The sequence below is a fragment of the Sus scrofa genome, chromosome 14, assembly GCF_000003025.6.
Source record: "Sus scrofa isolate TJ Tabasco breed Duroc chromosome 14, Sscrofa11.1, whole genome shotgun sequence".
Classification (NCBI taxonomy): domain Eukaryota; kingdom Metazoa; phylum Chordata; class Mammalia; order Artiodactyla; family Suidae; genus Sus; species Sus scrofa.
Window position 1 is genome coordinate 92,347,462 of NC_010456.5, and position 113,442 is coordinate 92,460,903.

The 113,442-nt window shown below is 38.2% G+C and overlaps 2 protein-coding genes across 3 annotated transcripts; one reads left to right on the top strand and one right to left on the bottom strand.

Moving 5' to 3' along the window:
• On the bottom strand, nucleotides 13,087–34,841 carry CISD1 (CDGSH iron sulfur domain 1). The gene is made up of 3 exons (XM_021073223.1): nucleotides 34,638–34,841; nucleotides 25,348–25,553; nucleotides 13,087–16,452 (listed from the first exon to the last, which is right to left on the bottom strand). The coding sequence occupies exons 1-3, from the start codon at nucleotides 34,660–34,662 to the stop codon at nucleotides 16,363–16,365; spliced, it is 321 nt and encodes a 106-aa protein (XP_020928882.1). The 5' UTR covers nucleotides 34,663–34,841; the 3' UTR covers nucleotides 13,087–16,362.
• IPMK (inositol polyphosphate multikinase) lies at nucleotides 36,010–81,271 on the top strand. 2 transcript variants are annotated; one of them, XM_021073222.1, is made up of 6 exons: nucleotides 36,010–36,544; nucleotides 49,045–49,130; nucleotides 55,135–55,231; nucleotides 62,020–62,192; nucleotides 73,492–73,573; nucleotides 75,577–81,271. In XM_021073222.1, the coding sequence occupies exons 1-6, from the start codon at nucleotides 36,355–36,357 to the stop codon at nucleotides 76,197–76,199; spliced, it is 1,251 nt and encodes a 416-aa protein (XP_020928881.1). In that variant the 5' UTR covers nucleotides 36,010–36,354; the 3' UTR covers nucleotides 76,200–81,271. The 2 variants fall into 2 exon arrangements, with proteins under 2 accessions (XP_020928881.1, XP_020928880.1); XM_021073221.1 differs by having other exon boundaries at nucleotides 36,057–36,544; nucleotides 49,045–49,139.

The following is a 113,442-nucleotide window of genomic DNA, read 5'->3' on the forward strand; positions in this document are numbered from 1 at the left end:
TTTAGGGCCGCACTCACAGCATGTGGAGGTTCCCAGGCTAGGAGTCAAATCGGAGCTCCAGCTGCCGGCCTACCCCACAGCCACAGCAACACCAGATCCAAGCCATGTCTTGGAACTACATCACAGAGCACTGCAATGCCGGATCCTTTACCCACTGATCAAGGCCAGGGATCCAACGCGCGCGCATCCTCACGGATACTAGTTAGATTTGTTTCCTCTTCGCCACGACAGGAACTCCTGAAAGGGCCACTTTAAAGGCTAGTACATTCAAGTTTGCACTGTTTCCAGTACATCCAAGTTCAAACAAACACTCCAGGAGCAAAGACAGACCACACATAAGAAAGGCAAACAATCAGGCTCCTTTAGGAGCACAGACTCAGCATAGACAAGAGCATAGCTGTCATCCAGCTCCGTGTTATAGAATTTCCTCCCCCACCCCACAGTCTTCTCCACAGTGCTCCGTTGAAACCCTCTATCAGTATGTATAATCTGTGTGTCCCTGACTCCAATATTGTCACTGGGTTTGGTGCCATCCTGCTGCTACCTTCAGTGCCCACAGGAGAGTTGGTTCCACTGGGTACTTGTCATTTGCAGTGAGACTGCACCTCTGCCTTCACCAGACTCCCCAAGGAACCATCCATATTCTGGATGCCTAGAGCATTTAAGTAGTACTGTGTTCTCTGCAGCCCTCAGTGCCCTGATGGAGCATGTGTATGGTGCAGGAGAGTGTGAAATATCCCTCTCTCTCTTGCCCAAAGTGCTCAGACAAGATCTCAGTCCCCAGCTCTAGGCATATTCTGCATGACCAATGAAGAATGTGAATGGAAACATCATGTGTTACTTAAAATCATTCCTTCCCAGTGATGACTAAAGCTCTGTTACTAGATCAAGTGTGTCTGCTTCTCTCTTTAAATTATGACATATTTTTAGCACACATAAAATGTCAAAATTATATAGAAGATCCCCAGTCCAATTCCTGTCACCCAGATATAATGAACGTTTATATTTTGAGGTATTTATTTACTTATTTTTGCTTTTTGGGCTGCACCCGAAGCATATGGAGGTTTCCAGGCTAGGGGTCGAATCAGAGCTACCACCGCTGGCCTGCGCCACAGTAACAGCAACATCAGATCCAAGCCGTGTCTGTGACCTACACCACAGCTTATGGTGACACCGGATCCTTAACCCACTGAGCAAGGCCAGGGCTTGAACCTGAAACCTCATGGTTCCTAGTCAGATTCATTTCCGCTGTGCCATAACAGCAACTCCTTGAGGTATTTAAGATTACATTTAAGAACTTTCGGAGTTCCCGTCGTGGCGCAGTGGTTAACGAATCTGACTAGGAACCATGAGGTTACGGGTTCGGTCCCTGCCCTTGCTCAGTGGGTTAACGATCCGGCATTGCCGTGAGCTGTGGTGTAGGTTGCAGACACGGCTCGGATCCCGCATTGCTGGGGCTCTGGCGTAGGCCAGTGGCTACGGCTCCGATTCGACCCCTAGCCTGGGAACCTCCATATGCCACGGGAGCGGCCCAAAAAGACAAAAAATAAAAAAAAAAAAAAAAAAAAAGAACTTTCATTCCTCTACTTCCTTCTGAAGAGGTAGCTCCTCTCTTAAAGTTTTGCATGACCCTGGCATATGCTTTTATGAATTTATTGCACAATTGTGAAAACATAGCTATGTATAATGTCAGTTATACAATATGTATGCATATAGATATTAAAATTTTAGCTATATTGTTTGTGTATTAAAGTTGTACATTAACGGTATCACTTTATCTGTAACTTCTTTGGGCAATAAAATATTTTTGAGTTTTATTCATTATCATGCACGTAGAGCTTAAGTAATTTTAATTGTTTAAAATATCACAACTGGAGTTCCCATCGTTGTGCAGCAGAAAAGAATCAGACCAGGAAGCATGAGATTGTGGCTTCGATCCCTGGCCTCGCTCAGTGGGTTAAGGATCCAGAATTGCCATGGGCTGTGGTGCCGTGGGCTGTGGTGTAGGTTGCAGACATGGCTCAGATCCCAAGTTGCTGTGGTTCTGGTGTAGGCTGACTAGACCCATAGCCTGGGAACCTCCATGTGCCACGGATACGGCCCTAAAAGGACAAAAGGCAAAAACAAAAAAAACAAAACAAAAAAACCCCACAACTGATCCAGTAGTTCATGTCAGTCAGTGGACATTTAGATTATTTCAGTTTTTTAGTATTACTAATAATGTGTCAAGAATGGCTTTTGCTCTGTGGATCTTACAGTTGAGCAGAAATTTTTTTGGGTTAAATTCTAAAAGTGAAATTGCTGGGTCATGGTATATGCATTTTCAACGTCACTTGATATTGCCAAATTGAACTCCAAGCTGGTGGTGCCAAATTCACTCCCTCGTTCTCCTAACATTCGGTATTACCAGCCTTTTTTGATAATCAGATAAATGTCATGTGATTATTATTTTGAAATCTGCATTTCCCTGGTTACTCAAGAGATTGAACATCTCTTACCTAATTATCTGTGAACTTTTTCACTTCTTTTGCCAATTTTTCTATCTTTTCTTTCTTTATGAATTTGTAGAAGTTCTTTATATATTCTGGATACTAGATGGGTTGTCTTTTGTGGAAACAGAAGTTTGAAATACTTGCATAATCATAAATCAATGTGATCATGTAATCAGAACTTCCCCTTCAGAGTTTGTGTTTTTGAGATCTTGTTTAAGAAATATCTATCTAAATTTCATTAAAATATGCTGCTGTATTTTTTCTAAACATTTTACAGCTTGCACTTTATATTTAATTTTTAACTTATCTGGACTTTGTGTTTTGTTTTGTTTTTCCTTTTTACAGCTGCATCTGCGACATATGGGAGTTCCCAGGCTAGGGGTTGAATCGAGTTGCAGCTGCTGGCCACAGCCACAGCCATGGCATTTGCTGGATCCTAGCCCACTGAGCAAGGCCAGGGCTCGAATCTACAACCTCACGGACACGATGTTGGTTTCTTAACCTGCTGAGCCACAACGGGAACTCCCTGGACTTTGTTTTTGTATAGAGTAATACTGGAATCAAATTTTATCTTTCTCCACATGGTTAGCAGTTGCTCTACCATTACTCATCTATATGTGGCTCTGGTGTGACTCTATATATTTTTTTCACTGATATTTTTGTTTCACACCAAACTGTGCTATTTCAATTACTCTAGCTTTATGAGTTTTGCTTTCCTGTAGGATGTGTCCTTCTCTTACTTGCCTTCAAAATTACGTTGCTTATTCTTAACTTTTTTGTATGAATTTTTGGGTTAGCCTGATTGAGGTCCATGAAAAATCCTTTAGGGATTTCGACTGTAATTGCATTAAATGTAAAGATGAATTAGGGGGAGAAACATATTTTTGAGATGGCTAGTCTTACCATTCTCGATCATCCTGTAGCTCCATTTACTCAGGTCTTATGTCTTCTTCACTAAAATTGGTGTACTCTTTTTCCCCATAAAGATCTTTGCATTTTTTGTTTAAAAATTGGTTCCTGGGCATTTTTGTAATTATCTGCTGCTGGTTTTTAAGAATATAACCAATTTCGTTATCACGATTTTGTATGCAGCCATGCTGTGTGATCTCATACACCCTAATTGTAACAAAATTTTCATGTCTGCAGTATTTAGGGCACCATGTGTACCCCAAAGTCAAGACTAATTATAAAGTCACAGTTAAGACTGAAAATTACCAGGTGACATCTATAATTATATTTGTCCTTTTGGGACTTTTTACCTCTTAAGTATCTTAGGCTCTTCCCTTGCTGCTCCCTTCTTCTCTCACACTGACTAAGACTTCCAGTGTCATGTTTGAGCATAGTTTTAATAGTCAAATCATGCAACAAGGTTCTGCAGAGAAAATAGATGTGTGATTTTGGTGAAGTCAAAATTAATGGTTTAATTTTTATAACCAGATAAATATTATCCGTAGCAGAGCCATACATAACTTTTTTCTTTTCTTGTATCACATTTATTTGTCTTAGAGTTTATAATGTGTCTAATTAATCCCAAAGTTTTTTGTCTGTAGTTGGTTTAGCCTGGTGATTATTGGCTATCGGTTCATATTTTGGAAGAAACACTGAAAGTCTCCATATGCTGTGGGTGCAGCTCTAAAATGACAAAAAAAAAAAAAAGATTTTTATTTTTTTCCATTATATTTGATTTACAGTATTCTGTCAATTTCTGCTGTACAGCAAAATGACCCAATCATATACATATATACATATTCTTTTTCTCACATTATCCTCCATCATGTTCCATCATAAGTGGCTAGATATACTTCCCTGTGCTATACAGCAGGATCTCATTGCTTATCCACTCCAAATGCAATAGTTTGCATCTATTAACCCCAAACTCCCAGTCCATCCCTCTCCCTCCCTTCCCCCTACCCCCACTTTTTTTTTTTTTTTGCTTTTTAAGACCTCACCTGCTGCATATGGAAGTTCCCAGGCTAGTGGTTGAATCTGAGCTGCAGGTGCTGGCCTACGCTACAGCCACAGCAATGTGGTATCTGAGATGGGTCTTCAACCCACACCACAGATCACAGCAATGCTGGATCCTTAACCCACTGAGCAAGGCCAGGCATCAAATCCGAGTCTGCATGGATACTAGTTGGGTTTGTTACCACCCAGCCATGATGGGAAATCCTTGGTTTTTAAAATAAAGTTAAAAATTAGGGCTTCTGGAGTTCCCATCATGGCTCAATGGTTAACGAATCCAACTAGGAACCATGAGGTTGCAGGTTCAATCCCTGGCCTTGCTCATTGGGTCAAGGATCCGGCATTGCCGTGCGCTACGGTGTAGTTCGCAGACATGGCTCGGATCTGGCGTTGCTGTGGCTGTGGTGTAGGCCGGTGGCAACAGTTCCGATTAGACCCCTAGCCTGGGAACCTCCACATACTGCAGGTGCAGCCCTAGAAAAGACAGAAAGGCCAAAAAAAAATTTAAATAAATAAAAAATTACGGCTTCTGTGTTTTGTGTTATAAAAGTCTTTCCCACTTCATGAGTTAAAAAATATTGTCTTGGCTTTTCTTCTGAAACTTTATAGTCTCTTTATAGTCTTTATATTTTGGGGGAGAATTAGCAATTATTGTAAGATATTAGGTAGTGGCAAGTATCCAACCTTTTTCTTTCTTCCCAGATGGCTATTTCAGCATAATCTTTTGAATTATTTATCCTTTTTATGATGATTAGAAATACCACTTTTAGGAGTTCCTGGTGTGGCACAGCAGAAACGAATCCAACTAGGACCCATGAGGTTTCAGGTTCGATCCCTGGCCTTGCTCAGTGGGTTAAAGATCCGGCCTTGCTGTGAGCTGTGGTATAGGTTGCAGACGTGGCTGGGATTTGGCATGGCTGTGGCTGCAGTGTAGGCCGGCAGCAACAGCTCCGATTAGACCCCTAGCCTGGGAACCTTCAAATGCCTCGAGTGCAGCCCTAAAAGACAAAAGACAAATAAATAAATAAATAAATAAATAAGAAATACCACTTTTACTTTAAATCCTTATTTGCCTTAATGTCCTTTCTAAGCTTCTATTCTTTTCATAGATTTTTTTTTGGTGTGTAAATTCATGCTCCATTATCACATCATTTCAATTATTATTGTAGTTTAATAATAGGTTTAACGATCTGAGGTTGCTAATTTGGGGTTTAATAATAGGTTTTGCAATCCTCCTACAGCAATCTGGAGAACATCTCAGTAAATGCTTGGGTCAAAAAAGCCTTGCAGTAATCGTTTCTCTTTCTTTCACATACTACATCTAGTCCATCAGCAAATCCGATCTATTCTATCTTCAAAATGTTTCCTGAATCTGACAAATTTGCTACCACTTCGCCCTAGATGGAGCCACCATCAATTCCCTCATCTGGGTTATCGCAATAGCCTCCCAAAGGGGTTCCAGGTTTCTGTGCTTGTGGTCCTGCAGTTAGTCTTCATACAGAAGGCTGGGTTATATGCAAATCAGGTGTCAGTCTTATGCTCAAAAACCTCCGGTAGCATCTGATCTTAGTAAAAGACAAATACTCAAACAGCTCCAATGAGACTTTTCTGACCTTATCACCTCCCCTCCCTTCTTTCATTCATCTCCAGCCCCAGGGGCCTGTTTGCTATTCTTCAAACACATACACAAAAACACTAAGCATAATTTACTCCAGGTCTTTACAATTGCTATTCTGCCACCCAAAACGCCCTTGCCTCAGCTGTCTATTTAATTTGGCAGAAGAGAGGGAAGGAAGAGAAAAAGAAGTGCAAATATGCTCATGTCGTGATTTTTTTTTTTTTTTTTTGTCCTTTTTTTCTTTTTGCTATTTCTTGGGCCGCTCCCGCGGCATATGGAGGTTCTCAGGCTAGGGATTGAATCGTAGCTGTAGCTGCCGGCCTACGCCAGAGCCACAGCAATGCTGGATCTGAGCCGCGTCTGCAACCTACACCACAGCTCACGGCAACGCCGGATCGTTAACCCACTGAGCAAGGGCAGGGACTGAACCCGCAACCTCATGGTTCCTAGTCGGATTCGCTAACCACTGCGCCACGACGGGAACTCCTCATGTCGCGATTTTTGAAGAGGTAGCAGTTAGACACTCTCTGAACAAATAGAGGATAAAGCCTATTTCATAATAAAGTTAACCACTAAGATAAAAATACAAACTTCCCAAAATTGTCATAAGAAAAACATATACCAACACAAAACAAGCATAGAACATATAGTGAAAGTTTACTTTAAAAAAAAAAAAAACCCAAATAAGAAAAAAATCATAAAGAATGATAGAACTGACTCATATAACTATTGTAGCCATAAATGTAAATATGTTAAGACCTACGATTATAAAAGGACTCTAGTTGCATTATAAAACTGCACTTCTCTATGTATATTCTGCACACAGAGAAAGTACTAAATTAAAATTACTCAGGGGTATTCCCTTGAGGTGCGGTGGGCTAAGGATCTGGCATTGCCACTGCAGCAGTTTGGGTCACTGCTGTGGCGTGGGTTCAATCCCTGGCCCAGGAACTTCCACATGTCATGGGTGCAGCCCCCAAAAAATTACTCGGAAAATCTGTAGAGAAAAGGATGAACAAAAATATTCTAGAAAAATACAAATAAAAGATATGATACTAATATCAGATGAGATTAAATTCTGGAAAATACTTACAAAGATGACAATTTATAAAGTACGCAATATACAATAAACTCCTTACAGATAGTAATAACCAACTCATATGTAGAATTTGACCAAAATTGTTGGAAATTGCAGGTGAGGATGGGGGGGGGCAGTGGCAAAGACTCTCTGCATTGCTTTCTACAGCCTTGAGTCATCATTTAAATACTACCTTCACTTTTTAGACCTATCCAAATGCTGCTTGTGCAGTTATTTACCTTATGCTTTTCTTTAAAGTGACACAGTCCTTAACTGAAATAAATGTATTTAATATAACGACTGGAAAATGTGAGAATTAATGCCTTTCTAAAAGAGGAAGCTGTTCCTCAGCTCTGAGACTGCAGTTCATGTTCCCAAATGGTTTAAATGAAGCCAAAAATCTACCTAATCATATACAATCTTCTGCTATTTCGATGTCAGCTTAAAGGGACAAACAAAACCTGCCTGTGGCTCCTTTGGCCATGGATCTACCAGTTCTTTGTGTAAGCAGGTGTTGGGGACACATAAAAGGAATCTCCCTCCAACATCAGCCTGTGGCTCCTACAATTCAGTGCCCTCTGCCTCTTCTCCCTTCATCCTCAGCCACCGATAGCACCACTTATGACCTATCTGGACTGTAAACTCCTTAAGAGTAATGTCCCGTTCTACTCCTTTCTTCCTCCCCTCCCCTATCAGAGTTTCTGGTATTTATTGAGGATCCATGCATTCGCTTGTTTGTTCATTCACAGCATGTCAGGTAGCAGGGAAACAGAAAAGACGTCACAGCTTAAGTGAAAAGGCTTGTAATAAGTGTAATAAGGACTCAGAAAATAAGCAGAATTTGAGAGCTGCAAAGAAGGGGTACTTATCCTGAGGGAGTAGGGATGGCTCCCCAGAGGAGGCAGAATCTGTCTGAACTGATTCTTCGATTCTTGGAGAAGTTAGATTTGTGTATATGTGTGTGTGTGTGTGTGTGTGTGTGTGTGTGTGTGTTTTGGGAGGCATTCCAAGAAGAGAAAGTAGCTTGGCCTTGGATCTAAATTTGATTGGAGGAGTTCCTGCTGTGGCACAGTGGATTAAGAACCTAGCATTACTGCAGTTGTGGCATAGGTCAAAGCTGAGGCTCAGATTCAATCCCTGAAATTCCATATGCTGTGTGTGTGGCCATTTAAACTAAAGGGGGATAAACTCAAAATGGCTTAAAGACTTAAATGTAAGACAGACACCATCAAACTCCTAGAAGAGAACATAGGTAAAACATTCTCTGATATCAACCTTACAAATATTTTCTCAGGTCAGTCTCCCAAAGCAACAGAAATAAAAGCAAAAATAAACCAATGGGACCTAATCAAACTGACAAGATTTTGCACAGCAAAGGAAACCATTAAAAAAACCCAAAAAGACAACTTACAGAATGGGACAAAATAGTTTCAAACGATGCAACTGACAAGGGCTTACTCTCTAAAATACACAAACAACTTACACAACTCAACAGCAAAAAAGCCAACAAACCAATTGAAAAATGCGCAAAAGACCTGAATAGACATTGCTCCAAAGAAGATATACAGGTTGTCAACAAGCGCACGAAAAAATGCTCTACATCACTGATTTTGGAGAAATACAAATCAAAACTACTATGAGGTACCACCTCATACCAGTCAGAATGGCCATCATTAATAAGTCCACAAATAACAAATGCTGGAGGGGGTGTAGAGAAAAGGGAACCCTCCTGCACTGTTGGTGGGAATGTAAGCTGGTACAACCACTATGGAGAACAGTATGCAGGCACCTTAGAAAACTATACCTAGAACTTCCATATGACCCCGCAATCCTACTCTTGGGCATATATCCAGACAGAACTCTACTTAAAAGAGACACATGCACCCGCATGTTCATTGCAGCACTACTCACAACAGCCAAGACGTGGAAACAACATAAATGTCCATGACAGATGATTTGATCAGGAAGAGGTGGTATATATACACAATGGAATACTACTCAGCCACAAAAAGAAGAAAATAATGCCATTTGCAGCAACATGGATGGACCTAGAGACTCTCATACTAAGTGAAGTAAGTCAGAAAGACAAATACCATATGATTTCACTTATATCTGGAATCTAATATATGGCACAAATGAAGCTTTCCACAGAAAAGAAAATCATGGACATGGAGAAGAGACTGTGGTTGCCAAGGGGGAGGAGAGGAGGGGGAGGGAGTGGATGGGACTGGCAATTTGGGATTAATAGATGCAAACTATTGTCTTTGGAATGGATAAGCAATAGGATCCTGCTGTATAGCACTGGGAACTATGTCTGGTCACTTGTGATGGAGCCTGGTAATGTGAGAAAAAAGAATGCATACATGTATGTGTAAATGGGTCACCTTGCTGTGCAGTAAAAAACTGACAAAACACTGTAAATCAGCTATAATGGAAAAAATAAAAATCATCATTTAAAAAAATAAAACAACCCAGTGACATTGCCAAGTAAAAGGGAGCGGGGAGAAGGAGTGAGATGGACTGGGAGTTTGGGGTTAGTAGATGCAAACTATTATATTTAGAATGGATAAGCAATGAGGTACTACTGCATACATAGCACAGGGAACTATATCCAGTCTCCTGGGACAGAACATGATGGAAGATAATATAAGAAAGAATATAAGAAAGGGCATGTATATATGTATGTATGACTGGGTCACTTTTCTGTACAGCAGAAATTGGCACAACAATGTAAATCAAGTGTACTTTAATATAGCAAATTAAAAAAAATTAGACTGGAATAGTTGAATCCCAGAGCATGGGTTGGGAATGATGAGTGATGGTGCTAGAGCGTAGTCAGGCTTGGTCATGAAGAATTACATTAATGCATAACTTCGTGTGACACTAGCACACTACACAACCTAATGCTTCTTCATTGTTAAAACAGTGTTTTTTACACCTAATGCCTCTTCACTGTTCCCCCCCATGGGTTCCCCCTCAACCTAGTCTATAATCTCTACCTTATTTTCTGACTGGGAATATCTCATTTATCCTTCATGTACCAGTTGAAATACCACTTTTTCTGGAGAGATTTTCTCAACCTCTCTGTAATCCCTAAGAACAGAATTTGAGTTGATCGAACAACTGTACTCTCCATATATTTCTATTTTAGCTCTAATTATTTTGCTTGTAGTTATTACCAGTTTTAAATTAGGCTGGAATTGTTTTTTTCTTTCTTTCTTTCTTTCTTTTTTTTCTTTTCTTTTTTTTTTCTTTTTTTGGTCTTTTGTCTTTTTAGGGCCCCACCTGCAGCATATGGAAGTTCCCAGGCTGAGGTTGAATGGGAACTGTAGCTGCTGGCCTATGTCACAGCCACAGCAATGCGGGATCTGAGCTGTGTCTGTGACCTACACCACAGCTTACAGCCATGCTGGATCCTTAACCCACTGAGCAAGGCCGGGGATCAAACCCACGTCCTCATGGATAGTTGCATTTGTTAACCACTGAGCCATGACGGGAACTCCTAAGCTGGAATTATTTTAAAGTGAAGAGCTTTTTAAAGTACATATTTCTATCCAAAGTATTCTTGTTCCTTGAATGACTACATATCTGTATATTAGAATTTGGGAGTGCAAAAGGAACAAGAGATTGTCATTAACGTCTGATTGGAGATGGATATTGAGTACAAGCAAGATTACACACACACAAAAGTAAGGGAGAGTGTATCATGCAAATGGAAAAACAGAAGCAAAGATATGGTTTCTTATTACATCATTTGAGTTAGAATTGATTCCCCAAGTGATTAGTGGGGCTAAAGAAAATTTGATGGCATTGGCATAGGAGGAAGGTTGGCTGCACCCATGGTATATGGAAGTTCCTGGGCCAGTGGTGGAATCTGAGATGCAGTGGCAACACCAGATCCTTTAACCCACTGCCTTTGGGTGGGAGATTGAACCTGAGCCTCCTCAGCAAGCAGAGCCACTGTAGTAAGATTCTTAACACTCTGCACCACAGTGGGAACTCCTGAAATTTTCTTCTATTGCTTTACCTGTTTCAAACATTTTTGAGAGGTAAAACTATTTTTTTTTTTTGTCTTATCTTTTTAGGTTCACACCTGTGGCATATGGAGGTTCCCAGGCTAGAGGTCTAATTGGAGCTTTAGCTGCCGGCCTGCGCCAGTGCCACAGCAACGCCAGATGAGACGCGTCTGCGACCTACACCACAGCTCATAGCAACACTGGATCCTTAACCCACTGAGCGAGGTTAGGGATTGAACTCGAAACCTCATGGTTCCTAGTCGGATTCGTTTCCGCTGCACCACTATGGGAACTCCAAGAAGGTAAAACTATTTATTTGTGCTAGTGCAGTTGAACAGAGGTCTATGGCAGGTCTTCCTTTCCTTACTGTGCATATTTTTAAGACTCAGTTCATGTTTGGCTTTCTCATGCAGTCCTTTCCAACTACTGAAACCCAAAGGGCTCCTTTATATTTTTTGATTCCCTCCGGACTTTCTGCTGGTACATTTTCACAGACATGATCACTTCTTTTGAAACTACATACTTATATTTCATAAAGTGACTTTGACTTGCAGCTGATACATATAAAATATATTTGCCACATATATAAATACAGAGAACTGACTCTTCATTTCACCCTCCCAAAGAATTATGAGCATATTGAATCCTTCTTACTAAGGGAAAAAAAAATCCCATTACTCTTTGGAATATTAGAAGATTAAGGCTGGAGAAATGTGCTTCACTTGAGGACTGTATTATTTTAAATGTTTCTTGTCATTTAAGATGTATTTGAAGACAATGCGAGATTAGAAATTTTGATATTACACATGGACTTTCTTGGAGAACTTACCCTGCAAGTGTGCATTTTTCTGTGCCTAATTATAAAGTCTCAGATCCACTTGCTTTGATCTGCTTATTATTTGGAGTTTGATTTTGCTCTAGGGTGTACATTCTTCTCTTTTTTTCTTAGGACACTACTAAAAACTTAGCTGGATGTAACAGTTTCTTTGAAATCAAGTGGTACACTCCCATTAGTACTGCAGCTTTTCTAATTTTTTTTAATTTTAGTTTTTCTAATCGATTAAATATTGAGGAAATTTTACAAAAAAGAGATTTTGCTCTGCTATACCAATTACTTTGCCATAGAAATGTGTGACCTATCCTCCCCCTGGTGGTCATGGTAACAACTACATAGGAACGTTCAGAACCTCAGAACTTTGCATTTCTCACTAGGCTTTTTCATCCTTTGGAGCAGATAGTAATAGCACAGGCTAAAGGACAAAAGGAGGAGGAAAAATGTAGGAATGTTTAGGTTACTTCTCTCAGCTTACTTCTAATCTCAGTGTGGTGTACTTATTGCTTCTATTCTTTTCCAGTTTCTTGTTCTGAATTTAAACAAAGGGTGTAACAAACCTAGCAAACTTGTACGCAAAACTCTAGTTTGTTGACTATAGTTGTGACCAAACAATAGTTTGGGATCAAGAAAACGGTGTCTTGAAGTTCCCGTCGTGGCGCAGCAGAAACGAATCCGACTAGGAACCATGAGGTTGAGGGTTTGATCGCTGGCCTCGCTCAATGGGTCAGGGATCTGGCATTGCCATAAGCTGTGGTATAGGTCACAGACGCAGCTTGGATCTGGCACTGCTGTGGCTGTAGCACAGGCTGGCAGTTGAAGCTCAGATTTGACCCCTAGCCTGGGAACCTCCATATGTCGAGGGAGCAGCCCAAGAAATGGCAAAAAAGACCAAAAAAAAAAAAAAAAAGTTACTTATGAAAAATTTCAAGTATACAAACCAAATATTAAAATCAATAAAACTGTATTGTTTTAATATCTTTATAAAATAATTTGTAAGTCCCAGAACTTTAGATAAAAACCTTGGCTTAGTGATTCTCAGATTTTTAGATCTCATGGAGCAGTTAAAAAAAAAGTGGGGTCCAATATAGGGCTGCCAACTTTTTATTTTGCCAAGTGAGAATATTTAAAGCAACTAATACTACTATCAACATTTCATAAAAGCATATTTCGACACCACAAAATTTGGGATAACCATACAGTAAAAATTAAATTCAAGTTGATAACCTTCTATTAGTCTCCCCCCCCCCTTTATTATGGATGGTGAAATTGTAGTCTTGGCCTAGAATTTGAGAATGAATGCCTAAAAAGCCATTTTGCCAAATCATTTCAATTAAAGGGCTAAGAGGTGAGTGGCATTGCCTGAAATTAGTGTTTCAATCAGGGAAGGAAAGCACAGCTTCTTGCAACTGTAAAACACCCTTACAGATACCTAAGCATTAAACATGTTGCTAATTAGGAAGCTTAGTCAATGTTTGTCTTAAAATCCTTCGTAACTAATGTAAAATCAAATAAGCCCACCTACTATGTAGAAAGGCTTGATGTACATGACTGCACCTGTTATAATTTGTCTAGGAAAATAACCCTAAATCATAAATTACCTTAATTATTATAACTATGTCATAAATGATGTAATCCAAATTATGAGTTTTAATTCTCCAAAATGTTTCGCTCTCAATTACATGGTCTATAATAAATGCTTAATAAATGTCTGCAAGAAGAGGTGAATGTCACTCTCAATTACAATTTCTTCAAAACATTAGAAACTTCTCAACCTGGCACAAAATCTGACTGCAGAAATCACTGAAACATAAATGATACAAAGAAGAAAAGATGGATGGTGTGGGGGAGTCCCACTTGCCTGATCTCTTAATCAAATGAGCAAAGCAATTAGAAGATTTAGGGTGTTTAAGTGAGAACTGTAATTGTTCATAATGATTTCTGTGTAAAAACATCACTGTAACTCTAAATGCATTTAGATGTTTATTCCATGACAAAGAAAGTAAGACAAACTAAACTCTACTGAGTAGAGAAGATCCCAAAAGGAAAATTTTGGTTGGCTTGCTTGTATGAAGACAACTTAAAGCACTACCTTCTGAACAAAGAAATGTAGCAAAAGTTGGACCTGGGTGAGGAAGAGTTCTAGTTTTCCCTGGGAATGTAAAATTTTTCTCCGAAATCCACACATGGGTCAAAAAAATAAAAGACCCTAAAAGAAAGAATTTTAATATGACCCTGAAACTACATTTATCTAATTATTTTGGATTTTCAAAATGCTACAGCAGATCTGCATTTCATAATAAGGTGATCATTTCTACTTCCATCCTAAACATATCCACCTAAACCACTGAAAAACAGTTGTGAGAATTGCTACTAGATTCCCCCCCCCTTACTAGCTATAAAAATGCATGACTCCTAATACTTTCAAATTCAAAATAAGACAGCTTACTCTGTTCAAAGGATGTCCTTCAATGAACGTCCTTTGGGAGTTCAATGATGTATTTTTCTTTTTTTAAAATTCAATGAATTTTATTATATTTACAGTTGTACAATCATCGTCATGATCTAATTTTAGAAATTTCCATCCCCAAACAATTAAGTTTTAAAAGCACGATCCTCTCTATTGCTGACTCAATCATGGTCATTTCAAAAAGGGGGAAAAGGCATGCAAAAAATTCACGCTAAGAATCTTAAAGGTAGAATCAGAATTTGTAGTATTTTAGACTTTGTGCTGAAGACATGTCTTAAAGACAAGTTCAAATAGATCATCACATGGACAGCTTAAAAGCCAGTACACACGATTTTGGGGCCAACTTTACCACAATAAACAAAGCCATACATTTACAGAGTATCAGTGATCATACTTTATATAGGAACACTGATGCCTGATTTCACTGATTCCTTTGACTTTTAAGGTAATTCTGTATTCTACCAAGTAGAAACTTGTAAATGACTATTATTGATAATTTGGGTGTCTGCAAAAAGAGGATAAAGATGTTAACCCGTCACTTTTGTCAATTTCAACTATGTTTGTCTATACTACATAGGTATTTTGTCATTTTTGCTTTTTCTTTCAGCTTTTACAGCTGCACCTGCAGCATATGGAAGTTCCTAGGCTAGGAGATGGAGCTGCAGCTGCTGGCCTATGTCATAGCCACAGCAACACCTGATCCAAGTCGCATCTGTGACCCATGCCACAGCTTGCAGCAATGCAGGATCCTTAATCCATTGAGCAAGACCAGGGATCGAACCCTAATCCTCAGCAACAATGGTAGGTTCTTAACATGCTGAGCCACAAAGGTACTCATTTCCCTTCTAACCCATAAAACCAAAAAAAAAAAAAACTAATTTCTCTTAAAAAATATATTAACTACCCCGTCTTAACTCTTTATTGCTTCTAATTATTTTCAATTTTCATATCCTTTTTTTCTGAGTCAGCAATGAAATGCAATGTTTCTAGTCTGAATCTTTGAACACTATAAAGACAAACACTTTTCTTCTTTTTGTGTCTGATTATCAAGAATGAGGAAATAAAAATATTCCCATGCCTTTGATCTAGCCTCATGACTACTATTTCTGTCATGGATGTGTGGTTTTGGGTTCCAGAGACTTGAATATGCTCCAGTTCCTTTAGTGTCCCTGGTTCAAGTGCTTGCTACTCCTTGGAACTCTGAAATATTACATTTTAAGACATCCTTCATGAGGGCTTTAATATTGCTTTGGTCTAAATTTCCACTCCTTTTTTTTTAATGGATCAATTAGATATCCACGAAGATGAATACAAAGAAGCTACTGTCCCTTTATTATTGACCTGGCCCACTTATAATTAAGCAGAATTAACATTCAAAGTTCATTTTGATTGAAAACACAAAAGCTGTATTTTCTCAGTGTCATTATCACTATGAAGAAGCAAGCCAAGGTCGTAATGGATTTTCCTAGATTGTTATGAGATTAATGTAGTTTAGTAACATCCAATTTACTTTCTAGATTAGCCAAATAATATTAAATGGTGATAATTTTTCTTTGAAACTTATAAGTACAATCTGCACATGATTTTGAGAAAAATTTAATATGTTAACTTCACCATACAACTATATTCTAATGCTATTATTTTTGAATGTAAAGAAACGGATCCTTATAAGACCAAAATAACCCAAAGGCCATGAGATTGGTTTTTACTTTTTCCTTTTTTTTGTTTAAACAAAATGTGCACCACGATGGTTCAACAAGTAAGGCAAATGCCTTGAATATGAAAGCTGCAGTTTGCAATGTACCACATCTAGAACCCAGGGGAAGTGAATCATTCTAAGTAAACAATCAGGAAACATCAGGACAAGTTGGTTTGCAGCATCCAAAGTGTCCATTTAAGTGTCTTTTTTCTTAATGATCAGAGGTCCCACGTTGTCGCCAGTTTCTTCATTGTGTTTTATGTGCGATCCATCACAGAGTGGGAACTAGGAAGAAAAAAAGTGTGAAATGTCTAGTTGCAAAATCAGTGTTACATTTGGCAGAGCAGGGGTGATATAGGGTAATTCACATAAATAACTCAATAAAAAAGATTTTTCTTAACTACTTTCTATAGGTTTTCTGAAATGGCATAGGTATAGAATGAGGAGGAAGAAACTGACTTGTGGATAACACACAGATCATTAATTGCATTTCCCTCTGTGATACTTGATTATAGATGTGAAAAATCTTTTCCTTGTTTATGTACTAGTTACATTTCCATTCTAGTGAACTATGTCCATGGCCTATTTACTGGTGAGAGCCTAAGTTCATTCACTTAAAATCAATCTGTTAATTATCCTTTTGCTGATCATCTTTGCAGCAATCCCCCCTCCCCCCCAAAACACTTTTTTATTTTGCTTATTGGTTCATATCCTTAATTTCTCTACTTTCATACACACATGCCAGTATTTCCCTTTTTAACATCCTTCATGAAGACCTCCTTCTCCTAGACGTGATACATTTATATTCCTTTTCAAGATTTCACATTTTAGATGAAACAGACATTTTCATGTCCAGTGGGACAAAACTAAACTTTTAACACGGTGTTTCCCAGAGTGTGCTCTGTGAATTAAAAAGTCCTGCAAAATATTCTGATTTGGTTTCATTCAGTGTTTAAAAAAACACATGCAGCTCTCTTGATTCACAACATACATTATTTTTAAAGAGGTTCTGCTGTAAAAAAACAGTATTTTTAACTCCAAACTTCCCAAGCTGACTGGATTATGGACAGTTACTTTGATATCCATTACATGGTGTTCTACAAGAGCACAATTTGTAAAATTATGTTCTAAGATCCGGTTACTTCACTACTATTACAGGCAGTTGCCTCCCAAATTGTTATACCTTTTTTCATAATTTTATCAAAATAAATTCTACATGTAAAAATGCCCATTTACAGCTTCTATATGGTTGTATTCATCAGCCTACTACACTGGGATGATGACTGAGTTTAAAATATGCTTCAATATTTGGCAGGGCTAGTTTAACTTTACATTGGTCTTCTTTGTTAAACCTCCCCTATTTATTCTTTACCTAACTTTATTAAACTTTACCTATTTATCCTTCCAGATAAACTAGAGAATTTTTTTGGCCAAGTCTAATTTTCTCTTTTGTGTTTTTCACATTCAGGTCTCATGTATTTTCTGGTAAGATATTTCCTTCCTTTTTTTTGCTTTTTAGGGCCGCACTTGTGGCACATGGAGGTTCCCAGGCCAGGGGTCGAATTGGAGCTACAGCTGCCAGCCTACACCACAGCCCCAGCAACACTAGATCCGGGCCACGTGTGCTACCTATACCACAGCTCACGGCAATGCTGGATCCTTCACCCACTTAGTGAGGCCTGGGATCGAATCTGAAACGTCATGGTTATTAGCTGGATTTGTTTCTGCTGAGCCACAATGGGAACTCCTGGTAAGATATTTCTGCCTTATGTTTTATGCTTACTATAATTAGGTACATATTTTCATACATAACTACTCTTGAAATATATACATACATATATATATCACTGAATTTTGCAGTTAGATCCTTCCTACTGTATTTTATTTTATTTTTTTTTTAGCCTCACCCTGCATGTGGAAGTTCCTGGGCCAGGGGCCAAACCCAAGTAACAGAAGCGGCAACGCCCAATCCTTAAACTGCTGCACAAGAGAATGCCACCTTCCTACCATTAAATGATAAAAATAAGAACTCAAAGATGTTTTAGGTATCTCCTTGGGATTTTGCAATTATCAGTAAATTACCTTCTTTCCTTATATCGTACCTTTTATTTATATATTATACCTTTTATTTTTATTTCATGTCAAATGATGATGGTTAGCATCTTTGTTTTATTTTTGGTGTCGGGAATGTACCTACACTTTAGAATCTAGTTTCACTGTTTAAAACAGTATAAGATATACTGTTGCACTGAAGGAATCTGTTTACAAGAGTAAAGTAACAGGAATCTGGCTGGAGGCATAAAATCGCTTCATTACTCCATTAAGGAAGTATAAATTTCAACATCTGAAACTAGACAATGATGGTATATAATCTTAAACTTTGATATTAGAAGTCTCTATACTAAGATTAAAATAATATTTGGTTGATGTTGAAATTCAATTTTAATTTTACTATCTGCATATAATTCTGAGTAAATTAGTTAAAAACTACAGAAAAACTCAAGGTATCATCATATATTTCCTGGTATAAATTCTATCTTGGGGTAGCAATATAAATGTGATGCATATAAAATTTACATAACTGTCAATAAGCTGTGGTACAGTATATTCGTATTAGAAACAGGTCCTTTTAGCAAAAACATGAACCCAAGCTTTCAGTGTTTACTTGGCATTGAGGGGGAAACAGGCCATAAAAAAAAAATCAAACTAAAGGTATTCTACAGCAAAGAATAGCATTTCAAAGTGGCATGTGTTTAGTAAACACAGCTGATTTTACAGTGATAATACAAGTTTACATTTTAAAAATCTGTTTTTAATAGCATACACAAAACACATCACTATATGGTTTTATGCACATAGGCTATAAAACATTTTTGAAAAATAAAATATTCATAATGTAAAAAGTCAAATAACTTACTAAAAGAGCATGTTTAACTTTTCTTTTTTAATCTTATTTTGAAAATACCAGAAAGCTAAAATATTTTCTTTTTGCCTTTTCTAGGGCTGCTTCCCCCGGCATATGGAGGTTCCCAGGCTAGGGGTCTAATCAGAGCCACAGCCACCAGCCTACACCAGAGCCACAGCAACACAGGATCCGAGCCGCATCTGCAACCTACACCACAGCTCACGGCAACGCCGCATCCTTAACTCACTGAGCAAGGCCAGGGATCGAACCCGCAACATCATGGTTCCTAGTCGGATTCGTTAACCACTGTGCCATGATGGGAAATCCAGAAAACTAATATATTTTCTTAAATTATTTTCTTTCATAAATAGAAAAAAGAGCAGGAGAGGAGTTTGTAGAGAAATACATAAACGTGATTAAGAAAGTCATACATCTGAAATGAGAATATAACGTTTTTTAAAATGGCTGCACCCTGGCATATGGAAGTTCCCTAGGCCAGGGACTGAATCCGAGCTGCAGCTGTGGCAATGCCAGATCCTCTTGCCTACTTCCCAGGATAGGGAATCAAACCTTGCCTCCACAGTGACCCTAGCCACTGCAGTTGGAATCTTAACCCACTGCACCACAGTAAGAACTCTGAAATTGGGAATATAATTTTTATAATGATCTGGTTTTGCCTAAAAATTGAAATTCATGTTTCATCATAGTCTTAAAAGTAAACGAATAAAAAATAAATATTTCTGTCTTTTTGTCTTTTTAGGGCTGCACTCGTGGCATAAGGAGGTTCCCAGGCTAGGGGTCAAATTGGAGCTACAGTTGCCGGCCTACCCCAGAGCCACAGCAAAGGCAGATCCAAGCCATGTCAGCGACCTACACCACAGCTCACAGCAACACCGGATCCTTAACCCACTGAGCAAGGCCAGAGATTAAACCTGCAACCTCATGGTTCCTAGTCAGATTTGCTTCCGCTGTGCCAAGATGGGAACTCCAAAAATAAATATTTCTTTAAAAAATAATGAGGGTGTTTCCACAGCTGGTAAGGATCTGGTGTTGTTTATGTGACTGTATGAGTTTGATCCCTGGCCAGGTGAAGTGGATTAAGGATTTGGAGTTGCCACAGCTGTGGTAAAGGTTGCAGTTGCGTCTTGGATTTGATCCCTGGCCCAGGAACTTCCATATGCCATGGGTGTCCTGCCCCACCGCCCCCGCCAAAATAGTAAGTAGATCCTTGCTATGTGTTAAAACTTTCATGCTTCTTGAAAGTATATAAATCTTTGAATGCCTTTAAAATGTAAACTTCGTATTCAAAACCATTTTTTTCAGAGGCAGAAATATTTTTTAAATAGTACTTTCTATATCACTTAACCCTAGGAATTATTGACTTAAGTCACAAACATCTCCCAAACGTCATGTGAAGATCAGGCATTTTCATGTTCATTTATTAGTAATTTCACATTTTAAGTTAATGAAGACAAAACCTTCTCTTTTCCAACCAAGAGCTAAAATGAGTTATTTCAAGATAGGACTAGCAGTTTTTTAAGAATACACTGTATCTGTTAATGGAATATATTTATTAAAATTTATGAGTCTCAATGTAATATAAATGAAAGAATGATAATTACTTGGCATTAAAACTCAAATGGTAAATTACATAACTTCTTTTTTTCAGAAAGTATCATTTCATTTTATACCTTTCTATGCAAGAGAAAGAAAACACATAGTAGATGTGTACTTTCAAACATAATCTAGGAAGTACAGAAGTTTTTGTATTTAATAGTGTAATGAAAACGTGTATTTTATTAAGTCCTTTTCATTTAAAATTTTGAAATGTGTTAAAAATGTCAAGCAAAGAGCTGACATTACAAAAAACACAACAGGTACATTTAATTCAGTTCATGTAATACCAATACTTAAAAAAAAAGATCAGAAAATTGATGAGATAAAAAGTTTAGCTCATAGATGATTCTAACATTTGTCTTAAAATATCAATGTTTGTGTATTAACAAGTCATGTAGCAAAGTTTGTGAATTAAACTGGATGAATTTCCTGTATGCCTAGAAAATATCCTACCATATTTGTTAGCACAATTAGAAAACTACAAATCCTAAATATCTTTAAAATTAGGGAAGAGAGGGCATAGAGAAGAAGCTAGAATAAATGTTTAGGACAAAAAACAAAAACAAAAAAACCGACCCCAAAACCCCCCTAGGAAACCAAAAAACCACACTAGAGATTCTTGCTCTTCACTTGGAAAGCCAGCAAGTTACCAGGGTCTTCATAAAGAATACAAGATTTTAAGTGGTCCCACACTTCAAGTTATGATGCTTTTGTTTTTAGGGTAATTCAAGATGGAAATAAACATGAGTTCCCATTGTGGCTCAGCAGCTTAAGAACCTGACTAGTATCCATAAGGATCCTGGTTCAACCCCTGGTCTCACTGGGTGGGTTAAGGATCCGGCATTGCTGTGACCTATGGGGTGGTAGGTTGAAGACATGGCTCAGATCCTCTGTTGCTGTAGCTGTGGTGGAGACCCCTAGTCTGGGAACTTCCATATTCTGCAGGTGCAGGAAAAAAAAAAAAAAAAAAGAGAGATGGAAATAAATAAATATTTCTCCTTGACTTATGTCCTCTACCTGCAAAAATTATAAAAAAATTTTTTTTAAATCTTCCTTCTCCAAACTCTAATTAGTTTTGGATTATATTTTCTAAGGAAGTTGCCCGGGGCCTTTTGGCTCGTTACTATAAATTGCTGAGAAATAAGCTATCTTTGGTCAAGATAAAAACAAGGAACGAGATCTTTGAGACTACGTGACAGAATATGACATTTTATACCATTCTTATGGACTTATTTTAATAAAGTAGTAGATACAATAGGAAAATATGTAAGAAAAACTAAGATCTTACAAGACTGTTTTTATGTGGATTGGACAGGCAACGTAAACAACGTTCAGAATACTGTTTTTATAAAGAAATGGAGTCAGTGCAATCCACCTTCAAGCCATTAATAAGAGGAAGACTTTCTTTAACTCACATACAGATACACCCTAAAACAAAAACAAACCTACTACTAACAAAAATACCCAACTCAAACCCTGAGTTGGAAAGGAAAGAAAATGAGTCTACACAGTTACATTTGACTTCAATTTCAGTTGATCTCCTGATCAACTCGCTCATCTTTCCCCCCCCTTTTTTTAAATTTCAATTTTATCTTTTTACTGAGGTATAGCTAAAGTACAACAATATTATGTAAGTTTCAGGTGTACAACATAGTGATTCGCAATTTTGAAAGGTTATATTCCATTTACAGTTATAAAACATTGGTTATATTCCCTGTGTTGTACAATATATCCGTGTAGCTTATTTATTTTGTACATAGTGATCTGTACCTCTTAATTCCCCACCCCCATCTTGCCTCTCCCACACAACTCAGCAAATGATGTAACCTATGACCTACCTGAGGTGAGTGGGGAGTGGGAACCTAGTAAGACTCTTGCATAATACTCTTCCCCTGACATCAATGTTCCTGAACCTTGTTTTGAAAGTAAGACTATCTCTTCCTTTTTAAGGCTGAGTCTCAAATCTGTGCTTGTACTCTCATTTCCTTCCACCCTCTGTCAACACATTGCTGTCTCAAATACTATCTTTCCTGTAGTTGCTTTAATCATTTCCTTTCTGTTGGCTCCTTTCCTTTTCATTTCACTTATAAACAACCCTTTTGTGAAATACTATGAAACAGGACAGTTTCTCAAACAGCAGAGGGCATACCAATGGGGGTGAAGGGGAATAGGAAGAATGAAGTGTGTTAAAAACATATAGCTTCTGCATATGACTAAGAGTGATTCACTAGGTCTGAGAAAACTGCTCTAATCTTAAGAAATACACAACAGGTTACTAGTGACTATACATTAATCTGCAAACCTCTCCAACCCCAAAATGGAATCACTATGCTGCATACCTGACACTAACACAAGTGTAAATCAAGTATACCTCAATGAAAAAAGAATGAATTAAAACTGAATGTTTATATCACAATAACTTATTTTAAAATAGGAGTTACAAGCATTCTGTGCACAGGCATGTAAGTGTGTGACTGGCCATCTGTGTGACAACCTTAGGAACCTCAGGAATGTGGGGATTTTCCAAACATGTCTGGAGAATAAGAACATTCACTCTCTTGAATAAGATTCAAAGTGAATGCTGAATCACTTCACATGGGAATAAAAAGTGCCCAAGATTCAGTGAAAATTCAGAACTGACAAATCATAGATGCAAAGAGGATGAATAATGACATAAAAGATAAGCTTAAAAAGAAAGAAGACATTGAGAAAATTGAAAATGATACGACTGGTCTGGCCTTCCTTTCCTTGAAGCCTACCTTTGAGAAACAGTCATCTCCAGCTTAACCATATGGAAGCTCTAAACTGTATGAAGAAAGAATAACCCTGGAATGTTCTGTTCACTTATAAAGTCTAGCAAACATTTACACCACAAGCTAGTGTCCATTTGTGATTGTTCCGGAAATACTTGAGATCTCAGAGCACATTTGCCTTACTGACCCTTGGCCCTCTGGGAACGCCCAACCAAAGCAAACACCTTCTACTTGGCCTCAAAGCTAGGCTGCAGAATTCACTCAAGCAGCCATGGTATTTCTTGCTTTCCATTCACTGTCACATTTACAGAAAATCTGACATATATTCAGTTTTAACATTGCTTTAGTAGTAATTCACACTGTAAGCTATTTGGACACAGCTTTTATTTTAATTATTCTGTTGCAATGACACCAAAAGGTCAATTGCTTAATTGTTTAATCCAACAGTCTTACTATAATAGTCTATTCACCTCATAGTCTCTTGCACAATTCTGCAACCAAACCTTCTTTGAAACTTTTCCTTTCCCACTGTCAAGCCATGATATTCTTAGTTTTATTCTAACTCTGGGGCCCATTTCATCTCCTTTTTTGGCTCTTTTTCCTCTTTACAAAATGCAGAAAATTCTCCGAGATATCATACTTGGCCCTTGATTTTTATCTGACCAAGGATCTGCTGCATTCCTACACTTGACTCATCAGTTTTGCTGATGGCTATCTCTAACCCTGATGTCTCAACTTTAGTCCCACATTTCAGACTGCCTGCCTTACAATGAAATGGAAATATTCAAATGTCACCTCAAGGTCACTCTTTGAAACTGAACTCCTCGTGGCTGTTCTGGAAAAATCGGCTTTTCACCCTGAATCCCTTCTTTCTGCTTAGAATCCCAAATTCTCAGATACCTCAATGAGCTTTAGTTTTCCTCCTCCAATCTTCCACATAAATCAGTCACTTCATTTGGCTGATCCTTCCCTCAAAATGTTTCATGTATCTGTTCATTTCTTCTCCATTCTCACAGCCAGCACTCTAGTCTAAGTACAGCTTTATCTCTGAAATCCCTAACAAGGACCTTCCCATCCCCTACCCCATGCTGGGAGGCACAAACTCCTCATACAGGTACTCAAGACTCTCCTCAATTTGGACTTATTCCTGAGGGGAGGGAGGTGCAAGGACCAGACTAGTTTCTTCACGGATCCCATCTTTGTGCATATGAGTCCTTTCCCATAGATTCTGAGAAAGAGTTCCCCAATACTTGGTAGACAGAGCATTCTAATACCACCAGTCTTTTCAGGGGCAATTTAACTCCCATGTATATCACTATGCCTTCCCAGAGAATTCTACCCACAGTGTAACAAGTTCGTTTTATAAAAAGCACTAGTACTGCACCTACTATGCCTGCTGTTTTACTATATAACTATTCTGCTGCATGTATATATAATAGATGCTAAATGAACTACTTAAGATCACTGACCTATTAGAACTCTTAGACATTCCCTAATTTTTAAAGCTATCACTCTTTTATATTTTGGTGAGCAACAAGAGAATGAAACCAGAGTTCCCATCGTGGCACAGTGGAAACAAATCTGGCATAGGGGAGGCTAAGACCCACTTAAGGAGGAAATTCTAAGAGTAAATAAACTGATTTTTCTCTTTTCTTTGGCCAAGAATATGGTTATATTGACCTGAACTCAGTGAGGGTACAATGTAATTTTACTGCCTGGTCATTACACATTTTAGTAAATATATTCCTTAAAAGAACATGGAAAAGAGAGAAAAACAGAATCCATTAAAAAAAGAAAAGAAAAAGGGCTATCTTAACAATGTCTGATGATTTCAGTTTGGCAGGATAGTTTAAAAGAAATGTTACATTAGAGACGGGCTTGATGGAAAGAACTTGTTTCTCTTACCTTTTTGGACCTCCAACAGCGGCAGTACACAGCTTTATCTCCCAGATCCTCCATGTCAAAAGCATGTACTACCTTGGGGTTGTCTTTCTGGATGTGAGGGTTTACCATAGATTTGTTGCGATGATCTTTAACATAAAATCTTTTGTAAGCTAGATAACCAATTGCAGCTGTCCCAGCAGCAATGGTAACCGCTGCGATCCACTCAACTAGAGCAGGGAAGGAAAACAGGAATAATTATCAAAACCAAGATATACACTAATAATACAACATGAACATTCAGGAAATCCAGTTGTTGAGTACTAGGCACCCCAGTAATCAAAGGTTTTTAATGTTAACAAAATGATCAGGGAGTTCCTGTTGTGGCGCAGCAGAAATGAAACTGACTAGGAACTGTAAGGTTGTGGGTTCGATCCCTGGCCTTGCTCAGTGGGTTAAGGATCTGGCGTTGCCATGAGCTGTGGTATAGGTTGCAGACGCCTCTCGGATCTGGCATTGCTGTGGCTCTGGCGTAGGCTGGCAGCTGTAGCTCCAATTTGACCCCTAGCCCGGGAACCTCCATATGCTGTGAGAGCGGCCCTAAAAAAAACCCCAAAAAACAAACAAAAAAAAACTGTGATACACTAAAAAAAATTCAGATTACAGGAGTTTCTGCTGTGGTGCAGCAGGTTAAAGATCTGGAGTTGTCTCTGTGGCAGCGTGGGTTTGATCCCCAGACCAAAACAGTGGGTTAAGGATTGGGCATTGCTACAGCTGTAGCATAGGTCACGGCTGTGGCTTGGATTCAATCCCTGGATCCCTGGCCTGGGAACTGCCATAAGACACACGTGTGCCTTCCCCAATTCAGATTACAAATAGTCATAAAAAATATTCAGATTACAAGTAAGAACCTCCTGTATAAAATCAGGAGGTGATTATGTTAACAAAACAACTCATCATAGCTTGTTTAAATAACACGTCCTTTAGTCACTTAAAAATGCATAACCACAAACAGAACTGGTATCCAAAGAAAAGCAAGAACGAATAAAACAAAACCAACGCTTAATAGTAAACATTCAAAGGACTATATCCAGCAGGATTCTGGGCTCCAAGTCATTCAAAAGGTTTCTTTTTTTTCTTTTTTCTTTTTTTTGGTTTGTTTTAAATTTCAAAGTGTCTCATTAAAATAAAAATCGGCTAACTTCATAGAAAACATACTTAAGAAAATCAGTTAGATTCTCATTTAATAAATTCTAAATTTCCATTATCCACTGGTGGATGATTTGAATTCCCTATAAATTTCATTTTAAATTTAATGATATCTTTCTGCTCAATTATTTGCTTGACTAATGGGCCATTTATTTATTCTTTTCACACAGCTTTTCAAGGATCCCTTAGAAATTCAAGCACTTACTGGGAACTACATCTAGTCACTTATGATGGAGCATGATAATGGGACAAAAAAATGTATACATGTATGTGTAACTGGGTCACCATGCTGTACAGTAGGAAAAAAAAAAAAAAGAAAAAAAGAAATTCAAGCACTTAACAACTACCCCAGTTCCAGAGAATTCTGGAGAGAAGAGAATGTTGCATAGTCTGGTTGGCCTTGGCCTCAGCCTCAGAAGAGAGTTGTCTATTCCCAGCCTCGAGTGGACTGCAGCAAGAAGTTGAACAGGGGTCAGGATAAACACACTGGACTGTGTCCCAGCACTTCCTGAGTCAGATCTTCAGTGTTTGAAATAAGTTCCCAGACTATCAAATAAAGCCCTAGAGAGATAAGTACAAAAAACACATTCCAAGGCCAAATAAAAACACATAATGAATATTACTGTATGGCTTACTGGTACTACTGAATCAAATTTCTTATTGTACTAATGTGATTAATCACTGAACCTAATACTACTTTACATAAAATTGGAGCTCATTCTCTGGAGAGGAGCAACCTCTCTCACATTTCGTTCCTTTTATCTTGGTCTTCTCTTCCAGCTTAATTAGTAATTTAGTTTTTATCAAGTGTTTCTAATTAGCATGTTCCTTGGATTCTATTTTCAACCACAGCATTTTTCTCTACAAAAAAATTTTATTCTCCTGCCCATGCAACATTCCTATTCCTCCCTGCTATAATCTCCTAAAATAAACATTAATGTTATATTCTTCCTAGGTGCTGCATGACTGAGAAAAGTTAATCAGTCCTTTGACAGCTTCAAACATTTGTCCTCAATGAAAGATATTTTAAACTACACACCTTGTATAGATTTGCTTTGAATTTTAGTGCAGCCTCATGATATCATTTCTGTGACAACTCCAAGCAGGGAGTTTGCTTTTCTTCAATGTCTAGTTTGATTTATAATCTTTTCTGATGCTTTTTTTTTTTAAACCATGGAACTCCCTTGAGAAAATGTCAGGAGTTATAGCAACCCATTTTTTAGCTAATGGAAAGCCACTCTGAATAGCTAATGTATCTATCACAAAATGGGCTTAAATGCTGCTTGCATAGTATATGTTCCATTATGTCTGCCGAATGTTATATTTTCTTTAGCAAAATTTAAAGGGGAATATCCCAAAAGACTGGAGTAACACAACTCCCTAAATACTGTTTTCTTAGTTAAACTTTTTTTTTTCTTTTGTCTTTTTAGGGCTGCACTCATGACATATGGAAGTTCCCAGGCTATGGGTCAAATCAGAGCTGCAGCTGCCCGCCTATGCCACAGCCACACCAGATCCGAGCTGGGTCTGCGACCTACACCACAGCTCACAGCAATGCCGGATCCTTAACCCACTGAGTTGGTTTGAACCCGCGTCCTCACATATACTAGTGGGGTTTGTTACCACTGAGCCATGACGGGAACTCCTAAACCTTACTCTCAAGGTGAAGTCTGAAGTAATCTCTAACAGATTTGTTTTTAATGATGCCTATATATTACATAAAGGCAGGATTAATTTGTCTCATGATGTAAAGAGAATCCTCTAGGAATTTCTACCTGAAACTCATGACCAAAAACTTTCTCAATCATTAAAACATTCTTTTCATTTCTCATATTACCAACTGAATCCATAGGGTAACTTTTTTCTTTAAACCTTTACCTCCTCTGGATTTTTTTGATGGTGGAAGAAATGACAGAATAATTGACATCGGGCTGAGGGTGTGTGACTCTAGCTAGTACCCAAGAGTAGCTGCTCTGTGGGGAATCGAAATATGCACTCTGTGATCCTACACCCTAAGAAGGGTCACTTATAAATGTCACAACACCATTATGTGTGCTAGGAAAATGGCTTTATATTTGCTCTAATGAGTCTTTTAGAATTACAGAGTCAGATAAGGTCTTATCCCTCCCCGCTTCCCAAATTCTAATTCTCTAACCTCATTAGAGACAAATGTAAAAGTTCCCAAAATAAGAAAAAATGCTGCTGTTTTATCATTTCATTACTGCAGCCTGAATCAGTCTTTTCTGGCAAAAAGCTATGGATACCAACTGGCAACTCTAGGGAAAAGAAAGAAAAGGAAACAATATGGAGACAGACAAGAATGATGATGGATTCAAAAGTCAAAAATTAGAACAAAGAATTGAAAACCCAAGACAGTAAATGAATAAAAACAATAAAACCCAATTAACATTCAGTTCTTGATAGTGTATATGCCTATTAAGAACAGATACCATCTCAGGTTGAACAGGGACTTTATCAAGACCCAATTTCTAAAGACATTTCAGTTGGCACCTTTCAGATATTCTTTCAAAACTGGGGTCCAGAAAAATCCTGAGCATTATTTCTGCCTCTTTCAGTTTATCCTTACTTCCCGTTTCTGTAACCATCTCTCAAGGTACAGTACTCCTAGTTAGATCAAACCTTACCCCACTCAACCTTGCTTAACAATGCTTTCTATCTATATAAATACTATGAATAAGCCCATATAAAGAAAGAAAATACAAAAAATACATTTCTAAATGATCTCTCCCTTTCTTACTCTCCCCCGGCCTACAATTATATAAACTTTGGTTTTTCTCTCTCAGAATTATTCAGAGTTAGACACAACATTCAACTTGTTTCCAAATCCCAAACCCATGTTTGTAACTCACTTCTTGGCTTTTCCTCACTGTGGGAAACATTTTGCTTTAACCCAGGACAGAAAGCTCATGCTGCTTCTTTTCCTTTAGCCCCTTTTCTGCCCCAAACTGTCCTCTCCTGCCCAATGTCAACTGCCATAGAATCAGAATGCTCCTTTCACCTGAAGAGAGGGGGAGGGGAGTTGCTTCTCTTCTGTCTCCCTCGGATTGGTAGCTATGCCTGGTGTAATGCTTTTCTCTTAAGGTCTGCTGTTCAGGCTGTGTTCAATGTTAGTTAAGTAAAAAGAAATAATAGATAACTAATTTGAATTTGCAACTCCATCAATCCATCCTACTATCCCATTACTCTTACACCAAATGACTTCTCTCTGGCCTCACCTTAACCTATTATATCAAAGTGTGGGATTTAAATACTTCCTGAGATTAAATATAAAACTTTATTATGAACACTTCAGACACACACAGGAAATACTGTAATGAACTCCTGTTTACCCTCACCCAGCTCCAAGTATCAACTCACTCACTGCCAATCCTGTTTCAAGTACAGCCCCCAAAACTCTTATTATTTACTATTTATAACCTATAGGAGCTAACTCCTTTATCTGCAGTATGAATGGCAATTTCTTCTCAGATAATAAAACAAACCCCTTGAATGGTTACTTTATTTTTCCAGGCCATGCCTGTGGTATGCAGGAGTTCCCAGGCCAGGGATGGGACCCATGCCACAGCAGTCAACCCAAGCCACAGCAGTGACAGTGGTGGATCCTTAACCCACTGATCCACCAGGAAATTCCTTAAATGGTTACTTTAAATGACTCAGTAAATTTACTGAATCCAAACAATATTTTTATGTTGAAGTTAAATGGACTGGAAAATTATGAATTTGTTTCGATAAAAGTGACCATATATTGGAGAATAAGAACTTAACGAAATTTAGTTTTGGTTACATGCATCATAGTGTTCAGTTTCGGATGAGTAATAAGGTGCAAGGCAGATAGACTAATGCCTATTTTGTAACTTGAGGGTAAAGCAAAATATGAAAAAAAAAAGAAATTTGAGGGGACAGGAGGAATAAGAACTGCCTTTAAGGTTTAACTGACTTTTTTTTTTTTTTTTCTTTTTTAAAGATGAGGATGAATTATGAGTGACTTAGGACTGAAGAGAAGAAAATCACCAGACTTAGGACTGGTGAGACGATTGAAGAATTAAGAGCAATAGGTATCATTACTGAGGCAAGAGCTTAAGGAAGCAGGAGAAAATGGCATCTGGAGGTTATGGATCAAAAACAACCTTGCAAACAGAAGGGAGGGGATTAAAGATGAGAGCAGATTCAATGAGTTTTGGAGGTATTAAGAAGCAAGAGGTTTAGTAAATTCCTTAAGGTCATCTATAGGGTATGAGGAGGCATCATTAGAGACCAGGGACTTTGGTAGCAGTGAAAACCACTTAATGTTTCTTATAGTTTCTAAAATTATATTTGGTATCCAATAAAAAATTAGTTTGGTATAAGTATGTCAATTGTACCTCAACTAGGAAAGAAAAAAAAGTGTGGTATCATGAACCAAATAGGTTTTTTTCCCCTGTCTTTATTTAATTTTTTTTATTAAAGTATAGTTGATTTACAATGTTGTGTCAATTTCTGCTATACAGTAAAGTGACCCAGTCACACACACATATATATATTCTTTTTCTCTATTATCTTCTATCATGTTCTATCACAAGCTATTGGATATAGTCCCCTGTGCTATACAGTAGGACCTCATTGCTTGTCCATTCTAAATGCAATAGTTTGCATGTACTAACCCCCAAATCCCAGTCCATCCTACTCCCTTCTACCTCCCGTGCTTGGCAACCACAGTCTGTTCTCCAGTCGACCAGATAGGTATTGAAAGCTATCTCACTGACTGGGATCTTTGGATTTCAATTCCAATCACACCTTAATTGCCTCTCCCGGATTCATGTCCTGACCTGATCCACATTCATTTTATTTCTAACCCTTTCATTTTTTTCCTGAATATAAACAAGAATTCTGATGCGTGCACACACCTTTCACTTTTTATTTAACATGTACTTACACGGTACTTATCATTGCCAAATACTATTCTAAGCTCTTAACAATTACATAATACACACACACACACACACACACACACACATGTATAAACTTAAAAAAACGTAACTGTAATTCACTTATTTAACTGAGAAGAGACATGGCCACCTTCCCCCAAATCAAAAGATCCAAGCTGATTTTCAATCTAAAGGAATTAACAGGTTGGGTTTAAAAACCGAGAGAACAATTTGAGATCTAAATAGTACAAAATGGGAGTTCCCGTCGTGGCGCAGTGGTTAACGAATCCGACTAGGAACCATGAGGTTGAGGGTTCGGTCCCTGCCCTTGCTCAGTGGGTTAATGATCCGGCGTTGCCGTGAGCAGTGGTGTAGGTTGCAGATGCGGCTCGGATCCCGCGTTGCTGTGGCTCTGGCGTAGGCTGGCGGCTACAGCTCCGATTCGACCCCTAGCCTGGGAACCTCCATATGCTGCGAGAGCGGCCCAAAGAAATAGCAAAAAGCCAAAAAGCCAAAAAAAAAATAATAATACCACTGGCAGATTTCCTAACAGAAACTCTTCAGGCCAGAAGAGAATGGAATGACACTTTCAAAATATTGAAAGAAAAAAAAAAAATAGTACAAAATGGATATTCTGTCCCTACCTTGCCATATCACTATATTTGAGGAAGGCACTGGTAGAAGTGATTTACAAAAGCTTTGGGCCTTTCCCCTTAGTTTTTATATCAGTCTTTATGCTTTTAGGTGAAATAAAAAGTAATTACTTCTCATAACAAAGTTCAGTACCTAAAGTTCAGGCTGATAACAAAGTTCAGTACCTAAAGTTCGCCCAGCAATTTCCTGTCCCTTAGAAGATGGCAAAGTAATGGGAAAGTCAACTTTGGATTCCACTATAGTTAGATCAAAAAAACAACAAACTTGTCTTACTTGCAAGAAAGATTAGCTTATAGTTGTGCACTGGAGACTGCCTCTACAAGGACTGAATCATGAGCCACTGCAGATGCTGACCCTCAACACCCCTGAAAGGAGCTCAGGGTAGAGAATCAGGAGTGAGGCACTCTGTGATCTGGGAAAACTGGCCAAACAGGTCTTCAGATAGATATTTTCAGAAGATTTTTTGAGCCCAATTCTTGCATCTCCTCATATCTACAAAAACACTAAAATCCTTCATGGTGACATTTGCTCCTCATGACTAGCAGAAACCTTCAGGAGACTAGGAGCAACCTTCCGTAAAAACGTGTGCTTGGTTGCATGTACCTCTCCCCTTCACTAAAATCCCATATATACAGAGATTCCGCCCTACCTCTATTGGAATGGTTTTTCAGGGCTATCTGAAATGCTGCCTCCCAGGCCACAGTTTTCATTTTGTCCCAAATAAAACTTAACTCTCAACTTTTAGATTGTGCATATTTTTTCAAGTCAACATAGTCTTAAGAAGTCCTAGGGTTCACCTACTTCACATTTCAATAGTATGCTACCTAAATATAGTGCTCAATTACACAAAATGACTCCAAATTTTAAAAATACACTTATGGGGAGTTCCCTGGTGGCCTAGTGGCTAAGGAACCAGCATTGTCACTTCTGCGGCTTGGGTCACTGTTGTGTCTCCAGTTCCATCCCTGGCCTGGCAATTCTGCATACTGAGGGCATGGCCAAAAAACCAATAGTTTGGAATCTTTTGGCCCATATCACACAAATGCAAACAGTCTTCCTTCAGTGGTTCGAGTCACATTTATCTTATTTTACACAACAATTTCCTCAGGAAAAAAAAAATTAACAACAAAACAAACAAAAATCAAAAATCAATCCCTACTTTATTTCTTCTTTTTTTTTTAAATAGGGCCGCACCTAGGGCAGATATAAGTTCCCAGGCTAGGGGTCAAATTGGAACTTTGGCCTACACCACACCTTGTGGCAACACCAGATCCTTAATCCACTGAGCAGGACCAGGGATTGAATCCACGTCCTCATGGATACTAGACAGGTTCATTGCCGCTGAGCCACAACAGGAACTCCAATCTCTACTTTAATTGCAACAAGGATGACTCTACTTAAGGGAGACTAATGATGAATACCCTTTGAAATAACTTTTCCAAGTAATCACCTCCTATATGCCACATTAGGAACTTAAAAACGTCATGGATTACCAACCTCACTCTGTTAGGTAACTTTTGCAACAAAACTAGGGTGCAAGTTAGTAGGGATCTTTTACACCTCCCACTCCAGATGCTCAATATTCACTAAATGAATCAAGAGCGCTATTTTTAATTGACTTCTGGGCAATCTCTTTGCCTTTACTTAACTATCATTACACGTTACCAAACCTTGAGGTGTGGCGTTATATACCTGGCAAAGATCACATGTATACTGGATGGTACACATTATTAAATTAACAATTATACTACCATCAAGAATTATTATGAAGTGAAGCCCCACATTAACTGACTTCTAGAAAGTCTAATTTTAATCGAACCTTCTGTGAAGTAACATTTTCAAACCCCAGGTACCAGCACAAGGGAAGCAAGGCTGAGAAAGGTGAAGGATCAGTGAGCTCCAACTCAGTTTTCTATCCTCTCTTGGACTACTGCCACCGAGAGCCAGATGCCAGAGGCATTAAAACAAAAACAAAAACAAAACAAAAAAACCTGGGAAAACTGAAGACCCCGGATTGGGTTTCCTTCCTTTAAAAAAACGTGTGCAAAAAACTAAGATGTGATTAGTCATGCATGCACCGCTTGATGGTTGCAGGAAATCGACGTTCTCACTCCACGGTGATTTAAGGGTTGAGAGTGGAGAAGAGGGTTTTTTGTTTGTTTTCATCTTTCCTTTTATCCAGGCCCTATGACAAAACAGGCGTCGCAGGGGATAAGAAAAACTAGCAGAGCAAGAATCGTTAGGATTTAGGGTTTAGCTAGTTTGGGGAAATGCGGTCTAAAACTGGGTAGATGCCTGCATGGCCCCCATGCCACTTATGCCTGGAGATCATACTCTGATCTTGCTCTTTTCCCCGTGCGGTCCGGGGAGCCCGAAGGCCAGCGGAACGCTTGCCCTTCTGCATCTCAAGGTTACAGGACCGGCGGGCGCGCAGAGCGAGCGGCAGTAACAGCCCAAAGAGGCGCTGAGGGATCTGCAATCGGTGCGCAGGCCGCCAGCCTTACCCACTCCCAGGCCCCACTTCACCTCGTACGCTGGAAGTCGTACTCATGGCGCCGTCGCTTGCAAGGATGTGCACTGGACGCTGAGCACAAACCGGCTCGCGCGGACAGCGGGAGTCAAGGGGCGACCAGCGACGGTCCTAAGGGCACCGACTCCAGGCTGCTACCGCGCAGGCGCCGCGACGATCGGTAAGCACGTGTGTATTATCCGTCAGGCTAGTGCTGAGCATGCGCAGAGCTGTGTCCCGGGCCTTTGGGAGATCTTGAGTCCGGATTTTGACAGCCGCAGGAGGGGGGAGGAGGGAGAGACCTAGAGAAGTAGCGACCTAGAGAGGTAGCAACTGAGTTTGCGCAATCCTTAGGCGCTTGGTTCTGGAGCCCAGGAAAAGGGCCTTTGGAATAGGGAGTCCAGGCCAGGTTTTATGTTTCTCCCAGGTGCGCGGATTTCTCTGGACCGAGAACAAGTGCTGATGTAACACTTGCCAAAATCAGATATCTAAGGTTTTACCCCACATTTTCTTGTTTAGTCTGGTACCTGCAGGGCGAAGTCCAGTTATATGAAATGCCAGTGACAGACACAGGAACCCACTGTGATGTCTCATTCTAGGCTCTCCCCTCGCTCCCACTGTGCATCCCTTTTTTCTGCCTACCCAATTCTCCATCTATTGAGGACCTTGGATCTTGCCTTAACGTAAGGGACCTTGCCTTAACACAACTTCGTGTTGAGGGAGGGGAAAAAAACCTGGCTCTTTTCATTAAGAGAAAAAAAATGATCACTTAAAAAAGATTATTCCTTATCTTTTGCAGTCTGATATAGGTGTCGGTTTCTTTTTCTTTCTTTTCTTAGTTGCTTAGGGGCACCAATTTTCGGAGGGGGTATAGTATTACTTGAAGGGTGTTTTGCAGGCGCGTCTGCTAAGAAACTGCCAGTTTTTACTCCTGTTGTATCTGTGCGGCTGGGGATTGTAGGGAGGTAATCGCAGTTAAAGGGTGGCCTCACAAGTCATCCTGGGCACAGCCACCCTCCTAACTCTCCTAACGCGGGACTGACTGGTCCTCACAATTGGGAGCCTCTGGCATCTTTGAGCCGGACCCCGGTAAGCGTGCAAACGCGCACTGAATGAATGAGGACACAACAGCCCTGCAGGCGTCACACGGCCAGTCAGGGTGGGGACAAGAAAGGCCGCCAGCGTCTTCCCAGCATCCAGGTCGCCTTCCGCTCGCCCTGGCGGCCGGGGCGCACGCCCCGCCGCGGGGGTCCCGTCGGGCGGCCTCTGGGCATGCTCAGTGGCGGCAGCGGCCGCTGGTCGCGCAGTCGGAAGCTTGCGGCGGAGGCGGCGGTGCAGGCGGCGCTGACGCGCGCGCGGCAGCTAAGGGGACTGGAGGACGGCGGGAGGGGGCGGGGGCGCGGGAGGTGGGGCCGCCGTCGCCGTCAAGGCCCCTGGGAGCGCGGGGCGCCGCAGCCGCAGCTCATCCGCTCGGATCCGTCTCCGGGGCTGCGCCGGGGCCGGCGGCGGAGCTGAGGGAGCAGGGAGCCGCGCTCTGCCCAGAGTTGGGCAGGGGAGCGCCCGCGCCTCTGCGGCGTCATGGGCCCCCTCATCGGGCCACAGCGGCCACCAGCCGCAGAAACCCCCGGGCCTCCTCGCGGCCGAGACTGAGCGACCCTCGGTTCTCGGCGCCCCCTCCCTCCGCCCTATTTACCCCCCTGCTCTCACTGCCGCTAACCGCTTCAGCTCTCCGTTATGGCAACGGAGCCACCATCCCCTCTCCGGCTCGAGGCTCCCGGCCCCCCAGAAATGCGGACCCCAGCGGCGAGCGAGGCCGCCCCCGAGGGTACCCCGAAGCCGGCTGGCGGCAGGCTCCGCTTCCTCAACGGCTGCGTGCCCCTCTCGCATCAGGTGGCTGGGCACATGTACGGGAAGGACAAAGTGGGTAAGTGGGGGTGGCGCGGCGTTCGTTGCTCCCCTTCCGCCTTCGAGAGACCCCGGCCGACCGAGGCAGCCTGGTGCTCACCCGCTGGGGAGGCGCCCCTCCGCGCCCTCAAGCCGCACCCCCGGTCTCTTCCGCTTTCCACCAAGAGCCTCGCGACCAGTGCGTGCACCAGGGGCTGGAAAAGTGGGGACATTTCTTGGGTGTGGGGCGTCAGGCCGGCAGCGGGAGGTGGCGAGAAGAGGAGTGTCTAGACTCCCCAGGGAGGGTGAGTACCGATTCGTTGTTGGTGAAAATAAGGAACTTCATCTTTACAGGACGGGAAGTAAATTATCCCCAGAGCACAAGGTCTGTTTATTATAGGCGGGTAGCTAGTATTGCAAAAGAACAGGAATGAAATGCAGATGATGGTAATCTAGTGCTTCTCTTTTGGGTGCAGCTGCATAGCTGGAGGGGAGGAAAAAACAGGTTTTTTTTTTTTTTTTAATGTTTGTTTGTTTGGGTTTTGTTTTGTTTTGAAAGCAAGTCCCAGCTTATCCGGGATCTCTCTCCTAGCCTCCTCGAGAGGCTTTTCTGATACCTCCTGCATTTCTTTGGGAGGCGTGGTTCCAGTAATGCTGAAACACAGGGGGAAATAGAGCCTGCTTGTAGCATGGTACAAGGATAAGACATTCAGTTATTCTTGGTCATCTTTGTAAGACTGTATCGTGGCCTTTCTAATACATTTTTTTAGCTCACAGAGTTAAAAGCACAATCTAGGGCCTTTTTATTCTCTTGGTGGTGTAAAAATTCAGTTTAGGAACTGTAATTCACCCAGCTTACTCAAACTGGTTCCTAGGCCATGATTACATGGGGAATCAGATGAATATGTGAATAATGCGGCTCTTATACCTGGAAACCACAAAGAACAATTTGGTTTCTTCTGGTAAGATGATTCCGGTTTAGGCTGGTAAGATAATACTGTCATTTTTAGGTGAAATGATTGAGGTCAAGGCTGGTTAAATGACAAGCCTAAAAATCACACAGCTGTGTGTAGAATCAGGAAACCAAGGGTCTTGCCTCAGAGCACTGTTTTTTCCCACCATGTATTGTGCTTGCAGAAAACAAACAAGTATTTTTGAAAATGACTGAGGATTGAATGTATTTGTTATTTCTCAAAGAACATTTCCCACTACATTTATCTTTACCTCTTTCTTTTTTTCAAAGTTAAGTGTTAATGATGTGTGGATTTTGTGCCTTTCTCCCCATTATAAAGTGTTAGCTCTTTAAGTTTTAGACGCCAAATCTGTTTATCCCAATAGCCTTGTGCACAGACTGGGGGCTCAGTTAAACTCGGGAAATGTTGAAAGGGAAAATTGACAGTTCTTTCCCAGGGAAGGAAACAAGCATGGTACTCAAGGTGTGCTTAGCACAGATGTAAGGAAATAACATTATTAAGGTGCTTAGCACTGAGATGTTCTTGTGTATGTCATGTCTGGTAATGAAAATTTGAGAGTACTTATGGAATACTTACTGTTAAATAGATTTATATTGCATCTATTGATTTGTATTAATGATTTATAAGGATAATTTTCCTAATAATATTCTAGAGGCCTGAATAATTGTTTCCCTAAGGGTCCCTACGATGGATATGTACAAATGAGAATAAACAAAATATCCCAGGTAAACAGACACTTAAGAGTGTAACCACTGGTTATCAAAGTATATAATAGTGAGCCTGTTCAGAGAGTTAGCTCTAATAACAAGTGTACCCTGAATGTGACTTAAAACTGCATTGTAGACCATGGCTGAGTTAATTTGTCACCCAAATGAACTAATTATAAAGAAGTAGTTTAAATTCTAGAGGATGGAGTCCTTAATTTTATTTATTATTACATTTAATTTAAACTTTTTTCAGTTTTGTCGAGGTGCTGTGGAAATGAATCCGACTAGGAACCATGAGGTTAGATTCAATCCCTGGCCTTGCTCAGTGGGTTAAGGATCCAGCGTTTTCCTGAGCTGTGGTGTAGGTCGCAGATGTGGCTCTAATCCACCAGTTGCTGTGGCTTAGGCTGGCAGCTGTAGCTCCAATTTGAGCCCTAGCCTGGGAACCTCCATGTGCCCTATGTACAGCCCTAAAAAGCAAAAAAATAAAATAAAATAAACTTGTTTCAGTTTTGTAAGGTTCTCTTGACTAGGGACTGTCTTTGTATCACTACTATACAATACCTCAAATATACTATACTGGCTACCTAATAAATTTGTTGAATTTAACTATCAATTATTTACACAACCTTGCATATGTTGTTAGTGAAAGGACACCTGAATGATGATAAGCTTCCTTATGGTCAGTAATTCAAAATTCACAAATTTATTATGTTTCTCTACTGTCATAAATCATTTATGGTCGTGAAGTACATCATGTACATCTTTATTTTGGCTGTCAACTGGAATTCTCAGAATAAACTTAGAAATATTTTGGATTAAAAAAAAACTTGATACTCATTAAAAAACCAGGGTCTTTCAATTTAGGATTCATATCCTACCTATTTCTAAAAAGCAGTTGTTGGCTTTATTAAATTAAATATTAAAAGCAGAACCAATAGCACAAAGGTACGTGAACATAAAAATAGGTCTTTTTATATTATTATAGCTAATTAATAGTATAGTTTGGATATCAGATATATTTTATGTTCTTCAGTGAATTCATTTTTTTTTTTTTTTTTTTGCCGTTTCTAGGGCCACTCCCGCGGCATATGGAGGTTCCCAGGTTAGGGGTCTAATCAGAGCTGTAGCCACTGGCCTATGCCAGAGCCACAGCAGCACGGGATCTTAGCCACGTCTGCAACCTACACCACAGCAATGCTGGATCCTTAACCCTCTGAGCAAGGGCAGGGATTGAACCTGCAACCTCATGGTTCCTAGTCGGATTCATTAACCACTGAGCCACAATGGGAACTCCTGAAATCATTTCATCAGAGTTTATTTAAATCTTATTTTAAGAATATAAATATTTGTTTTTTTAAGACTGTAAATTGTACCTGATCTTTAGGGAAAAAACTCAAAACAGTGTAGCAGTACTTTTCCCTATTCTCCCTCTCCCAGTGCAATCACCAACACTGGTAACTACTATTTCTGGTCCCTCCTTTCAAGCCTTTGTTTCTGGGCACATACTTAAACTTGTTAATGTACTTCTGATTTTTTTGTACAAGTATATCAGCATGTTTTTTTCTTTTGTTCTGTGTTCTATAGTATATCATTTTTGTGCTTATGATATACTTTATTCTTTTAAAAACTTGTATTTTATAGTGTGGATATATCATAACTATTCCTCTGGTGATGAATTTTAGATTGTCACCATTTTCTTGCTGTTATAAATAATAAACACTCTTGTACATTTTCATATACCTCACATTTTACAACCTTATCTATAGAAATGTTTCACAAAAGTGTAATCAGTATCAATTTAAATTCCCAAAGCTTGCCAAAGCATAAAATATTTATTTATTTATTTGGATGTACCTGTGGCATGTGGAAGTTCTTGGAGCAGGGATTGAACCTGTGTCACAGTAGCGAGCTGAGCCATTGCTGTGACGGTGTTGGATCCTTAACCCACTACACCACAAGGGAGCTCCAAAAATCTTTTTTGTTTTAGCATTTAACATGTACCATTAATTTATTTCAAAAGTACTTGTGGTTGCCTGATGGGAGGGGGAGGGAGTGAGAGGGATCGGGAGCTTGGGCTTATCAGACACAACCTAGAATAGATTTACAAGGAGATCCTGCTGAATAGCATCGAGAACTATGTCTAGATACTCATGTTGCAACAGAAGAAAGGGTGGGGGAAAAACTGTAATTGCAATGTATACATGTAAGGATAACCTGACCCCCTTGCTGTACAGTGGGAAAATAAAAAAAAAATTAAAAAAAAAGTACTTGGAATTTTAAACAAATAGTTGAAATACGGTATTTGTATCCTAATCTAACTTAGGATGTAGAAATGAGATAGATAGTCTTTGAAGAAAAGAAGAATTTAAACTGACTTTTTTTTGGGAAAAACTCAACTATTTTGGCTTACTGGTATATTAGCTATCTTCTGATAATAATTGACCTAAAGTAATTTCAACTTTACAGAAAAGTTGCAAGAGCAGTACAGGGAACTTAACCTTTTGCCGAATTTGTTTGTCTCTCTCTATATATGTATTATTTATTTTTCCTGAACTATTTGATAATAGGTAGCATACATCAAACTCCTTTACATAGTAAGACCTCAGTGTGTATTTCTTAGTGTACTTTAGTTTTTATTTTTGTAACCATAGCACATTTATCAAATATGGAAAAATTTACAGTGATACAGTGCTTTAATCTGTAGTTCATATTCTAATTTTGTCAGCTGTTCCAGTAATTCCTTTTATTGTATTTGGGGGGGGGGCATAGGATGTAGTCCAGGGTCATTTAGTGCATTTAGTTGTCATGTCTCTTAGAATTCTTTAATTTGTAACTTTTTCAGCCTTTCTTTGTTTTTTATGATACCATTTTTGAAGAGTACAGACTACTTATTTTATAAAATATTGTTTAATTTGCATTTCTTTTTTCTTTTTCCTTTTTTTTTCATGGCCGCACCTGCAGCAAAGGGAAGTTCCCAGGTTTGTGGTCAAATCCAAGCTTCAGCTGAGGCCTAAGCCATAGCCAGAGCAACACCAGATCCGAACCACATCTGACCACATACACCACAGCTCATGGCAACGCCAGATCATTAACCTACTGAGCGACGCCAGAGATCGAACCCATGTCCTCATGGATACTGGTTGGGTTCTTTACCCACTAAGGCACAAAGGGAACTCCTAATTTGGATTTCTGATGGGTTTTTTGATGAAATTCAGGTGCTGTATTTCTGTCTAGAACATCATACAAGTGATTGTCCTTCTTAGGGTATCACATCTGGAAATCCACACTAATCTATCTGCCCATTATTAGGGATACTAATTTGATCATCTGGTCCAAGTGTGGTCTGTCTTCTCTAGTATACAGTTAGTATTTTCCCCCTTACAATAATATGCTGTTTATGAAGAGCTAATTCAAGAGCATAGAGATATCAGGATCCTTGTACTTCACCCCTAGATTAGAAATCTGGTGATGATTCTTGCCTGAAGAAGTCTTTACTGTGATAGTTGAAAAATTGTGATTTTTTACAATTCTACTACTCCCTCTATTTTATTTTGTCCTTTTTTTTTTTTTTTTTTTTTTTGTCTTTTAGAGCCACGCTAGTGGCATATGGAGGTTCCCAGGCTCGGGGTCTAATCAGAGCTGTAGCTGCCATCCTACGCCAGAGCCGCAGCAACACGGGATCCCAGTCATGTCTTCGACATACACCACAGCTCACGGCAATGCCGTATCCTTAATCCACTGAGTGAGGCCAGGGATCAAACTCGCAACCTCATGGTTCCTAGTTGGATTCGGATTAATTTCCACTGCGCCAAGACAGGAACTCCTCCACTCCCTCTATTTTAACAGCATTCTATTTAATAATAGCCCTCCGCTCACAGATACAGAGAGCAAACTAATAGTTACTAGGGGGGAGGGGCAGTGGGGCAGAGCAAAATAGGTGAATGGGATTAAAAGGTATAAACTGCAAGATATAAAATAAGTTACAAGGATATAATATACAACACAGAGAATGTAGTCAATATTTTATAACTTTGGAATATAATCTATGAAAATATCAAAAACTGTTGCACACCTAAAGCTAATACAGTATTATAAATCAGCAATACTTCAATAAAAAGAAATACACATTGTAAACCAACTATACTTCAATAAATTTTAAAAACTAGAAAAAATAACCCCTCATTACTCGTGTGTGTGTGTATATGTTTTGTGATTAGTTTGAAGTCATGGATTCTTTTTTTTTTAATTTGGCATATATCAGGTCAATTTTTTTTTTTACTTCTAATAATACCTGCAAAGATAACCTTGAGTCTTTTTTGCTTTCCCTTTTCAATTTTTTTTCATTTTTTAAAAGTTTCACTGAAGTATGGTTGATTTATAATATTGTGTTAATTTCTGCTGTACAACAAAGTGATCATTTATACATATTCACATATCCATTCTTTTTCAGATTCTTTTCCCATATAACTTACCAGAGAATATTGAGTAGAGTTCCCTTTGCTATACAGCAGGTCTCTGTTGACCATCCATTTCATATACAGTAGTGTGCATATTGCCAATCCCAAACCCTCAAACCCATTGATTTTGTAAAGTGTCATACACCATTACAGAACTTGTTTATTTTCTTGATCAAATTGTCCCAGATTTGCTCAGTGGGAAAACTTCCTTCCTTTCTGTCACAAGCTATTTTTGACTCATCTCATGCCTTCCCTGGTCCCGGCTCTGGAATCAGCCATTTCTCCAAGGAGCCCTGGTTCATTTTCAGTGGGGAATGGTATTTAGAAACCAAGATCTGGGTGCAAGTTTGCTCATTTCTACTGTGGTGTCATTGCTTTCAGGTTTTATCAATGGAAAAGTGTAAATATTTAAGAAATAATAATTGCATACTGATACCTTGTTTCATTCCAGTTCCACAGAGCTCTTTCCCTTTACTCATTCTAAATTTGTGTTTCCCATTTACCTCAATGAAGACCTGACTCCCACCATTATTATAATTAGTAGTAGTAGTCATTATTATGATTTTGCTTAATCCTATAATCTTCAGTATTTCTATACCTATACTGCTGTAGAAAACAAACCTAGAATAAAGAATTCAAGATGAGATTCCCTTTTTCTGAGGGTACGTGTTTGGAAACTTCAAAAATGATTTGGATTGGGATTTTGTTGTTTTTACCTTCACAGTAATATTGTTCATTTGAAATGTAGTTGGTTTAATTTGTTTCTATTTAAATTCAATTCCCATCCTTCAGTGATACATTTTTGAATTCTTATAAAATTAACATGTTTCCCCAAAGTCAAAACTTTATAGAAAGCTATATCAGGAGTGTCACTCTGTTCCCTACCTCTCTACCCCATTTCTCAGCATCCCTTGTAGGTAACCAGTTTCACTGTTTTCTGATACATCCTTTCTGAGTTTCTTGTTTCATAAATAAGCAAATCTCTGTAATTTTTCCCATTTCTCTTTCTTTCTGACACAAAAAGTAGTGTGCTATATATACACTGTTATGTCCTTTGCTTTTGAAAGTTAACATTATATCCTAGAAATGAGTGTGATCAGTTCATAGAATGCTTCCTCATTCCTTTATACAGCTCATTTGTACTCTTGTGCATTTATACCCCACTTCTTTCAGTCAGTTTCCTGAATTTGCTTTTGGACTTTTATTTATTTTCACTGGTTTGTTTATCCTAGCAATAATACCTCACTATCATTATTTAAGCTGGCTTTATAATGTCTTGATGTACAGTAGAATAAACATCCTACTTTTTCAAGATTATTTTGACTATTTCTAGCATTTTCTATTTCCATTTAGATTTTAACTTGTCATTTTCCCAAGAAACCTGGTTTCGTAGTGTAAAGGTTTTACATCAGATTTTCCCTGTGTATTTGATACTACTACAAATTGTATTGCCTTTTGTGTGTGTGTGTGGGAGGGATTTCAAACTTACAAAAAAATTGTAAGTATAGTACAGTAAACTAATAATTGCCATTCATCAGGATTTACCTATTATTAATATTTTGCCACATTTGCTTTAATACTTTCCACATACGGTAATGATTTTCAGACCCCTTTAAGACAAAATTGCATGTATGATGACCCCTTTCCTTTAAATAATAGTGTGGTCTCCTACAAATAACATTTTCTTACCTAACCGTGGTAAAATGATCAAATCCAGAATATGTACCATTTGGCTTTTGCCATTATTCTTGCAATATTCTTTATAGCAGTTTCCCCCATTTAAGACTGTATGTTGCATTTAGTACTTTTGACCCTTTATTTAGTTGCCTGTCAGTCACATGGGGCAGTTTAAAAATTTTTTGTCTTTCATAGCTATGAAGAATATAGGTATATGGATTTTTAGAATATCCTTTAAGTTTATCTAATTATTTCCTCATGATTAGAATCAAATGAATGCATTTTTGGTAAGAATACTTTATGAATTATGTTGTTTTCTTGAAGCATCATATCATAAAGCACAGGATGTCAGTTGCATTACTGGTTATGTAACTTTGACCACCTGGTTAACGATATCTGTCAGATTTTTCCACTGTAAAGTTTCACTTTTCTTATTATAAGTAAATAATATGAGAGGAATATATATTTTTTAGTCTTTTTTATTTTTTTAAGGGCCGCATCCGTGGCGTATGGAGGTTCCCAGGCTAGGGGTCTAATTGGAGCTGTAGCTGCCGGCCTACACCAGAGCCATAGCAACTCGGGATCCGAGCCGCATCTGTGACCTACACCACAGCTCACAGCAATGGTGGATCCTTAACCTGTTGAGCAAGGCCAGGGATCGAACCTGCAACTTTATGTGGTTCCTAGTCGGATTCGTTAACCACTGAGCCATGACGGGAACTCCTGAGAGGAATATTTTGAGACTGTTAAATATCCTATTTCTCATCAAAGGTGTCACCGAATATTATAAGCATCCATTGACAATATATGACCAACTCACTTATTACTGTTTGTTGGAAAATGGTAGTATTTGAACTCTTACTCCTGTTACATTCTTAGTGGGCAGTCTTCTTTAAGGAATGTAGATTTCCCCTCTTTCTTTCTCTTTCTCCTTTAACTAGTAGAGTGGAGTAATGGATTTTTCAAACTTCAGTGCATGGATCTTATCCATTATGTTGCTGCTTATTTTGAGGCTCGAGTTGTCCCAAATTTGGGCAGTGGGAGCTTATTAAAGCTGGCTCCTGGAGTTCCTGTCGTGGCGCAGTGGTTAATGAATCCGACTAGGAACCATGAGGTTGCGGGTTCAATCCCTGGCCTTGCTCAGTGGGTTAAGGATCTGGCGTTGCCATGAGCTGTGGTGTAGATTGCAGATGCAGCTCAGATCCCGTGTTGCTGTGGCTCTGGGGTAGTCTGGCAGCTGCAGCTCCGATTCAACCCCTAGCCTGGGAACCTCCATATGCCGCGGGGGTGGCCCAAGAAATGGCAAAAAGACAAAAAAAAAAAAAAAAAAAGCTGGCTCCTGTGCCTTTTTAATATTTCCTCATATTTTATTTTAAAGCATTTTCTCACTTTGTGGCATAAAAATATGTCCCATGTTCGTCTTGTACTTTCCCTGTCCCAGCCCTAGAAGGAGCCATTATTTTCTTCAATAACCTAGTTCCTTTTGGGGTAAATGGTATTTAAAAACCAAGATCTGGGCAACAGGTATACTCACTGCTCCTTGAGTATGGTTGCTGTTTGTCATTTCAGTAGATTGGATTAAGAAATTAATAGTTTCATATTCTTAAAATTAGAGTTAATATTCATAACCATCATTTAAAACTAATACCACAGGGTTCTTTGCCTCTGTCTTCCCAGAGATCAATATATTTATTCATTTTGAATATTTAAATCAACTTTACATTCCACATAGTCTTGATAAATTATCCTGTATGTGTTGCAGTATTAGGTTTATTGATGTTTCAGTAACACTTCTGTACTGTACATTTGAGATAATTGTCTGTAGTTTTCTTGTAAGTCTTTGTTGAGGTTTTTAAAAATGGAGAGTATACAGGTTTCATAAAGTGGGGAAATATTCTCTACTTTTCTGTTTCTGAAAAAATTTGGTAAGATTGGTATTTTTTTCTGTAAATATTTGATAGTATTTTTTTTTTTTTTTTGTCGTTTCTTGGGCCGCCCCTGCGGCATGTGGAGGTTCCCAGGCTAGGGGTCGAATCAGAGCTGTAGCCTCCAGCCTACTCCAGAGCCACAGCAACGCGGGATCTGAGCCGCATCTGCAACCTACACCACAGCTCACGGCAATGCCGGATGCTTAACCCACTGAGCAAGGCCAGGGATTGAACCCGCAACTTCATGGTTCCTAATAGGATCCGTTAACCACTGAGCCACGATGGGAACTCTGATAGTATTTTCTAATGAATGCATTTTGGCCTACAGTTGTCTCAGGATATTTATTTATTTATTTATTGTCTTTTTGCCATTTCTTGGGCCACCCCCGCGGCATATGGAGGTTCCCAGGCTAGGGGTCTAATCGGAGCTGTAGCCACTGCCCTACTCTAGAGCCACAGCAACGCTGGGCTCCAAGCCGCATCTGCAACCTACACCACAGCTCACGGCAACGCTGGATCCTCAACCCACTGAGCAAGGCCAGGAATTCAAACTGCAACCTCATGGTTCTTAGTCGGATTCGTTAACCACTGAGCCAGGACAGGAACTCCCTCAGGATATTTAAAAACATGAACTCTGTCTCTGGTAGACATAGCACAACTTAAATTTTCTGTTTCTTTGTTAATTTTAACAGTGGAGAGTGAAGTGTGCTATTTTTTGTTTTACTCTGCATAGAGTATAAACCCTTTTCTCTGTTTAGGGTGAAGGGCTGATAAATCATATTCTCCCTAGAATTTAGTTGAGCTGGTTCTGGGCTGCAGTGTTAGATTCAATCCATTTGGTATTGACTCAGCTTTCCAAAATGTTTCCTTTTCTTATGACAGTTTTTTGGCTGTGAGGGATTTGGGTGTAGTATAAGGATACTATTGGCTTACCTTTAGGTCCTGGAATTTATTAACTAGGGCAGTGCTTAGAATTAACATCTTCTCCCTCATGACTTTCTCTGAAAACTTGGAGGGGGTGTTTTGCGTATGGAGTAGTGTGGGAGAATTGCTGGCCCAAGCAATCTGTTTTTGTGTTAGGGTTATTGTCTCTAATCCATCCTGTTATCCCGCACTGTTGTCTGTAGTCTAGCTGATTTCTGCTTGCCTGCTAAAATGTATTTGTCTAAAGGCAGGTTCACCTGTAAATAGACTTGGTGCCTTTCCCAAGGTAGGGAAGCTTCATGGTTCTCTTCTCACTTAGGAATGCTCCATTTCTACCCCTGGAACTCAGTTCATCATCAAGGGCTTCTTTATATCTAACATTCTTCATTAGCCTGTAGAAAATGTCTGTTACCATGGGAGTGAAGGCCTTTCTCGCTCTAATATCCCACCCTTTGGAAACAGTTTTTCTTCAATGACTTTTAACCATATTAGACTACTCCTTGAACTCCTCAAAGCTTTTGACTGCTTACCAAACCAATGTTACTCATGTGGGTTAATGTTGCCATTCCTTCTATTCTGTAACTAGGTCTTAAGACAAATAAACTCCATTGCTGTCTCTTAATACTTTCTGCCTCTGTTGATTAAATTCTGTATTTTAGTCATGATTAAAAATTCCTGACACTTGCCAAAAGAAACAGAAACAAGTGGCATATTTTACCAGTTGTAAATAGCTTTATTCGAGCGTTGTTGTGTTCTAACTAGCATCATTTTATGAAATCTCAATGTTTGAAAGTTCAAGATTTTAACATATAAACTTGGGAATGAGTCTTCATGGCGTAGAGACAGGACCAGTGCTAGTACCTATGTGATGACTTTAGGAAAAGGTTTCCCCTTTGAGTGGGTAGATTATCAAAAGGTAACCCTTCCTGCTCCAGGCTTGGTGCCCGATTTCATCCCCCACTTTTCCCATTGGCTAGGTGCTCTCATACTATCTATATAGTTGTATATAGTGCATGTGTCTGAATCAGGAAAAAATTTTAGTTGCTTTCTTATAACAGATAAGAAAAACTTTAAAGAGTTCACATAGGACTATTGTTACCATATTTTGGTTTGTTTATAAAAGTGGGATCAATTTATGCTACTGCTTTTCACTTGCTTCATAACATCTCCTGGGAGTTCCCATGTGGCTAAGTGGGTTGTCACTGAAGTGCCTCTGCCTTGTCACTGAAGTGCCTCTGCCTTGTCACAGAAGTGGCTTGGGTTGCTGCTGTGGCATGAGTTTAGTCCTTGGCCCAGGAAATTCCACATGCCGTAGGGTGTGGCCAAAAAAAGAAAAAAAAAAAAATTGACATCTCCTGGTTAACGAATCTGACTAGGAACCATGAGGTTGCGGGCTCACTGAGTTAAGGATCTGGCGTTGCCGTGAGCTGTGGTGTAGGTTGCAGATGCGGCTCAGATCCCGAGTTGCTGTGGCTCTGGTGTAGGCCCGCGGCTACAGCTCTGATTAGACTCCTAGCCTGGGAACCTCCATATGCCACAGGAGTGGCCCTAGAAAAAGCAAAAAGACAAAAAAAAAAAAAAAAAAAAAAAAGAATTTCTATAAAACTTTATACATATATTGTATTTATTAGAAAGTCTGAGTAGTGGTTTGAGACAATAAAACCAAGCTATTTAGAATTTGTGTTCTGTTGGTTTGCATGTAACGAGCACTGAAATAGGTTTTTGGTTGAATGTTAAAATTTCTGAAATAAAAAGACACGCTTAAATTTATGAAAGTGATTTATCTGTAACTTCAGGAACAAATCTATCGTATGATGCAAAATACACAATTATTAAAAGCATTTTAAAATATCTGATTGTTATTCTTTAGGTATACTGCAACATCCAGATGGCACAGTTTTGAAACAGTTGCAGCCCCCTCCAAGGGGTCCAAGAGAGCTGGAATTCTATAATATGGTAAGTGAGGTAAGATTTGTTTTGTTGTATTCAAAGTGTTTTTCATAGTTTTCTGATGGTGACTCAGTTAGAAATACATTTGACAGCATGTCCTGGTATACTGTGTATGTGACTGAAACAAAAGCTTCAAGACATAAAACACTTATCTTTACTGATGCAGTCTAGTGTTTTTCTATTTTACTTTAAAAGATCCTTATTTTGATCTACTTAATTGATTTCAATTAATGGATTGTGACCTACATTTTGAAAAACACTTGGCTGAGAGATGCTGTATTTCTCAGAAATGCTCAGTATTTAAATGAGTATTTTTTTTACCACGTGATTTCTTAGAGCCTTCAGTGTGCTGATGGGTACTGTGAAACTCCAAAGGACGGTAGCAGGGAAGGGGTACCCTTAACATCTAATTATACCTATTACTAGGAATACTTTTTAGAACATTCACAATGTTTTCAAACCACCACCTCCATCTAGATACAAAACATTTTCATCACACAAAAGAAAACCCTTTACCTGTTAAGCTACGATGCCCTATTCTTCTTCCCCCTAGTCCCTGCCAAGCACCAGTCTGCTTTCTGTGGACTTACTATTCAGGATATTTCACACAAATGGAGTTTTTGAATATATGACTTTCTGTGTCTAGCCTGTTTTGTTGAGCATAATGTATTTAAGGTTCATAGTTACCTTAGTACTTTATTCCTTTTTATGGCTGAATAGTACTCCATTATACTTATATACCACTTTTTGAAGGACTTTTGGGTTCTTTCCATCTTTTGGCTTTTGTTGATAGTTCTGTTATGAACATTCATATGTAAGTATTTGTTTGAGTACCTATTTCTAATTCTCTCTTTTTTTTTCTTTTTTTTTTTGTCTTTTTGCTTTTTCTAGGGCCGCTCCCATGGCATATGGAGGTTCCCAGGCTAGGGGTCGAATCAGAGCCATAGCCACTGGCCTACACCAGAGCCACAGCAACACAGGATCCGAGCTGCGTCTGCGACCTACACACGGCTCATGGCAATGTCACATCCTTAACCCACTGAGCAAGGCCAGGGATCGAACCCGAAACCTCATGGTTCCTACTCAGATTCGTTAACCACTGTGCCGTGACGGGAACTCCATCTTTTCACTTTTCTTGTTAGTGTCCTTTAAAGCATAGACTTTTGGTGTCATATTTAAGGTCATGAAGGTTAATGCTTTTGTTTTCTTCTAAGAATTTTATAACTCTAGTTCTTAAATTTAGGTACAAGTAAAACAAAACAAAAAAACAACTCATACTATTCTAAATACTTTACCAATATTAACTCATTTAATAGCAACCTGTAAGCTGGGTATTGTTATTAACCTCATTTTATATACATGCACACTAAAGCATAATTAATTTAAATAATTTGGCCAAGGTCATTCAGATAATTAATGATGGCTCTAGGGTTTGGACATAGGCAGCCTGACTAGAGTATGCTTTTAACTGTTAACACTGCTTCTTTGAGGAGAGTATTTTATGTTATTCTGTAAAAGTCTTACACATAATTTATTGTATTTATTCTAGATATCTTATTTTTTTGCTTATTATAAACAGTATTTTTTTTTGAGTCCTAATATATAAGAATAAAATGATTCTTTTTTTTTTTGGCTTTCTTTTTTAATGGCCACACCCATGGCATATGGAAGTTCCCAGGCTAGAGGTGGAATCAGAGCTGTAACCGCCAGCCTGTGCCAAAGCCACAGCACTTCAGAATCTGAGCCTTGTCTGTGACCTATACCACAGCCTTTGGCAACACCAGATCCTTAACCCACTGAGGGAGGCCAGGGATCAAACCCACATCCTCATGGTTACTAGTTGGATATGTTACTGCTGAGCCACAACGGGAACTCCAGAAAAAGATTCTTATATTTAAGAATGAAATAGATTTTGTATAGTATTCTTACATATAGTAATCTTGCCAGACTCTTATCGTATTTATTTTAGATCTCTAACACTTCTAATAGTTTTCCCTATAGATAGTTCTATCTTCTATGATGAGAGGTTTTGTTGGTCTTTTTCTTTTTCCTTTTTTTTTTCTTTTTCTTTTTTTGGCTGTCTGGAGGCACAATGGAGTTCTTGGGCTAGGGATCAGGTCCAAGTTATAGCTGCTACCTGAGCCACAGCTGCAGCCGGGCTGGGGATTGAACCTTTGTTTCAGTGCTCCAAGATGCCAACGAGTGCTCCCACTGCCTCAGAATCCACATGCTCCTGTCAGGGACTTCTAGTTCAGTGCTGAATTGAAGCAATGGTGGGGGCATCTTCCTCTCATTTAGCAGAAGTGCTTCTAACATTACTCCATTGTATGACTGTAAGTTTTTGAGAAGTATTTCTTCCCAGGTTAAGGAACTTGCTTTCTGTGTGAGTCGAGATTCTGTCAAGGAATCTTTACAAAGGTGTGGTCAGAATTTAAGGCCACCTGCCAGAGATATGCTGTACCATCCCTGGGCTTGATCAGACAAGGAGAGGGTGTGGTTACTGGAACTTTATGAGAAGACCTGAACTGATAAGGAGGGAACTAGAGAACAAAATAACTGACCTCTACTCTTCTGCCCTCCATTCTCTTGTACCAGTAAGAAACAATGGCAAGAAGGCAGGGAACCCCTGATGATTCAGATCAGCTTCTTGGGGAGGGGGAAGATATACAATATCCTTTCTATTTTTAAGAATTCAAAATACATTGGGTATTGGATATTTTTCAGCGCCCATTTCTTTATCTACTGAAATGGTCATATGAGTTTCCTTTTTTAGACTTTTAGTGTGATAAATACCATAGTAGATTTCTAACATTACCTTTCATTTTCAAAATAAAACCTACTTGGACTTTTAAAAAATAAATAAATATGTGTTACTAGATTTTTGTTTGCTGGTGTTTTAAGATTTTTTCCAGCTATGCTCATAAGTAAGATTGAACTAGTATTTTATTCACATAGTATCCTTTTCTTTGTTGTTGTTGTTGTCTTTTGTCTTTAGGGCCACACCTGTGGCATATGGAGGTTCCCAGGCTAGGGGCTGAATAGGAGCTGTAGCCGCTGACCTATCCAAGGGATCTGAGCCACGTCTGCCACCTACACCACAGCTCATGGCAAGTCCATATCCTTAACCCACTGAGTGAAGCCAGGGATCGAACCTGCATCCTTATGGATGCTAGTCAGATTCAGTTTCCCTGAGCCATGACTAGAACTCCCTTTTCTGGTTTTGATAATAAGTTTCTTTCAATTTTATAAAATGAGAGATTTCTTTTTCTTCTTTATGGCAGAATTTGTATCAAATAAGGATTTTGTTCCTTAAAGGGTTGTTAGAATTTACCTATAAATTCATCAGAGCAGCCTGTAGATTGTCTGTCTCTTTTTCTTTCTTCTTTTCCTCCTTTGCATCCTTCCCATCTTTTTTTTATTCTCATTCCTTTTTGGGAAAAGGATGTATTTTTTAACTAATAGTTCGGTTTCTTAAATGCTTTGATTTTTTTTTTCCTTTGTTAATGTGATGATAAAATATAGACTATAGTTTTATGTATTTAATAACCTGACAAAATTCATCCTAGGATGCTAGTCTAGTTATGAACTCCCTTTTTATTCCTAGTAAGTACTGTTTTTGTGGGGTTGTTTTTTGTTTGTTTTGTTTCTTTTCTCTTTTTCTCTCTCAGCTTGGTGAACACCATTCTTTTTTCTTTCTTTCCTTTTTTTTTTTTTTTTTTTTTTTGCTGTTTAGGGCCACACCTACTGCATATGGAGGTTCCTAGGCTAGGGGTTCAATAGGAGCCATAGCTGCCAGCCTACGCCATAGCCACAACAACACGGGATCTGAGCCGTGTCTGTGGCCTACACAACAGCTCAGGGCAACACTGGGTCCTTAACCCACTGAGTGAGGCCAGGGATCAAACCTGCAACCTCATGGTTCCTGGTCAGATTCATTTCTGCTGCACCACTATAGGAATTCCGAACAGCATTCTCTGTTTACTCTCTGTTTCAGTATAATAGCTCTGTCCTTATCTATGCCTGGTTCCTAAGTTCAGAGAACTTTGGTTCAAGTGTTCAGAGTGGACCTGTCTGAGCCCAAACATCACTGCTCAGCTTAACACTTTGGGTTTCCTCTTTATTTTAGATACCTATAAATTTCCTTTTTAATCTTGGGACCCCAGCTATGCAGCTAAGAAAATATCATATTTTATCCTACCTTTCTATGTAGAAAGTTTTTTAGGTTTTCTTGTTTGCATGTTGCAGTAATTACCAGTCTTCTACTTAAAAAAAAAAATATTTAAAAAGAAGAGAAATTTTATTTTTCTACTCTCCCAGTTCTTTTATTGTTTCATTTATAAATATATCATGGACTTCTTCAGGTAAGTATGTAGAGATATACTTGGTTCCTCCATCTCCTTAGGTCATCATGAACACTCTTTACCCTCACTGTCATTGTGCCAGGAGGAGAGGGATGAAAAGGTCACTCTACTCTCGTAATTACCTTGGCCCAGAAGTGACTAATATCACTTCTGCTCACATTTCAGTAGGGTAAGCTGGGAAATACAATATGTCACATGGATATTTGGTGAGTTTCTGCCATACTTGAGTTTATTCTGTAGAATTATGTTGTAACTACTAGGTATGAATATGGTTTGATGTAGATAATTAAAATTCTGAGATTGAGATTTAATAAACATTTTACATGAGTAAACTTTAAATGGTTTTGGATAATTAGGTAGAGAGAGCTATTTGGTGAGAGTTAATGGATAAGATATCTTGCAAGGTGTTTTTTATACAAAAATATTTTCTTCTAGGAAAAGAATTGAGAATCTAGTTCTAGAATATCTGGGCATTTCTAGTATTTGCAAGAATTATTACTGGTTATAAATCAAAAAGTTAAATGAGCAATAGTTAGACTTAATAGTTAGAATTAAATAATTCTAGAATTAAATAATTCTAACTATTTGACTTAATAGTTAGAATTAAATAATTAAATAATAGTTAGAATTAAATAATGCTTTTTACAAAGGAAAAAAATCACAGTTTCCTTACATATATAAAATAAATACATGGGAAAGATTTTGTTAAACTCATTAGTTAATATGGAGCTGGGCAGATGTTAAAAGTGATTCAAAAGAGAAGTCAAAGAAGCATAAATTTATATGGCATAAGACAAGTTGAAGTGTATATAACAACGCTATAAACTCTTCCCTTCCATGGGGTTTGGAGGGAAGTCAGTTGAACCTCCTTTGGCCAGAAAATATTGACATGTCTATCAAAAAATTCTTTTGCCAATGAGATCCTGCTGCATAGCATAGGGAACTACGTCTAGTCACTTATGATGGAACATGATGGAGGATAATGTGAGAAAAAGAATGTATATGTATGACTGGGTCACTTTGCTGCACAGTAGAAATTGACAGAGCACTGTAAATCAGCCATAATGGAAACAATAAAAATCATAAAAAAAAGAATTCTTTTGCATTTGCTAAGAGTTACCTATAACTTACTTTGTTGTGAAATAGTTCAAGGACAGTGAAAAGCTAGATTTAGATAACCAAGAAGACTGTGCTCCAAGTAATATGTAGTTTTTCATTGGAAACATAGTAATTTTAAAAAATTTATTTATTTTGCTTATTCCAGGTTTGCTTCCAATGAAGACTCATACCAGATAAATTATAATTCATCAGTGCTGTTTTGTTTTGTCTTTAGGGCTGCACCCACAGCATATGAAGGCTAGGGGTCGAATTTGAGCCATACCTGCCCACCTATACCACAGCCACGGCAACAGCAGATCCGAGCTGTATCTGTGACCTACACTGCAGCTTGCAGCAACACTGAATCCTTTAACCCACTGAGCAAAGGCCAGGGATTGAACCCCCATCCTCGTGGATACTAGTCAAGTTCTTAACCAACTGAGCCACAATAGGAATTCCTAGCAGTAATATTTTATTTGAGAAATGTAAGGGGTAGTTATAAAGCATTATAAAAAACTAATGTGCGCATGTTATATTTCTTTTTGTTTCAGGTTTATGCTGCTGACTGTACCGACAGTGTTCTTTTAGAGCTACGAAAATATTTGCCAAAATATTACGGCATCTGGTCACCTCCCACTGCACCAAATGGTAATCTTTTCTTTAAAATCCATTTTTTTAGTCTTAATTCATGAGAATTGCTTTTTAAAAGGCTTAAATAAGGTAAGCCTAGTATTATAAAAATAGGATATATGCATTTTTCTTTCTACTCTCTTCTTCGTTAAAGAAAACTTATTAATACTTCTGTTTTTCATAATCAGTTTTTCCTAAATGGCATATACAAATTAATGACTAATCACTTACAAATGAATGAAAAAAAGTATATATATTAGTACTTAATAGTGTATTAATTTACAGATGTTCTTTTTTCCAAACATAATTTCTTTGTGTAATTTCCTATCTTCTGTCTCACTCCTTCATCCCCACCTCCATGCCTTCAATATTAGTCTTTTAAAAAAATAGTGGTAAGTTTTAAGTCAGAGGACAAAATGAACTATGTAGGGCACAGCATTTCTCTCTTAATATCAATACTTGAAGCAGTATTTGCCACATTAAGGCCTTTGACAGAGCAGACAGAATTCAGGCTGGTAGCATGACTGCTTAACGATTGAAGAGGTTCATGAGTAAGGGAAGAGTTTCAGACTTGAGAGAGTTTAAGAATAACCCATAGGTACAAAGGGTGGGGGAAAAAATGTAATTGTAATGTATACATGTAAGGATAACCTGACCCCCTTGCTGTACAGTGGGAAAAAAAAAAAAAGAATAACCCATAGGCTTGTTAAAATGAACTTTTTTTTTTGTCTTTTGACTTTTTAGAGCCACACCCACAGCATATGGAGGTTCCCAGGCTAGGGATCTGATCGGAGCTGTTGCTGCTGGCCTACGCCACAGCCATATAGCAATGTCAGATCCTTAACCCACTGAATGAGGGCAGGGATTGAACCTACAACCTCATGGTTCCCAGTTGGATTCATTTCTGCTGCGCTGCAACGGGAACTCTCTAAAATGAAAATTAATAGGCTCGACTCCCAGACATTTTGATTATGCAGATCTTTGTTGGAGTTAGTGATTGTTAAGTAAAAGCTTCAAGTTTTTTGAATGAAGATAGTACTTGAACAACATTTTGAAAACAGGAAGAGAAGGGGCCTCCAGTTTGAGCTTGTTCTTTCCCTCAGTTCTTTGTCTTCCTTCTATTCCTTTACTACTGTGCAAAATTTCATTAATAGGGAATCCTGGTACCTCCCCATGAGTATCCTCAGTGGCTCCCAGGGTATTTAGGATACATGGGGAGAAAAATGAGCTTTGCTCTTCTCTACTCTTCCCTTTCCCTACCCCTTCCTTCTTTTCTTTTCTTTTTTTTTTTAAATTGTCTTTTAGCCTCAGTCATATGATTTGAATCCACATCTCTGGCCTCAATTAACATATGGTGTAAATTATTTCAAAAATCGTCATGATGACTTTTGCTTTATAAAATTTCCATTGTAATGTAAGACATCTAGAGTCCAATTAAGTTTGCTGATTGCTCTTTAATTTAGAGCAAATCATTACTCCTCAGAAAAGTGAAAGATTAGCAAAGGTTAATCTGAGGCTAGATTAGACATCTAGATAGTTAAATGCTCTGTTTAAAAAATTGTTTAGAAGGGATAGAATAACTGAGCAAACAGCACTATTATTTTGAAAAGTAGAGTATACAGGAAGAATTTGGGTAAAAAAAGAAATAGTTAAAAGTAACATTTTTATAGTTTAGGATTACTAGCACATGATTTAAAAATAAAAGTCTTACTAGAAATTAATACCTTTCTGGTTTTCAATACCAAGTAATCTTGAGGGACACCTGTGTTAATGTATAAAAGCAGTAACTTTGTTTTTTTGTTTTTGTTTTTTTCTTTTTTGGCCACACCCATGGCATGCGGAAGTTCCCAAACCAAGGATCTAACCTATGCCATAGCAGTGGCAACCAGTGGCACCGAAGAGCAGTAACTTTGAAGTAAAAAAACTTGACTTCTACATTGGTTATTTCCAAATTTTATAAACTTGGCTAACTCTTTAATGTTTTTGAGCTCTATCTTTTCTTTTTGATGTTTTTTTAGGGCCGTACCAGTGGCATATGGAAGTTCCCAGGCTAGGGGTCGAATCAGAGCTACAGCTGCCCTGCCTATACCATAGCCACAGCAATGCCAAATCCGAGCCATGTCTGTGACCCATACCACAACTCCCAACAATGCCTGGTCCTTAACCCACTGAGCAGGACCAGGGCTCAAACCAGTGTCCTCATGGATACACTAGTCTGGTTTGTTACCACTGAGCCACAAGGGGAACTCCTACCTTTTTTTCTGTAAGTTAAAAATAATATCACATAGAGTATGAAAATGCATGTTATTTTATGTGAGAATGCTTTGTAAACTAGGCTTTCTTGAACATAAATGGAGTATTGGTGCTACTGAAATGAGAAGGTGAAGTGTGGAAAAATGAGAGAAAAAAAGAAAATGTAAATAGAAGGGGAAATGTGAACAGGGAATAGGAAGTAATACATGTTTAGAGTGCTCTTGTAATACCAACAATTGCCTCGGTATTTCCTATGCCTTTCCAGTTTTTTAGCTCCAGAAGGGATTAGATAAAATTGTTGTACCATGAAAATTGTTTAGCTTTGACTGTGACAGAGTTCATGGAATCATCTTTCTGCTTTTATCATTTTGATTGTAAATGAAACAAATGAAAGATGGGAAACTCTTTGACATCTTTAGCCCAGAGTATCCTGAAGACAAATATTTTCTTAAATTTTAGTAGAATACTATTGTTTGCATTACTGTATTTTACATAGTATTCAACTAATGACATAATTTCTTTCCCAGCCTTTTTTTCTCTTTTTATTTGAGCATCTTTTCTTATGTGCTCAAAGTAGAGTTTTATACAGCTTTGTATAATTCTTATAATCCAAAGTAATAAAATGTAGAAAGTACTGCCAATTTTTCTTCAAATAGGTTCGAGCAGGCTTTTTCTCCTTTGGGGAGATTCAGAAATGAAGATGGTAGGCAGTACCTGGATATGGTGGAGATGAGAATGATGAAACTTGGAACCCAAATGCTAGTGATTCCATCAGAATTTTTTGTCCTAAATATAACTTCTAAGACTTTAAGAAAGTAATTTTGCTATCTATAATTTGTATACACAAATACATGTATGCATATATGTGTGTATATGCAAAAATCTGTCTTTACTTATAAGTTATATCAAATAGTCATAATTATTTTCCAAATATCATGTTAATATAGTTTATTTCTTTGACCTTGGTCAAAATGAACCTAAACTATTCCATATAGAACATTTTCTTATTCTTAGTCCATCAGATTTTTGGGGTGAGTTTTATTTTTTGCTTTTTTGGGCCTCACCTGCAGCATGTGGAAGTTCCCAGGCCAGGGGTTAAGCTGGAGCTGCTGCTGCTGGCCTACACCATAACCACAGCAACATCAGATCTGAGCCAAGTCTGTGATCTACACCACAGCTCATGGCAAGACTGGATCCTTAACGCACTGAGCAAGGCCAGGGATCCAACCCACAACCTCATGTTCCTAGTCAATTTGTTTTTGCTGCGCCACGACGGGAACTCCGGATTTTTCGAGTGAGTTTTAGAATGTATTTTTTGTTCCCTAGAGATTGAAAAATACTGCTCCACTCTATGCCCAGAGGGGCTTAGCTGAAAAAGTGTGCCTGTTATCCAGTCTATAGCATTGCCTTACAAATGAGGCTCTTCTGCAGTAAAATGCCTTTGATCATTTAAATTATTAAATCTCCAGATTGACCTACTTTGAATTAAGCTTTCTTTTACTAAAATAATTTGCTAATAGCTTTTTTTTCAGAGAGACTTGGTATTAAGATTTATTTCTAGTGATGATAAACCTATAAAATTAGTATAGGAGTTCTCTTGTGGCTCATCTGGTTAAGGATCCAGGTGAGTCACTGCATCGGCTCCTGTCACTGCTGTGGCACACGTTCAATCCCTGGCCTGGCAACTTGCTCATCCTGTGGGTGTGGCCAAAAAAGAAAAAAACATCAGTATAGATCTCAGTGTTCAGGTCATGGCTCATTTTACTTTCCATGGCAAGCTGCTAGATATATAACATCATATTCTTTTTTTATTTTGGGTTGTCTTTTTTGGCTGTGCCTGCGCCATGAGGAGGTTCCCCAGCCAGGGATTGAACTCAAGCCACAGCAGGGAAACAATGCCAAATCCTTAGCTACTAGGCTACTAGGGAACTCCTTTTTGTTTAAAACTACATCTCTAAAGCAGATTTTGTTTTTTTTTAATAACTTGGAGGGAAAGAGAAATGAGAATATCAAAATATTTTCACTTAAAAAAAAATCAAGGCCAGAGAACTAAAAGGATACACTAAGCCAACTTTCAGTAGGCCTTTAAGGATTATTAATTTAAGGCTAATAATCAGTAATTTAGCCGTTATTTGTAATTCCAGTCATATAAAATATATCAAGAAACTGAAAGTAAGATAAAGCAAAACACATTTGCTTAGTCAAAATAAATGTCAGGTAGAACCAACGAGCCTCAGGTCTGTTTACTGAAGGAATGACTCAATTTATTACAGAGTGAGGAAGTCCAAGACCAAAGTCCTGGGCAGTAGGAATGAGAAGGGCAAATTCATTCATTCAGCAAACATCTGTTGCATTCCTGCCATAAAAAGAGTTTGCATGTATTTTTCTGGTTCCCAAGAGAAGGAGAAAATAAGGGTTTCATTTCAGATTGGCAAAGTCTCTACTCTAGCTTTTGTCATTCGTCTTATTAAAAAAGTTTATTGTTTGTTTTTAATCACTACCGAATATACTTATACTACTTACCAAGTGTAAATAAAAAATAACTGTACACTGAACTACGGATGCTCTGATAGCTAGTTTACTGTCTCTATACTCCAATATATAGCCTTACCTGAGTAAGACTTTTAGGGTTTCTTGAGTTATGGAAGTTGATGATAAATTGATGAATACTAATGATTTAGTGTTTTAAGATTCAATTAGTCTTTTCTGATATTTGAAATATAAACCCTGTTACTGAAGTTTTTATTCAGCTATGGGGGTGGGGGGTGGATCTGTTTCCTTCCCTTTTTGCTCAAGGTAGTTGGAAATGGGAGGAGAGACTCTAGGGGACCTTCCTAATCTTCTCTCCCCTCCTGTGGTTCTTTTAAAGCATGAAGTAGGTGGGTTCCAGTTCTTTCAGGATATTTCCACTTGTCTCACTGCCTTTCACTGTCAGCAGTTTCTTGGTTGTGTCCTGACCTTTAATTTTCTCTTATCCTGTTGAAGATGTCTGTCCGTGAGAACCTTGTTTAAAATGTGGCACGCTCTTTGTTTTTGCCAGTGCCGATCTTTTTGGCTGCAGTTCATTTTTTGTCACTCGACTTCACCTAGTTCTACACAGTTTTAATCCTCCCACTCCCCATCTTCCTTTGACTAGGGATACAATTTACTTAAATAAATTTATTTTATTTAAATAAGTAGCAGTTTCGGCTGTGGCACAATGGGGGGTGGGCATCATCGTCTCTGCAGTGCCAGGATGCAGGTTGGATCCCTGGCCTGGCATAAAGGATCCAGCATTGCCATAGCTGCAGCTTAGGTTGCAACTGCGGCTGGGATCTGATCCCGGCCCAGGAACTCCATGTGCCTTGGGCAGCCAAAAAAGAAGAAAAATAAAAAAGTAAAACCTTATTACTTTGATAAATAGAAAATATAATCACTTCTATCTTTGAGGGAAAGTTTTCAAGTGAAATGCTTATTACATTCATAACTGAAAATTATCATCTAATTCAGAACTCTTTTGGGGAAGATTCATTCACCAAGGAGGGGGGGAGAATTTCTTTCCTTCCTTCTTTCCTTCAGTGCGCGTGGACCCTTGTTTTCAAGCTAAAACTGTAAGTAGGCCAGCTACAGTGTATGATAACTGGGGTATTTATATATATTTTTTTACTCAAATCTCCATTTATAATAGTTTTGGGGGGAAGATATGTACAGGATGCTAAAGTTATTTACAAATGAACTTCTGAGGAATTTTTGTGTTCTAAAATGCAAGATACTTGTTTTCCTTTGGGATTAGTAAGACTAGAACATATATTTGTACTGTGACCATCATTTGGATTTATTTACCTTTTTTAACCATGCTTGTTGTCCTGTATCCTTTGTGGGAGGTTTTATTCTTATTACTAATTTTCATTGAAGATTTTAAACATTATTAAAATACTTAGATATCTGTGCCGAGGCATTGATGCCATAAATTATATTCGAAAGAGGAAGGTATATGGGACAGCTTTTAAAATAATCTCATTGCCTTTTTTATTTTAATTGAAGTATAGTTGATCTACAATGTTGTGTTAGTTTTGGGTGTACAGCAAAGTGATTCAGTTATATATACATTTTTTTTTCAGATTCTTTTCCCATTATAAGTTATTACAGAATATTGCTATATAGTAGGTCCTTGTTGGTTATCTGTTTTATATATAGTACTGTGTATATTTTAATCCCAGACTCATTTATCCCTCCTGCCCCTCTTTCCCCTTTGGTAAATCTGTTTGTTTTCTATGTTTGTCTATTTTCATTGCCTCTTTAATGTCCTTGGATGCCTTATATCTAATTCGCATCTTTTGCTTATGGTTGAATATTACTCATTCCACCTCCTGCAAGAGTTTCTCTGTGATAGTTATATCTGTTATAAATTTGTTGTTCAGTTGTTTTTTTTTCTTTAGGTGGAGTAGTAATAATTGTTGACTCTGGATTTTTTTTTCTTAGTTTTAAAGATTTTCTTTTTTTTTTTTTTTTTCCCTTGGCAGTTACTTGAGTAGTAATATGTTTTGTTATTACCAATTTTTCTTTGATAACAGATTTATACTTAAAACTGGAAGATGTGACCCATAAATTTAATAAGCCCTGTATAATGGATGTAAAGATAGGGCGAAAAAGCTATGATCCTTTTGCTTCATCTGAGAAGATTCAGCAACAGGTCAGCAAGTACCCATTAATGGAAGAGATTGGGTTCTTGGTGCTTGGCATGAGGGTAAGAGTAATTATTAGTATAATATACACATTTCTCATTACATGTTCTTTTTTTTGAATATTATAGATGTCATGTATATTTTGAAATTAGGTTATCTGTAACTCCCTAATGTGGGCAGAGATTTTTATTTCTTTTGTTCACTGGCATATGGGCAGTGCCTGAAGTTATTCTTCTGCATAGTACATGATTAATGAATGGCTGAACCTCAAGGCTCGGATTCTGGTAATTTTGTTTTTTAAAGATTTAAGTTTAGTGCAAAATAAATAACATGATATGTGAATGTGATATTATTTATGATTTTCCCATAAGAAAAGTGCTAAGTTTATATATTCAGTAATTTTTATATATATTTAAAAAAGAAAAGGGAAATTAAAAATTAGGTCATTGTTTCAGACTGATTTAAAACTTGCTTTCTTTACTCATGTCTTTGTGGATTGGCAATATGAGTTGGGCTCAGATGGGCAGCTCTGCTGATCTCATCCAGGGCCCGTCTCGTGGCTGCACTCATCTGATGGCTCAGCGGGGACTGGGTGGCCTGAATGACCTCACTCTCATGTCTAGGAGTAGATACCAGCTGTTGGCTGGGTTTTTCTCATGTGGTCCCTTAACATCCAGAAGGCTAACTGGAGCTTTTTTATGTACTACTACATTCTAGGAAGGCAAGAGTGAGAGCTACAAGAGCTCTTGAAATCTAGCTTAGGAAGTCACTTTCTGTCACTTCTATGGGGTTTTATTAGGTTGAAGTCTATCACAGGGCCAGTCCATACTGATCGGGAGGAGAAACAGACTCACTGATGGTGGGAATAGAAAAATCAACAGTATAAATGGCAGCGTGTACAAGGATGTTGAGGCCATCTTTGCAAACAGATGCCACAGTTAAGTAATGTGGAATAAAACCTTCTAAACAAATGGTATCCCTTCTGCATGCGTGGAAGTAAAATTTGTATATATGATAAATTATTGCTTCTATGTAAGCATGATGAATAGTTTTGCAGTTCATCATGTAAGGTGATATATAGTCTTCCTTTTGAGTTTTAAACAGGAGAGTTAGTCGGAAGCATTATAAATGAATTAATGTGATAGTTATTACAGCATAATTGACTTTGGTATTCTGATTGTAAATAAAACCAAAGATATTGTTGATAAGTTATTTCATTTTGGAAAACTCTAATTAAATGTGAGTATATAGTAAAGGGGAAAGTGATAATGGAATAATGGTAAAACAAGGAATAAACATCCCACAGGAATCTGACTGGGCAGCTGTTTAAATGTTTACTGTTTTCAAATCTCTCACCCTCCCACTTTCCTTCTCTTTTAGCAGATAACTGTCTTCTGCTTTAGAAAAATAAGCCATCATCCAGGATTTCTTTTAATTTCCTGCTAACAGATGTACATACCTAACCTGCAAGTGCTTTCATTTCCTCTTTATTCTTTCCTGTCACATTGAGGAATTTTTCATCCTTCCAAGGACAGTACTTCCCTATGTTCTCTGGGTCTCATTCCCTCCTACTTCTTCAGGAGCCTAATACTGTTGATTTTCATGTCTTTTTTGTATCTTCAACTTTTCTCTGTAGCTTTGTTTTCCTTTTTATTTAATATATGTTCAAATCCCTCTATATTAAAAAAAAAGTCAAAACCCATCCTTATCTTGCTCTGCTTTCTAGCAGTGGAATTAACTTGTTTCCCCCTTTGCAACCAAACTAATTATAGTTGTTTCTGTTGCCTTATTTCCCACTCAATACTCTTCAGCCCATTCCAATCTGGCTTCAGCTCCATCATGCCACTCAGTTGGCTCTTCACTAAGGTCCCTAATGACATCTCCATGTCACTGAATTCAAATAGCATTTTTAATTACTCCTCTTCACTTTGAAAAGCAGCCTTCAGCACTGACTAGGTTTTCCTTGAAACATTTTTTTTGTGTGTTCTATACCCTCTCCTGTTTTTTTCCTAAGACCACTTTGCAGTCTTCTTCATTAACGTCATTTCCCTCTATTTATTCTTTAAATATTGAGGCATTCTGCTTAGTTTTATTTTACTGTCTCCCTCTCTTTTATTTCTACTTAAGCCGTGTCTTTTGTTTTCATCGGTTTAGTTTCACTTAAACTGATAACTCAAACTTATATCTTTAGCCTCTGGTTTTCCTTTGATCTAATCTATATAGCTAACAGCCTATTAAACATTTTACTTAGATAAATTAAAGACATCTGGGACTAATATGTAAAAAGCTGACATACATCCCTCTTGCAGAGTAACAACCACAATAGTAGCAGCAAATCTTTTATTATTCTCTGTGTCAATAAATGGCATCATCATACATCCAGTTGTATGAGGGAGAAACCTTATGGTACCATCACCTCTCAGAGCCATCTGTCAATCCTATTGATCTTAATTCCCAGGCACCTGAGTCTCATTATAAAAATGATTCCTCTCCAGACTAGTCTCTCTCTCTTTTTTTTTTTTTTTTTGCCATACCTGTGGCATAGTTCCTGGGACAGGGATTTTGAATCTGAGCTGCAGCTACAGCTGCAGCCTGTGCCACAGCTGCAGCAGCGCTGGATCCTTAACCCACTGTGAGAACTCCCAGAGAAGTCTCTCTTATTTTTTTATGTATATTATTTTATTTTGTCCCCCCCACCACCCAGGCAGTGACAACATTGCTTTTTCTGTCAATTATTTATATATTTAGGTCAGTATGTAAGTATGCATTGTCTGGCCCCAGGTTATATGGAATTCCTGTGCCAGGGATCAGATCCGAATCGCAGCTGTGGCAACACTGGATCCTTTTAACCCACTGTGCCAGGCGGGTAATTGGACCTGTGTCCTGGTGATGCAGAGATGCCATCGATCAATCCTCTGTGCCACAGCAGGAACTCTCAACATGATTACTTTAATTATTACCCTTAAAAGGGGGAGGGAGGATTATACTGCATTACCGTATTCACTCACCCGTCCCTTTTGTGGATGCTTTTTCCGCTGTGGCGAAAATGTATGCCCTGGCTGGCATTAGGAAAAAAGTATAGGCCAGGATCTTCAATCAAAGATCCACGGTCCATGGTCAGCATTTTTCGTTTTGAAGGTCACGGCCTAAGAAATGCGTTCCAGGAGGAAAGGGCCCAGGTGTCACAATAGTTTCTTGGTCAATAAGAAACCATTGCCTAACCTAAAGTCATGAAGATCTACTCCTATTTTTCTTCTATAGTTGAAAATCTTACACTGAGATACATGTACATTTTAAGTTAGTTTTTTTGTGTGTGGTTTGAAAAAGGGAGTCACACTTTATTTTTTTGCCTGTGAATATCCAGTCGTCCCAGTGCCATCTTTCCCCCAATGAATGCTCTTGACGCCCTTGTTGAAAATAAATTGACCATAATATGAGAGTTTATTTCTGGACTCTCAGTTCTGTTCTATTGACCCATATTGTCTATCTTTATGCCAGAACAGCACTGTCTCTTTTTTTTCTTCAGCTCTATTGAGGTATAATTGACATAAAATTGTAAGATGTTTAAAGTGTACATTGTGGTGATTTGATACACTTAACACATTGTGAAAGGACTCCCTTCATCTAATTAATTTACACGTCTGTCATCTCACATATCTTTTATTTGTATGTGTGAGAACATTTAAGTTCTTTTCTCTCAGCAAATTTTAGTTATGCAATACAGTGTTATCAATTTAGTCACCATATTTTACATTAGATCCTCAGGCTTTATTCATCTTATAACTGGAGGATTATACTCTTTTACCAACCTCTTCCTATTTCCCCCACCTCCTCCCAGCCCTTGGTAACCACTTTTCTATAAGTTTGTTTTGTTTTTTTGGCTTTCATATATAAGTGGTACTATGCGGTATTTGTCTTTCTTTAGCTGGCTTATTTCATTTAGCATTGAACAGGGAGTGCAGATATATACATGATAATCCTGTTTCCATTTCCTTGGATATATACCCAGGAGTACAGTTGCAGGATCATAATAGTGGTTCTATTTTTTTTATAATGATTTTAATTTTTTTCCATTATAGCTGGTTTACAGTGTTCTGTCAATTTTGTACTATATAGCAAGGTGACCCAGTTACATGTACATGTATACATTCTTTTTTCTCACATTATCATGCTACATCATAAGTGACTAGATACAGTTCCCAGTGCTGTGTATTTTTAAGATTTTAAAGAATTTCCATACTGTTTTCCATAGTTGCCGCACCAGTTTACATTCCTACCAGTAGTACTCAGAGGTTCCCTTTTCTCCAAATTCTCTTGTTATTTTTTGCCTTTTTAATAATGGCCATTCTAACAGGTATGAAGTCATAGCTCATTGAAGATATTTTTTCAGAACCACTCTGTCTTGATTTAATGTAACTTTGGAGTGAATTTTGAAACCATCAATTGTCAGACTTCCAACTTCATTGTTCTTCTCCAAGATTATTTTGACTATTCTGGGTCCCTTCAGCCTCACATGAATTTTAGGATCAACTTGTCACTTTGTGTGGAGAAGTGTCAGCTGAAATTTTGTTAGGAATTATGTTGGATGTGTAGATCAATTTGGGTTCCCCTATTTTTGTTCTCATAGTTTCCTTTCTATAGTAGTTAGTTTACAATTACCTGTTGTTTACTTATCTGAGAAGAGATAAGATTGAAGTATGAAATAATAAGTGAGAGTGATAATGTGAATATAGGTTTAATTATAATTCTAGAATACTAAAATTGGGAGACATACCTTGAATTTTAATTTTTTCAAATAGTTTATTTCTTTTGTAGGTGTTAAATTCATTAAACTTTTTAATCACAAAGGGTTTATAGACTAATAAAGATAGACTTGGATAATTTTAGAATCGATGTTCCAAATTTAAGAATTTTCCTCTAAGACAGTCATGCCTTTAAATTAAAACAACATAGGAATTCCCGTCGTGGCGCAGTGGTTAATGAATCCGACTAGGAACCAAGAGGTTGTGGGTTCGGTCCCTGTCCTTGCTCAGTGGGTCCGGCGTTGCCGTGAGCTGTAGTGTAGGTTGCAGACGCGGCTCGGATTCCACGTTGCTGTGGCTCTGGCATAGGCCGGAGGCTACAGCTCTGATTCGACCCCTAGCCTGGGAACCTCCATATGCCGCGGGAGAGGCCCAAGAAACAGCAAAAAGACGGAAAAAAAAAAAAAAAAAAAAAAAAACATTTCCAGAGTTCCCATCGTGGCCCAGTGGTTAATGAATCCGACTAGGAACCATGAGGTTGCTGGTTCGATCCCTGGCCTTGCTCAGGGGGTTAAGGATCCGGTGTTGCCGTGAGCTGTGGTGTAGGTCACAGACGCGGCTCGGATCTGGCATTGCTGTGGCTCTGGTGTAGGCTGGCGGCTACAGGTCTGATTGGACTCCTAGCCTGGGAACCTCCATATGCCGTGGGAGCGGCCTAAGAAATAGAAAAAAGACAAAAAAAAAAAAAAATTTAAAACAACATAAAACCCTTGATATTACTGAATAGACTGAAGTTTATCAAACATAACAGTTTTAAAATATTTTTCCTCTTATGTTTGACCAACAGTAGAAGAGGTTTGGTGGGTTGAAGAAATGCTGATTTAGGTATTCTTTATTTTTAAATGAATATCAGCAATTACATTTTTATTTCCTTGTTCCCAAGGTGGTGTAGATAATGACTCCCTTTGGTTTAATGACAAGATTTATCAAGATCTGTGTTATAAAAGAGAGCAGAATAGGAACATAAGAGTCAAGGGAGGAGGGGGATAGAGTGACTTGGGGATAGCATTTTGAGCTCACAGGGAAAATAATACTTAGAAAACCAAGAAGAAGAAGAGCATATCATGAAATAAGAGAGTACGTAAGTTGACTGGAGCATACTATACATATAGCTAAGTGGGGTATATGTGTATTAGCTTAAAGTGTCAGACTTAAAATATCAGAGAAGTTAATATATTAGCAGTTTCTCTGGGATTTACTGTTTTATTGAAGTAGCATCCTTATGGGTAAACTATTGCGTACATGGTTGTTTAAATTTTCCCATTTTGTATTGATTCTGAAAACCTGCTGTAACTAGAGGGATTTATTATATTTATTAACCACAAGTAATTGAAACACAATTTGTAGAAATTCACCTGAAATTTCTTTAAAATAGGTAATTTAAGATTTTAGATAATTTTTTAGATGTTCCAGTATGTTTTTGGCAATAACTTAAATTTTCAACAAAGAAATATGTATTACCCTTAGGGGAAAAGTCACATATCTTAAGTACTGATTCGTAATTACTGGGGGAAAAGATTCTTCTCTTTTGATCTTTATTGATCACATTGTCTAAAAATCAGACTCTTTGTATATCTCTTTTCTCTCTAATAGTATATGACAGTAATCCTTCAAATTTCTCTTTCCCATTAATAGGAATTGATTTAATAGGAAATGTGTTTTGCTAAAGATATTTGAGTTGGTTTGCTCTTGACATGAGTTCATGTATATGTATGTTTTGGTTTTCTTTCTTTTTTTTGGGGGGGGGGCCACATCTGTGTTGTGTAGAAGTTCCCAGGAACCCACAACACAGCAGCAACCTGGGTCACTGCAATGACAACGCCTGATCCTTAACTTACTGTGCCACGAAAATGCCGAGTTCATGCAAAATAAGCAACTCATATGGTGAAATATTATCCAGGATGTGCTGGACCTTTTTTTTTTTTTTTTCCTTGTCATTCTGTCCTCCTCATGTCCTCCAGCTTTCCTTTCCATTAATAAAAAAATTTACCATTTTTGCTACCTATTTAGGTATTTTTAAGGTGATACTATAACTTTTGATTTACATACATGTTTGCAACTGACCAAGACTAGGGGTTGGGTAGAGACTGGAGAAATTCTCAGATCTCTTTCCATTTTAGCCTTAACTGGTAAAATAGAAGTAAATAGAGGCACTTGAAACAAATGCAACATTGTAAATTAACTATACTTCAATAATAAGTAAATAAAAAGTAAGTAGAGGAAGAGGAAAATATCAATAAAGGAGCCCCATTGAAACTATTTAGCTTTGGTCTATATATGAAATTTAGATTTTTTCAAAAAAAATTTAATTTATCTCAGATAACACATCCCTGAATAGTAGCATGGTGACAGTTTTGAAAATCTTCTTTTGGGGGTACATTTCCTAGTTTGTAGTTTATGTGATTGGATATTTGAAAATTCTTCTCATTTTTTTGTGTTTAATATATTTATTCAGATTATTTTCTTAATTTCATCCTTTTTTTTTTTTTAAATGCAACTTTAATTTTTTTTTTTGGCTATGTCCATGACGTGGAAGTTCCTGGGCCAGGGATCAAACCTGCACAACAGTTTGCGACCTGCGCCACAGCTGCAGCAACACCAGATCCTGAACCTGCTGCACCACAAGGCAACTTCCAGTTTCATCCTTTTTTACTGCAACATAAATGACATATAACATGGTGTATATTTGAGTTATATAACATGTTGATTTGATACATTTATATATTGCCATATGATTGCCAGGTAGCAGTAGCTGATATCTCTGTCACTTTGAAAATCCTTTTAAAAACATTTCTGTGTATAGAGAACGCGAATGTTGTGGTTTTTTAAAACCCATTTTGGATGATTAACTGTTCTTATAAAAATAGGTTTTCCTCCAGTCAAATGTAATTTTGGTATTTACAAAATGCTTTCTTCCATTCATTGTAACACTTGGTTCAGGATAAATTATATTTCTTTAATAGGCAGTAAGTGTGTGTAAGAACACAATTCTGTTTTGAACTTTTTGAATAAAGTGGAGCATTTGAGGTAGATGGTAATTAGCCATATCAGAATGAGATTTACCAAATATCAGTATCTAAAGCAATATATTCCTTTTTTAAAATAAAAAAATTATGTTCAAGTGTATTTGATTTACAGTGTTGTGCCAATTTCTGCTATACCGTAAAATGACCTGGTCATACGTGTATTCCCTTTCTTATATTCTCTTCCATCATGGTCTATCCCAAGAGACCAGATATAGTCCCCTGTGCTATACAGTAGGACCTCATTGCTTACCCATTCTAAATGTAGTAGTTTCATCTGCTAATCTCAAATTCCTAGTCCATCCCACTCCTTGTCCCTCCCCCTTGGCAACTACAAGTCTGTTCTCTGTGTGAATCTATTCCTGTTTTGTAGATAGGTTCATTTATGCCGTATTTTAGATTCCACATGTAAGCAGTATCAAATGGTATTTGCCTTTCTTTTTCTGACTTACTTCACTCAGTATGGTAATCTTTAGTTGCATCCATGTTGCTGCAAATGGCATTATTTCATTCTTTTTTATAACTGAGTAGTATTCCATTCTAGATATGTACCATATCTTCTTAATCCATTCATCTGTTTATGGACATTTCCATTGCTTCCATGTCTTGGCTGTTGTGAATAGTGTTGCTATGAAAGTATAGGTGCATGTATCTTTTTAAAGCAATACATTCCCCCCCCGCCTTTTGTTCCTTTTTAGGGCTACACCTGCGGCATATGAAGGTTCCTAGCTAGAGTGTGAATCTGAACCGTAGCTGCCGCCTATGTCACAGCCACAGCAATGCCAGATCCGAGGCATGTCTGCGACCTACACCACAGCTCATGGCAGCACCAGATCCTTAACCCACTGAGCAAGGCCAGGGATCAGACTTGCATCCCCATGGATTCTAGTCGGGTTCGTTACTACTGTGCTACCACAGGAACTCCTAAAGCAATATATTCTTAATGTTTCTTAAAAATACTTAAAATTGATGATATACATTGTTGTATGGTTCAAACTCCAAGAGTTTAGAAATATATAGAGTGAGAAGTCACCCCCCACACAGGATACTATGTTATAGTTTTTTTTTTCCCCCTAAGTGTCCTTCCAGGGATATTTTAAACATATACAAGTAAACACCGCATATATGTATTCTTTCATTGCAAAACTTATTCTGAACACTGTTCTGTATCTTGCTTTTTTCCCATTTAAACATACAGAGATTTTTCTGTAGTGGCACAGTATTATAATTTAACTGGCTCACTTTGATGGATCCTTTGAATGTTTCCAATCTTTTGCTATTGCAAATAATGTTTCAAATGAGTAACCAGGACCTACCTCATTCCACCAGAGTGCTAGGGTATTTATGGGATAAGTTCCTAGAGGGGAATTGCTGAGCTTATATGGGTTTATAATTGTGGTAGTTATTGGCAGCCTGCCTGATATAGAGCAATGGTTTTGAATCAGGAGCAATTTTGTTCCCTATGGAGTCATTGGCAATGTCTGCAGACATTTTTGGTTGCCATAATTTTGGGGAAGGCTCTGTACCTGGTATCTTTGAGAGCTGTTTGATTTCTGTGAACTCTTCAAGTACCTTTAAATTACCTTTTCTGTTTGTCTTTTGACTTCTTCATAGCAAAAACACTGAACATTAAAAAAAAAGTATATGATGCAAATTTCTGAGTTTGAGTTAGAAATGCCTTCCTTAATTATCAGTTAGCTAAGAATAATTCCATCTTTGCGGGAGAGGCACTTTTATCATTTTGTTTTGTTCACTTTGATCTTCAATGTATTTAACATTTATCCTGCTGTAAGTTATAAATACAACTTATTTTTTTTCCAGATCACTAAGTAATTCTTATAATATCACTTAGTTATCTTTTTCTACTAGTTTACAATACCATTATCACATGTAAACTTCTCTTACATTTTTGATTCTAAAATATATTTTAATGGAATTACTGTCTTGAAGAGATATCTGCACTCCTAAGAAGATGGATTCTTTATCAAAACAATGGAATATTTTTGAGCCACAAGAAAGAAGGAAATCCTGCCATGGATGAAACCATGAGGGCATTTTGCTAAGTGGAATAAGCCAGCCAAAGAAAGACAGATACTGTGTGGGAGCACTTAAATGTGGAATCAAAAAAGAGAAACCCCTTAAACAAAATTGGCTTCATAGAAACAGAATAAAATGGAGGTTTCCAGAGGCTTGGGGGAGAGGGAAATGGGGAGATGTAGGTCAGAAGGTACAAAGTCACTTATAAGGTGAATAAGTTCTGAGGAGCTAAATGTCCATAGGTGGTGACTATAGTTAATAATGTAATATTATATACTTGAAATTTCCTGAGAGTAGATCTTAAGCATTCTCACCACATACACATACTAAAAATGAGTTAACTATGTGGGGTGATGTATTTGTTTATTTTCTTGATCTCAGCAATCATCCCACAAAGTATATGTATACCAGATAATCATATTGTACACTTTAAATATGTAAAATCATACTTATCATTTATCTCTCCTTGTCATTTATCCCTTAATGAAAGAAATATAAATAAAGTATGTTTTGATATCTGACAAGATGCAAGTTTAGTCCCTCTGCTAATCTCATTTGGATTTTTCCTAGCTATTGTTTTTCTGTATGAACTTTAAAGTTAGTTTATATGATGAAAATAATTATTGGTGTCTCATTTTATTTCTGGATTAGTTTTACCTTTTTTTTTTTTCTTCCCCTTTTAGGGCCACAGGTGTGGCATATGGAAGTTTCCAGGCTGGGAGTCCTACACCACAGCTCACAGGCAATGCTGGATCCTTAACCTACTGAGTGGGGCCAGGGGTCAAACCCACATCCTCACGGATGGATACTAGTTGGGTTAGTTTCCATTGTGCCATGATGGGAACTCCCTCTGGATTAGTTATATCTCTTATGATGCTGAATCATGCTCTCTGAGAACATGGATATGTGTTTGTGTATATGTCTTAGGAATGTTCTAAAGATGTCTTTATTTACACCTTAGTCTTTTTTAGTTTATAACTATGTTTTATTTCTTTTTTATTGTTAATTGTAAATAGAGTCTTTTGTTTCATTTTCTAACCTGTCGTTTATATTATGAAAGTTTATTTTACTTTTCAAATTATTATGCCTTTTATTTCTTTCTCTTACCTATTTGTATTTGCTAGAAACTCCAGGACAATATTAGATAATAATGATGATAAAAAACATTGTGGTAGCATATTTTTTTGTGGAAGTTTCTTGTATTTTAGGACAGATGCTTCCTTCTGTTTTAAACTTGATGCTAACTTTTGGTGGATTAAGCTAATTTTTTTCAAATTGGAAATACTGATCTATCCTAAAGAGTTTTCAACAATAGTGCATGTAAATTTGCTAAATGCCTTTTTAGCATCCATTGCTATGACAATATGATTTTTTTTTATCATAAATCCATCAGAATGAGTTATATGAGTAGATCTTCCCATGTTTCACCATCCTTGCATTGCTAGGATAAATCCCCTGTAGTCAAATTAGTCTTTAATATGCATTGCTTTTTCTGACAGGTTTACCATGTTCATTCTGATAGCTATGAGACACAAAACCAACACTATGGAAGAAGCTTAACAAAAGAAACTCTAAAGGATGGTAAGGATTAAAAAACCATACTTCAGTGCTTTTACTTACACAGTTATCAAAATAATTTAAGATTTTCCATGTGGACATGGAGAACAGACTTGTGATTGCCAAGGAGGAGGAGAAGGGAGTGGGATGGACTGGGTGTTTGGGGTTAGTAGATGCAAACTAGTGGATTTGGAGTGGATAAGCAATGAGATGCTAACTGTATAGCACAGGGAACTATATCTAGTCACTCGTGGTGACTAATGTGATGGAGGATAATGTGAGAAAAAGAAAATATATATGTATGTGTGTGTGTGTTTATGACTGGGTCACTTTGTACGGCAGAAATGGACACAACATTGTAAATTAACTATAATAAAAAAGGTTTTACATGTGCAAGTTTAACTTAACAAGTTTCTGGAACTATGTACCAAATAAACAAGTGGCATTACAAGTAGTTTATATAAATATTAACATAATATGTTTCTAAAATATTTATGGTCAAGATAAATATTTAGCAATGATATCGTAGATATCCAAAAATAATATTCTAATAAAGTTTATTCTTAGCTCTGAGATGGGGAAGAGCTTATGAGTAGTGTAAATAGTTTGAAGAATTTTTTTAAAGTATAGTTGATCTGCAATGTTGTGCCATTTCTGCTGTACAACGAAGTGACCCAATCATACATATACATAAGTTTGAAGAATTTTCATTTCATGTAGACAAAATAAGCATCCCCAGTGTTTGCTCTTAACAATTGGTATTTGCCCTGAAATACTTAACCATAACAAGATAATATTGATTGGCCCTTTATTAAAGTATTTCTCAGGAGTTCCCGTTGTGGCATAGTGGTTAACGAATCCGACTAGGAACCATGAGGTTGCGGGTTCGGTCCCTGCCCTTGCTCAGTGGGTTAATGATCCGGCGTTGCCGTGAGCTGTGGTGTGGGTTGCAGACGCGGCTCAGATCCTGCGTTGCTGTGGCTCTGGTGTAGGCCGGTGGCTACAGCTCCGATTCGACCCCTAGCCTGGGAATCTCCATATGCCATGGGAGCGGCCCAAGAAATAGCAAAAAAAAGACAAAAATATTTCTCAGTTTAATATGAATATATTTTTTAGCAATTTCTGTCCCAAAGCTGGGAAACAACAAAAATTAAAAAATATATACCAATAAATTCCCAAATACAATAAAATATGTATAAATAATTTTAAAAGAGGCCTAATCTGACAGGTTAGAAGATGTGAAAGTCTCAATTTTGAATAACATATTGAACTTGAAGTAGTACTAGTCCCCAAAGCAAGCTTAACTTTTGTGAAAAGATTGATTTAATCTATATTATAGAGAACAAAAAATTAAGTACAGTTATGGTTTTGTATTTTGGTGATGGGCTCTTGGCATCATTAAAGCAATTATGATTTGACTGTGGGTTCTAGATTAGTTCTTTTTTGCTTTTTAGGACCGCACCTGCAGCACATGGAGGTTCCCAGGCTAGGGGTTTATTCAGAGCTACAGCTGCCGGCTTACACCACAGCCACAGCAACGCCAGATCCAAGCCACTTCCACAGCCTACACCACAGCTCATGGCAACCTCACTGAGCAAGGCCAGGGATCAAACCCTCAACCTCATGCTTCCTAGTCAGATTCATTTCCACTGCACCACGATGGAAACTCCCTAGATTAGTTCTTGAATGTGATTCTAACAAAAAGGAATCTTAACTATGAAATTCCTCATAATAGCAAAAGAAGCAAATTTGGAATCTTGTTACTTAAGAGAATATATAGAGAGAGCACTAAACTAGAAGTATACATGTAATAAATTTTTTTGTCTGAGTAAAATATTTCACTAGTAAGAGCATCTTCTGCAGAAATTAAGTTGAACTCCAAGATTCTGTATTTGACTAGAATTCTTATCTTTACATTTAATTGCAAGGGCTAATGGGAGAAAAGTGAAGAATTGTATCTGAGATTACTTCTCAAATGATAACTATTTCCTAATTTCATTATAATCCAAATATTTTCCTTTTTATAGGAGTCTCTCGTTTTTTTCATAATGGATTCTGCTTAAGAAAAGATGCTGTTGCTGCCAGTATTCAGAAGATTGAGAATATTCTGCAGTGGTTTGAAAGTCAGAAGCAGCTTAACTTTTATGCAAGTTCATTACTATTTGTTTATGAAGGTTCATCTCAGCCAACTACTACAAGATCAAATGACAGAACTTTGGCAGAAAAGTTTTTGTCCAAAGGACAACTCTCAGACACAGATGTACTGGAGTACAATAATAATTTTCACATGTTAAATTCTACAGCAAATGGAAAAATAGAGGCCTCAGTGGGCAAAAGCTTATCCAAAATGTATGCTCGTCACAGAAAAATGTATTCAAAAAAGCATCACAGTCAGACTTCATTAAAAGTTGAAAATATAGAGCAAGACAATGGGTGGAAAAGCATGTCACAGGAACACTTAAATGGAAATGTACTTTCCCAACTGGAAAAAGTTTTCTACCATCTTCCCACTGGTTGCCAAGAGATTGCAGAAGTAGAAGTTCGAATGATAGACTTTGCTCATGTGTTCCCTAGCAACACTGTAGATGAGGGATATGTTTATGGGCTGAAGCATTTAATTACTGTACTGCAGAGTATTTTAGACAATTGAATCCTTTGCTGCAGTCTTTTAAATGGGCGGGGCAATCATAATGAAGAGCAGCAATTAATATCTCTGCACTCGTAATGCTATGTAAAAAATTTGTATTGTGAGTCTACGTTTTATTTGTCTTTATACTTTTGGTAGAAGGGTTAACTTTTTTATAACCTTACTCAGGAAAACTAATTATTTGTTCATTAGAAATCTATGAAGAATGAAGAAACTTAGGAAAGTTAAGCAGGGAATGTGGTGGTACATGGCTTAAACATCATCCATTTGGCTCAAGCAAAATGCAAACCATTATTCAGTCATTATGAGTTTAGTTAGCTTTCTGTAGCCAATTTATCATGAAATCTGTCCACTCAACTTTGACAATGAGCCATATCTAAGCTTACTGCATTACTAGACTAGTTTCAAAAATCTAGAAAGCACAGATTGATATCCTTAGTATTGCTATGTATGAAGTTGTTAAAACTGGAGAAAATTCTACAGAAATAAGTACTCTTGAGGTTTTATATTAAAAGTTCAGACCAGCATATCAAAAGGTGCTTCTTAGTAAAATGATTTAAAATTATTACATTCCAAAAGATTTTCCCTTTAATTTTCATTTATGTACGTATTTCAGAATATCATACTTCATGAAAAAGATACTAGAAACGAACAACAACAACAAAAGTCTTGAAATTAAGGGCACTGATAATCTTGTCAGGGTTAGAAGAAGAGGGAAGTTATTTGCAGGGAACAATGTTTTTCTTTTAAGATCTTTCATTTATGGGAAACTTAGAATATATACTTACTACATTGTGACGAATATCACAAACCATATAATATACCCTTTACTCTGACTGCAGTTTTAAAAAGGTGGATGATTAAAGCTATTATTTTTCCTTTAAATAACTTGAGAGTTTTTTTCTCTTATAACTTGTATTTTTATGTCCCCAGTTAGTTAAGCAGTGGTATGAATATATGTTGCTAAAGAGTGTTCTCAGAATTCTCATAAGCAATGAAGGACAACATCCAGCATTCTGAGTGTTACCAAAAATACCATGTGTAATGTAAAACTTCTGTGTGTCTGCAGTGCATCATGCAGAGTTTGGTGCATATGTAAATTCATGCTTCTCTTTCATTCTTACAATTTTATATCATAGTCAGAGATTTAATTTCGTGGAATGAGGGCAGTGCTATTTTTCTTGGAAAAATTAGGTTTGTAAGTATTATCTGTGTTTCACATCCACCACCTTTTAAAAAATAACTAGTTATTTGTTGTTGAAAACATTTAAAACTTTGAAATTAAATTTGCAAAAATGTCAGATGTTTATGTTTTCATTATTTGCACTTTGATTCACTAATAAAACATCTAAGTAGTTAACAGTTTTGCCATATTCCTGAAAATTGTTTGAGCTGTGAACTGTTAGACAGTTCCCCCTTTTTATCCCCCAAATTAAACTTTTATTTATTTAAAAATTTTTTTGTGTGTCTTTTTGCCATTTCTTGGGCTGCTCCCACGACATGTGGAGGTTCCCAGGCTAGGGGTCTAATCGGAGCTGTAGCTGCCAGCCTATGCCAGAGCCACAGCAACGCAGTATCTGAGCCGCGTCTGCGACCTATACCACAGCTCACGGCAATGCTGGATCTTTAATCCACTGAGCAAGGCCAGGGATCAAACCTGCAACCCCATGGTTCCTAGTCAGATTCGTTAACCACTGAGCCACGACGGGAACTCCCCAAATTAAACTTTTAAATTCATGCTCCTTTTTTTTCTTTTTTTTTGGTGTGAAGCAAAGTATCACAATTTTGTGTTTATCTCAGCTTCCAAACCCTCTCTGAATGTACTTTCCAAATATCTGAGCACAAAGAGAATACCAAAAGCTGTATGAATTCTGTGCTTAGTGAATTTATTAAGCCCGAATACTTTAAAAATTCATATGCATTTGTTACGGCAAAATTTGATTGTTTTCAATTTTTTATTTAGAGCCAGTGTAGCTATTTTCCATAGGGACTTCGTATTTTTCCCAACTGCCTAAATGGGTATTGCTGTAGCTTTTTTTGGTGGGGTTGAATTTCAAGTCTTAGAAATTTTTTTAGTTTTATTTTTTTTTCTCTTACAATGTAGACTTTTGTTGTTGTTGTTTTTGTTATTTGGATAGTGCTTCAATAACTCTTCAGCTCAGATGATTAAACACTATTTTGAATCTTAACAAGACATTTTTTTTGTATGGGATGGTATCAGCCTATGTACAATGAATTTAATAAATTGAAGTATTATCAGATTCTTTGCGCATTTTAGCTTAATAAAGTGTGAATTGGCCATTCCAGATTTCCTTTTATCTATATTTGGAAATATAGTTTTGTAAAATCAATGTCTTTTTTGATACAATAGATAATGTTTTGTTTTAATAAAACAAGTGCTTTTATCTTTTGTTTTTCAGGGAAGGGATTCACATTGGTTCTGTTTGTTTACATTTTTTTTTAATCACTGTTATCCAATCCTATTTTATGTTACTTTATAAGTAAGCTTACATGTAACAGAAGAAGTATCTGTTTGTGTTATCTACATGTGACCATTTTAGTATCTAGTCCAGTCATTTAACATTATGCTGAAATTTACCACTGTGGGGATGGATGATCACTGTTCACCAAGCATATTTAAAACACTTAAATGTTTAAGAAATAATAATAAGGATATAGTTTGGGTTAATAGGATTATCATAGTTTTTTTCCCCCACTAGGAAACATAAACAATGAGTTTAGTGTATTTCTTAGGGAATGCACTCGTGAAAGGACTTTAAGAAATTGTGGATAGTGAATAACATTTCTCTAATAAAAATTTAAATTGTATATTAGTTTTATAATAAAAGTATTTACATTAATTGATATTTTAATATGGATGGAAGTTGCATAGATTCAAATAAATTAAAAATTGATAAATGCTAAATATTTTATCTAAATAGTTTTTCAAGAAACAGTTGTGAAAATGTGTATATTAAATGACTTAACATGAAGCGTGTGGTATTTTCAACTCAGTATTCATTACTTTATGTATCTAGAAAGATTGTACTTACTATGCCCTCTTTACACTACAATTTGCTGTTGTGAGGTTTTAGATTGTGTTCAACTGAATAAGAACTTTTAAAATGATTATAATTTACTCTTATGATGTCCAAGATGATCTTCGTATCTCCTTACCACCTATATATCAAATTTATAATGTAACCTACGATAGAATTAATTTTCAGAGATATTTCGGTTGCAATTTTCTTGTTTCATGCAGCTGAAAACATTTGTTTCTAGGATTGGGAATGTTAAAAGATGATGTAGGATGAAAGAAAATGGTAAAACAATGAAAGAATATTATTTGAAATTTTGGCCACTATTTAAAGCATTGTCATCATTTTGGTACCATTTGCTCTTAGTACTTTGGCATTTGATACTTTAAAACTTGATTTGCTTAAAAGTTCTTTATAAGGCTTTGTAATAATCTTCCTTATCCAGTGCCTTTAACCTTGATTTGATATATTGTAGCCTTGGTTATCCTTCTGTTACATCCTGTAATGTCTTCATAGCCTAGACTTAAGTTTAAAAAAAAATATTGTTAATTTGGTCATGTAAAGAGGTAGTTGTCTATACTTTGGGAAAACAAGCAATGTTGCCTATTTTAACCCCAGGATATACAGTTATGAACCAATCAGACTAAGCCCTGACCATTTCCAGCATTCTGTCTAGATGGGGTGGGTTCTGGCTTAATTGAAATAGAGATATGGAGAAATACATATTTATTTAAAGATAATAAAATTAATTAGCATTTGAGTTTGTGTAAAGATAAGGTAATTGAGATAAAGCAACTAACAGTATGTTAACGAGGTTAAAAATAATACTTTGCAGTATTGTAACCTCTTTTTGGCATTTGAGTTTATGGATAGCATTAAAAGGCCTTAATTTTTCACTTTTGCTGGGAAAGGTACATTTGCTTAGACTGTTCATTTAGAGTAGTGTTCTTTTTTTTTTTTGTCTTTTGTCTTTTTTTAGGGCCATACCTGCGGCATATGGAGGTTCCCAGGCTGGGGGGTCTAATTGAAGCTGTTGCTGCTGGCCTATACCAGAGCCACAGCAACCCCAGATCCAAGCCTCGTCCGTGACCTATACTACAGCTCACGGCAATGCTGGATCCTTAACCCACTGAGCGAGGCCAGGAATTGAACCCGCAACCTCATGTTTCCTAGTCGGATTCGTTTCCGCTGTGCCATGCCGGGAATTCCTAGAGTATTTTAACGTAATATTACTGTGAAAAGCATTCCATCACATATTCATGAGCAAATTGCTACACATTTTAAAAATTGTACTTTACAACTTAGTACAAATATTTTAGGCCTCAGTCTTCAAATCACTGATATTTTAAATTTGGCAATGGATATGAAATTACTTTCAGTCTTACAGAATGATTATATTGTTAAAATGCTTGTTAACATCTTAGGAAGGTTGGAGTTTCCATCTTTTTGGCGTTAATGTTTAAATTTTTTTTACTTATTTTGATAGTGTAAGAGGAAATCGTATTCATGCAATTAAATTAGTAAAATTATACTCTAAAGAAAGTTTTTTAGTTGTTAAAATTTGTCATTACTGGGCTTAAATTTTGGCCTCATACTCATTTACAATATATATTAACACATTTGATTATGAAGTGAAATAGTCTTAAATATGATGTATGATGCACCTGCATATAAATGAAAACGGTGTGCACAAAGACACTTTACTATGGGAGCTGAACTGGAGGATTTTTGAAAGCATGTGATATTGCACCTAAAATTGTGTTCTTAGTGACTATGCTAAATTTATTGTACTTGATGGATGAATGTATTTAGTCAGAGTTACTTTTGTTTAAATGTCTAAGCAATGTCTTTTTTTAAAATGTAATTTGTACTATTGATGGGGGGTGTTCTTGGACTGCAGGGGTTGTTGTTAATGTGTGATTTGTGTTTTTATTTTATAGAATCATCTAATGTGATACAATGATTTTTATATAAGTGATATTTAGATAATTCTAATAACTGTATATTTGACACCCTATTAAAATGTTTTGCATTGGCGCTTTTTTCTTTAATTGTAATATGCTAACAAACTCATGATAGTTTGAAAATAACTTGTTCATTCAACAAACATTTGAGTACATACTATGTACCAAAATCTATGGAAATCATCAGAGATTCAAAGATGATTTAAGACAGGATGTTAGTAGAAGCGTGAGCACGGAAAAGAAAAAAATAGGTCCAGCTATTTTGTATGAATATTTATTTTTTCTATCTTAAGGATTAAAATATTTGGAATCAACCTCATAGGAGAAGTATGCTATAAGAGAAATAAATTGACTTGGCTGTGAAAATGTATAATGTAATTTAAAAACTTGAGAAATAGGTAAGATATTTTGGCATGTATTTGAAATTCCATGAATCAGTTACTTAATTAATGACCAATTATTTTTTTCATTCATTCATTAAAAATGGAGGGCACAGTCCAATATCTCCCCCTTATCTATTTGGCTTTGCGGATTTAAAAAAGTTGAATAAGGGATCTAGTACTTGTCTTCAAGATGTATACTACTTGGTAGAAGAAAAACATAAATGTGGGAAAATGTTATTGGGGCTGTGACTGACAGATCTAACACTCTGGACTTAACTTTGCCAAAGCAGTCAGTGGGTTTATCCCTAATTTCTAGTTTCTAGGTCTATAATTCTGTGTAACCTTAAGTAGGATAATTAATCAGACTCGTGCTCAGTAACTATGCAAATACATGCTATGTAGCTTTTCACAGCTGTTTAATTTTTTTTATAGCTTTCGTAAAGACTTTTTTTTTTCCTTTTTTTACAAAGGGCTCAAGTATCTGACTCTTTGAAATATGATTTTCATATACTTTTGATTTAGGCTGTGAATAGCAGCTAACACTTGCAGCTTCCACACAACAGATCTATAAATAGCTGCAAGTATCACATTGTTCTTAAACTATTTATAGTAATCCTTTTAAAAGGCATTACAAAATTTCTTTCATTTTCAGGAGAAGATATTGAAGGTAAGTGATGACTGTTTTCCTCACACATAACTAACTTTAGGCCAGGAGGTGCTAGGCTGTTCTGTAGTCATTTCCAGAATCATTGTTATTTCTGTCTCTTTCCTCAAAACAGAGCAAAGCAAACTCCTACCAAGTAGCTGCTCTCCCTCCTTATTGCAGTAATCTATTCATAGCCCCTCTAGTGATGGGCTAAATATAACACCTGGCTTACAGTCATACTCCCCACCCAAATTTCTGAGGTTATTCTTGGTGATGTGCATGTATATACAGATGATTTTCCCAGCACCCTACCCTGTCCATAACCACCTTACTTGGGATTTTTGTTTTCACCCCCTCTTCAGCCACTCATTCTTATGGGGACACCCTAGACATTACTCATTACTATCCCACTCACTACCTCCTAAATTTATAATTCCTTCTCCCCAATATGTTTATTTTTATTATTTTTAATAGTCCTTTGTTCCTCTTAATGCCCTATCCCTATCTTGCCCCTCCATCCTTCCCTCCCCACTGGTAGTAACTAGGTGGTTCTTTGTGTATGTGAGGCTGTTTGTTTTGTTATAGTCATTTGTTTTGTTTGGACTTCACATGTAAGTGGTAACATATGGTATTTGTCTTTCTCTTACTTGTACTGAACATTGCATGCTCCAGGTCCACCCATATTGCACATGGCAAAATTTCAGTATATACCACATTTTCTTTATCCATTCATCTGTTGATGGATACTTAGGTTGCTTCCATATCTTGGCAAATGTAAATAATGCTTTTATGAACATTGTGGTATATGTATCTTTTCCAATTAATCTTTTTTTCTTCAGGACTAGACTGAATCATATGGTAGTTTGATTTTTAGTTTTCTGAGGAACCTCCATACTGTTTTCCATAGTGGCTATATAAATTTATATTCCCACCAACGATGTACAAGGGTTTGCTTTTCTTTACATTCTACGAACATTTGTTATTTGTGTTCTTTTTGATAATAACCATTCTGACAAATTTGAGGTGATATTGCAATTTTGATTTGTATTTCTCAGATTAGTGATGTTGAGCATCTTTTCATGTGCCTGTTAGCTATCTTATGTGTGTTCTTTGATAAAAGGTCTGTTCAGATTTTATGCATATATTTAAATTGAGTTGTTTGATTTTTTGATATTAAATTATATGAGTTTATATATTTTGAATATTAACCCCTTATCAGTCATATCATTTGCAAATATTTTCTCCCATTCAAGAGGCTGTCTTTTTGTTTTGTCGATGGTTTTCTTGGCTGTGCAAAAGCTTTAAATTTTAATTAGGTCTCATTTGTTTAGTTCTGCTTTCATTTTCTTTGCCTTAGGAGACAGTTTCAAAAAAATATTGCTGTGATTTATGTCCAAGAGTGTTCTGCCTGTATTTTCTTCTGGGATTTTAATGTAAGTTTCTAGTCTTATATTTAAGCCTTTAATCTATTTTGAGTTTGCTTTTGCATAGAGCCTGAGAAAATGTTCTAATTTCATTCTTATACATGTAGCTGTCCAATTTTCCCAGCATCACTTATTGAAGAGAGTATCTTTTAGTTCTTTTTTTTTTCTTTTCTTTTTGCTCCACCAGAATCTCTGGTGCATTGATCCTAACTTTGTACTTTCCATCATCTTCATGTCCTCATTTTCATCCTTACACATCTGAGTTCTAGAGCCCTTCACTATAGCTAGCCCCACACACAGCCACAAAGGCTCTAGCCTAATTCCTTCCATCACATTCACTAGGCCAACCCCCACCACTGATTGCCTTCCATTTTCTTACCAACTTATATGAGCTGAAAATGATTGGAGAAAAATATAGCCATCTAACTAGTTTCACTTGAAATTTGTGACTTCAAGCTCCAAGTGGCCTGTCAAAACTGTTACGGCAATCCTCCAACACTTCCAAGTGGATTCACTCCGCCGTTCTTTCAGGCCCTCATGGTCCCCATTCTTCCAGGTCCCATGCCTTCTCCCTCATCTCTTATTCCATGATTTTAGTTTTCCACCAAGAGATGGTAGCAATCCAAAGAACTTCCACATCACTTTACCTTTAGATGTACCAATCTACCTTTTTCTAGACCCTGTACATTTTTTTTCTTCTCTATTGTTATACTGGATGAGTATTGCTGATTTCTCTGATGTCAACTCTTCCACTGCTGCTCTTAGATCTGATACGTTCTCACATTTAAAAAAAAAAATCCTTAGTGGAATTGTGCCTCTTCGTGAAACTTGGATTCATCCCTCTCTACTGTATTATTCTCATTGGTGTACCTGTAAGATCTATTACATGTACTGCCTCACTCAAACATCTTTTACTGACTTCTTCCTTGTCCCTACATCTACCACCATATTCTCTTTTTTCCTTTTCAGCAAAATCCCTCAGTTTATCTCCAATTCTTCTCCTATTCTATGTTAGCACACAACAGTCAAGCTTTCACACACACTCTTCAGTAGAAAAAGTTCTTGTCATGGTCACCACTGACCTCTCTCTATATTGTTAAATCTCATGTTCAGTTCTCAGCCTTCATCTTATATAAGGTGAGTAGCGTTTGACACAGTTGATCATCCCCTCATTTATAAGTGTCCTCTTTCTTCTTTTGGTGTTATTAACATTTCATTCTCTCGGTTTTCCTTCAACCTTCTACCTTTTCAGCCTCTTGCTGAATCCTTCTCACCAATCATTGCCTTATAGTGTACTCAGATATTAGTTCTCTCTTTTTTTAAAATAATTTTTATGTCAGATTTCAAAGCTATTAGACTTGACAACTCTTTCAAATGAATAAAAAGGGTAAGGAGTTCCCATCATGGCTCAGTGGTTAACGAATCCAACTAGGCGTGTTCTATCCCTGGCCTTGCTCAGTGGGTTAGGGATCTGGCGTTGCCGTGAGCTGTGGTGTAGGTCGTGGATGTGGCTTGGATGCCACCTTGCTGTGGCTGTGGCATAGGCCAGTGGCTACAGCTCTGATTAGACCCCTAGCCTGGGAACCTCCATATGCCGCAGAAGCAGCCCTAGAAAACTCAAAAAGAAAAAAAAAAGGGGGTAAAATATACTATATAAAACCACATTTGCTGTTTTATAGATAAAAATTACAATATAATTTGCAAAATCAAAAGAATAGAAGATCTCAATAAAGGAAGGATATATCATGTTTTTGGATTAGGAAACTCAATACAGGATGTCAATTGTTTCTAAATTGTCTTTTCATCACAATCCTAATTAAAATCCTAGTAAGATTTTTTTTTGAAATTTCTTTGAAACCCACAGTCTATTCTGAAGTCTTTATGGAAAGGGAAAGAAAATAGAATAAATAGCTAACACTCTTTTGAAAGAAAAAATAAAGTTGTGGAATTAGCGGTACAGATTTTAAGACTCACTTTAAAGCTACAGAAAACAAAGATGCTTTGTTATTGGATAGTGGGTAAACATAGATGAACAGAAAGTTCAGAAGTAAACATAAGCATATATGATAAATTTTTTTAACAGCTTACTTATATAATTGACATACAATGAACACACCTATTTAAAATGTACAATTTGATAGGTTTTGATATTTGTACACATTCATGGAACTATCACCACAATCAAGATAATAAACATATCAACTCCATAAGTTTCCCTGTGCCCCTTGGGTACCCTTCCTTCATCTTCTTACCATGCTCTCTTCCCCACTTCATCCCCAGGCAAACACCAATCTGCTTTTGAGGCACGACACATTAGTTTGTGTTTTCATCCCTTATGTCCTCTATTTGTTTGTTTGTTTCTTTATTTATTTGATCTGGCTTATATTACTCAGTATAATCGTTTTGGGATTTATTCTGTAGTTAATTTCAAGATCACCAAGATTTTTATCATGGATAAATCCGTCCTCAAAGTCCACAGATGCGCAACCCCATATGCTTTTTTTTTAACCCCTTATGTTTTATATGTGACTCAATATTTATTGAATGAATCCATAAAAATCAAATTACCTACCTTTTTAAATGACATGGCTTCTTACTGCAACATGAATATATATATATATTATATTATATATATATAATAACATTTTTGTAAAGCACTTTCATACTAAAATTTAGTCCCATTATAAGTAGATTAGAGAGCTCTGGCCCAAATAGTTTAATAGCTTTGCCCAAGGTGTCAGGGACTTGGGTACAAACCCAAACACACAAACATAATTCAGGAGAGTCAAGTTCTAGCCACAAGTGGGAGCTATTAGATTATTTAGACATGCTAAGGCATGCTAGTTTGGTTTTTTTCCCCTAAACTAAGAGAGAATACTAATCACATTGTGAGAAAAGTAGAATTTCTGTACTTCAGTGCCCTCTCTAATGAAAATATTTTGACTTTTTATAGATAATACTTCAATGCATTCTCATCAAACACAACCATCATAAAGAAAAAACCTTTAATAGAAATTGAACAAAAACAGAAAAATTAGCTCATATTCCATAATCTGTAAAAGTTCTACCTTAAATTGAAGATATAAACTTATGTATAAAAGTGTGTAATTTCCGCATCATTGCAGCTATTTTTAGCCTCTTCTTGCAATCCATTTCTTATCTCCATTGTGTCCAGTTTGTGAAAATGAGGAGTGCAGAAGGAAAAAGAAAGTGGCAGAGAGTCTTTATAAAGAATCTGAGGGATCCAAATTTGAGGTAAGACTAAGATGTTTTTGAGACACTCAGAGCCACAGTGTAGGTTCTACAAGCTGGATCAACTCCCTGCTGTGGGCCAGGCCTAGTGGGTGCAACAGAGGCAGGCATGGCCTTCCCTCAAGTGTGCACAAGTTATAAGGGAGGCAGATGCACAAAGTCAGTACATAAGGCCACTATTGTCCATTTTACAAATGAGGAAACTGAGGCTCAGTCTTGTTAACTAACTGCATCCAGTGTCATGTAGTTAGTAAGTGTCAGAGCTGAGATTTGGGTCCAGCCTGGTGGAGGCCCGTGCTTCTCTTGTATCAGTCAGCTCTCTCTCCACATTCTAGAGCACATCATTTATCTTTTATTAATAAGAAGTTAGAAAAGTCCCATGAGTCAGACAGATAGCTTTTCATCGTGCTAAAAATAATTAGATAAAACTCTGAAAAACTTCACTAATACTTTCTCTCTCACACCCCTCCTGTTTTAGGTGTTCAGCATAATGATTTGATATATGCATATATTGTGAAGTGATCATCACAATAGTTAATATCCCTCACCACACATAATTACAAAGTTTTTTTGTGTGTATGATGAGAACTTTTTAAGATTTACTCTCAGTAAGTTTTAAGTATGCAATAATACTTCAACTATCCAATGCACATAGTATTATTAACTATAGTCTCCATGCAGTGCATTATATCCCCATGAATGCCCTATTTTATGACTGGAAGTTTGTAATTTTTGACCTACTTCACCTATTTTGCACTGACTCCCCACTTCTGGCAGCCACCACTCTTAATCTGTTCTCTGTTTCTGTGAGTTCTTTTTTTTTAAGATTCCATTTATAAGTGAATCAGGTGGTATTTGTTTTCTCTGACTTATTTCATCCAGTATAATGCCTTCAAAGTCTGTTATGGGCAACATGGATATACTCTGAATGTTAAAGAAGATGTTAAAGGGCCATAAATAAATATTGGATTGTTTATATTTGAGAGTACAACATAACTCAGGAAAAGAGAGTTTAAATATATACTTAATTGCACTGGGTCAGGTTATATAAATGAGTTAAAAATTTTAACTTGTAGCTGAGCAGAGAGCTTTCTTATACTATATAGACAAAATATATGAATGCTCTCAAGATATACTATTTATGGAAATGTTTATTTTGGCGTTTTTCTGTTTTACCATTTTATTGAAGTTAGACCTTTTTGTAAATCTGTGACTTAAATTTGTTTAAATTTGTCAGCCATTACCACAATCTGGTTTTCCATCACCCTCCAAGTTTCCTTCAAGTGCATTTGCAGTTTTTTCACTGTTCTTAGCAAGACAGAGAGAAAACAACACACACACACACACACACACACTCACACACACACAGCATTTTACTCTAAAAGAAAAATCACCTAGTACCACCTAGTGGTGTTTAAGTAGATAGCAAGTTGATATCTTGAGTTCCTCAAATCCTCAGGTTCACGTTTCCTTGTTTTGTTTTGTTTTTCTATGAGATCACTAAATAAGACACAAATATTTATGGTTTATAATTGAAACTCTACTTGAAACATCTACAAAGTTATCTAAAACACTTACTAGATAAATTTTTAAACTTTAATTAAAAAATTAATGATATTCTTCAAATGAGAGTTTACTTGGAACCTCAAAATGTTTAGCTGATAAATGCTTAACAATTTTGTTTGGAGCAGGGATGGAGGACTACTTGCTCCCCTTCTTGATGAAATTAACTTTATGAAGAAAATACTGGAGAAATAAGCAAAAAAAAGAAAGAGTGATTATCTTTGGGTATTTGAAAATGAGTAAAATTTTCTGTTTGGTTTTATTTTTTTTTTTCTTGAGTATGTATTTATTTTAATTGAAAAGCTTTATTTTTAAAAGTAAACATCAAATTTCAAAATATTGCAAAAATTCCTAGCAAAGTCCATAAAAGATGGTAAATTTCCATGACTATTCCCTTCTGGATTCTTCCCTAGCAGTGTCAATAAGTACATCGCTTATAGGGTAAGATTGAAGGCTGTGGTTTACTGAGCAGAATCCTGCCTCAACTTCGTAGTATGAATCTTTGCTGGTGACACCAACCATTACTTGACTTCATTCAATGTCTCAAGATTAATTAAATTGTGATCAACTGTGTAAGATTCATATGGTGAATTGCACATAATTCTGAGAGCATTCCTGTGAAACTGTGCTTTACTACAGAAAAATTATTCAGAGCAACAATAATTTCAGTTATGTAATTACATATTAATTGAATAATAATAGTGAAATAATAATAATATCTAATATAGATTCTAATACTGGTTTGATTAGCTATTATGGTAAGGAAATACATCAATGATAGCTTGGGGAAAGAAATATATAAATTTCCCCCAAGATACACACCCACAACTCTCTGCCAAAATAAGAAAATTTGTTTGCTTCTCTCTTGATGATAGCAAGCCATGTAATTTGAGAACAGTATCAAGCACTGTTTTCCCACATATCATCCTGGCACAATCTTAGGAGCTATGTTCCTCTCTCCCTCCCTTACCCTCACCCCCTCTTTCCATCCCTTTGTGTGTATGTGGGTACATTTCTCTTCACTTCTGCCTTCACTTGCATCAAAATTCTCAGAGGAGGTTGGACCAGGAATCACTAGTTTCTTGAGGTTTCAAAACAATTTTGCCCTGCTGAGTGAAGGTTTTTTCAGGACCAAGGACAGCACCCAAGACTCATATTTCCCATACTCTGTTTTCTAGCTATCCCTATGGGACTGGTATGATCAGATTTCCTGGAAATCACAGGTTAAGCCAGATCTCTCAAACACCACTCCAAGAAAATAATAATAATAGTAAAATAATAGTTTATTGTGTTCTTAATATATAGTATACATGTATCATTCGGCTCATGCTAGAAGAGGCCACAGCTATGAAACACATTAATGGAGACTGTGTCAGAAAAGGGCTGAGTCTAGCTAACATTCAGGGGAACAATTGCTGGTTAGAGCCTATGTGGATTGTATCCTAATGGTGGTTTAATGTAGCATGCAGTCATAGCTAGGACTTACATAGCAGTTATCATGTGCCAGCTGTTCTAAGCACTTAATATGTCGACTCATTTTAATTATTACCCAAACTCCTAAGGGATAAAGATATTACTATTACAATTTTATAGATGAGGAAACTGAGGAGAAACTATGTAAAGGACCTTGGCTAAGGTCACACAGTAAGTATCATAGGGGAGGTTTGTACTCAGGCAGTTTAGCCCTAGTGCCTGTGCTCTTAAACACCGTGATATAGGATTTTCCCTGAAATTTTTTTTTACATTTTTATTTTTTTCAATGATTTTTTATTTTTATTTTTTTTACCATTTTTTCTGGCTTATAGTGTTCCGTCAATTTTCTACTGCACAGTAAGGTGACCCAGTCACACATACATATATACATTCTTTTTTCTCACATTATCATGCTCCATCCAAGTGACTAGATATAATTCCCAGTACTATACAGCAGGATCCCATTGCTGATCCACCCAAAGGCAATAGTTTGCATCTATTAACCCCACATTCCCCTCTCCCTACCCCTTCCCCTTGGCAACCACAAGTCTGTTCTCCAAGTTCACGAGTTTCTTTCCTGTGGAAAGGTTCATTTGTGCCATATATTAGAGTCCAGATATAAGTGATATCATATGGTCTTTGTTTTTCTCATTCTGACTTACTTCACTCAGTATGAGAGTCTCTAATTCCACCCATGTTGCTTAAAATGGCATTATTTTGTTCTTTTTTATGGCCAAGTAGCATTCCAACATGTATGTATACCACGTCTTCTTCTTCTTCTTCTTCTTTTTTTTTTTTTTTGTCTTTTTGCTATTTCTTGGGCCGCTCCTGTGGCACATGGAGGTTCCCAGGCTAGGGATCAAATTGGAGCTGTAGCCACCGGCCTACGCCAGAGCCACAGCAACGCGGGATCCGAGCCGCCTCTGCAACCTACTCCACAGCTCATGGATCCTTAACCCACTGAGCATGGGCAGGGACCGAACCCGCAACTTCATGGTTCCTAGTCAGATTCGTTAACCACTGCGCTATGACGGGAACTCCTACTACATCTTCTTAATCCATGCATCTGTTGATGGCCCTTTAGGTTGTTTTCATGTCTTGGTTATTGCGAATAGAGCTGCAATCAACATATGAGTGCATATCTTTTTCAAGGAAAATTTTGTCCAGATATACACCCAGGAGTGGGATTGCTGGGTCATATGGTAGTTCTATATATAGTTTTCTAAGGTAACTGCCTACTGTTTTCCATAGTGGTTGTACCAATTTACATTCCCACCAACAGTGCAGGAGGTTCCCTTTTCTCCACACCCTCTCCAACATTTTTTATTTGTGGACTTATTAATGATGGCCATTCTGACTGGTGTGAGGTGGTACCTCATAGTAGTTTGGATTTGCATTTATCAATAATCAGTGATGTTGAGCATTTTTTCATGTCCTTGTTGGCCATCTGTATCTTTGGAGCAACTCTGGTCTCTTGCCCATTTTTCAATTGGGTTGTTGGCTTTTTTGCTGTTGAGTTGTATAAGTTGTTTGTATATTTTAGAGATTAAGCCCTTGTGAGTTGCATTATTTGAAACTATTTTCTCTCATTCTGTAAGTTGTCTTTTTGTTTTTTTTTGATGGTTTCCTTTGCTGTGCAAAAGCTTCTCAGTTTGATTATGTGCTATTGATTTCTTCCCTAAAATTTAAGTAGCATATCACAATTACACATTTTCCTCTTGGATTTAGTCCCCTAGCATATACTTCTCCTTCTTCTAGTTAATATTCCAAGACTCTGAGAAGTGGTGGGAGGGAAAGATTGGGGATGGGCTTTGAGAAGTGACTTCCTTTGGCAAAGGGATTCACTCATGTAAAGGAGTTACAATGTCTTTAAGAAGGTGGGGTCCAGCCTCATCAAGCAGGGACAGAGAGGCTGGTTCATTTGCCTGAGGGGGTTCTTTTTGGGAGGTGGTGTTGGAGGCTTGGGATAATCAAAATCTTCTAAAATTTGCCATATATCCTCAGTCAGACTCTTGGTATCCCACTCCTTTGTGATGGATGCTGTAATTGCCAGGCAAGAAAGCATGAGCCTGTCAACTCAGCAACCAGGATTTTTGTCCCCAGCTATCTCAGACTTGGTGCTAAATAGTAATAGTCTCTAGTTCATTCTAGTCCAGAAAATTGAAGGAATTGAACTTGTCTCTGTTTACACTTTTGTGTTTTGTTAGAAGCATCCACCTCACATGTAAACTAATGCCTGGAATCTCCCGAAATGAATTATTTTGAGAGTGGTTTAGGGGAACTGAGCTACTCTCTGGCCATGGAGTAGTAGTTTTGCTCTCTTTGTAAATCCTGATGAACATTCTTTCTGTGGGACATAATTCAACTCATGTTGGTGTTTATAGCTTCACTTTGTCTTTTTACCGTTTTTGCATATTTTGTACCTACGCAATCCTACCGAACCTCTCCCAAGACTTCTGAAGTAGATGTGGGGACCACTGAGGGGAAATGCCTGTGTGCAAACACATTTCAGAATGTGGGACCCAAGAAAATGTATATGTCACATGAAAGAAGCTGATTTCCACTGGCTACACTTAGATCCATCCCTACAGGATAATGGATTCCTTACTTGGTACTGGGCACTGACCCTAGCAGGCAGCCAGTGGCACCCCAGTAAAGAGATAGTGTTGCCACTTCTTGCATGCATCTCCCTTTTATGCACTTTTTTTTTGAATGAATATAAACTTTAGATTGATTTTACTTGTGTATCTATATTTCCTTGAGTGCTATGGGGTACAGCAGAGAAGAGGTAGAATAGAAAGTGCTGTTTCATCTTGTTCAGTCAGTGGGATGGGGGTCTTGTGCCTGCTAAATTTGACCTGATCACAATGACCTTGAACTCTAGTACAGGCCTTCTAAGAGTAACAGTTCTTTGCTTTGTAGCACAACCCCCTTGTCTCTTGGTTTTTGTTTTTTTCCCCATTCATTCTCATTTTCCTATTTGTTTTTGTCTGTCATGAGTCATAGGTGTTGATAGGTCTCTTGATTCTTTCAGTGTGCGACAGAATATTAAGAATTTGCCTTGAAAGTTGGAGACTAAAGTGTTTCCATATAAAGAAATTAAGCTTTTATAAATTGATAAGCCAGAGCCATCCTGTGTCTTGGGAAATAACAGGCAGGGGTTTGTGAGAAGAAATTACAATATTTCAAATCAATTAGGGAGACTCACTTATTTCACAGAAAATATTCTTCTCTATATTCAATTACACAATTAATTTATTTGTCAAATGCCCATCCATTTTCCAGGGACTGTATTCTTGACACAAAAGAGGCATTGAAAATTTTTGTTACAGTGTTCAGGGAGTTTTATAGTTTTTTTTTTTTTTTTTTTTTTTTTTTTGGTGGGAGTGAAAATAATTGAAAAGAAAAAAATTAATAAATCATGGAATATCAAAAACAGAAGTGCAACTACATATTTTAACAATATGAAGGTGACCGCCACCAGTCCCAAGGGTTTGAACTATCAGTTCCACTTTATAAGATCACTGATAGCATTAATTCAAATGCTCCATAAAACATACATGTTTAAAAAGCTCCAAGTAATTAAATACTGGACTAAATAAAGTTAAGAGTTTTCTAAAGGAAGGTTTGCAGCCATGCTTTTTTTTTTTTTTTTTTGTAAAAACACATAATCTTTAGTGATTGACAAAAGTGAGTGCATTTAAAATAGACTAGTCTTACTGGTTATAGAAGAATCATGTGTTTATGTTAAAAACGATTCCTGGAAGTGACCAGTGGCTCTTAAGGGCTTTACAGAGGTATATATGACTAAGGAACCAAGAATAAAGGGTAAAGAAATGTAAGAGTCAACTATAAGTTCCTTTGGCCATTCGTATTTAGATATAAATATCTAAACTGGAAACAGTAATTAATAACTGAAATTTCATAAGTATGTTGTGGATATTTAACAATATTTATTTCTATTTTCGTATTTCAGAATATTCTATCTAATTTAAAAGAATTGTATCTATAAATTTGGCACGAGAACTCCATTGTAAATACTTTTAATGAAAATTTGCAGCTTTTTAATATTTTGACATAGTTTTCTATTTATTTCAGGTACCAGAATTATAAAGTATCTAAGTAATATATTTTTGTTGTTGTTGTTTTTAGGGCTTAGGGGTTAGTTCTCCCTGAGTATATTAATAAAAAGATTACTAAATATTGTGTCACTTTTACTTTAAGATTATAATTAAAAAGTAAACACGCAGGTGTGGCTCAGTCCTGACACCTCAGGAGTGCTGGAGTTTGCTGAGAGAGGGGTAGTGGGCACTGAGTTGCCAGGAGAGAATTTAGTTCCTTAAATAAGCTATTTATCAAAATGGGCTTTGCTGAAGATCCTAAAGCCTTTTTTAAGCAGCATGTAGATTAGAGAGGCCTATTGACCGGTTTTATCCGCGGGATAAAATGTGATGTTTCCTGAGTGCTCTCACGGTGCCCATCAGAGGTTTGTAGTCTCTTCGTATGGTTTTTTCCTCTGTGAAAGGGTATTTTTATCAGCCAGTGTGGCTATTTTGCTTTTCAAATAAGTAAAAATGCAGTATTTTCTCTTGATTTGTAGAGTGGTTTTAAGCGTGTGTTGACTTTGATGGTTATAATTCCTTCTGTTTTGAAGTTTTTTCCTTTCCACAGAAATGTATTAATGTAACACTTAAGGACCTTACCACTGAAACAGCAGAGGTGCCTGTAAATGTCTTCTCTTACTTCGGTAGATGGCGTGTGCGTGTGCACAGGCTGGGAGGCCATGCTATTTTTTTTTTTTTCTTTAACTTTCCAAGCTGCTTTTGGCCTGTTTGGGAAATCCATAGCTGAGCAGAAAAGGATTTTTTGTTTTTAATAACTAAATGAATTATCTGAGAACACCTCAAGGGAGCTGGATCCCTCAAGGAAGTCCAAGAGTTAAACAACTCACTTAAGTGTGTCACTTGTGACAGAGTTTGTCAGCTCTCTACTCTGTATCCATTCTCTGCTCCTTCGACAGCAATGGAAATCCCAGTATACATATCTCAGATCTTCAGAGAGCTCTGAGGTAACATGTGTAGTCATGTGACCAAGTTCTGGTCTGTGGGTTGTGAGCTGTGGTCATGTGTGCATCTTTCAGGCCATGTGCTTTTAAATGTCCTTTTCTCTTCCATTTTCTTACTTCTTTTTCTGACGGCTGAAATTCAAATATGGACTATACAGTTGCCCAACAAACCAGCCTTGTATTTCATTATTTTTATTTGCTTATGTCTGAATATGAATGAGGTGAACATCTTTTTTCATATACTTATCAGTTGTTCAAGCACAGCATTTTAACTCAGTGAATTGGGAAAGGGTAACAAACCACATCTAAAGAGATAAGAAGAAAAGGAATAATAAAGGTTTCTATTTTTAACCTTCTTAATTCCTAACCAGGGCATGTAGCACAATCAATTTCCTTCTAAGTACTGACTTAACTATGTCAAACAATTTTTTTGCATGAGTGGTGTCTCATTTGCATTTAGTTCAAAGTAGATTTTCCTTTCCTTTAGGGCTTTTTTTAGCCCCATATGTTGCTTGGTCATACATTATTTAGTGCCCAAACATTTGGAATGTCTTAACAGCTATATTTTTGGCATTGATTTCTAATTTTACTGCACTGTGATTGGAGTAGTCTGAATTGTACATTAAACCTTTCGAATTTATTGAGATTATTTTGAAGGCCTAAAATGTTTTACTTTTATAAATGTTGCATGTGTATCCCAAAAGTGTATATTCTTCATTGGCTCTGTGTGTGTATTCCAACATTTATTTAATACATTTAATATATTTGATAAACCTATTACAGTATTAATTGTTCATGTCTTTGAGATCATCACTTATTCTTGTCTGCTTGTGGTATCAGTTTCTGAGAGGATAATGTCAAAAATCTATAATATAATTTTAGAGTTATAGTTATTCTTCTTGGAATAATGTTTTTCACAATTGTTTTGATGAGCATCTTATACTTGTTTTGGTCCTTGTCAAAAAATTACCAGTTGGGAGTTCCCATTGTGGTTCAATTGGTTAAGAACCTGACTAGTATCCACGAGGATGAAGGTTCAATCCCTGGCCTTGCTCAGTGGGTTAAGGATCTGGCTTTGCCATGAGCTAGGGTGTAGGTCACAGACAGATCTGGCATTGCTGTGGCTGTGGGGTAGGCCAGCAGCTGCAGCTCCAATCAACCCCTAGCCTGGGAAATTTCATATGCCACAGGTTTGGCCATAAAAAGCCAAAAAAAATTTTTTTTTTACAAAAGTTAATTGCATTTATATCTTGACCTGATTGGAGTTTTTTTCAATGGTTTAAGCATTTGGAGTTCATTCTTATTTTGAGAGAATAATTTAATTTTAGTTATTATTCCCATCTCTCCTGCTATGCTTATCCATTCCTTTTTGCAACTTTAAAAGGAAAGGTGGAGTTTTCAGGGAGGTTTTTTTTGGTCTTTTTAGAGCCACACCTGCAGCATATGGAGGTTCCCAGGCTAGGGGTGAAATCCCAGCTGTAGCCGCCGGCCCATGCCACAGCCGCATCTGCGACCTACATCACAGCTCATGGCAATGCCAGATCCTTAGCACAGTGAGGGAGGCCAGAGATGGAACTCGCATCCTCATGAATACTAGTTGGGTTCATTAACTGCTGAGCCACAACGGGAACTCTATTTTCGGGGAGTTTTAGTCAGAGTACCTAACGTCACTAGAAGACTCAGCTGAGGATGTGGAGACTGTACAGAATGAATGAATAGTTAGCTTGGTGCTGGCAGTGCTGTGTATATCTGGGAGGGGAGTCTGGAAATGTAAGCTGGATCCATGATGGTGAGAATCTTTGAAATAGGCTCTTCATTTTATTCTCCTGACTTTGTACTGTTCTTAAATACTCTGTTGTCTTGGCTTTGATTCTGATTCCTTAATAATTGAACAGGGAAAACATTTATTTAATAATGTTGTTTTCAACGTTGTCATATAAACTGCTTGTGACTGTGACATGATTTGAAGATCTAAAATGATAAACTCCCAATGTCTAAAAAAGTATCTCCTTATCACTCTCAAAACTATGTCTTTGGTGAATGTCTAAATCTGTCTAAGTGATGTGCTTGAAGTCTCTGGATGCCACAGTTTCACTTCTATCAGTATGTAGTCTTCTTCTGGATCCATGATTCCCTAATTTGGCAGGAGACAAATTTGAATTATAGCTGCCTAGCATTACAGAAATATAAAGCTATACACATCATTCAGTTATTTTGTCTTAGTACTTACCAGCTTATATTGCACTATAAGTAGTTATTTAAATCTCTGTGTTAAAAACTTATAGTTTTCCCCTAGTGTTATTCATCTTTCTCATCTAAAACCCCAGATTTTAAGCCCAAATTTTTGGTTTGGGTTATGGTTACTCAGAATAAAGACCAGATTTTCCATCCTCCTTTATAGCTAGATATGGCCAAATGATTTTGTTCCACCTATTGGGATGTATCTGAAAGTAATGTTTAAAAGAAGGGGGATCTGCCTTCTCATATACTTTCTTTTATTTGTTGGGTGGAGGAAGATCTAATAACTGGAGCTATAGTGTTTATCTTGGACATTAGGTGACCTTTATTTATTTATTTAGGGCCACACCTGCATCATATGGAAGTTCCTGGGCTAGGGGTCAAATCAGAGCTACAGCTGCTGGCCTACGCCACAGCCACAATAATGCCAGATCTGAGTCACATCTGGGACCTGCCCCACAGCTTGTGGCAATACCGGATCCTTAACCAAGTGAGCAAGGTCAGGAATCAAACCCGCATCCTCATGGATACTAGTTGGGTTCTTAACCCGCTGAGCCACAATGGGAACTCTGAGGTGACCTTTAGAATAGAAATCCTATAGGGACCAATAGCAAGATGATTGAGTCTGACCTCTTACATCTTTGAATGCTTTAACAGTTTTGATCTGACTACCTTTGGGCTTCTTGACTGTGAGAGAGAAATAAACTTCTGTTTTTGTTTAAACCAGCATGATTTTGAGTTATTTTGGCACTCACATTCTAATGTAATTTTAGCTAATACACTCTATAGTTTTTTACATGTCTAGCATTCACTTTGCATTCTTTAGGAAACACCATCTCCGTTTTCTTGGGGAAGGGCAGGTGAGGCTTGCCTCACCAATCATAGCCTTCCATCTAGTGGGCCTCAGTGATTGGTTCCTGGATGGTCACATGGTCCATACCAGACTAGTGGGTTGCAATCTGGGACTTTTGTTGTAAATAATAGGAAATAGAAGCTAAAACTCGGAGGACATGAATCTGAGGCTCTTATTAGCACAAAGGAGGATCTGTCTGAAAAAGACATCAACATAGGGGAAATACTGCCATGAGTTTTTCTCTTTCTCTCCTTCTCTCTCTCTCTCTCTCACACACACACACACACACACCCCCACACACCCACCCACACACACCATGCAACGGATTATAACATCCCTTGAGCATTTTGATCTAGCCATTCCTGAAGCTAAATATTCCTGGACTCTAAGTGCTTGAGCCAGTAACTCCTCCTCCCTCGCCCCCGGCTTTTTTTGCATTTCCCAGGCTAGGGAGTGAATCAGAACTGCAGCCACTGGCCTACACCACAGCCACAGCGACGCAGGATCTGAACCATGTCTGCGACCTACACCACAGCTCAAGGCAACACTGGATGCTTAACCCACTGAGTTGGGCCAGGGATTGAACCTGCATCCTCATGGTTCCTAGTTGGGTTCCTTACTCACTGACCCATGAAGGGAACTCCCCACCCCACCCCCGCCTCCTTTTTTATTTAAGCCATTCAAGTTGTCATTTGCGACTAAAAGATTCCTATTACTTCTCCTATGTACTTAGTTACAAAAAGTTCCATGTGTGCCATTTTTTAACTTTAATTCTGAAAACATACCTATCAATTAGGTACGAAAACTAAGACTGGATCTTATTCATTGTTGAACTTCGCACAGTTCAGCCGTTTCTTTAAGAGGGCAAATACTTTACAATGGTATGTCTAACTGCTGCCAGACATCTAACTAGTTTTGTTTCAAAGGCTAGAACTCATAGAATGCTTATTATTATTTCCAAAGTAGTCACCTTGAGGTCTTTACACATCTTTCAGTAAATGTTACTGCTATTGCTCAGTATATTTTGAGAAATGGTCTTATGAATTGCCTTCAACATCTCTGGCCTTTTTTTTTCTTTGTAATTCACTAGTGATAAAGCTTCATTGTATGAAAATGACTTGACTTCTGCAAACATCCAACCTTCAGTTGAAATTGTCTGATAAGTTTGGATAGAAGGAGGCTCAAGGGTAGTAGAAGAAGAAAGGAAACTGGAAAGTAAGTGAAATTTTAATACGTTTTGCTAAAACTCATTAAAATATACAAAATAGGCATTATTAACTCCAGTTTACTTAAGCTGTATAAATGGCCTGAGGATACACAGTCCATCCACGTAGCCAGGAACAGGACACAATCCCAAGATATATTTCACTCCAAGGGCTTATTTTTCCTTTCCACTGCTTTGCCTTCTTCAGGCTGACTTTATTTGGAATAAAACCCACTATGAACCAAGGAGAATTACTTCCTTGGAAGTTTTGTCATATAAGGGTCAGGCCATAGAGCAAACATCTCTGGTGTCACAAGGGATAAGTGTGAAGTAGGGCTTATTGGGGGAGATTTAAAAAGGTAGGGGAGTTCCGGTCATGGCTCAGTGGTTAAGGAATCCGACTAGGAACCATGAGGTTGCGGGTTTGATCCCTGGCCTCATTCACTGGGTTAAGGATCCGTGAGCTGTGGTGTAGGTTGCAGATGTGGCTCGGATCCCGTGTTGCTGTGGCTCTGGCGTAGGCCAGCGGCTATAGCTTCGATTAGAACCCCTAGCCTGGGAACCTCCATATGCCGCTCGAGGGCCCTAGAAAAGGCAAAAAGACAAAAATAAAATAAAATAAAATAAAATAAAATAAAATAAAATAAAATAAAAAGCTAGGTCCATCGTGTGTAGGTGCTTAGTGAACTGCGGAAAGTGGTCCATGGGAAGGATCCTGCTATGGTACCTCTTTACATATGTATGGAGAATGCTGTGGTTCTAATGTTTGTGTCCCTCCGAAGTATCTAAATTGAAAACCTAATTCCCATGGTGATGGCTTTAGGAGGTGGAGCCTTTGGGGGATAATTAGGTCTTAAGGGCAGAACCCTCCTGAATGGGATTAGAGCAGCTATAAAAGAGGCTCCACAGGGCTATCTGCCCTTTCACTATGTGAGGACATGGTGAGAAGTGAGCAGTCGGCAGCCTGGAAGCGGGGCATCATCAGACTGACCATGCTGCTACCTTGATCTTGGACAAACAGCCTCCAGAGCTGTGAGCAGTAAGTTTCTGTTTATAAACTACCCAATCTGGTATTTTGTTATAGTAGCCCACAAGAACTAAGACCACAAGGGAGGGGAGCAGGAAGCACATGGTTGATCATGTACCCTGAGGGTTTTCAGGTGGCAAGAAGTGGCTTTACTGGAAAAAGGGAGTGTCTGGAGCCCAGGGGTCAGTAGTTTAGGGAGCTCACATACTGGTGCTATAAGAGCAATTTACCTTGAAGGGCTTCAGCTGAGCCAGCTCCTTCTAGCCCAGCTCTGTTTGCCAGACCACCCAAAGGGCAGACAGTGAAAAGGGGGACAGGAGAGAGCTATCAAGACCATCCAGCAGGCTTACAGTTTGTCTTTTTTCAACAAATGTATAGTTTCATGACGTGGCTATTTTATTTGAATGGATATGTTTGTATTTTTTGGTCTCATTCATTTTCATCCTAGCTCCTCTTATTACTTTACTCCACATTGCACAGTTGTATGAAAAATGGGAATTGCTTAACCTGATCTGCCTAACGCAGAGTACTATTGGCAAATAAGATATGATAATGTTGAAAAATAACTTTATTATATATCTCCTATTCACCAGGGGCTCAGATGTTTGCTGAGCTGTATGTTTTCCCCATGAGCTGGGAAACTCTCCTAGGACTTCCCTATTTGGGACTGGAGAGCTGCTTTGGCTGATGGTTCCTATATGTGCTTGCCCTGGCCTGCCTTCCTCTATCCCAGGCACCTACTTAGAAGCCGACCTCACCTTCCACCAGTGTGTGCTTGGCAGCTGGGGGAGATGGTGCCAGCAGTCAGAACCTAGGCCAGGGTGTGTCTCCAAACAGTAACAGATTCAATTCTCTTTTGAAAATGAGTTGCTGGAGAGGATACTTGGGGCATATACTTTCCAGGGCTCTCAGTTTGCTACCTATTTGAAAGGAAGTCTCCTGGGAACTTTAACAGAGAAAAGGGGTAGTATCTCAAGGTTATTTTGAGCAATGATGGTGATAATCAGTAGCCAGAACATCCCAGGGTAACAGAAAGGTCCAAGGCTCTCTGCTAGTATCATGTTTTCTCTACCTGCTCTTTTGAATCTCATCCAGAGGCTGGAATAGAGACAAGAGTCAGCTGTCTTAATGGATGCACACGTTGTTGTCTGTAGATAGAGGTTGTTATTTTTATTTTTATCTTTTTTGATTTTTTAGGGCTACACCTGCTGCATATGGAAGTTCCCAGGTTAGGGGTCAAGTTGGAGCTGCAGCTATCAGCCTATGCTACAGCCACAGCATTGTGGGATCCTTTAACCCACTGAGCGAGGCCAGGGATTGAACCCAAATCCTCATGGATACTAGTTGGTTTTTTAACTTGCTGAGCCACAATGGGAACTTCCAGAGGCTGTTTTTAAAAAGGACATTTTAGCAAGCCTTTGGGCAGGAGGCTTTCCTTTTATCTGCTTCTTCTCTACCACTCAGTGACATCAGTTTCTAGTGGTGACTGTGGAGTGGGGCACAGTCACATTCTGCAATTGAGTGTCTGCTAGTTCAAAAAGTGGCTGGACATTTTCTGTGACTGCAGCATTTGATGGTTATGCCTTTTATAAAGAAATGGATGGGCCAAGCTGCTTCTGGCTTTTAATAGGGACGATGGAAAACAATACCAGAAATACAATGAGGGGAGGGGTCTAGAAGCAGATAGTTGGGAGATAAAGGGAGGTCAGATTCGATCCACTCACAGGCACAACTGCTCTTGGTTCCATCATTTCCTGGCTACGTGATCCTGCACAAATCACTGAACCTTCCTCTGCCTCATAGCTGTCTGAACATGGGAATAGTAATAATAACATCCTGTTGGTTTGCAACTTAGGATTTCTCCCTGTGAAATTCGAAACTGGCCCCCATACGTGAGGGTAGGTAGAGACGGAAGAAAGAGGCAGATCATACTACAGATTGGTAGGTGGCAGGTTTAATAGGCAAGAAAACTTACACATGTGCCTTTTCTTGGGTGACCACATGACAAGTACCTGCCCAACAGAACTCTATAAATTACATAGGGGCCTTCAGGGGTCAGTCATGTGTACTGTCCAGATGGTCCCAACAACCCCTTCCTCTCTCAAGGCTGTGTCCTTGACTGCTAGTGTGGGAATAGTAGGAAGTACATTCCAAGACAGGGGAAGGGGTGAGGAGCCTCCCACTGCTCAGGTCCAGCTCAAGGGCCAACCTGCAGTCACATCCTCTCAATGACCTCCTCCAGCACATCTACATCTACATCATAAAGTCCTAGAGAAGATTATTATTATTATTATTATTATTATTTAGGGCTGCACCCGTGGCATATGGAAGTTCCCAGGCTAGGGGTCTATTCGGAGCTATAGCTGCCAGCCACAGCCACAGCCACAGCAATCCAGGATCTGAGCTGCGTCTGTGACCTACACCACAGCTCACAGCAATGGTGGCTCCTTAACCCACTGGGCGGGGCCAGGGATAGAACCTGCAATCTCATGGTTCCTAGTCGGATTCGTTTCCACTGTACCACGACAGGAACTCCTGTAGGGAAGATTAAATGACTGAAATGTATTTCTAGAGTATCTGCTGTGTGCAGACATCAAAGTAAGCAATGAAAAGTGTAATTTTTGTAATAATGATGATGACAATAATTTTTTTTAATGGTTACACTAGCATCATATGGAATTTCCCTGGCCAGGGATTGAATTCTAGCCACAGCTATGACCTATACTGCCACAGTGGCAGTACTGGATCCTTTAACCCACTGCTTTGGGCCAGGGATCCAACCTGCACTTCAGAAGCTACCCAAGCCACTGCAGTCAGATTTTTTTTCTCTCTCTTTCAGGCTGAACCTGCAGCATATGGAATTTCCCAGGCTAGGGGTCAGATCGGAGGTGCAGCTGCTGGCCTATGCCACAGCCACAGCAACGCCTCATCCTTAACCCATTGAGTGAAGCCAGGGATTGAATCCACGTCTTCAAGGATACTAGTCAGACTCATAACTTGCTGAGCCACAGTGGGATCTCCTGCAGTCAGATTCTTTACCCACTGTGCTACATCAGGAACTCCTTGATGACAAAAGTTATAATTATTAATGACATAATAGGAGAGGTTGTGTGTTTGGAGGCATATGGCAGAGTCTATCAGTCTGTATCCAGTTAGGAAACAGAAAACACAAAATAATTTAAACAGGGCTATTTAATATAAAGAAACACTAAACTATGAGGAAAGAGAAACTGTAAATAAAAGACAACTTTCTAGGAGTTCCCGTCGTGGCTCAGTGGTTGGCAAATCCGACTAGGAACCATGAGGTTGTGGGTTTGATCCCTGTCCTTGCTCAGTGGGTTAAGGATCCATGAGCTGTGGTGTAGGTTGCAGATGCGGCTCAGATCCCGCGTTGCTGTGGCTCTGGCGTAGGCCGGCGGCTACAGCTCTGATTAGACCCCTAGCCTGGGAACCTCCATGTGCCACGGGAGCGGCCCTAGAAAAGGCAAAAAGACAAAAAAAAAAAAAAAAAAAGAAGACTTTCTAGGGTCTTATATAAAATGGGACTATGTATGTATGTGTGTACACACACACACACACATAGTCCTTTATATAAAATGATGCAGTATTTGCATATAACCTCTGCACATTCTCCCCTTACACTATAATCATCTCCAGATTACTTGTAATACCTCATACAATGTAAGTAACATAAATATAATGTAAATGGTTGTAAATACAATGTAAAAGCTATGTAAATGGTGACTGGTATGTAGCAAATTCAAGTTTGCTTTTTGGAACTTCCTAAAAGTTTTTTTTTTTCTGAATAGTTTTGATCCCCGGTTTGGTTGAATCCATGGATGTGGACCCCGTGATTACAGAGTCCGACTGTACTTCCCTCCATGTTTAATATTCCAAGGAGTTCCTCTCACTTATAGCACTACTAGGCTAGTTGAGATTTTATTTCTTGGGATTTGGGGATAAGGATGTTTTTCTTTTCTTTGATTCCTTTTCACATGAGTCATGCAGAAAAAGCGTAAGGATATGATACATTTTTTCTCAACTGTAGGCTTTTTCTCTAGGATGAAAGATATAACAAACAGCAGAAGTTATTTAGAAGGATTCCTTTTTTTGACACTTTCATAAGAAAGTAGCAAGTTAGTTAAATTTCCCTCCCTCCAGATGTGACTAAATGTTCCTTATGGATTCTGGTCCATTTTTTTGATGAAAAGGATATCAAAGAGGTAATTGTATTTCCTGCTGTCTTATAAAGGTATCTAGCAATACATTTTTGTGCTAAAGTCGGACAGTCATATAGAGGAATAAGTTTTTATTGCAAGAGGAATAAACTTGGAACTTGTTGGAATAATTTAACTTTCAAATGTGCAAAATAGACCCTAAGGGTCCAAATGATACATTTCAGTTGGTAACATAAATCAGTGATCTTTCATTCATATGAGCAAATCAATATTCCTATAGGTGAAAATATATTTTCTTTGCCAGTTAATGTGTTTTCTTTCCCTCACTTTTATGTGAGGTTGGGTGATTTCCAAATATCTGATTAAATAATATCTTGCTTAGAATGTCATCCTGCGGGATAACATAAGAATATCAATGCCTTTGATGTAAGGCATATTAAAAAATGGCAGAATTGAATCTCTAGTGGCCCTTGATAAATATTCTATGTGTACACATAATGTATTGAGGTCACTTTTTTCTAAATACAAGCTGCAAGATGGACAATACATAATCATTCTTAGTTAAAGGAAAGGGCAGAAGAGCCCTGTTATAATTTATCTCACTATTGGAAAGCATTTTATAGAGTGCATATCAGGTGAATTCTTCAGAATGCAATACTATATAGCTCTGTGTTACTATTGTAGATGAACTGGGTAGAAATGTCCATGTAAACTGAATACATTTGAAAAAAATATTGTAAATGAATTCAGTTGAAATTTTCCAAGTGCTTGCTGGCATTCAAATCCTCCTAGAAGTCTTGCTTTTTTTTTGGTCTTTTGTCTTTTTGTCTTTTGTTGTTGCTATTTCTTGGGCCACTCCCGTGGCATATGGAGGTTCCCAGGCTAGGGGTTGAATCGGAGCTGTAGCCACCGGCCTACGCCAGAGCCACAGCAACGCGGGATCCGAGCCGCGTCTGCAACCTGCACCACAGCTCACGGCAACGCCGGATCGTTAACCCACTGAGCAAGGGCAGGGACCGAACCCGCAACCTCATGGTTCCTAGTCGGATTCGTTAACCACTGCGCCACGACGGGAACTCCTCTTGCTTTAATGAGTAGCTAAGTTTATGAAACCACAAGCTTAAGGGTTTTATGGTTGCATATTATACACACACACACACACACACACACACACACACACACACACACACACACAATGATCAGTGAGCTCTGGGAGACCCCTGGTGGTCTAGTGGTTAAGCATCTGGCATTGTCACTGCTGTGGCACGGGTTCAGTCCCTGGCTCAGGAACTCCAGCAAGCCACAGGCATGGCCAATAAAAGAAAAGACCAAACAAACCAAAACAAACATTAAAAACCTCAGTGATTCTGCTAGAACCACATTTCAGTTTTGACTAGGACTATATACCAACCAAATCAGGGCAAAGTTCTTACCAGCCCAGGAGCATCTCCATATTGTTCAGCTAATTTTACTCTGTGTGGAGGTCATTTTTCCTTGCAGATGAGCCCTGCTGGTGAGTAGGAGGCTCATGGAAGAAAATGAAAATGAGTGGGAGCACATTCACTATGATGGGGGACACTCTTGATGGCATATCCACACCTCCCTGATCTTCTCCCACTGAAAACAGCATATAGATGTTTACATGCCAGGAGGCAAAAGTGTTTGCTTGTTACATGAACATTCCTTTTTGCACAAGAATTCTGTAAAAGTTTTGAAACACTTTTTATTTTTCAAGAGTCACTTTCCCATATGTACTATCAACACCATTGATTTTCTTCATAAACCCTTTCTTGCCATAGACAGGAAAATTAAAAAACCAACCACTGTGTGAATTATAAGCAGTTTCAAATACATGAAGTTAGGTTTGATGCATGTTGATTGTATGCATGTTAAACTCTGATGGGAGATAATTTGTAACATTAGGAGGCTGTTAGTTCTATATTGGGCATCTGAGTTGTTTCCTGGTATAATGATTCATGCTGTCTTTTTTCCTCATTGCTGCTGTGCCAATACATTCTGAAGCTCTTCACAAATACATTGCCGACACAATTTGTGTTACAGAGTTTTGAAAGGTGCATTTATTTCTCTGCAAGAATTCTATCTGGAGTTCCATAAGGAGTATTTATCTTTAAACTGGAAAAAAATCTGGACACATTTTTTAAAAATGACCCCCCCAACTTTTCCATATATCTACCTGCTGTGCAATGGAGTTTGTATAAAGAAGGCTGATATAAAGTAGGATTCTGGAGTATTTTTATTTATTTATTTATTTATTTATTTGTCTTTTTGCCATTTCTTGGGCCACTCCCACAGCATTTGGAGGTTCCCAGGCTAGGGGTCCACTTAGAGCTGTAGCCACTGGCCTGTGCCAGAGCCACAGCAACGCGGGATCCGAGCCGCATCTGCAACCTACGCCACAGCTCACGGCAATGCCGGATCGTTAACCCACTGAGCAAGGGCAGGGACCGAACCCGCAACCTCATGGTTCCTAGTCGGATTCGTTAACCACTGCGCCACAATGGGAACTCCTGGAGTATTTTTTAAACAAGCAATCCTTTTGAAAAATATACCATTGATATTTTGTGCAATAATTAAACATACAAAATTCACACTGAAACACATTTAGCAAAATAACATGCCCAAGGCATGGGTTTTTATTGGTTCAGATGACCTAGCTATAGGCAGAGCCTTAAAAATGAGGTGTGTGTGCATTTGTGTGTCTGTGTGTCTGTGTGTGTGTGTGTGTAAGGAAGGGAGGAAACAAGAGTTATGAGGATCAGCTCTTTACCCCCAGATGCTGGTGAATCTGCCTCTGCAAAGGAAAGATAATTGGAGAGGTTTTTTTTTTGGTTTTGTCCTCCATGATTTCTTTAGTTTTATATTTCTATCCAGTGAATCCTCGGTCTGGATTCTCCATCCTCTAGTTTGAACTTCCCGATGCCATCGGCAAGGTTTGGGAAAGAGGCACCCTTCACAAATTTCTTCCCTTCTTCCAGGCTCCAACTTCTTGCTTACTTTAGGGCTTGTATACCCACTTCTTGATTAATGATGAAATGTAGCATTGAAACTGACAGCATTAACGGCCTGAACCTAGCCAGAACACAGATTGGGACTTGAACCCACACTGCCGGGACTCGATTACAGCCTAAACCCAGAATGGGACTTGAACCCAGCCTGAACCCAGATTGAGACTTAAACCCAAGGTTTTAAATTAGAATCACTCACCCTGTGTCTGGACTCACTGAGGTTCAGGTTCTCCATGTCTCCACGCAGAAGGAATTCAGCGAGAGACAAGGTGATAGGCAAGAAATAGATTTATTAAGATAGGACCCTTGTGAGAGATGCAAGCGGGCAGGCATGGAAGCTCTGCCCTGAGGATCTGGTGGGCTACAATTTATCATTCGAGGGGAGTGGGGTTTGGAAAAGCCTGCCTCTTCTTTTCTGGGAGTAGCAGCTCTTCCTTCGTTTCTGGTGTATTCACCGCAGTAGGGTGGTCCTCAAATTCCTGCCCTTGGTCTGGATATGAATGCAGGCCTCATCCCATCCCCCACCCAATGACCTAAGGCAACTCTCAAGGCTCCACTAGTGAAGCAAGCCTGCCTTGTGTGAAGGCTTTTTTGAGCAATTTATTAACTTACAGTGATCTCCCAATGTCCCCTGTTTGCCTCTAAATATGATCCTTTATCAGGACTGCTACAACAATCTGTGCCTACTCCATCCTTATCAGCATGAGACTATATGCAGGTATATTTTGGCTTGATGCCAGGTGGTCTGGGTTACTTCTGGAGGAGCCCGTTGTTGAGAAGGAGATAAAAGGACCAGGTGGTAATTAAAATATAAAATCTCTTTGGTTGTCTTTGTAAGAACCTCCTTCTACCTACACTCAAGTCTATACCTTGGGACTTGCATGTAGCGGGGTTATGTTTATAAGGCATTCAGATAATTGGAGGGTTACAGCATGTTCATAGCCTTTTCAGTTTAAACAGACAAGAGTCAGTGCGCCAAGGGAGGGGCCGTGAAGACAGGGCCATTGCAGGGCTACTTAGAGATGGAAGCAGGAGCAGATGGGAGGTGCTCCTGCTTTGGGCGGCTTGGGAGACAGCAGGAACCGGAGCCCAGAAGACAGACTCAGTGACTTTCCCTCACCTTCCCCAGTTTGGGCAGGTCATTCCTCTTCTCAGGTGGGAGGAAGTGAGGGGAAGAGGAACAAAGGGCTGGCACAAACTTCCCCCCTAATATTTAGGGTAAAATTCATCCTATTAGACAAGCCAGTGTAGGAATGAAGAGAAAGATAAGGCTTCCCTAGCTGTCTGGAGCAGAGGTCCAGGTCAAACCTGGCTGACCATCAGAATAATTTGAAGTTTTAAAAAGTTATAAATTTGGGGGCCTCAGCAGAATCAGATTCAGAGGCGTGAAGATGGAGTCCAGGAGCTTGTATTTTTGAAAATCTGACCAGGAGGTTCTGATGATTGGTCAGGTCTTGAATTTCAACCCTGGGAACCCTGTCTTCCTAAAAAAAAGGTTTTTCATAAGCCAGAAGTACATTTTGTCTGCTGGGAGGAAATAGTCCAACACACATGAGTGAAAAAACCACTACAAGAAATTTAATACCATAGAAAATACTCACTGACTTAGATTATCTTTACATTTTTTTGTCTTGAATTGCTTGGCAAACTGTCAATGTTTGCAAATGTTGTAAATGTTTGCAAATAACATGGACCTCCTTGTTACCAATGTTGCCTCAACCTAGTAGAAAGAAATTTGTTATACAACGGTCATATTGTTTGTATAACCAGGAGAAGGACTGAGGCTCCGAGAGAGTGATGTAACCATTCTTAGAGCCATGACATCCATCCCGGGCCTGCTGATGTCAGAGCTGGTGGCCCAGGAATGGTTTTGCGGTTTCATTCTTCCTTGGGGCACTGAGCCATGTTTTCAGCAACCAGCTGTCAGAAATATTTATACCACCGGGAAAGCGTTAGACATTTCTATAATGGTTTTCTTCCCTTTCTTTTTTTAAAGGAAAAGTGAAGTTGTTCGGTTTCTGTTTTAATTTTAAATAGCATCACATTGAGATATTTCTCTTTCGTTTTTATTGGACTGGGAATAAGCTGTTAAGGGAGAGTGTAGGGTTGTAGATTCTAGGAATTCTCACAGTGGTGTGGTGGGTTAAGAATCCAACTGCAGTGGCTCTGGTCACTGTGGGTTTGATCCCTAGCCTGGTACAGTGGGTTAAATGATTCAGCATTACAGCAGCTACAGAGTAGGTTATAGCTGTGGTTTGGATTCAATCCCTGGCCTAGGGAACGACCATACGCCACAGGTGTGGCCATTAAAAAAAAAAAAAGAGTCCAGATTCTAGAGCCAGCTGCCCATTGCCTGGATTCAGTCCTGGCATCTTTAAAAACTTTCCCCTTCTAGCTCCTAGAGCCTAGTGGCTTATGGTATCAAGGATATAAGGAATGCAAGAAATCCCTGGATGTAGGGAGGATCCCTAGATTCTTCCAATCTGGTTGGCACAGGGTATCAGGAGGAAAGTGAGTTCTGGTGTCAGTTGATTCTGTCTCACTGGAGTAGTGATGGAGATGAAGCTCAGTGCCTGGTACATCAAACGTGCTTGATTGATGCCAGTCAATTTCATAGTGATGCCTGGATAAATCCCCCTGATAGCTCTCAGTCCTTCATTTGTTCTCAGAGGGTCACATATATTTTATCTTTAACCTGCAAAGAGGATAGACTGCATTGGTGGAGGTGGAGCCATGAGGAAAAAAGGGCTAATTATCCCCAGAGTTTCCTCTCTCTGGATCCATTGCCTGGTGGTCCATTCCTGCTGACATTATTCTGGCTGGGGAAAGGGTGTTAGGCAACACAAGGTACACCTGTGTCTTTGCTTGAGGCATGTTTTTACCTCTGCATCACCATCCTGTAAATTCAGGTTAATTTTATTTAGTGTCTATCACTATCACCTGGGGAGATAGGACTATTTAGTCCACTAAACTGCGAACCCCAGGCATTTCCTTGGGACAGAATATCTTAATGTGAATTGTATTTTGTGCAAGGTAAATTTAAGCATCAAAATACAATAGTCCGCACTGTTAATTCAGTGTTACATGCTCTTGTTGAAATTTAAATTACTGTTATTGTACTGGCTACCCCCAGACAATGAGGAGCAAAACTTTTCAAGGCTATAAATATGCATGTAGAAACCTCATATCTGACTACAAGGTCCAGCTCTGCAAATGTATTGTTCTCATCGCCAGTTTTGTGGGGCCAATTTAATAAGAATGAAGGTCAGGCAGATGGATCACTACTACTTGGACTAATTCTCATAGTCTTCAGTGAGTGAGTGAGTAATGAGTGCAAGTATTGTGTTTTTATAGGCTTTACCCAGAACAGTACCTCCTACTATTACCCTCAAGCATTCCAGAATTGACTTTCACTAAATTATAACTGAAGCAGTTCAAGCTGTTTATTTCTGAAGGCTGACAAATGTTATGCTGGCTTTGAACACTAGGTGGCAGACGTGCTCTTGTTAAGATTTGATGACCGCTTTTGGAGCGTGACTTTGTCCCAAAAGGGATGATACTGTTTCTTAATTCAACAGTCACCTTCTCACACACAAAGGCCACACAGGATGTTCCCATCAAAACAGACAACTCTTTTTGCAACCACAGAGACCATGTTTTTACATTATTGATGGCTTGGCTGCAGGTCCTATTTTTGAGGCCTTTCAATTCATTTCAGTAATGGGATGGAGTCACACGGACCTCAGCCTCTCATTCATCAATGGAGAGTATTAGGAGAAAAATGAAATCAAATTTAAAACCTGAATGTTATGTTTTGTACCAAAAGTCTTTGCCTAAAAATCTTGGGGTCTCAGAAGAGGCTAACAGAACAGACAGTGGGAGGTGATTTTCTTTCATGATTGTGGAGAGAGAAAAGTTTCGTTTGCATATCATAGAACTTCAGACGTAAGTTGGCCCTTGGTGATCATCTGATGAACAGAATCTTTGAGAGGAAGTCAACCCTGACTGTGGCAGAAACTCACCTGGATGCTTGCAAAAAGTGCAGGTGCCTGGATGCTGGAAACAGCATCCCTGGAGGAGGGAAACTGGCACAGGCATCTTCTATCTGAGAAGCTGCATGGGTGATACTGGAGTGAAAGCTCTATCCTTGGAGTAATATCTGTCATTTCTTAAGCATAAAGTAAACACATTTTCAGAATCAACTTTCCAGGGTGACAGCCCATAGTGGTGGTTTCATGAGCAAAGACCCAAGGGCCCCAAATCCATTCTCTTCTTCAGCATACATAGTAGGAATTTTTTTTTTTTGTCTTTTTAGGGCCACACTCACAGCATATGGAGGTTCCCAGCTAGGGGTCGAGTCAGAGCTACAGCCACTGGCCTATGCCCCAGCCACAGCAACATGGGATCCAAGTCACATTTGCGACCTGCACCACAGCTCATGGCAATGCCAGATCCTTAACCCACTGAGTGAGGCCAGGGATTGAACCTGAGTCCTTATGTATACTAGTTGGGTTCATTAACCACTGAGCCACCATGGGAACTCCCATAGCAGGAGATTTGAGTCTTCTTGATTTCAGGGAGATAGCAGTGAGTGATGGCTTGAAGCGAGGTCTTAATTCTCTGCTCAGGAATTGAACCTGGGCAGCCTGGGTGAAAACCAGGAATCCTAGCCACTGGAGTACTTAGAGGATAAAAGCAGCATTGCTTTGATTCTCGCCCCCTGTTGAAAGCAAGAATATTTCAAAGAGGCAAAGACTGTGAAAACAGGTATAAAGTTTATTTTAAGAAACACAGTACAACATGTGGGAGAGCACACAGAGAAATAGTCTACTTATCTAAGGCAGAAACAAAGCAGTCATACACACTCAAAGGAGGAGTGTGGGTACAAGTTTCCCCCTCAAAGAGGAGTGGGCTGGAGAGGTAATTTAGACCACTTATATGTGACAGTTCTTTTGAGTCTTTGTTTTCCTTTGCCCGATTATCTTGATTTATCTTTTACACACAGCCAGGCCCAGGGCTGCCCCAGATATGTGTGCATCTTTTGGCCAAGATGGATTCTACAGGAAAGCATGGTGGGAAGCTTATCGAGACTTATTATGTCTGGCATCCCCTCGTTTTCTGACCCAGTGCATGTGTAGTTGGGGTTACCCTGACCCCGAGGATGGGAAGTATGTGATCTCTTGGTCTTTTGCCCAAGCAGGGCTTAGCCCCTTTCTGCTCCTGCCATTGCTGTTGTTTAATATGTCTACAGAAGACAAGTACCAGTTATTTGCCTTGTGTCTGTTGCTGTTTTTATCTTGAAGTATAGTTAGGTGGCTGATGGTAAATGTCTATCCTCCCATTTGTCTCTGGCCTCATTCTCACTGGTTCCTTCTCTGTGTCTTTTAGGCTGAAGTTTGACAGTAATATGGGGTGTTGTTCCTCATCAACCTTTGGTTTTATAGTTCTGAGTTGTTTATTATATTATCAAAAGCAGTTAATACAGTACTGGACAGTATGTACTAGGTTGATCAAAACTGAGAAAAGTTTAGGATTTTGGTGTCCTCTTGGAAGGGCAGGATTGACTATGGGGAAGCACAGAAATTTACTGATTGCCAGAGCATACCAAGGCAGGAGAGGGAGTCTGATAAGCAGATCAGAACCCTATTTCTGATAGGGTTCCCCCAAAGCAGATTTTGTGTGTTTTCCAATTTTGCAGTATACCGCTCAGGCATAGTTCTCAGGATGGAGGAGTCAAGCGTATAGTAAAATTCTTCCTTGGGCAGGAATTAAGAAGCTATATCCAGTGGTGTCAAAGGCATATTCTAGTCTCTGAACACTCATGGAAATGAGGTCAGGTCTCCTGGTCATGAACACAGGGCTTCTCTTTGTGAAGATCTTAGGGTAGCAATAGAATAACTACTGAAGCAGTT

Coding starts and splice junctions, on each gene's coding strand:
- CISD1 (XM_021073223.1), bottom strand. CDS start 34,662: ATGAGTACGACTTCCAGCGTACGAG. Junction 25,554..34,637: donor TACGACTTCCAGCGTACGAG/GTGAAGTGGGGC, acceptor TCCCTGCTCTAG/TTGAGTGGATCGCAGCGGTT. Junction 16,453..25,347: donor GCTGTTGGAGGTCCAAAAAG/GTAAGAGAAACA, acceptor TTTTCTTCCTAG/TTCCCACTCTGTGATGGATC.
- IPMK (XM_021073221.1), top strand. CDS start 36,355: ATGGCAACGGAGCCACCATCCCCTCTCCGGCTCGAGGCTCCCGGCCCC. Junction 36,545..49,044: donor GTACGGGAAGGACAAAGTGG/GTAAGTGGGGGT, acceptor GTTATTCTTTAG/GTATACTGCAACATCCAGAT. Junction 55,232..62,019: donor ACCTCCCACTGCACCAAATG/GTAATCTTTTCT, acceptor CTTTGATAACAG/ATTTATACTTAAAACTGGAA.